This window comes from Phacochoerus africanus, chromosome 1, assembly GCF_016906955.1.
Source record: "Phacochoerus africanus isolate WHEZ1 chromosome 1, ROS_Pafr_v1, whole genome shotgun sequence".
NCBI lineage: Eukaryota > Metazoa > Chordata > Mammalia > Artiodactyla > Suidae > Phacochoerus > Phacochoerus africanus.
Genome location: NC_062544.1, coordinates 176022681 through 176166859, shown reverse-complemented (window position 1 = coordinate 176166859; position 144179 = coordinate 176022681). Strand labels below are relative to the sequence as shown.

Below are 144179 nucleotides of genomic sequence, written 5' to 3'. Positions count from 1 at the left end.
TGTTTGGGGGAAGATCTGATGAAGCATGGTTTTATTCTGGATTAAGTGTTACCAGGCAGTAGGGGCAATTGCATACTTGAATATTTTGGTAATTTGCATCTAGCTGGCAGAAGGAACACAGTGGGGAGAATACCCTAACTGGTAAAGAAGCACAGTCAATTGTGCGAGCCAGGTAAGGGGAGGACTGGTTCTTTTTTGTCTGTGATCAGACATTAGTACACAGTGGTCTCGCTTCTTCTCACTCCATCACAGACACAGAATGACCTTGTCAGATACTGGTTTTGTAAAACTGTTAATATTCAACAGAACACCGAGCCTATCTGTAAGTGCCAGGCCAGCTCCCAGCTTACAGCTCTCAGGGGCTGCTTTTTCCTTTCCCATGGAGCAGGCCCATGCTACTCCTGCTTCATACTGGTCCCAGGTCTCAGAAGTCTGTCCAGCTACAGCAGTTACTAGACCTTACTTGGCAGTTCTCCTAATCTCCTTTCCCTCTGTTCCTGTTCCTTCTCCCACTTATTTCCTAATTATATTGTATATGTTTTTCATAAATGAAAAATTTTAATCACAAAGGAAAACTTGCACAATAAACTTATGCACACACCTCCCTAACATACCACGTGGTTCAGTTTTGTATTCCCCTCCAGGTCTGGTCTACAAACATTCAGGGGTATTTTGTTGTTATTGAACAATTTTTTTCATCGAGGTATAACTTACAGTGGTTGTTAGCTTCAAGTGTACAGAAAAACGATTCAGCTATACATGAATTCTTTTCCATTATACATTATTACAAGACATTGAATAAAGTTTCCTGTGCTATCTATATAGGTCTCTGTTGTTTATTTTATAATGTGTATATGGTATATACTTTATAGTTGCATATGTTAATCCCTAAATCCTAATTTATCTCCCCCCTGCCCATCCCCTCTGGTAACGTTAAGTTTTTCTCTTTTTTTTGCTTTTTAGGGCCTCATCTGCAGCATATGGAGGTTCCTAGGCTAGGGGTCTAATTGGAGCTACAGCTGCCAGCCTACACACACCAGAGCCACAGCAATGCCAGATCCAAGCCACATGTGAGACCTACACCACAGCTCATAGCAATGCTGGACCCTTAGCCCACTGAGCGAGGCCAGGGATCGAATCCACAACCTCATGGTTCCTAGTCAGATTCATTTCTGCTCTACCATAGCAGGAGCTCCCAAGTTTGTTTTCTATGTCTGCAAGTCTGTTTGTTTTGTAGAAAACTGTACGATTTTTTAGATTCCACAAATATGTGATATTATCATATATGTGTTTGACTTCACTTAATAATCTCTAGGTCCACCCATGTTGCTGCAAATGGCATTATTTTGTTCTTCTTTATGACTAATATTCCATTATGTAGATGTACCACATCTTCTTTATCCATTCCTCTGCCAATGGACACTTAAAGATTGCTTCCATGTCTTGGCTATTGCAAATAGTGCAGTTAAGAACATAGGGGTACATGTATCTTTTCGAATTAGTTTTTTTTTTTTTTTTCCAGAATATACACCCAGGAGTGGGATTACAAGATCATATGGTAACTATAGTCCTGGTTCTTAAAGGAAACTCCATACCATTTTCATGGTACCTGCACCAATTTATACTCACACCAACTGTGTAGGAGGGTTCCCTTTTCTCCACACCGTCTCCAGCATTTGCTATTCGTAGATTTTTTTAAGGATGGCCATTCTGACTGCTGTGAAATGATATTTCATTGTAGTTTTGATTTCCATTTCTCTAATAATTAATGATGCTGAGCATCCTCCTCTGTGTCTATTGGGTATCTGCATGTTTTCTTTGGAGAAATGTCTATTTAGGTCTTCTTTCATTTTTAATTTTTTTTAATACCAAGCTGCATGAGCTGTTTGCATATTTTGGAAATTAATTCCTTATTGGTAGCATCATTTGCAAATATTTTCTCCTAGTGTGTAAGTTGTCTTTTTCTTTTGTTTATGGTTTCCTTTGCTGTGCAGAAGCTTTTGTTTGATTAGGTCCCATATTTGGTTTTTTTTTTTTTTTACTATTATTGTATTTATTATGGTGGTCTGCGTGAAATGTGATCAGTAATCTGCAGTCAGCGATCTTTTTTTTGTCTTTTTGTCTTTTTGCGATTTCTTGGGCAACTCCGGCGGCATATGGAGGTTCCCAGGCTAGGGGTCGAATCGGAGCTGCAGCCACCGGCCTACGCCAGAGCCACAGCAACGCAGGATCCGAGCCTCGTCTGCAACCTACACCACAGCTCACAGAAACGCCGGATCGTTAACTCACTGAGCAAGGGCAGGGATCGAACCCACAACCTCATGGTTCCTAGTCGGATTCGTTAACCACTGTGCCACGACAGGAACTCCCCATATTTGTTTTTTATGAGTATCCACGTTTTTACCTAGGTATGGTTAACAGTAAATATAATTTTGAATTTTGTTTTCATTCAATGCTATATGAGAAACTTATTTTCCCAATTACAAAATTATACAGCATAATGAAGAACAGCTTTGAATAACTAAGGGTGTCCTTTCAAAGTATCCACTCACTCTCTAGGTGGCTGTCAGTGGAATTTCCACACCTGGGGGGGGGGGGAAGAGGTGGAAACTACATATGTAGGTCTGGTGGCTGCGGCTAAGCAGAGCTGCTAATTGACTCAATAACCTCCGAACTCCCACATTTTAGAGATTCTATAATTATGCTCTTATACGCTAAACATGGAGCACCTCTTTGGAGATACGAGAGTTCCCTAGAGGCTAGAATAATCTGGCAATCTTTTCTCCTGGCTCAGAGAACAGCAAAAGGAAAGCTTAAAGGGAAACTTAAAAGGTGAATTGCTCCCTTAACTCCAATCCAGAAAAGACTGGATAAACTCTCTAGAGGAGACAGGACTAGGTGCATTGCTAGGGAACTCATTAGGAGTTGCCCCAGCCATATGAAGGTAAAAATAGAATAGAGTTTTGGGGTCTGCTGGAACCCAGTAGCCAGAGAAACACTGTACCTTGGAAACTGAAGACAGATCTGTTTCAGAAACCAACTTCTCAAGGACAAAGACCTCTCAGAGGGGACAGTGAGGTGTTTGAAGACTGATACCATGTGTCATAATCATTTTCCACAAATGTGCTTAGTAGAGTCCCTATAAATGATTGCTGAGTGAATGAAACTGGCTGAGGAAAGCAGCTATGATGGGCAACACCGAAAAAGCTTTCCTGATGAACAAGCTGCTGCTGCCCAGCACCACCTGCTGAAATCCTTGGGAATTTTGACAGAGGTCTTAGAACCCCTGCCTGGAAGCCAGGAACACCCAGACAGAAGTCTCAGAGCCCCTGCAAGGGACCTCTTAGACACTAGGAATTGTGGACAGGAGGAACACTACCAGCTTGGGACTGAAGCAGAGAAGCTACTGCTTCCTGGTGAGCTTCCTAGTCATATTTTCTATTGGGAAAACAAAAGGTTAGAGGTTATTGATTTCTTTTTAACCAACAGATAACGGTGAGGAGAAGGGAGGCAGCATAGCCAACTAAGAAACATGGGGTTTGGGTTGATAAAGGTGGTTGGAACTCGACACAGTGTGGCTGACCCAGACCCATAGAGTACAATAAAAACTGTTTCAGGAGGAAAGAGATTCATGGAAAATAATTAATTCATTGCAAAACATTCTAAATTCACTTCATAATTGGGATATATATGTACATATATATATATATATATATGCATGTCAGTTCTTTAACTGGTGGATTTGACTCTGTTGTTAAAAGAGGTATACTTTGAAGATCTCTCAGTGCACTTCTCTATGCAGGAAAGAAAATTTCTGAGGGCTGGGCTGGGTACTGAGACATTTAAAAAAAAGAGAGACAAAAAATATATATATATATATATATGCATGGAGCGTAGTTAAAGAGCTCCTCTCTCCTAGGAGGAAAAGTAACTGTCAGCCTGAAGAGAGAGGACTGATGCTCCAGAATCTTAAGTTTCTCCTTAAGAAGGCAGAGCTTCTCAAGTGTCTCAGCGGAGTGTTGTGGAATGAAGGGCCCTAGCATAACTGCAGAGTAAGTGAGAGTGGGCTGGGTCAGCAGGGGAGATAGAGTGTCTGTTTTTTCTTTGCTCATGATAGAGGAGGTAAAGGCAAGAGAGGGAAGAGGGGATGAAAAAGGCACAGAGCCACCAAAACCCTAAGAAAAAGTTGAAGCATGAAGTGGTGCAAGACTTTTAGACAGCTAGCCACTTCTTTTTAAGGCTGAAATCAGAACATAGGAATTGTCTGTTGAGTTTTGGGAAAATGGCACTTGCTTCACTCTAAGGAGAGATTTTCTGGTGCCACTTCTAAACCTACATAGAGGAGAAAAAGAGATGAGAGGTGTCAAAAAACAATGATGCTAACAGGATGCAAGGAAAGGAGGAAGCTACCAGACAATGGATACACCATAAAGGTCCTAGTTTTACCCCTTGAGTCTCACTTCTGGAGCAATGGGAGAATTTCAGAAGTTTGAGATCCTAGGTAGACCTGAGAGCACTGGATTGACAAATGCCAACCCTTTGGGATTGGCATTGGTGGGTTTGTTTCTGAGCATAAAAAGGTAGAGATATAAGGACAGAGGCTGTAGTTGTTGGATAAGTAATCCTCTCCAGCATGTAGAGAACTAGTAACTGGGCAAAGAATTAGATCCTGGAGTTGCCACTTTATGAAAAGTATGCTTGAATCCAGAGAGCCAGGTGAAGCCCACATTAGTGAGGATGGACCTTAGGAAAATGTTGGCTCTCCTGCTAATGATAATTGCAGGGATGTAAGATGGACAACGGAGGGAGGTAGAATGAAACTGCGGTAGGACAAAACTTGGGTGACCAATCCTAGTTAATAAGGACAAGATAGGTAGTAGTCACGATGGTGAGGAACTGGTGCTGGAAAATGTTAATTCCCTTGTTGACAGTAACTGGAAGTGCTTTAGAGTGACTACAGAGAAGCCTATAGTGAAATATTTGGTAAGACAAGATTTAGGTAATTTTTATTCATAGGGACAATCCTGATTATGTTCACAATGAATAAGGAGCAGAATCGTAGAAAATGATAGTTCCTTTTTTGATGGCAATAGGAAGAGCTTTAGGGTGAATGTAGAGTAACTTAGAAAATGGGTTAGGGAGTTCCCGTCGTGGCGCAGTGGTTAACGAATCCGACTAGGAACCATGAGGTTGCGGGTTCGGTCCCTGCCCTTGCTCAGCGGGTTAACGATCCGGCGTTGCCGTGAGCTGTGGTGTAGGTTGCAGACACGGCTCGGATCCCGAGTTGCTGTGGCTCTGGTGTAGGCCGGTGGCTGCAGCTCCGATTCGACCCCTAGCCTGGGAACCTCCATATGCCGTGGGAGCGGCCCAAGAAATAGCAACAACAACAACAACAAAAGACAAAAAAAGAAAAAAGAAAATGGGTTAGGATAAAACTTGGATGTCTTAAGTTGTATTCAAAAGGACAAGGTTAGTTAAGAACTAATTTCTTAAATATGCAGGGGCAGCCCTACTCTTGTATGTGGTCCCATGAGGTCTGCTTCTTATAGTTAAGAAAAATTTATTTAGTAGAGTAAAACAGACCAAGAGTTTGGCACACAGATAGAAGAAACTTCAAACAAACAAGAGTTGAAGTTAATATTGAGAGTAAGAAAAAAAAAAGAAAAGAAATGGAGGTCCAATTGTGGTAGCGAACCCAACTAGTAGCCTAACCCAACATGTAACCGTGAGGATGTAGGTCAATCCCTGGCCTTGTTCAGTGGGTTATGGACCCAGCATTGCTGTGAGCTGTAGTGTAGTTTGCAGATGTGACTCAGATCTGGCATTGCTGTGGCTGTGGTGTAGGCCAGAAGCTATAGTTCTGAATCAACCCCTAGCCTGGGAATTTGCATATGCCTCATGTGCAACCCTGAAAAAAAAAAAAAAAAAAAGAAGAAAGAAAGAAAAAAGAAATGCAGATATAGGGAGAGAAAAAAATACATACAGGGAGAAAATTAGTCGTACTGAAAATCTACTGCTATCCAAATGACTTTAGACATAGATAAGATTAAAGAGGCTCACTCAACACTGCAGGATGTAGGGGCAAAAAAGATGTCACATCCACACTTGAGTTTGGGGTTTGGACTGGGCCAACTAGAGTATCACCAAACCCTAATCTGGAGCAGCCTGAAGCAGACATTTGTGTTATATGGAATTTTTTAGACTGAGAAAAGTTCATATTTTTAGCATTACTAATATATGTTATTCTTTAGTATATTATTGATTGGTTATCTGCTTCCAAAAGGCTTTTGAGTTACCTTTTGTGGATACTGGCTTCCCATTTTCGCATAATAAGGAGGAAAGCTCCGGGAGAAAGAGATGGGGACAGATAAATTTTAATGAAAGAAAATGGACCAAAAAACGTGAAATTTTAACATCACAAGGGAGGTTCTTTCAGAAGCTACAGGCCAGTGGAGAAGAGTGGCATATGTACCAGATCACTGCTCAGAAAGGCGAATGGAAAAAAAGATTTCAAGAGGAAGAAAAACTTCAGAATTTTGCAATATTCTATTCACCTACACAAAAGATATGAAACACTGTAATTGTAGTGTGGACTTCAAAAAGAGTAATACAAAAATGGAAATAACATTAATTTATTCTCATGAAAGGTTCCAGCATCTAGAATACAGTGTATAATGTTGAAGCCCAATTTTCCCCTCCTCTGACCTATCCCAAAGGTAACTACTTTAGACAGTTTATATTTCTTTTTCATACATCTATATAATTATACTTTTTCAAATATAAATGATTAAGCTATATATATATATATATATATACACACATATATAAGTTTTTCATATCAGCACATACACTTTTTGTTATTTTTGGCAGCAACATGTATACCACATTATATATAAGCCCTATTTTGACCATTTTCTGGATAGATAATGAGTTTTTCCCTATCCTATATTATTAAGTACATTTCTACCATGATAATCCTTATATAAATCAAGGACCTGTGTATTCTCAATCATTGCATAAACTCAAGGTGTACTATAATTAAATCCAACTTAACAGTTTTCCTTTATAAAGATAATTGTGAAACACTGCAATAGAACTAAGGCCAAAAACACACTTTTCATTAAATATGCATAAGTAATTTTAAAAATAGACATCATTCCTCTAGTAAAGAGAACATTTATATGCATACAGAACATAATCTTGGAAGGGAGAAAAAAAGGAAGAGTAGTGAGAGAGAAAGGAAGAGACAGATGAAATCTTTACTCATTCTGAAGCTGGGTGAGTCAGTTATTTAATAATACATTTGGTCAACAAATTTTTTCTTTTTATTTTCTTTTTTTTTTCTTTTTAGGGCCACACCCTCAGCATATGGAAGTTCCCAGGATAGGGGTTGAATCAGAGCTGTAGCTGAAGCTCATGGCAATGCTGGATCCTTAACCCACTGAGCGAGGCCAGGGATCAAACTTATATCCTTACGGATACCAGTCAGGTTCATTACCACTGAACCACAATGGGAAATCCCAAGTCAACACATTTTCTAAAACAAAGCTTCTCAGCTTTTGAAAGTTCAAAATTATGGATAAATTTGCCAAGCTTGAGAATTCTTACTCAAAATATTGAAGCAGGAGTTCCCGTCATGGCACAGCGGATACAGATCTGACTAGGAACCATGAGGTTGTGGGTTTGATCCCTGGCCTCACACAGTGGGTTAAGGATCTGGCATTGCCATGAGCTGTGGTGTAGGCTGCAGACACAGCTGGGATCTGGCATTGCTGTGGTTCTGGCGCAGGCTGGCAGCAACAGCTCTGATTAGATCCCCTAGCCTGGGAACCTCTGTATGCCTCGGGTGCGCCCCTAAAAAAGACAAAAATAAAAAAATAAATAAAATAAAATATTGAAGCAGAAAGTTTCCTTAGGTCCCTCATTTTCTGGATTTTTCAATGAAAAACATAGCTCTGTGGACTAGAGAAAATGGCTTTACAGATTTTAGGAACCAGGAGTTGAATTTCACAGAATACCACCCTTGTCCTTTAATCTCCTGAAATCTAGAATATTGTTATAAAATACTGGGGAAAGTACATTTTTGTCTACCTATGTGGACCAGGTCATATTAAACCAAGGTAAAGTTCAGATAAGAAACAGCTTCTCCTCTCTTGAAGCCCTAGTCACCAAAGTTGATATTCGTTCAAGATTATATATACAAAGAATATATAAAATTGAATTACCAAGAAGCAATTGAGGGATCTGCTTTTTTGCTTTGTTTTTTTTTTTTTTTTTTTTTTTTTTTTTTGCTTTTTAGGGCTGCGTTCTCAGCACATAGAGGTTCCTAGACTAGGGGTCAAATTGGAGCTACAGCTGCCGGCCACAGCCACAACAATGCAGGATCCAAGCTGCGTCTGCAACCTACACCACAAAACTCATGGCAACACCAGATCCTTAACCCACTGAGCAAGGCCAGGGATCAAACCCACAACCTCATGGTTCCTAGTCAGATTTGTTTCTGCTGAGCCACTGTGGGAACTCCTGAGGATCTGGTTTAAATTACTAGTCTGGAAAATAACTTGCATTAATCTCCTTTGATTCCTCAGAGGATGAAAGACTCAAACACAGACAAGGTCACAGATACAATATGATCTTCCAGTCCCCTTTTTAATGCATTTACTTATAACTCTAATATAGAAATTTATATAGCCCAAGCTCTGCTCTAAGAGCTTTGAACCCTGCCTGTCCCTTGTCTGTAAACTAGGGGTACCTACTTCACAGAGCTGTCATGAGGTTACATGAGGCTGAGTAACTTGTCTGAGGCCATATATCCAAGGCTGTGCTTCCTCTCCTTTACAATTGGTTCAGCTTCTGCTTCCCTTCATTACTGGTTCATTCATTCTCCCAATTTACTGCAAAGAATGATTGACATTGTAAATCAACTATTTAAAAAAAAAAAAAGAATGATGGAGATGTGACCTAAAAGTTATACTCAATACCCTTTTTACTCATATCCAAGTTTTTTAGCGCTTGATTGTTTTCTCTTTTTTAGCCACACTCGAAGCATATGGAAGTTCCTGGACTAGGGATGGAATCCGAGCTGCAGCAACACCAGATCCTTAACCCACTGCACCATAGCTGGAACTCCTAGCGCTTGTTTTTAACGAGTGCTTGGTTGCAAGTGATAATACAGAAAGATATTTTGAAATATTCACTTAAATCTTGACTTAAAAATCTCATGATAAATAAAAACCTAAATGAAAACACAAATGAAAAAGAAACTAAGGAATTTTAAAATAATTTTGAGTAATTATGAAAGCTTCTTCGCTTTAATTATTTTAGATTTGATGTTTAAAATAAAAAAGTTTTTCCAGGCTTAGGTTGATTTGGATCAACTGTAAACCAGTTAGTGTTTTTCTAAATAAACTTTCTCGGTTAGGACAAGGATTAACCACATGCTAATAATTAGTGGCAGTGATCCAATATTAAAATTTAAGAAACAACCTAACCAAAAATAAAACAAATGTTCAAGTATGTCATGACATACAACCCCCACCCCAAAAGGGGGGAAAGAAGGAGCACACATGCACACGCACCTACGGACACCCACACTTCTCCTTTCAAGAACCACTGTTTACCTACTAGGGAAGGGCCTGAGCCAAGTCCTCTCTCCAATCCAGGCCCTGGTTGCGTGGCTTCTCGAATGCATTTACATCTAAACACATTAAGTAACACAGAGCTCATTTCACCTTCAAAGTTGTCCAGCATTCCTAGACATACCTTAGTTTCAAAGTTTCCACAAGGTCATCAGGCCAAAACAGGAGGCTGGATGTTTCCTGTAAGGCAACTACTTTTCTGTTGGGTTTTTTTTTCCCCCCCATTTTTTGGGGGGCTTTCAGGGAACTCATGCTCCCTTGCCAAACATCAAAAAATTTACCTTTTCTTGTCTTTTTTTTTTTTTTTTTAGGGCTGCACTTGCAGCCTATGGAGGCTCCCAGGCTAGGGGTCTAATCAGAGCTGGAGCCACCAGCCTACACCACAGCCACAGCAAAGCCAGATCCTTAATCCACTGAGCGAGGCCAGGGATCGAACCCACAACCTCATGGTTCCTAGTCGGATTCGTTCCCACTGCACCACAACAGGAACTCCAAAAATTTACTTTTATCATGACTTTTCCTTTCCCATATTCCCCCTGGCTCAGAAAAACCTCTTTGAATCCATTAACTTCATCTAAAATCCTATTCCTGGTTTCTTCAGCTAAAATTATGGTCTAATACATAATTAGGCATACAGTTAGGCCTTCTTCTCAGAGCTGGGAAAAATATCTTCTTTCATTTGGTGAGAATTTTTTTCTTAATGTGAAGCATGTGTTAATTGTGGGTAATTTAGAAAATTCAAACAAAAGGGGGAAAATTTAGAATCCCCTCTAATCTCACTATTATGAGTTAACATGGCAATAACATCTTAGTCAATATCCTTACAATTTTTCCACATGCTTATCTTTGTTCATTTTTGGTACATAATATATAAAAAAAACTATTTTATGACAATTTTCTGATTTTCTGTAATATCAATTTAAATGATCACATAAATGTGCTTAAATTCATTTAGCCAATATGCTATTGTCCTCAGGTTACCAGATCCTAGGAACTTGTACCTGGAAGAGAATGGACACCAACCAGACACCCTGAGTACAGAAGCCCCACAGCATGATGGGAGTTGTCTTCCGATTAGGAGGGTGAGGGTGCATTTGTGGTTAAAGGTGGACAGGTAAGAGTTCCCGCTGTGGCGCAGCAGAAACAATCCGACTAGGATCCATGAGGTTGCGGGTTCAATCCCTGGTCTGAGTGGGTTAAGGATCTGGCGTTGTCGTGAGCTGTGTTGTAGGTTGCAGTAGATCCAATTAGATCCCTAGCCTAGGAACTTCCATATGCCTCGGCTGTGGCCCTGAAAAGAAAAAAAAAAAAAAAAAAAAAGGTGGACAGGCAATCATGTTAGATAGAGGATTTTCTGGCATTGTTTCTACTTGTGGAACAAACAGTTCTACCCTGCACTAAGAAGCCATAGTGTTTAAACACTAATCCTTTCTTGAGGTGACTGCCCATCTCAGTGTCATCTTACTTTAAAGTTATGTTTAGAATTAGATAAAGATACCAAAATAACTACAGACATATGTATATGCATGGGCTAATACACATACATATATTTCCTAGCTTTGCCCACTGAGCAAGCCTAGCCACAGTGACACACCCAGTAGCAACAACATGCCCAGTACCCAGATCTTGATTTCTAATACCAGTATCCAATAAAAGAAACCAGACTCCTTGGAGAAATGACTACTTCTAGGGTTGGGGCAGGGAATATACAAGATGAACCAGTAATATCTTAGAGTGACAGGGAAAAAAAGCTCTTTTTAAAAGGGGGAGGCATATCAAAGAGACACAATACAGGAGCCAATCTAAAAGAGCTCCCAATAGCTAAAACTGGAACACTTTGAGTAACTAAATAACATGACCCTGAAGTATAAAATAAATATCCACAAGATATCTAAAATATAAAGTAAATATACTAATATAAATGACTGAATGGGAGAAAAGAACCAAGTCTCCTACACAGAACTGCAAATAATTTATATAAATACTCTCTTTCTATTCTCCACCCCATATCCTAGTTGCTTACTAAAAGTAAGGTATGGAAAGAAAGGGAAAGGCAACTTTGCCGTAGAGACTGTGACAAGCACTACCTTGGCCAGGTGATCAAGATTAATATCACAGCATGTACTCCTTGATATGATGTTATGAGGGTGCTTCATTTATGTGACCTTCCTCAAAAACAAACAAAACTAACTCCATTCTAAGTAGAAGAAAAACATCAGAAAAACCCAAATTAAGGAAATATCATTCAACCATAAAAAAGGAATGAAGGACCAACAAGCTACAACAAACCTTGAAAACATCATGCTAAGTCAAAGAAGTCATAAAAGATTACTTATTGTATGATTCCATTTACATGAAATGTCCAGAATAGGCAAATCCAGAAAGACAGAAAGTAGATTACTGTTGGCCTAGGACAGGGGTGTTGGGGTGGGGGAGAGAGAACTGGGAATGGTTACTATTGGGTATGGAGTGTCCTTTAGGAGTAATGAAAACATTCTAAAACTGACTGTGGAAATGGTTGGACAACTTTATAGGTACACTTAAAACTAATGAATTTTAGGCTTTAAGTAGGTGAACTTTATGGTACATGTTTTCTATTAATAAGGCCATTATTAAAAAGAAAAAACAAACTGAAGCATACTCAACAAAATACCTGACCAATACATCTCAAGACCATCAAGGTAATCAAAAACAAAAAGTCTTAGACACTGTTACAGAAAAGAGGAAGCTGAAGAGACATGACAACTAAATATAAGGTAGTATTCTGGAATAGAAAAAGAACATTAGGGACAACCTAGTGAAAGATGAATGTGTTTAGCTAATAGATTAATGGACCAGTGTTAGTTCCTTCTCTGTGATAAATAAAACACAGAGAAATGCCCTGCCTTTCTTATAACCCCACTTATGGGAGCTGAGCCTTGTTCCTACTGGCTGCTGCTTCAGTCTGGGAACACCTCCCCACACTGAGCTTGGGATTCATGGACATGTGGGAACTGGGAATAGGTGTCCTCACCCCAGCCCTCATGCTGGAACTACCTCATCTAGGCCTACCACTGCCATTCCAGGAGTCCTCATGAAAAAAGCCATATGAGTTTTAAAAAGAAACAGCATTTTCTTAACTCTAAGAGATAAATGAAAATATAAAGCAGAATCAAAGTATCTGAAAGCCATATCATGATTCTCTTCTGTTTAAGTATCAAGAGATGATTCAAGCATGGAGTGGGCATTCAAATGTTGGTTGAATAATTTAGTAAATTAGTTTCCGAAAACATTGTCTTATTTTTCAAATACCTGAAATGTTAAATTCTGCATTCCACCTCTAAGGACTGAAAAAACAGTCTCTATGATCTGATACAAATTAGTTTAAAAGAAGAAAAGATTTTGTAGGTGGTGGTTCTCTCTCTTCTAAAAGGACTCTGATCCTGCTTCCAAGAAGGAAGTAGGATGGGTTTCTCTGTTTTAAACTAAACTTGACAGGGAGGCCCCAAATGATATTTCTGTGACCCAAGACACAGCCTGGACCAAGGCGAAGAATCACTTGCTCTCAAACAGGGTTGTGGGGGGGTGGGAGGTGCTTCGAGCAGGGGTGTCTCTCCCTAAATATTAGGCTCTACAGGGCCAAGAGTCTTGTGTAGACAGGTGTGTTCCCTAGAGTGCATTCCTCTGCACAGCTCCGGCTTTAACCAGCTGTACAATCTTCCCATGGCTGGAGCTTTGGATGTCCTTTGGGATAAAATAAAACTCTTTTCCCTGGTCTTTACCAATCCTCATCTTCTAGAAATCTGAATGAACTAGAGAAAGCCTCAAATAATCTTCAGGCCAATAGCATTTCTTCCCCCATTAAACTTTTTTTATAGGCTGAGGTTATCTTTCCTTCCCTTTGACCAAGACAATAATGAGCAGTTCTATAGCTAAAGTCAGGCAGTAAGAAGACAGGAAGCAGAGGGTATAAATATTTAGGCTTCCATAGCTGAGGGATAGACAGGTATCAAAAAAAATTTTTTTAAACAAATTATAATTGGGCCAAGTAACACTACATGAGCTCCAAAAGCCAGCACCTATCAATTTATGCATCCTATTTTTGTTTTTCCTAGAAGCCAAATGCGCGAGAAGAGTGATAAAATGATCCAACTGCTTAAAACAAAGAAAAACTGACTTCACAACATCTTTTTTTCAGCTGTCTAGTGGTAAGCATTTTAAATTGAGACAGGCTTGGAGTTCTCTTGTAGCACAGCGGGTTAAGGATCCAGCATTGTCACTGCAGTGGCTTGGGTCACTGATGTGGTACGGGTTCAATTCCCAGTCCAGGAACGTCAGTATGCTGAAGGCATACCTCCAAAAGTTAATCAAAAAGTAAATTTAGGAGTTCCCATCGTGGCGCAGTGGTTAACGAATCCGACTAGGAAACATGAGGTTGCGGGTTCGGTCCCTGCCCTTGCTCAGCGGGTTAAGGATCTGGCGTTGCCGTGAGCTGTGGTGTAGGTTGCAGACGCAGCTCGGATCCCGAGTTGCTGTGGCTCTGGCGTAGGCCGGTGGCTACAGCTCCGATTCAACCCCTAGCCTGGGAACCTCCATATGCCGTGGGAGCGGCCCAAGAAATAGCAACAACAACAACAACAATAACAACAACAAAAGACAAAAAAAAAAGTAAATTTAAGTATGATAATGTGAGAAAAAGAATGTATATATGTATGTGCGACTGCGTCACCTTGCTGTACAGTAGAAAACTAACAGAACAATGTAAACCAGCTATAATGGAAAAAATAAAAATAATTTTTTAAAAAAGTAACAAAATTTTTTTTTTATTTTAAATTTAATTGGCCTGGGTCACTGCTGTGGTCTGAGTTTGATCCCTGGCCCAGGAACTTCCATATGCTGGGGGCACACCTCCAAAAATTAATTAAAAAATAAATTTAACTTAAAATATATTTTTTAAATAAATAAAATTATTTAATTTTTAAAAATAAGAAAGAAAAAAAAACAGTAAATTGAGAAAGGCTGACTTCTGGTGCAAAAGGATGAAAAGGAAAAGAAAACAATTAAAATAGGATCTCTTTTCCAGGCTAAACCAGAAACTAAGCTGGTAAAGAATTCTGTGCCTCAATCTGGGTGTGGGAGGAAGAAGGAGCTGGAGATATACGGAGTGCTTAATCCTTGTTAAGTCCAATGAGGACTCTTAGGTAATTCTTAACGTTATTTCTGAACTAGTAGATCAGGATGGGTGGATTTTACTAGCCCAGAGGTTTGAATGCCTAAACTGCAAAAAAGAACTGAGATTATTTTTTTCTCTTTGTTGCTCAAATTTTCAAAATTTGCAGTGCCATTTTGATCATTCAACCTCAGCGGTAAATTGTTTAATCTGTGGGCCCCCACCACTAACCACACTTGTTAGTTGAGTCCTAAGGCCAAGCTCCTTTCCAACACATGTCACGTCTGGGATATCTCAGCCCAGCACCCTATACACTGGGGCCACCACATTTCAGCCTCCCAGGGAAACAAACACTGCCACTGTCATGACTCTCCAATGTTGAAAAGACCCCAGAGTCTTGGGGGAAAGTAGACCCAGAGATTACACTGCAGACAATTTCTCAGTAACTCCCTGTCTAGAGAAGCAGACCAGGGAGTTACTGAGAAATCAACTCTGCAGATACTGACTGCATGAACCTACCTAATGAGCAAGACTGTCACAGACCAAGGAGGAAAGAGCAACAAAGCCCACATACCCACGTGACCTCTTCTGTCTTCTACAGTATGACACAGGGGGCCACTCATCCCTTCTGGAAAAATATCAAGAGCTGCCAAGAATTCAATCTGCTTGCTCTTCCTCCCTCCCTCCCTATCCATGCCTCCCACCACCATCCCAATATCTCTGCTCCTTTCTGGGCATCTCTTCTGTTCTCACTTAACTACCTTCCCCTGCTTACTTACAACCCACCTTGCAGAGCCAACACAGCCTCCTCGGACTCTAATTCACCTTAAGCTTCCATATTCCTTCATAACTCAGTCTTTCAGAAACCCCTAGTTTAAATTTCAAAAGCAGGAAATAATGATCACCTCTACTTGATAGAAGGCCTTTATGTCAGGCCATATCTCAGGTCACTGGCTAATCTATGTACAGACTGCCTTCGTCTGTTTCTATCAGTTGTAGTTAGGGGTGTGGAGGGCCATTCAGGACAGAACCAGTCCACCGAAGGGCAGAGGCTGTAGGCAGAGCAGAGAAAGTGTATATCTGACTACTATTTGCTGGAAAACCATTATGTGTCAGCACTGAACTAGGTGCTACATTTAATCTTATTTAGGCCTTGCAACAATGCTAGTAGGTAGGTAATATTTTTCACAAGTGAGGAGAAAGTTTCAGAAGAATTAAGTAATTTATCCACAATTACACAGCTGACAGCTGATGAAACTGTAGAAACAACTTCAAGGAATCGCTCACTCTCTGTCCCATGTGACTTCTATTCTGCTGACCCGCCTATCACGCCCAAACCACCTCTGACCTTCTTTACCCAAACCCCATTAAGTTTGGGTGCTGAGAATCAAGTTTCCCTTTTAAGCACTGATGTGGGTAATTTATGAAAACTCAGTTTGCTAGGAAAAAGGCAAGCAGTTACAAACACATAAGCAAGGAACAGAACATCAATTAAGCATTTGCTGAGCATGTGCTACAGACCAAGCATTGTTACAGGTGTTGATGGGGCACAAAAGTCAACACTCATTCTCTGCCCTTGCGAAGTTTACAATTGAGTGTGGGAAACAGGCAAGCAAACTGCAAAGCAAGGCAGATGGAATAAAAGCCGTAAGACAGATGCACATAATGTGACATGAAAATGTAGGGGAGAGAGCAAATGTTCCAACCTAAAAGAACTAAGCGAGGTTTCTAGGAGAGGTAACTTGAGCTGGGCCTTAAAGCATGAGCCAGCTTCATATCACATCATCCTAGGAAGAGAGAGCATAGCCTGGACCACAACGGGGGCAGAGAGATGCCAAAAGTTTGAAGAGATCCTGTGGCTGGAAGATAGTCTTAGAAGATAAAGATGGAAAAATAATTATGTGCCAAGTAAAGCAATCTGGGCATTATTTCAAAGACACAGTAAGTTATTGATGTTTTGAGCAGATAAATAAGATGACCACAACATTTTATGAGTCCATGATCTGTGTTTTGAAATGGAGATACTAGCTTGGAGAGGGAAAAAAACAAGGACAGAGAAAACCCTTAGGTTGTTACTGCAATGAGACAAATCAGGGACACTAAGGGCCTCAACTATGGCTGAAACTTGGAATGGCAAGGAGCAAACTGAAAAGACATCTTGAAAGGAGGAGCAGTCATTTGAAAACAAACTAGATATATGTGTGAAGGGGTTGTGCATGATGAGGAAGTCGGAGGAATCAAACGTGACACAATCTCCTTCAGGCTTGGAGTCTTGTTCTCTGGAGTCTAGCACATTGCCAGGAGCAGGCACAAAACAGGTGCTCGACCAGTAATTACTGACATGAAAGAACTCATGTTTACTTCTTGAAGAATAATAAAGGTCAAGTTACATACACTTTCCTCTCACTGAATAAATGCAAAATGCTTAAATTTAAAGTAATTATTATTACAATAGACAATAAATCTTTCTCAATCTTCTACCATTAAGCCACAGTATAAATGCAGCCTATGGCTGCCCCAAGTTTGCCAGGCCACTCAGCAGCATACTAGTACTCAAAAATAAACCTAAGATAAACACCATTACTCTTTACTTTTGTGTGTAATGAACTAAATAGTGTCCCTCTGCTGCAACAGAAGCTGAAAAACATTGAAATCCTCACTCAGGATTGTCTAACTTGCTTTTTCAAAATTCTGCTTTTTATCTTGTGAAAGGGTCGTCCAGATAAAGAATTAAAGAACAGAACAATGTCTAAAAGAAACCTGAACTGCCAACTGGTGTATCTAACCACAAGCACTGTGGAAACTGTTCAGACCTCCTCAAGTCAGGACCATCATTGCACTTCTTTGAATTCTGTTGTTTACTGCTTCCCAGACAGGGAAGCCCTAACTATCCAATCTCACTGAACGAAACCCTAATAGGTGAATGCTATTCTTCAAGCATTCATATTTTAATTTACAATTCAAACAATTTTCCAAAACAAAAGACAGTTTTGCCTGTATGCTTAGTTTTTTTAAAAAGCAAATAAAATGAAACAAACATACCACTGCACTTAGGGTTACAACATCAAAGGCTGAAACTACAGATATTTTGCAGGCTAGGATACAGCCTGAACTTAGCTTATTCACTTAGGTTCCAGTCTTTGGAACTATAGCATTAGACATTTATTGCTTTGAAGAAAGCAGTTTTGTCCTCTTTCAGATCTTTTTATGAATGCATTCCATATTTATATTTTATGAACCAGGCTCTGAGAGTTCAAAGATGAGTAAATGTTGACCCTGCCTTCAAAAGTTTACATTCCAGCTGAAGAAAATAAATATGAATAAGTAAAAGAGGAGTTCCTATCATGGCGCAGCAGAAATGAATCCAGCTAGTAATCAAGAGGTTGTGGGTTTGATCCCTGGCCTCGCTCATCAGGTTAAGGATCTGGCATTGCCATGAGCTGTGTGTAGGATGCAGATGCAGCTCGGATCCTGCGTTGCTGTGGCTCTGGTAGAGACCAGCAGCTGTAGCTCCAATTGGACCCATAGCCTGGGAACCTCCATGTGCTGCGAGTGCAGCCATTTAAAAAAGAGAGAAATAAGTTAATTATAAACAAACAGTCATGAAGTTCCTCAACAGGTAGTGGGAGCTTGGAAAAGACGTGAAGCTTTCATAAATGCGACCTTCTGCTCTAAGTGGCAACTAAGTATTTGCAGACATTAAGGGCCTTGAAGCTGGCACCCTCGGCGGGGGAACAATAGGGGCAAAGATGAGAAATGAAATAGCAAGGGCATAAAGGACCCATTGTGGATTCGCGTGGCTACAGAAAGCAAAGTCAGGCCTGACTGGTGGCAAGAGTTAAGCTGAGTTAGACCTTGAAAGCCTTCCTACATGCTTTTCTCAAACACAGAGCACATAGCTTGACCCACGTAAGTAGCATGGAAAAACATTATGTGACTGACTATAGATTATCACAGACCGTATTCACAGGAAAGGAAATGGGTCAATGCCACTTTATACAGAGTAGCTGGGCTACCATCTCTCCTGCCATTTTGGCTTATCCAGTACACACTCTCAAATAGACACAACTCAAATCACATCTGTTACTGTCCCAAATTACTTCCCCAACCAAAAAACTGGGAGAGAGGACAAATATTTTACTGAAGAGAAAGGAAAGTGGACATACAATTTTTACTTTTCAAGTGCAAGTTTGGAGATTAAAAGAAGGCAGTGAGAACTGTTTTTTTTTTGTCAGGGTTATTACCGTGTGGCCTAATTTTCATAAAGATGAATACATAACCTTTCCTTCCTTTTTGAAAGGAAATTACCCCAATCTATCCTCAAAATTTGGAGATCTAGCATAGTGTAAATTTATCTGAATCGTCCCAGCTAATTGAGAACAGTGGTATTAACGCACATCATTTGCTTCATCTGATCTGCCATCTATTTTAAGTAACAGATTATGCTGATACTAGCATTTTACAGATAATATTTTCATACATAAGGTTTTCATTTTTCATACTTGACCCACACCGGCAATACTATTCCCATATTTTATCTATGTTAACTACTGCTCAGGAGACTAGTGCCTTGCCCAAGGTAACACAGCTACATGGAGTCAGAGTGAGAAACAAAACAAGTTTATTGGATTTTAGGCTGATGCTGAATCAGCAGAATTAGGAACAAATATTATTTCTGAAACATATTCCCAAAATTACACCTAACAACTTAATTAGGAACCTTAGTCAATATCACTAAAACTCTTAAAATTTCATGATAGATTCTTATTCCCATGTCTCAGAGAGAAATTTTTTTATTTTCTACAATGGTTCTCTTCTGAGATTTAGGGTAAAGAAATCACACAAGGGTGAAACTATACACAAGATAGCCATGTTCCCTTAGTAAGCTGTAAATTCAATCTATTCCTAAACTAATGTGAGCTGTGCTGATTCCCTCTCTCTGCCTTACAGAACAACATCTCTAAACTCAAAAAAGACATTCAAGGGATGGCCATGCCATCATTGTTAACAAAGATTATCGATGTGTGTATGTGACATGTGGTTATTTTCCCTTGTTTTACAAAGAGTAGTTAATATAGTAACAAATGTGTAGAGAGTACGTGTAGCATAGTCTAAATCCAGTAAATTAAAATATTCACTACATAGTATAGGTCTAAAAAGCATACAATAGTTTTAAGCCTCTGTCGTAACAAAAATTACCTGGCAAGGCAAGCTCCAAAGTGAATGAAAGTATACATCACACCTGGATGTAGGCACATTCTACACACATATGCTTTATGTAATATATGGCATAGCTATTTCTACACTTCTAGGAAGATTTTAAAATATATCTTTGCAAAGTACTCCAATTCTTAAATGTCAAAACCAAGAAAGACGACTCTTTCAATATTAAGGACAAGAGTGTATTTTAGACATTTCATTCGAAGATAACTAAACTGAGAAAAATTAACAATTAAAATATTGAGACACCATGGTTCTCACACTGTACACTCGGGCACTCCACAAAATAAGGACTATAAATAAGAGTTCAATTAATTACATCCTAACCATCCACAATGCAATAGAAGTTGCTTTCCAAAAGAACCAGAACATGGAATTTTCTTGCACTTTGCTAAATACTTAGTCCACTGAAACTTATTTTTTTCTTATTTGGAGCATGTATCAATATCCTAATGCAATTAAGTAAAGGCATCTTGAAAAAAGGCTCTCGTGTTTGTCACTATTTAATGTAGCCACACTAAGAATTTTAAAGTACAGTTTTCTCTACACTGTTAAAGTATATGTGTTGTCAGGTTATGTATTTCTTAAACAACAGTAATATACAACTGCATATGGAATAGCATCCTGAAATATTTTTTTAAAAAGCATTTAATTAGAATTCAACACAGAATTTGGACAACAGCGAGGTTTAATAGTGGGCTTCCTAGCTGCTTTTCCTAGTACTGGATGTATATAACTCATTAAAATAATTCACTAACACTCTAAAAAAAAAGAAAAAACAAAAAACAAAAAACTTTGGTTGTGGTGTGAACTATAACTACTGATAGAAGTAGAAAAAAAATTTCAAGATAAAAAGATAGATTTGTGAGTGTAAGATTAAAAACTCGGTAATATTTCTGTAAAAACTTTACAAAATATATTTGAACCAAATATAGTTTTCACAGACAGCAGAAGGCCAGACTAGGGTCAATGATCTGAAAAGTCACAGCTATCAGAGCAATTTAGCCACCTAATGGTAATTACTGAATTCAGTTTGTGAAAATGGTTATTTCCTCTCATCTTCAAATTGGTAACTCATTAACATAAATATTGACTTTGACAGGTTTGATCAACTCTGATAACATTGTTCCAAACAATGAAAGTATCCAACTTGTATATTAAATCAATACAGGTAATTTATGTTTTTAAAAAACAAAGAACAATTATGATCAAACATAAATGAATATGCAAGAAATCAAGTTAAGTATCTGTGTGTACATACATATGACTTTAATTTTAGAAACACAAACACCTTTAGCTGATCATTTAAATAAAGTTACCCAAAACTTTATGTCCACTGTGTCCACTGTTAACACTCTAGGCAAAACACTGACACCCTCCTATAAAAACTAAGAGAAACAGATTAATTTTATCATCCAGAAACTTCTGACAGCATATGCAATTTCTTATTTCCCACTTTCTGATAGTGTCTACCCTCTTGCTCTTGCTTCTCTTTCTCATGAACCCTAAAGCTTAATGACAAATTATGAAACTAGACATTTCTTCTTTTATGAAATATGTGGAAGACAAAAAAGCATTAGTCATTTCACATTAATTCAGCAAAGCTATTTTATGCCAACATTATTGCCACAACACTCAAGAAACATTTCACTACACCACAATTCATAGTGACTTCACAGCTATACTAGTTACTCCGATTAACAAAATATTTCTCTATAAAAAAAATCTGTTCAAAAGGTTATATTCACTTCTCCACTTAATACCATAAGGGTGTAACAATGGTGAAAAACAAAAAATTACTCACCTTAATCATTTGTACTCTCCAAAGGCATTTACTCTGCTTAGTTGAGGTTCAGGCTTCCTGGAACACTCAGGATTTTGGAGCTACTGAATTTAGTATACTGAAGAAAGAGCCAAACTACCCCCAAAGCCTCATGACTTTGTTTACCAAGGGGTCCTTAACAAGGCCAAAAGATGCCACAGGATTCATCAGTGAACAAAGACCTTAAATGGGTAAATTAAAATGGAACTGCTCAAAAGATTTTCATTTAGGGGAACTAGGTTACAGGTAGGTAATCTCTAGCTCTCTAGAGCATTATATCCAAATGACATGGCTCCAGAGGGCTTTCTGAGTTAACAGCTCAGTAATAGTAATAGCTCAGTCTCAGTTTCATAATCTAGCTAAAGTCTGATTTGGAAACTTGACTGCACAAGTGGATTTCTCCTCTGAGATGAAAAACAAAAGTAGGAAAAAAGTTTGAGAGAGAAGCCTATGTATTTGCTGCACAGGCTCAAAGGGAGTAACATCTATGTGAGCTGTCCCAATATTACCAAACAGGCCCTTGGAGTGTTTGACCTACAACACAGTATAGGTATCCCCTTTTTCAAAGTTCTTTATGCCACTTCACTTTGGCAAAAGACCTACAGCAGTTCCTAGATTTATAAACTGAAACTGGAAAAGGGTTTGTACCTTTATGAAAAAGGACAAAAAGTGAAAAAAAAGCATTCATTTTTTTTTTTTTTTTTTTTTGCAGTGGGCTAGTATTGAGGAAGAGCACACCCCAAGAAGTAAGAGTGGCACTGCCAAGCTCCTTCCCTGGGAACATACTCAGCATCAAGCTGCTGTAGCTTTGAACTGTGTTTGTGAGCATCTGTGCTTCATCTGGATTTATTTTGTGCATCTTTGGCAACATGTGTCCTAAAGTAACTGCTTGTTTTATGCCATTTTAGCTTATGAAAAGGTTTCTCAGGAAAGCTCTACTTTCTGATAGTGGGGAAAACCTGTATAGGTAGAATCAGTTCCAGAGTGCGGTCCCTAGCTTTGAATTAATTTAGCCATACAGATATTCAGCAAAACACTATCTATGGCCTTCTCTTCTCACCTACAGGTTTGACCAAGATTTTAAGTTATAACTAAAGAGGCCATGTATATTCCTCAAAAACAACTTATTCCAGCTGGGAGAGTTTAAACCATCAATGCTTGGGCCCTACCAAGATTTTAACTGGTTTTATGGTGGGGACTGGGTGGTATGCACTTAACTTCTCAAGAAGCAATAACAGGAATCCAGGGTTGAGAACAACTGAAAAAATTAAGAATTGGGTGGTATACCTGGGCCTATTCAATACCTAAGACTAGGGTTAGGTGCTTGTCATTAAATGGAACGTTTGAAATTTAAGAGCCAAGGATGACACCATTACATTTGTCAAAGCCCTAAACTGGTGAAAAAGATTTCCTGGTTTCCCATATCACCTGTGTGGTTACACTACTAAGGACAAAGAGGTACTTTCCAACAGTGGAGACATCCAAGTTGTATTCAGTTCCCTATTAAATTCTAATTGGGGCCAATGAAAGGAGCATCCAATGAGGTAAAAGCCAAGGTGTGTTCTCACCACATTCCAATGAGAATTCAGGAGAAGGGTGGGGAGTAGCAAAGGGGAGTTGTTGAGAAAGGTAGGAAAAAACAGAGGTGTAACATTGGGCATGAGAATGTCAGAAAATTTCTGAGATTTCTACTTCCAGAAACTAATCACCCATTCACTGTAAAAAAGATGATTAACATTTTGGAAGTATACTTATCCCTGATGGTCAATTATACACTGAGAACTTCCTTTAAAGCCCTGCCTTGAAGGGCTTTGGAGCATCACCTCTTCAATGCAGAGAGCAGAAAGCCTGGATTCTAGCTCTGCCAACAATCTGCTGTATATAACTGAGTATAGGAGACTTTTCACTGGTCTCAAGGCTCTGCCAACTTTTCCAAAAACACACAGTAAAGATTGTCACCACTGTAAATCAACTACAATGGAAAAAATTAAAATCTTAAAAAGAAAAAAAAAGGTTGTCACCAGGAACACGTTGTTAATGAATATCTTCCAAGTGTCATGGTCACAACAGAAAAAAGACTCTCAAATGGTTAAACTTTGATCTATGCCTCAGGCTCGGAAAAAAAGGTGGTTAATATCTGATTTTACAATATGCTTTGATATTTACTTTTGATTGGGCCACAACTGGTGTTAAAAGCACTTTAAAAAAAAAACAAAAAACAAAAAACAAAAACTACCTCACTTCTACATTGTCTGCTATGTATTTTCTTGTTATTTACAAAATAAGAATTTAGGGCTGAATTTGCTGTAAATATAGTTTGACTGCCTAATCTTACATGTAAAAAAACAGAAATGACTTTACTAAGTTCACATAGCCGTTTAAAGGCAAGACACAAAGCACTAAAGATGAATAATCCTATTTACCTAATCTGAATGCCCTCAAAGTTTCTATAGATTTGATTCAACTTACTCAAAAAAACAGGTTATCAGAATATAAGCCCAAACACAGCAAGAAAACAAACTTTATAATCCTTGTTTGGCTAATATGCATGTAGAGATAAAGGAGCAGCAAAAGATGGGAAAATTCAGGTAACCCTATCTCCCAGATACATCTAAAGACCTACCCCCAGAAATTATGCCAAGCTATTACTTCCAATAGAGCTGATGATCACAGATAGGGCCATGAAAGTGGGACAAGGTATTTGGTTCATGAAATTTCTTTCATGGTGCCTACCAATCTTAGGAATAAATGATGCTTTCACTAACCTGCCTTGCTAGACACAAAGAAACAAAATGTATTTATTAGACAGAGAGGTGTCCCAGGCAAGTGGTTAAGTGGAATGCAGTCATAAGCTGCCAAGGATGACCAATGATGAATGTTATTAGACAGGAAGCCACTCTTCTAGCCTTAGTCAAAAATAACCATCCCATAGGAGTTCCCATCGTAGCACAGCAGAAACGAATCTAAGAACCATTAGGTTGTGGGTTCGATCCCTGGCCTCACTCAGTGGGTTAAGGATCTTGCAGATGCAGCTCAGATCTGGTGTTGCTGTGGCTCTGGCGTAGGCTGGCAGCAACAGCTCTGATTAGACCCCTAGCCTGGGAACCTCCATATGCTGCAAGGGTGGCCCTAAAAAGACAAAAAAAGCCAAAAAACAAAAAAACCATCCCATAACTTTATATAACTTTAGATGTCAGATTTCACTTAAAGAAAAGAATAACTGGGAAATCCTATATTTAATTCTGAAACTCTTTAGGTAACAATTACCTAAAGCTGAGCTTATCTCCTTAACTGTAAAATGGAACTGCAAGCTTGACTCTTTTCAGGTCCTCAGATGAAATACTGTGAAGGTAGAGTAATACCACATGGCACAAAGCAAAAAGTGCTTTGCGAAAGAAGAGAGGATACTGAAGATTAGGAAATGTCTGAATTTAAACTATATCACGTCTAGATGTGTTTTGGAGAACCCACTTTTCCAGTTTTAAGAATGATTATATAAAGGGGTTTAGTGAGCAAATGCGAGGAAAACATTACATTTAAAAAGTTTAATATTTGTTTCTAACCTCAAAATTTCCCAGAGCTTTGAAAATAATGTATGCCATAAATCTCTAAGACAGAACAAGTGAGCAGCACTTTTCAAACTTATATGACCATCTAGCCCTTTATCTCTGTGTCCCACAGAAAATACTTTAAGAAAAAAGTCCCACTATCTATTCTTCCTAGACTCCTTTAATACAAAATCATAAGACACTTCTACTAGAAGAGGAATTCTTATAGTGTTTATAAGCCTTTTATAAGTTTCCTATTCCAGGTCTAAAATAACATGACTCCAAATCTCTTAAGGCTAGACCATGAATGTACCCTCTTTGCAAAAGGCCATAATGAGTACTTTAACATTACGACAGAGAATGAATTCTTCAAGCTTTATACAAGTCAAAACTCCTTTCTTTCAGATATAGGTATCTGTTAACAATAGACAGGAGCTCTTCCCATGCTGGTCCAGCAACATAGCTTTCTTATCTTCTGGGCCAACCAGAATGAAAGACTTCTGCCATGCAAAATTTTATTGTTTTACCTAATATTCAATCCCAAACAAAACCGTATACTTGGATAATATAAAAGATCTTGAAAATTACATCAGAGGCAACAACCTGAGATGGAATTGGTATGAGAAAAACACGGTAACATTTTTTAAAGTAATATCAGCTAAAATATTGAGAGAAATGGCTGCAGAATTTAAATCTATACTATCTATTTTTATCATGATTACATGAATGTAAGCATTCTGTTAGAAATCAGTGGCAGTGGCAGAGTCTTATCCCAGTTAGTGAATCTTCTCTTACAGTTAGTAGAAAGGAGTACAAAGTTTGGCAATACTTTGCATAGACCAAGACTGGTCACAAACTTTTGAGCAGAGGGTAATAAGCCTACCCACAGGTTACATCTAAGCGCTCGTTTTACAATCCTTCACTAGATCATATAAACACAGGCATGCATTTGTAAGCTGTGAGCATGTATGGTGGTTTCTGTGATCTTGGAGCTGCTTCTGACCAAACAAGAATAAATGCTCAAAATTTATCTAAGGTAGACCAAAGAGCCTTTTCTGGGGAGAGAACAGAAACTTCCTTTCCAAGTCTATGAGAGTTGGCAATATAAGGCTGAAGGATAAAGCTCCTTACTAATTAACAGGTAGACAGTGAGCAACATGAAACATGACTTGAAAACTTTTTCTTTTTCTTTTTTTTTTTTTGCTTTTTCTTTAGAGCCCCACATGTGACATACGGGAATTCCCAGGCTAGGGGTCAAATCAGAGCTGCAGTTGCCAGCCTATGCCACAGCCATTGCAACGCTGGATCCGAGCCTCATCTGTGACCTACACCACAGCTCATAGCAATGCCAGATCCCTAACCCACTGAGTGAGGCCAGGGATCAAATCTGCATCCTCATGGATACTAGTTGGGTTGGTAAACTGAGCCACAACGTGAACTCCATGAAAACATTTTAAACTGAGACTACTCATAGTCCCTTCTTCCCATGGCTGTGATGACATAAAATTCAAAGTACTTCCCCAAATTCCTGGTGTTTTTCCATCTTAAGGTAGCTTACCATTTTATAGCTCCAGTGTCCCACAAAAGTGGCTGGAACAGTCCACCTATACCTTTATCTGATATGCTGACCCCCTTCCCAGATCTTTGGAGGAATAAGGTTATTTACAGGGAAACTCGGATTCTCCAAAACTTATACATACTAAGTCACACTGGTAAACAGTAGATGTTTCCAACATCTCTTAGAAACTGGCAAGGGGACAGAAGTCCATTACTTGCCCCCAAACTTACCTACCTTCATACATCTTCATTGACAGAGACATCAATAGTAACAGTGAGTTTATACACAAATAACAAGTGAGGCAGAGGCAAAGGCAAAAGGCAAAAGCAGTGTCAGTCTGAGTGTAGGCAATGGTGCTTTGATTATACCCGTACAAACTCTTCAGTCCCTTTTAGTTATCCCCAACTCCGCTCTTAAGCCATAGATTTTTGCTGCAGAGAACTCAGATGTGAAGTAGTTGCTCCAGTAACTCTTTTGACAGTACTGCATGTCAATACCGGGAAAGGTTTCTAATCAATTTAAACTGCACACGGTACTTTAGCAGAACAAGAAGTTTATTACTCCCACTCAGTAGTTCCTGGGGGCTTTGATGTTAAGTCATACATAATTCGAGAAATACCAGGAATCTTCTTAATCTCAGTGACCATCTTTAACACCACCTGTTACAAAACAAAGATTATAAATAAAGAGCCAGGGTTCACTGCATGTCCAACAGACCTAGAAGTCTTGCCTTTGTAATCTGAAATTAAAATGCAATCTATTTTTACTACTGTCCTCCAGGTATATGGGATAGTCTCTGATTAATTTATATAGTGACCCTCTATAGATATAAGTGACTTAAACTCAGTACTACTCAATGTTCAACAGGCAAACAGGTGCCAGCCTGCAAGTCATTTGCTATTGGTCCTTAACAAATGTTTAGAAGCATTATATAGCAATCTGACATTTCTGTGGCATCCAATCTTATGATTTTATGGATTTAAGACAACATTCCACAAATTTATCTGTGGCTTCCAACTCCGAGGCCACCAAGGTGGCTCATAATGCAAGGTTATAAATAACCACTGCTACGTGTATACAAGAAGAAGCCTTGTCACTTGACTTGCCAGAGACATGGTAAATGTGGCCCAAAGGGAAAAGAGACTCTAGGCCATATGCTCCAACCCAACTATCTAGCTATAATCAGAGTCCTGTAGTAGAGACCTGGAGCAGTGGTCCACTTTGATTTTCATTTGCTATTATGCAAATAGCTTGTTTGGAACACTCTAGTGGAGAGAAAGATAGTGATCAAATTTGCAATTGATAATAGTCAGAGCATTATGAAATTCATGGTGCCTGGCTACAATGCCATCAGATCTCATCCTTATGTCTGGTAAAGTCTTCTTCACTCCTAGGGCTTTTCTCTTTACTCGGAAAATACTATTTATAAAGTAGAGGTTGGCAAGATTAAATAAAACGATAGATTAGAGCTGGTTACTCTCCACATAGTAATCAGACATCTGGAGAGGTTTAATCAATCTGAGGCCTTTTTCTACTACAGTGTATTAAACAATCAATTACGTGGAGATTAAAAAGATAAGAGCCTATCTTATGAACAGAAAACCAACCTCAGAAACATCAACATTGTCATAGCCTCTTCCATTCACATTATAAAATGTATAAAGTATTAATAATGTACATTAGGGGAAAAAAATGTTTAAATTACCTCCACAGGGATCTCATTGCCAGGGGTTGCAGGTATACCAGTCATGAAATCACTAGTAATAAAAGTACGAATAACCACAGATCTCTGGCATGAAGGCTGCTTCTGAAGTGGGTCCCGATCAAAATGTAATGGTGTCAAAATCACTGGCATCTGGCTGATTTTCCCAGCATACCCTAGAGGAAGGAAGTTAACATGTAGACCCAATCATATCATAGAAAAAGTACTCTAACCCAGTTCAATTAAATCTTCCCAGACAAATATGAGTTTTTGAATTCTTGAGACTCTTTACTAAAAGAAGAACAGATATTTTATTTTATATTTTTCAAGGAAGCTGCCTCTTTTCTCTCTTGCATTAATCACTGTTTATGGTCAGATCTTATTTTATAATTTCTGTGCCTTATCAATCATTTGATTCTTATCAGTGCATGTGAAAAATATTCTCTTTTAGCAAAAAAAAAAAAAACCTATCATGAATATTGTGACTTTTTAACACCTTGAATATCAACTGTGCTTAATATGGTGAGTTTTGTTCATTCTCAATAGGGTATTTTTCTGTAATCTCTTATATAACACAGCTTGTTAAAACACTCAACAGAAATTGTGGTCTGAGGGAGATTTCTTATCCTCTAGCCTTTCAAGATCATGTGCTCCAATGCTGCAATGGGTTTTATGATTTTTTAAAAAGTTTTACAGCATTGCCAAGCTTAACTTGATTCAAGTAAGGGCTCACTTTTTAAATGCCATAGTGTCTTATTCTCAAAATAAAATATTATTAAAAAAAAATCTTCCCAGACAATACATAAAATCACACCCAGACACCACTTCTTAAAACTGTCATTATTCAGTTTTCAGTTACTCTCATTGCACTGTAAGTAAACTCAATCACAAATACAAATAACAGAATGTGATTACTGCAGTGATGTTACAGTGATATGATATATAAAGTCTATTCATTATTCATGGTAGTTATGTTCTGTACTACAGGCACTGACTTAGAAAATAATGAACAACTACTCCTACAGGAAATACAGAGTTAGGTTCCTGCAAGCCTCTGGTCATTACATCTTCACCAACTGATAAATACATAACCTTTCCTTATGTGTTTCTATTTAAAGACACCTTACTCAATATTTATTATAGATTCATTAACATTGAGCTCACAGCCAACAGCACTATAACTCATGCCTGTATGAAGCTTATCTAACACACATATTTTCTTAATAAGGCACTCACAGCCTTCCTGGGCTTAGGAGCCTAGATAGCACCTCAACACCATGCTTGAGCGACATTTTAAACAGTGAAATCACCAACAAAAAGCACTAAAACCCGAAAAAAAAAAAATGGTATTAAATAGGCTACAAAAAGGACACATGTTTACAGCAAGAGAGCTAAAGCAAGAAGGCAGATGACTGCCTTATTCAACCTCAGCTGGGAGCATCCAAGTTAGGCAACTTAAATTTTTTGCCACTCTGTGCATGTGTGCAAATGACCACAAAGGTGAATAAATTTTATACAGATAAGGTAATATCAAAGAACTACCCACAGAATTAAATAATAAAACTGAAAGATAAATCTTCCTACTAGAAATCATAATGCCAATATCCTGAAATCTAGTTAGAGCAGTGATAAACAAAATGGGCAACTTACCAGATTCCCTGAGAATGTTATGGGCCTCAAAATCAGCTTGGCGTAAAGTGCTCAGCACCCCTGTTGTCAAGAAAGTGGGAGTAACATCTGTAGGAGGTTCTTTAACTGGTGGGCCAAATATATAGACAACTCTGGAGGTGGGGTGGTGAAAAGTGCAAAGAAACTGAATTTTAACATAAGAAGGAAAGCACAAAAAAATAACATTCTTTTCATTTTTTCTTAAGCCCCTTTCTTACCTACTTTAAATCCCCAAATGGGTAGGATAGGATATTAAGTTTATAGAAGGGTTCTATGTATAATGAATCTTCCTCAAAGTATATTCTCTAGAAAACACTAGTATCTCAGAATGTGCAAAGATATGTGTGATTATCACAATCCTCTTTCCATATAATATACTGGATTAAAGAGTATCCACAACTTCATGTCCATCTGGAATCTGCGGGTGAAAATAAGGTACTTACAAATATAATCGATAAAGGTCATAATGATTTGGGCGGAGGGGGCATTAAGCCAATGACTGGTGGCTGTAAAGGAAATACGGAAACACAGACACAGGGAGAAAAGAGGGAGATGTGAAGATGGAGACAAACACTGGAGTTACACTGTCACACGGCAAAAAGTGCCAACAAACACCAGAAACTAGGAAGAGGCAGACTTATAGTAAGGCTGGGGAAACAATGAATTAAATAAATGGGTATTATGACAAAACCTCAGAAACTGTAATATGCTAATATGCATTGGAAACCTACAGGATGATGCTACAGAGCATTTCCCAAACTTATTTGACCATCAGCTCAATCTTTTTTTTTCCACTTTGGGAAACACTGATCTCAAAGAAAGACTGTTATTTCCACTTTCTTAAAAATGTCACCAAAGTATGACTTGGCATCCTATTATTTCCTATGAAAAGTAATGACTCACTACTGCTTCAAGTATATGTCCATTTGAAACTTATGAAGATATACTGCAAGTGTAAATAAAAGAATCTGGAAGACAGTCTGAGGAAACTAAGATCAAATAATTACAACTCAAGGGGAATCTTATAACTGGTTTGGGGACTCTGTTCTGCAACTTTCACCCAGAAAACGAGAGACAGTAGGGGTAGAGATATGAGTACCACTTCGCCTTTTCCAATTCAACTCCAGCCAGTAGGCAACTGTCCCTTTTCCTTAGCCCTATCTGTCTTTAACAAAGAAAATAAATCTCACCTGCAACTACCACAGTTAAGTTTAATATTTTTTTTCTTAATATATACTTAAAACATACCCAAGAGAAGAACATGGGATCAAAACACCACCACCAAATACTTAATTGCCTTCTTCCAAACATACTGTAGCTGAAAGGTTTTTGTCCCATGGATAAAAAGTAAGCCACACTTCTAAACAATACAGTTCCTAGAGCTCATACACAATCCTTAGAGGAAAAAACTAGGCAAAAGAATGCCACGAACTTGCTCCTTTTGTCTTATTTCGTTCAAACAAGAGTGGTCACAGAAAGTACAGTAATATGCAGTCTTCCATACCATACCAAAGTAACTGTTCCTCTCTATACAAAGATTCCATTATGCAAATTAGGGGGGGAAACAAAGATTTTTTTTTTAATTGTTTAAATTTCATTTCCCAAAAAGACCCTGGCAAAGAAATCAAAAATTCACCATGACCCAAGCAGCTGCAGTGACAACACTGGATCCTTAACCCACTGTGCCACAAGGGAACTCCATATCCCTATATTTCCAACTTTTTTTTTTTTTTTTTGGCTAAACCCATGACCAAAACTCCTCCCCCACACCCCCCTTTGTTGGCTGCCCTGCAGCACATGGAGTTCCCAAGCCAGGGATCAGATCTGAGCCACAGTCGCAACCTAAGCCACAGGTGCAGCAACAACAGATCCTTAACCCACTATGGATCGAACCTAAGTCCCAGTGCTCCCAAGACGATGCCAATCCCATTGCACTATATAGGGAATTCCAAGACTCTTTAAGGACTTGCTAGGTTCATAAAATCTCCTTTTTTGTTTATTGGTTGTTAGACTATTTTTTTCTTTCTTGGGGAGGGAGAGACAAAGGTTAAGAATGGAGGGAGAGACAAAGGTGGGGGGAAGATAGGCAGAGAAATCAGCATATAAAAGGACAGAGATAAAGTTTAAACCAAGGTGAGTGGCTTTTGGCAAAAGAAACAAACAAAAAAGACAGATGAAGGAGTTCCTGTTGTGGCGCAATGGAAACGAATCTGACTAGGAACCATGAGGTTGCAGGTTCGATCCCTGGCCTCGCTCAGAGGGTTAAGGATCTGGCATTGCTGTGGCTCTGGCATAGGCCTGCAGCTGCAGCTCCAATTGGACCCCTAGCCGGGAACCTCCATATGCCATAGGAGCGGCTCTGAAACGACAAAAAAAAAAAAAAAAAAAAAAAGACAGATGAAACTACTAGAGTGTTGTAAAGCGAAAAACCTAAAAACCTACTAAATATGTAGTAAAAGCAGTGGAACCAAACTTAGTAAAACTCAGTGAAAAGAAATCTTCTGTCTTCTGCATAACCTAGTTAATTTAGGTATTAGCATTTTTTCAGAGATGAATTATGAATCATTAACCAATTTCCTCCATTCAATACAGGCAATTACAAACATCATTACAATAATTCACTCTTCTCAGTATATTAAAGGTTCTTCTGTATTTGGGGGCCTTTGCTTCATCTAAGCAAGCCTTTTACAGGGCATGTTCCTTTCAGTAAAAATGTGACTTCCCTCTAACTCCTTGTCTTAAAAACCACACCAACAGGCCAGTGTAGAAATATACACATCCTGCTAAGTGCACACCAACAGGTATGTTTGTAATTTCTGTAGCTAATTTGAGAAAACTGAAATTCAGGTAATTCTTTTTGTTAACTAATATCCATGAAGAAAATACAAAAGAGTGAACAACTGTGAAATAAGAACATTTAATTCGCAATCTGGTATTAAATGAGTAAGATTTTTGAACTGTATACGAGACAATGCAACTGAGTATTACACATAGATTATAAATCAGATGTTGATATAGCCAACATAAGCAATTAATGTGTAAATTAAAGGAAAACTGGATCTGAAAAACTAAATTCAAAATTAGTTATACATTTAATGCAGTTATTTTAGTAATATCTGACATATCCATCTACTTCTTCTGATTTACTCTGGGATTATTATTTAATTGGCCAAGTCCCTAATGGCAATTCTATAACCTATACAACTTTTCCAATCCTTCTGGAATAACGTATGTTATCACAAAACAAATAGTGTAAGGTGCTAATTGGGAAGACATTTTTAAAGCAGTCTTTTAAAATTTCATACTAAAATGAAAAACCCTATTTCTCATTTACACCAAAAAAATTTTTAATAAGCAGATGACTACATTGTGACAAAGGGACAAAATACGAGATATTATTAAATATCTGCTGGATTATCACCTAAGTGCATACTTGTACGTATCTACACTCAGCCACTGGTCTTTCGACAGGGGGAAGACCTTGGAAGAACACATCCTTCCATTATATCTCACCCACCCACCCCTGCAGAACACACCTGTTAATGTTGTGACACATGCGAGGTATAAGCCTAGCCAGGAAAATAAGAGATTCCCAGTCAGGCTCATCTTTACTGGAGATTCCACACACGTAACTGTAAGAACGACAGTCACCCTGAAAATAAAAACACGATTGATAATTCCTAACGGTTTCACAGAAATTAAGAGATGAACTGGAGAATATATCATGCATAGTGACACCATTAATAGTAATTTTGTTGCTTTTTTTCCAAACAAAAATGTACTTGAATAAAAGTATATATAAATGGATAGTCTGCTAATGATATAAATAAATCCCAAATTAAAATCCCCTATTTAATTCTACTTAAATCAGTTCAGACAGAAACAAAAGTGTCACGGTAATTTCAAGAATTTATTCAACATAAATAAATGGGAGGTCCACCGAAATTTCATTCCAAATACCTGCCCAACTGCAGACAGCTGGCACACTTATTTTGGCAGACAAGATCTGCTCAAGTTTATTAGCCAGATAAAGGATTCTCAAGTCAGAGATAAAAATAATTTCATAAATATTTACTTATCAATTTTTTTAAATGAGCTAAGAAATTTAATTTTAAACTAAGTGAATAAAATAAGCGATAATTTTGATTCGCTTTTCCTTTGTCCTGTTTGTTAAAGTAATTTGCTTTTAAAAAATTACGCTGAAAAACAATTTAAAAGATTCATTAGATAACTCAATATACAGTATATCAAAATATGGGAATTCAGACTACTTGAATGCTAAAAGTTATCTATTAAAGTCTAAAATGTACATGTACTTTAATCAAGGAAGTATTACTGAAACACAAATAATTTCTTTTTTTTTTTTGCTTTTTAGGGCCACACCTGTGGCATACAGAAGTTCCCAGCCTAGGGGTCAAATCAGATCTACAGCTGCCAGCCACAGCCACAGCCACATGGGATCCAAACCACGTCTGTGACCTACACTACAGCTCACAGCAACACTGGATCAACAACCCATTGAGCGAGGCCGGGATCAAACCTATACCCTTATGGATGCTAGTCGGATTCATTTCCACTATGCCACGACAGGAACTCCCAACATGAATAATTCTTGAGGAAATAAGACATTATTCAAAGACATGTTGACAAGAGCAAAAAAGTGAAAATGGTTTAAATGCCCTTTGCAGAGAAATGGCTAAGAAAATTATGGTATAATCATACATGGAACACGAGGCAGCAGTTAAGAATCTACCTGAAATGGTGTAAAAAGGTAAGTTCATGGAGTTCCTGCTGTGGCGCAGCGGAAATGAATCTGACTAGGAACCATGCGGTTGCGGGTTCGATCCCTGGCCTCGTGCAGTGGGTTGAGGATCTGGCGTTGCCATGAGCTGTGGTATAGGTTGCAGACGTGGCTTGGATCTGGCGTTGCTGTGGCTGTGGTGTAGGTTGGCAGCCACAGCTCCCATTAGACCCCTAGTCTGGGAACCTCCATATGCCGCGGGTGCAGCCCTAAAAGACAGAAGACAAAAAATAAAAAATTTGGGAGTTCCCGTCGTGGCGCAGTGGTTAACGAATCAGACTAGGAACCATGAGGTTGCGGGTTCAGTCCCTGCCCTTGTTCAGTGGGTTGACGATCCGGCGTTGCCGTGAGCTGTGTTGTAGGTTGCAGACGCGGCTCGGATCCTGCGTTGCTGTGGCTGTGGTGTAGGCCGGTGGCTACAGCTCCGATTCGACCCTCTAGCCTGGGAACCTCCATATGCCGTGGGAGTGGCCCAAGAAATGACAAAAAGACAAAAAAAAAAAATAAATGAAAAATTTTAAAAAGATAAGCTCATAATGTTCAGTTAAAATAAAAGGTGATGAACACGTCAATAATTCCTCCTCATTTTCTTTCTAAAATATTTCTGGAAGTAATATTTAACTGAAGGGCAGAAATAGGGAGAAGTACTTTTAAATGCATTGTACATTTTGATTTTTTTTTACATGTTCTGTTTATCTTGATATTTAGAAAATAAACTTCATTGCTATACTAACCAGGAATCAGGATTTTTATCTGGAGAGATGAAAGTCCACTGACATCAATAGATGAATGGATCAACATGTGGCACAGGCGTTCCCATCATGGCTCAGTGGTTAACAATTCTGACTAGGAACCATGAGGTTGTGGGTTTGATCCCTGGCCTTGCTCAGTGGGTTAAGTAAGAATTTGGCACTGCTGTGAGGTATGGTATAGGTCACAGATGAGGCTCAGATCCCGAGTTGCTGTGGCTCTGGCGTAGGCTGGCAGCTATAGCTCCGATTAGAATCTTAGCATGGGAACCTCCATGTGCCCCGGGTACAATCCTAGAAAAGATAAAAAAAAAAAAAAAGAAGAAGAAGATGTGGTACATATATGCAATGGAATGCTATTCAGCCACAAAAAAATAAACTAATGCCATATGCAGTAACATGGATTGAATTAGATTCTCATACTAAGTGAAGTCAGTCAGTCAGAAAGAGGAAAAAAAAATACTATATGGTATCACTTATTTGTGGAATCTAAAATATGGCAGAGATGATCCTATCTACAAAATGGAAAGAGACCATGGACATGGAGAGTAGCCTTGTGGTTGCCATGGGGTCAGGGGGAAGGAGTAGGATGGACAGGGAGTTTGAGGTTGGTAGATGCAAATGGCTACATTTGGAATGGATAAGCATTGGGGTTCTGCTGTATAGCACAGGGAACTGTGTATGATTGGGTCACTCTGCTGTACAACAGAAATCAAAGTAACATTGCAAATCAACTATATTTTAATTAAAAATAAAAGGAGGGCTCAGATTCATATGTTGAGGAAAAAGAGTATATTAAGTTTGAGATGAACAATTTCTAAATCAGATTTCTTTCCACACATTAATACAAGAGAACATTATAAACGCATTTAACCCACCAGCTAGTACTCATGCCATTTTAAGATGAATTATTGACACCTTTTTTAGTTTTCATTTAATTTCAAACGCTAAATCAGACAGAAAAGAAAGCTTCCTCTTCCCCAGCCTCCCAAGCTTTTTTCTCCCTAAACTCAATTGATAATCATAAAGAACATAATATAATCCATCTATTTATTTTTTGTCTTTTTAGGGCCACACCTAAGACATATGGCGGTTCCCAGGCTAGGGGTGGAATCGGAGTTGTAGCCGCTGGCCTATGCCAGAGGCATAGCAACTCAGGATCCAAGCCGCGTCTGCAACCTACACCACCCTACACCACAGCTCACAGCAACGCCGGATCCTTAACCCACTGAGCAAGGCCAGGGATCAAACACACAACCTCATGGTTCTTAGTCGGATTCATTTCCACTGCACCATGATAAGATTTCCAATATAATCTATTTGTGAAAAGCATTTCAAAAATTAGAACTGTAAGTATTTCCTCACATGTTTTTACAATTGGAAAGACAGACAATAAATATAGAAAATGTTAGTTGTACATTGTCACAGTTAAGAGAGAGAGGACATACCAAAGAGGCAGAGGACACTGGTTTGAGAAATACACAACCTGAGTACAAGACCTAAATGGTGTAACATGTTCATCTGGGAGCCTTCTTGTAGTTAAAGACTTCTAAAGCCATGAAGTATATCAAGAAGGATAAATGAGGATATGACCTGAGTGGCTGTCCTTCAAAGCAGAAGCAAGCCAATCCTATAACAAATCATTCTTTGAACTTTTACTTTTGGTTACAGATGATAAGTGTTCCAAAACTACAAAATCTCACCCTGAAGATGTAGTTCCTATTACATTATTCACTTCATAAACATTCTATAAAATACTGCCTTTTTACATTTTTAACTTGATGTATACATTTTCATATTTCATTTCCCTAAGTCGTTCCTACTTCAACATTAGTGGAAAGAGCAGCAAAAAGTCATGTCACAAGTCAAGGAACAGACAACTCACCTGCACACCCACAGTTTTAATCGGGAGCAAGAAGGCATTCAGTGAATGCAGACTTGTAATCTGCATCAGCTTCTCTTGATCCTCTTCAGTCGTGCAGGCTTTGACTCTTTGTAATAGTGTATGTGGCTAGGAAAGCCAAAGACACATTTCTTAGGGTTTCAAGAAATAAGGTATTCACTCTTTTGGTACCTATTACTATCTTATGAATCTACACTTTCTGGTTTATAGTGATAGATTCTATTTGGTATTTCTCTCTGATTTGTGTCTTATGTAGCATGTCCAAATTTCAATCCTGAGGGCCAGGGCTTAAATATTCAGACAAGAAATACAGATCAGATTTACATATGTGGAGGCTTTAATTCTCTGTCACCAGAAGGGACACCTCAATGTGAGTTGGACTTTCTCCTAATCTTTAATAAAACTTTCTGCCATAAAGTCAACTTCGTTCGGAAATAAATATATCTCCACCTACTTCCTTTTTTTTTTTTTAACTTTTATTACCCTGGTACATGTTTTTCTCTTCTTTTACCTTCACTCCTTCTATCCCTAGGTAAACAGACTATAGTTAGATTTTACTTCTCAATCTAGCTGATAATTTATGTCCTAACTAAAGACGTTAGTTTTTTATTGTATGTTAATAATACAGCTGAATTCCATCCTACTATTTTATTCAGTAGTTTCTATTTGCTCCACTTTTTACGTTTCGTTCTCTTTTTTCTGCATTCCTCTGAAATGATGCTTGCTCCCAACTCATTTCCCATTTTGAGGTTAAACACTCTACTTTTATTCTTTAGCAGTTCCCCTTAAGTGGGGATACTGAGAAAAAGAGAATCAATTCCTCTGTCCATCTGACAAACAAAACAAAGATGTTTGAATGCTTTAACTCCAATTAATCCCCTTGTACTTTATGCTATTTTAGATATATAATAATGTTATACCATTTTTTAAAAATAAACACCAAAATTTGTATCATTTTAGATAGTCTATTTCTGCTTAATTTTATCCATTTACCATTTTATTTGCTTATGATTCCTTCTTGTATTTCAGACTTTTCAATGGGGATCCTTTTGCTTTTCCTAAAATAACTTTTTTAAAACAGTGGTTCTCAACCCTAGCTGAATACTGAAATTATTCGGTATGCTTAGATCCTAACCCACATCAAGGGAGAAAAGGCCTAACCAGGTATACTTCGAAAGGTCCCCCTGTTGGAGTTCCCCTCGTGGCGCAGCAGAAATAAACCTGACTAGGAACCATGAAGTTGTGGGTTCAGTCCCTGGCCTCGCTCAGTGGGTTAAGGATCCAGCATTGCCGTGAGCTGTGGTATAAGCTGCAGACGCGGCTCGGATCAGGCATTGCTGTGGCCATGGCAAAGGCTGGCAGCTGCAGCTTCGATTAGACCCCTAGCCTGGGCACTTCCATATGCCACAGGTGCAACCCTAAAAAGCAAAACATAAAAAAAAAAAATTAAAAAAAAACACAAAAGTTCCCCCTGTTGAATCAAATATGCGGCCAGAGTTGAGAACCACTGCCTTTAGTCCCTTAAGTAACAGACTCTTGGTAGTAGATTCTGTTTGTCTGAAAATGTCTTTATTTTGCCCTAGTTCTTTGAGAGTTTATCAGTTCACTATTGTTCACAATTATTTTCTCTAGGCCCTTTAAATTCTTCCTGCTTTTACTATTGCTTTCAGTTAACAGTGTTTCCTTTATGTGAAAATTGTTCTTTTCTCTGCAGCTGTTTTGTCTTTAGCAGTCTGTAGTTTCCACAGGCATGCCTATTAGGTGTCAAATTCTTCTCCTTTATCCTGGCTGGGATATACTGTGTTTGCTGAATCTAAAGCATTCTGTCTTTCACCAGTGTGGGGGAATTCAAATACTTTTGTCTATTATCTCCTTCTGAACACATTAAAGATGGCATTCTCACTCTAACATGTTCTAGCCATGTTTTCTCTATGATGCTTTGTTCCAATTTCTGGATAATTTAACATCTGTCTTCAGGTTGACTAATTCTTTCTAGCTCTTTTTAATTTCAGCTATTTTCATTTCTAGAATTAATTTTTTTCAAAGCTCCCCAGTCATTTTTCAGTCTCTCATCATATACCTTGTTGTTATTATCAACTGCTTCTTTTAATTCTCTGTACTTTATATATTGTCCATCTGCTAATTCCAATTCCATATCTTAAATGCTTGAGGATCTTCTAGTTTTTTTCATTAGATCTCATTCATGGTGCCTTACTTTTATATATATTTACAGGGTTTTTTTTAAATAGTAAGCTCATATATACTGAAACTCTTATCTATGGGGATTCTTTTTTTTTTTTTTTTTGTCTTTTCTAGAGCTGCTCCCTCAGCATATGGAGGTTCCCAGGCTAGGAGTCTCATCGGATCTGTAGCCACTGGCCCATGCCAGAGCCACAGCAATGCGGGAACCGAGCCGAGTCTGTGACCTACACCACAGCTCACGGCAACACCGGATCCTTAACCCACTGAGCAAGGCCAGGGATCAAACCAGCAACCTCATGGTTCCTAGTCAGATTCATTAACCACTGCGCCACAACAGGAACTCCTCAATGGGAATTCTTTTGAGGCCTGGCTAAAGATACTCCAAAAAATATTTACATTGCTTTTTGCCTGACACATAGAAGTGCTACCAACTAAAGCCCTCTTTAACACAGATTATAAATTTAGGCACCAAATATACAGAGTAATTGGAGGCTTTTCTGTATCTTTAGAAATCAAATGATTTCCCTTACTTTGTTGCAATTACATATGAAAGGGGGTTTTAAAGTATTTTATATCCAGTATTTTTAGGGGCTCAGGGTATCGAATTTGTTAAAATATATGGAATGTCTAGAAAAAGAAGTCTGCATTTAAGAGTGTCTCTAGACTTTCTTCATAGTCATTTCAAAGGTTAAACTAGGAGTTCCTGTTGTGGCACAGTGGAAACAAATCCAACTAGAAACCATGAGGTTGTGGGTTCGATCCCCGGCCTTGCTCAGTGGGTTAAGGATCTGGCGTTGCCGTGAGCTGTGGTGTAGGTCAAAGATGAAGCTCAGATCTGGCATTGCTGTGGCTATGGCATAGGCCAGCAGCTGTAGCTCCGATTAGCCTAGGAACCTCTATATCCTGTGGGTGTGGCCCTAAAAAGCAAAAAAATTAAAAAAATAAAATTTTTAAAAAAGGTTAAATTACTCTGAATTTCAAATAATGAAATCATAATGAATTCATTGTAAATACCAGAGTACAACACTGTAAAAAGCATTCAACTCCTTGTACTGACTATGTCTGTTTAAAGTGTTTATAACATATAAATTCAATGTAAATTAGTACCTTTTTAACACTTGCAGAAAAATCAGCTACTATTTTCAAAATATTGTTGGTTTCAGGAAAATCCTTACAAATATAAGGTTCTTCAGCACATATAACCCTTATTGCCAGGCCAGGACCTAAAAAGAAGAGCAGCAATGGTATTTAATGTAAAAGTTATGTTTAATTTAAAGCTTTAATTTTAAAAAAGCCTCAAAGTATATTATTATCATTATTTTTATTCTTTGTCTTTTTGGTCTTTTAGGGCCACACCAATGATATATGGAGGTGCCCAGGCTAGGGGTCAAATAGGAGCTATAGCCGCCGGCCTATGCCAGAACCACAGCAACTCGGGATCCGAGCTGAGTCTGTGACCTACACCACAGCTCAAGGCAACACCGGATCCTTAACCCACTGAGCAAGGCCAGGGATCGAACCAGCAACCTCATGGATGCTAATCGGGTTTGTTAACCACTGAGCCATAATGAAAACTCTTCAAAGTACACTATTTATTAATATTTACTAAAAACATATTATCGGAGTTCCCATCATGGCTCAGTGGTTAACGAATCCAACTAGGAACTATGAGGTTGCAGGTTCGATCCCTGGCCTTGCTCAGTGGGTTAAGGATCCGGCGTTGCTGTGAGCTGTGGTGTAGGTCGCAAACAAGGCTCAGATCCCGAGTTGCTGTAGCTTTGGCATAGGCTGGCGGCTACAACTCCGCTTGGACCCCTAGCCTGGGAACCTCCATATGCCACAGGAGCAGCCCAAGAAAATGGCAAAAAAAGACCAAAAAAAAAAAAAATACTATCTAGGAGTTCCTGCTATGACTCAGTAGTTAACAAACCCAGGTCACTGGGTTAAGAATCCATGAGCTGTGGTATAGATTGCAGTCTTGGCTCAGCTTTTATGTTGCTGTGGCTATGGCTGTGACATAGGATAGCAGCTGCAGCTGTGATTCAACTCCTAGCCCAGAAACCTCCATATTCTTCAAGTACAGCCCAAAAAAAGCAAAAAAAAAATAAGATATATATATATATATATCTTGGTTTTCTCATCTGATGGCAACATTCATGCCAATCCTAAGGATGGTACATTTAAATATATATATAAATAATGGATATTTATTCAAAGAAATATATACAACAGGCACTGAAAATAACTTTTATTCCCTACCTACCCTTTCCTTTGCTTCAACTAAGATATTTCCTAAGATGATAAATTTCTTCAAAAACCATCTGGGATTTCCCCTTGAGGCACAATGGAAACAAATCCTACTAGTATCCATGAGGATGCTGGTTTGATCCCTGGCCTCACTCAGCAGGTCAGGGATCCAGCGTTGCCATGAGCTATGGTGTAGGTTACAAATGCGGCTCAGATCCCAAGTTGCTGTGGCATAGGCCAGCAGCTATAGCTCTGACTCAACCCCTAGCCCGGGAACTTCCACCGGCCCTAAAGTGCGGCCCTAAAAAGAAAAAAAAAAAAAAAAGCAAAACAAAAAAAACCCCAAAACTGCCTAAATTGAGTTTTCTTCGATATGAAGACCTAATGACAAATTAAACAGAATTGGGTTTTAACCTGGAAATGGATGTCTAGAAACTAACTCTTCCGGAAGTCCAAGTTCTCTGCCTAAGATTCTTACTTCATCTTTATGAAAATCTTTCAGAGGTTCTATTACTTTTCCCTAGAGGGAAGAAAAAAGCCCAGTTAATGCAAATTATAACCAAAATGACATGAAAAACAAAGAGTAACAAATAACTGGCTTTTTTTTTCTGTTGCTCTTAACTTTAAAAGATGAAATTTAAAAAAAAAAATTTTTAAATATTTCTTCCTACGTGCTTCTAAAGTAATTAGATAAGTATTTTAGTGATCTTCATATTTCTCTTTGAAACGCATTTTAAACATAAACCTCTTAAGTAGACATAAATCAAAGCAAACCTACCCACCCATCTCTGATCTAGTTCTTATTATAATACGAGGCAATTAGAAAATATCATACTAATGCTTAAAAATTAACTCTCCAAATAATAACATCAAGAAAGTAAAAAAACAACCCACAAATGGCAAATCATGTATCTAATAAAGGAGTTGTAACCAGACTATATAAAGATCACTTACAATTCAATAATAAAAAGATAAATAAGCCAATTAAAAGACGGGCAAAAGGAGTTCCTGCCGTGGCTCTGTGGAAATGAATCTGATTAGTATCCATGAGGAGCAGGTTTGATCCCTGGCCTTACTAAGCTTGTTAAGGATCCAGCGTTGCCATGAGCTGTGGTGTAAGTCACAGATGCAGCTCGGATCTGGCGTTGCTGTGACGTAGGCCGGTAGCTACAGCTCCGATTTGACCCCAAGACTGGCAACCTCCATGTGCCACAGCAGAGGCCCTAAAAAGTGGATGCGGTGGGGTGCGGCAAAGGATCTGAATAGACATTTCTCCAAAGAAGATACACAAATGGCCAATAACCTCATAAAAGATGGCTGACATCATTAGCTATAAGGGAAACACAAATCAAAGCCACAATGAGATACCTATCACTTCACATTCATTAGACTGCTTACAAAAGGAGAGGTAATTCACACCCATTAGAATGGGTACTCTCAAAAAAAGGAAAGAAACAAAAAACAAAAAAAGCAAAGAAACAAAAAATAATAAATGCTGGGCAAGATGTGGAGAAATTAGATGCTTTGGGCACAGCTGATGGAACTGTAATATGGTATACCTGCTACGGAAACATTAAAGAGGTCCTTCAAAAAATTAAAAATAAAACTTCTGTTATGATTCAGAAATCTCACCTCCTGCTATATATCCAAAAGAATTCAAAGTAGGGGCTCCAAGAGATATTTGCAAACCCATGTTCACAGAGGCACAACTCACAACAGAAAGTAGAGGCAAATGTCCATCGGCAGATAATTAAAAGTGTGTATCAGAATTCCCGTTGTGGCTAAGTGGTTAACAAATCTGACGAAGAACCATGAGGTTTCAGGTTCAATCCCTGGCCTTGCTCAGTGACTTAAGGATCCGGCATTGCTGTGAGCTATGGTGTAGGTTGCAGACGAGGCTTGGATCCCAAGTTGCTGTGGCTCTGGAGAAGGCCCCAGCTACAGCTCTGATGAGATTCCTAGCCTGGGAATCTCCATATGCCACGGGTGCAGCCCTCAAAAAAGCAAAAAGACAAAAAACAAAAACAAACCATGTATGTACATACAATAGAATACTATTCAGCTTAAAAAGGAAGGAAATCCTGTTACATTTTACAACATAGATAAACCCTGAGGACCTATACTAAGTGAAATAAGTCATCACAAAAAGACAAGTACTGTATGATTTCATTTAAAGCAGCCATATTCGTTGACTATTTTACAGAAAATAGAATAGTATGTTACCAGGGGTTGGTGAGAGGGAGAAAAGAGTAGCTGTTGTTCAGTAGGTAGAGAGTTTCAGTTTTACAAAATGAAAAAGTTAGAGAGATCTGTTTCACAGCAATACAAGTAACACTACTGAACTGTATACTTAAAAATGATTAAGGAGGGAAGAGGGGGGAGGCCTTATGGGAAAATTCTCATAAGCTTTTACCTCCTCTCTCAACTTTCTGATAAGCTCTGTGTCGTTGTGATGGGTTTTGATGAGTTCAGCTTTGCCACTTGCAACAAGGGATGCACTTTCAATTAAATCAGGCCGTAATGTACCTTGGGCAAGGAAAACCTCCTCTGGTTTCAAGTTCATTTCTCCAATTACTTCATTGGCAATCTATAATCAACAGGAATAAAACAGCCTTTTAAGAGATGAGTTTCTTAAAAAACAACAAAATTTTATGTTTTCAGCTATACTTTCAGCAAAATTTCTCAAGTCCTTTTTCAACACTGATCAGATGAAATCTACCAACCCCCTAAATAAATTGTTTTAAGAATATATGCATAAAATGATTGTAAAAGGTATGTAAATGTTTCCATCAAAAGCCTAAAAAACCTAGCCACAGAAATATCCAAAGAACTAAAATCTAATACCAACTAAAAACACCTTTTTTAGTTAACATACAGTGTTCTGTTAATTTCTGCTGTAAAGTCTTTCAGTTAAACATATATACTCTTTAAATATTCTTTTCCATTATAGTTGAATACAGTTCTCTGTGCTATACAGTAGGACATTGTTACATCTGCTAAATCCAACTTTCCACTCTATTTCTCCCACAACCCCAAGTCTCTTCTCCTTGTCCATGGGTCTGTTTCTGTTTTGCAGACAGGTTCATTTGTGCCTTATTTTCGATTCCACATATGTGATATCCTATGGGGACAAAACCTATTCTTAAGCAGTTAAAACAACAGCATGACAACACAAGTACACACATTTTTAAAAACATAAAACAGTTTATACTAGTCAATATAACAGCAATATACAGTAAAACACTTAGCCAACAAAACAATCAAAATTAGTTACAAAATTTGGTTATTTGGTACAATGACAAGAAAAAAAAAACTGAAATTCACATCAAAAATAGTATATATTGAAGATATTTAAAAGGTACCTTAACAAAAGTATCCCCAATGATTTTTCTTTTCTCCTCAGGACTCGTAGTCATATTTAATGTTTTGCTAATTCTTTTTCGTGGAGTTCTGTCTTCATCTGATATTGGTAGAGTTGTTGTTCCATTGTAGAAAGAATGAGCAGCATTTATCACTGGGAAAAAGGAAGGAAGTATGTTTTAAAAAGGTTTTTGGAAATCATAAATAATAGACCAAACTACAAAAAGAAAACCTAGATGGATTCTCTTCTCCCCTTAATTTGCCTGTATTTCCAAAACTACCAATAAATTATGACCGACAGAATCCATACACAAGCACTCATTAAATTTTGTTCCTTAGAGAATCCTATGGCATTTAATGATCTAGGGCTATAATATCTAATTATGTTAACTGCTTTCCCTCTCTTCTGTGTTTCACCAGAACAACAAACAAAAGCCCCAGCAAGAAGAACCCAAGGGAATCAAGGCAATGGTACATATACAATGATCAAAGTCCTCAGAACTGTACTTTGACCGGTCTCTTGAAAAAGTGATGTATGAACATATATTTAGCAATCTTTGGCTGTCCTCTTAAGGAGCAAAGTATTTAAAAACTAAGACCTCTATCTGATAGTAAGAACAACTGGTGGGCTTCACTGTAAGATATCAGGGCAGGTGGCTAGTTCACTGGAAGACCACCAGTGAATGCGTAAGTCTTTCTCTTAAGCTGGTCAATTACCTAGCGAAGACACCTCCAATTTCCTGTTTATCAGCATTCTGATATTGAAAGTATCAGCATTCTGATAACTGAAAGCAGAAATGGTAAGAGGGATGGAGATGCAACTCAGTACAATAAGGTTTTTACTTGATTCTACTGTTTTTAATGTAGAATCTTTCTTTCATCTTCAACTATGCATAATATTGATACACCCAGTCCAAAGCCTCTCTTGTTTAGCCTAGAGTGGATAGGGAATAAACCCATGCTGAGGAGAGCAATAGCAGTTGCTTTTTTAAAGAAAATGTATGTACTTCTCAGGTTTTTAACCCATTTGTTTTAGGGTCACCCAGTGAACAGTCTCATCAGGAAGCCAATGTTTCCAACTCTGGAGCCTCCACAGAAGTCTTGCTTTCTTCCCTCATCCCCCAACCCAAGTCCTCCATTTTACTGTCAGTTAAAAGGGATAGATGAGGGGTTTTGTGGAGACGAAACTTACAATTTAGGGGAGAAGGATCAAGATGGCAGAGGAGTAAGACATTGCACTCACCTTCTCCCACAAACACATCAAAAAAATACATCTAGGTAGTTCCTGTTGTGGCACAGCAGAAGCAAATCCGACTAGGAACCATGAGGTTGCAGGTTCGATCTCTGGCCTTGCTCAGTGGGTTACAGATCCAGCAATGCTGTAAGCTGTGGTATATATCACAAATGCAGCTCGGATCTGGCATTGCTATGGCTGGGGTGTACGCCCACGGCTATAGCTCCGATTCGACCCCTAGCCTGGGAACCTCCATATGCCACAGGTGCAGCCCTAAAAAGACAAAAACAAAAAAACAAAACAAACAAACAAACAAAAAAACACACACCTACATGTTAAACAATTCACACAGAATATCTAGTGAACAAAGGCAGAAGAACTTAAACCTCCACAAAGGGCAAGAAACTCTCAATATAACTGGGTAAAACAAAAGGAAAAAAAGAGAGAGAGAAAAGAAATCAGGATAGGATAGGACTAGCATTCCTGAGAGAGAGCTGTGAAAAAGGAATGGAACCCACACCTGGGAAGCCACCTGATGGATGGGGAGATCAGCTGAGACAGAGGGACATCAAAGTTGCCGAGAAAAGCACAGCAGCTGGACTGAGGGCATAATTAGAGTGAGAGCCACACACATCATCTATACCACTGCCCCAGACACCACATCCTGAGATGCTCGGGGCAAGGGCTGGGCATTGAGACTCAGGCTCCAGAGGTCAGTCCTAGGGAAAGGACTAGGGTTGGCTGTGTAGGGACAGCCTGAGGGGCTAAGGAGCGGTGTACCTCAGGCTGGAGAGCAGTGAGCTATGGACTGGGGAGTGGGACAGGTCCTTGCTGCTGTTAAGAGCCCAGCAACCAGGCATTGAATACTAGCCCTAACCACTGCTTCCTTCTCCCTGAAAACACACTTGGCACCCTGGGGATAACAGCCTGCTCACACTGAAGAGACAGCAAATATTCAAACTCCCTCACCAAAAATAAATTGTAATCCCCCACAAAATACAAAGGAGTGCTCTTGCATAGACACAGCCCTCCAAAACTACAGTTTGGCTTCCAGAAACTCACAGAAAAAGAAAAACATAAGACGAAGAAGCTCAGAAACCATTCCCAGTTAAAGGAACAGAATTCACATGAAGCAGCAAACAATCAAACAGACCTCTGTAGTCTAACAGACATTGAGTTCGAAAGGGAGACTGTGAAAATACTGAAGGAATTAAGGCTGAATACCAAGGAATTAAGAACAGATATTAAGAGTAATACCGATTCCTTCAGAAAGGAATTAGAAAATATGAGGAACATAGAAAAATTAAAACATTCATTTGAAAAGACGCAAACTGAGCTAAAGGCACTAAAGAGCACAATGAATAATGCAGAAGAAGGAATTAGTGACTTGGAAGACAGAACAATGGAAATCACACAATCAGGACAGCAGACAGAAAACCAAATGAAAAAACATGAAGGCAATAAAAGAGATCTACGGAATAGTATAAAGCGGGCCAATCTATGCATAATAGGAATTCCAGAAGGAGAAGAAAAAGAATAGGGGATTGAAAATATATTTGAAGAAATTATGTCTAAAAACTTTCCAAAACTGGTATTAAGATACAGGACGCACAGATGGCCCCAAACAAGTTGAACCCAAATAGGCCCACACCAAGACACATCATAATAAAAATGGCAAAAGTTAAAAATAAAGAGAGGATTCTAAAAGGCAGCAAGAGAGAAACAAATCGTTAATTATAAGGGAACCCCCGTAAGGCTATCAGCTGAATTCTCTGCAGAAACACTACAGGCCAGAAGAGAGTGGCAAGATATATTCAAAGTTCTAAAAGGAAAAAATTTAGAGCCTAGAATACTCTACCCAGCAAGAATACTATTTAAAATAGAAGGAAAAATAAAGAATTTCTCAAACAAACAAAAAAAGCTAAAAGAGTACAGCAATACAAAACAAATTCTAAAAGAAGTACTGAAAGGCCTTCCCTAAATAAAAAAAGAATAAAGAAGAAATAGGAAAGAGGAAATCACAATAGGAAAGCAATCACTTAAAGAAGCCAGCATACAGATCTAAAAGGGAAAAAAAACAAAAACAAAAACTACTGTAAAAGTGACGATAAACACAAGGAACAGCAAAAGGACAAACATGAAGATGTTTTAAAAGGACTTCAAAAATCACAGAATGTGGGGAAGGAAAGTAAGAAAATCTAGACTCCTTTTTTTTTTTTTTTTTTTTAAATACTGTGTTTGAGGAGTTACCATCATGGTGCAGTGGAAATGAATCCAACTAGGAACCATGAGGTTTCAGGTTTGATTCCTGGCCTTGCTCAGTGGGTTAAGGATCCGGTGTTACCGTGAGCTGTGGTATAGGTCGCAGACACAGCTCAGATCTGGCATTGGTGTGGTTCTGGTATAGGCTGGTGACTACAGCTCCAATTAGACGCCTAGCCTGGGAATCTTCATATGCCATGGGTGCAGCCCTAGAAAGACAAAATAATAACAATAATAATGTGTTTGAGCCTATAAGACTATCAGGCTAAAGCAAGCAGATATAGGAAGGGGTTAACATACTTAAAAAAAAGGGCAACCTCAAATCAAAACCAAACCTTACATTCACAAAAACCAAAAAAGAACAGCATGTGAGCATAAAACAACTGGATATTATGCAACCAAAAATAGAAAGGAACAAAGGAGAAACATAGAACCAAGTGGAAAACAAGGTTTAAAATAGCAATAAATACATATCTATCAATAATTACTTTAAATGTCAATGGACTGAATGCTCCAATCAAAAGAAACAGAGTGGCAAACTGGATAAAAAAACAAAAACCTACAATCTGCTGTCCACAAAAGAATGAACTTAGGGCAAAAGACACATATAGACTGAAAGTGAGGGGATGGGAAAAGATATTTCATGCCAATGGACAAGAAAGCAGGAGCTGCAATACTCGTATCAGACAAAATACTTTAAAATGAAGTCCATAAGAAAGACAAAGAAGGACAGTATTTAATGGTAAAAGGATTCATTCAAGAAGAGGATATTACAATTGTCAATACACATGCCCCTAATATAGGAGCACACAGATACCTCCAACAAATACCAACAGACATAAAAGAAGAAATGAATGGGAATACAATAGTAGGAGACTTTTTAACACACCACTCACATCAATGGACAGATCCTTTAGACCGAATAATCAATGAGGCAACAGAGATCCTAAATGACACAATAGAAAAGTTAACACTCCATTGACATTTTCAGGACATTACATCCAAAAAAATCAGAATATACATTCTTCTCAAGTGCACATGGAACATTTTCAAGGATCAATCACATACTGGAGCAAAAAACTAACGTCAACAAATTTAAGAGTATAGAAGTTATTTCAAATATCTTCTCTGATCACAATGGCATGAAACTAGAAATCAACCACAGGTAAAGAAATGAGAAAAAACTAATTATGTGGAGACTAAATAACATGGTACTAAAAAAAAAAACCCAATGGGTCAATGAGGAAATCAAGAAGGAAATTAAAAAAAATACCTCGAGACAAATGATAATGAAGACACAACCATTCAAAATCTATGGGATGCCAAAAAAGCAATACTCAGAGGGAAATTCATAGCTATACAGGCCTCTCAAAAAACAAGAAAAAACTCAAATTGACAACTTAACCCACCACCTAAATGAATTAGAAAAAGAACGACAAACAAAACCTAAAGACAGCAGAAAGAAGGAAATCATAAAGATCAAAGAGGAAATCAATAAAAGATTCAAAAAACAATAGGAAAAAAAATCAATAAAACCAAGAGCTGGTTCTTTGAAAAGGTAAACAAAATTGACAAATCTCTGGCTAGACTCACCAAGAAAAGGAGAGAAAAAAACCAAATATACAAAATAAGAAATGAAAAAGGAGAAATCTCAATGGATACTGCAGAAATACAAAAAACCCATAAGAGAATACTATGAACAATTACATGCCAACAAATTTAACAATCTAGAAGAAATGGACAACTTTCTAGAGACTTACAGCCTGCCAAAACTGAACCAAGAAGAAACAGATCAACTGAACAGACTTATCACTAGAAATGAAATTGAATATGTCATAAAAACACTCCCCCAAAATAAAAGCCCAGGACCAGATGGCTTCATAGGCGAATTCTACCAAAGAGGAACTTACATCCATCCTCCTTAAACTTTTCCAAAAGGTTGAAGAAGGAACACTCCCAAAGACATTCTATGACACTACCATCACCCTAATTCAAAACCAAAGATACTACCAAAAAAGAAAAGTATAGGTCAATATCATTGATGAATACAGACACAAAAATTCTCAACAAAATTTTAGCCAACCAAATCCAACAACATATAAAAAAGATCATACACCGCAACCAGGTGGGATTCATCCCAGGTTCACAAGGATGGTTCAACATACACAAATCAATCAACATCATATACCACATTAACAAAAGAAAAGTCAAAAACCACATGATCATCTCAATAAATGCAGAAAAATGCATTTGGCAAAGTAAACATCCATTCATGATAAAAACTCTTGCTAAAGTGGGTATAGAGGGAACATACCTTAACATAATAATAGCCATTTATGACAAACCCATAGCAAATATAATACTCAATGGAGAAAAGCTGGAAGCCTTCCCACTAAAATCTGAAACAAGATAAGGATGTCCTCTCTCACCACTTTTATTCAACATAGTATTGGAAGTCCTAGCCACAATCCGACAAACAAAAGAAACAATGTATCCAAATGGGAAGAGAAAAGGTAAAACTGTCACTGTGTATAGGTGACATTGATACTACATATAGAAAACACTAAGGACTCAACCCAAATACTACTTGAGCTGATCAACGAATTCAGCAAAATAGCAGGGTATAAGATTAACATTCAGAAATCAGTCGCATTTCTTTATACTAACAATGAAATATTAGAAAAGTAATACAAAAATACACCCCAAAAAATTAAATACCTGGGAATAAACCTGACCAAAGAGGTGAAAGACTTATATGCTGAGAACTATAAAACATTAATCAAGGAAATTAAAGATTCAAAGAAATGGAAGTGGGATGGACTGGGAATCTGGGGTTAACAGATGCAAACTACTGCCTTTGGAATGGATAAGCAGAGATCCTGCGGTATAGCACTGGGAACTGTATCTAGTCATGTATGATGGAGCATGACAATGTGAGAAAAACAATGTATATTTTTATGAGTGACTGGGTCACCCTGCTGTACAGCAGAAAATTGACAGAACACTGTAAACCAGCTATGATGAAAAAAATAAAAATCATTCAAAAAAAATAACAATTTGGAGGCTCCTTTCAAGACAAAGGATAACAAATCATGCCCTCCCCCCTTTTCCTTTGTTGGCTACAACTGCAGCATATGGAAGTTGCCAGGCTAGGTCTGAATCAAGGCTGCAGCTGAGGCCTACGCCACAGCCATGCCGACATTAGATCTGAGCTTCATCTGTTACCTACGCATAACTTGTGGCAACACCAGATCCTTAACCTACTGAGTAAGGCCAGAGATCAAACCGACATCCTTACAGAGACCATGTCAGGCCCTTAACCTGCTGAGCCACAATGGAACTCCCACAAATTGCCCTTTTTTAAACCACAAGTTAATACTAGTATGACTAACAAGAACTGAAGTATACCCAGATACAAGTGCACATTACGTGTACATATAGCACTAGACCCAATCTAAATGCATCCCCACTCAACTTTTCTTAACCTAATCCTCAAATGCCTGCAGCCACTTCAAAAACCACTGGAAAAAGAGCAAGAGTTTAAAAGCAAAATAAAATAAATTAACTACAAATTATTAAAAAAAATCTTACTTGCAAATTTCATAAAATGTATACTCATGAGAAGACACTACTACAGTCCTTCCCTAGATTTTGGAAAAGGCTTGGCTAGTGAGGAGTCCTGAAATTTAATCTTCATTAGCTTGTCAGAGAAAATCGGCATTGTCCATCTGCTTTCCACTTCACACATTTTGTTGAAACCATTAGACTGCTATCACCGCCTCTCTATTCCTTACCCTTGTGGCCTGAACCATTATTTTAGTGACGTTTCAAAAGGACAAAGGGAGAGGCTCATATGTCATGTTTAACTACAAGTCCTCATTTTATGGTGAACATTTTGGCATCAATTCCAATTAAATCAATTAATATGCAGTTTATATAATTAAACTACTGACTCAATTTCACTATAATTATTGATTACATCTTGTTTTTAAAAAGAATAAAAGATCCATAAATGTAAATGAAGGTAAGGCCTCTTAGGCCTTATTTACCTTAAGATAAATGGAAAAGAATGGTAGTTGGAAATGGTAGCTAACTGATCTATATATAACATCAGCAGTAATCAACAGTTTTAAAATTTATACTAGGATCCCTCTTGAACAAGAAGTAATTATAATGCAAAAATAAAAAACATTTTCAATAATAAGCTTATTAGGAAAACTATACTTGGCTAAGACAATGTGCTCTCTTAACCACAGGCTAGATTTGATGAAACAAGCCCTAACATGTAAATTAACTTTTCTGGAGTTCATCAATACCTTTGACTTGAATTCCAAGCTTTTTGAGGGCCTCTTCAACAGATTGACTTTCTCTTTTTCTCATAAAGCCATTATCGATGTGCACAGCAATGACTTGATCTTGGTTCAAAGCACGATTCAACAAAGCTGTACAAACTGTTGAATCTACTCCACCACTGAGTAAAACCTACAGGGTGACATGAAGACAAAAATTAAATTGAGTAGAATAAGGAAAAAGCTGCAAAACTTAAATCACTACCTAAAAACACTGTATCAAAGTTAAGTGTGGTAACTGAAAAAAAAGCACTCTAAAACAGTGCAACTCACAGAGCACATGATCACCCAGTCAGAACTTAAGGGTTATGCTGGTGAAGCCTTAACTCTGAATTCTAACATTATTAACATAAATTTATAGATTTTCCAGACATAACTGCTCACCAAAACTTTGGATGTGCCCACTCTCTCTTTGATCTCTCGAATACACTCAAGTTCTCTGTTCTGCACAGTGAAAGTCCCACTGCATCCAGCTATATCATAGAGGAAGTTCTTCAATATTACTTTCCCATTTTCTGTAAGGCCAACTTCAGGGTGGAACTGTACTCCATATAATTTTTTAGATTCATTTGCTATACCTTTATAGAAAAAATAATCACAAATTAAAATTTTTTTCACATTGAAAAGACTCAACCAGAACAACATTGTGTATCAACTATACTTTTTAACAAAAAAAAAAAAAAGAAAAAAGGAAAGACTCTACCAATACCCATAGTAATTCCTTATAATTTCTTCTTCTATAAATGTGAAAACTGATATAAATTAGTGGATTTTTAGCTATGGGAAAAAAAACACAAATAAAAACTACATTGCCGGAGTTTCCATTGTGGCCCAGCAGAAACAGATCTGACTAGTATCCACGAGGGTGCAGGTTCAATCCCTGGCCTCGCTCAGTGGGTTAAGGATCTGGTGTTGCTGTGGTGTAGGCCAGCAGCTACAGCTCCTATTTGACCCCTAGCCTGGGAACCTCCATGTGCCACAGGTGCAGCCCTAAAAAATAAATAAATAAATAAATAAAATTACATTGCCACAATCCAGCTTTATAAAGGTCTTCCCTTATACAGCAATTAAAGAACTATATGACAATGAAATAAGTCCTACAGAGACTACTGTACAGTACTCTCACTTTTCCATCCAGGTTACTGCAATTGTCCATTTAATGCGATGATAATCAATTTTGGTTCTCAGTCCCATATGCTTTTCACATGTGATGTGCAGCTACCAATTTTGCCACCAATTTTCTATATTAGGAAATCTTCATGCAACCTAACAGAATATTCTAAATGCTTCTTTCTTGGATACTATTAACTTACAAATATAAGTTTGTGACAAATTACCAACTATAAAGCAGCAGATGTTAGGCTAGAATGTTTTACTTGTACATGTTATTACCCCTATCTGTGACTCTGAGATATCAAGATACTTGCCTGAGCCCCCAGCTAGTTAAGTAGTTAAATCAGGTCTATCCGGCTCCCACAATTATACACATTCTACTATACCAGGGAACCTCACACTTTCTTTAGCCTCACACTTGGCTTCTAGGAGACCATTCTCTTGGTTAACTTTGTTTTTATTTTTAACTTTTGTCTTTTTAGGGCCACACCCTCAGCATATACGTTACCAGGCTAGGGGTCCAATTGGAGCTACAGCTGCCAGCCTACGCCACAGCCACAGCAACGCCAGATCCGAGCCACATCTGCAACCTACACCACAGCTCACAGCAATGCTAGATCCTTAACCTGCTGGGGGATCACACCTGAAACCTCATGGTTCCTAGTCTGATTCATTTCCACTGTGCCACAACAGGAACTCGTCTTGGTTCATTTTTTATTTCACTGTCTGCTTCTTCTGAACCTTCTTTGTTGATTCCTCATCTCACCCATCTCTGCACATGAAATTCACCCAGTACTCGCCCCTGAAATTCCTTCTGTATACATTCTGAATGATCCTTAATTCTCATAACCTTAAATTCTACCCATATGCTGGTATACCCTGCAATTTATTCCTCCAGCTGTTTTTTCTTCTACAGTCCTGACTCAAATATACAACTGCCTATTCATACCTTCACTTCAATGTTTAATAAAAAATCTTGAATTTAATATACAACTCCAAACTTCTACATTCTTTCACATCAGGTAAATAGAAACTTCTGGTTGTTCAGGCTGAAACACTTGGGAAGTTAAAACTCGACTCTACCCTCTCTTTTCCACTCCACATGCAATCCAACAGCAAACCCTTTGTCTCTGCCTTCAAAACATATCGGAATCCAATCTAACTTTTGGTTCCCCGTCCAGTATACATAAGAAACTAGAAGATACTGCTCTGTCCTAACAAGTAAAAAGCATTCTCCAGAATAAATCACATTTGGCCCCAAACGGAATCATAATAAATTCAAGAAGACTGAAATTATAATCAAGCATCTTTTCTGACCACAATGGTACAAAACTAGAAATCATTACAAGAAGAAAACTGGAAAATTCGCAAATAAGTGAAGATTAAACAACATGATTCTGAAAAACCAATGGGTCAAAGAAGGAATCAAAAGAAAAATTTTTTTAAATCTTGAAACAAATAAAAATGGAAACAAAACAACCAAAACACACTGGATATGGCAAAAAAAGTTCTAAGAGGGAAGTTAGCAAAGTTAAGTGCCCACATCAAGAAAAAAATAGACTTTGGGAGTTCCCATTGTGGCTCAGAGGTAACAAACCCGACTAGTATTCATGAGGATGCAGGTTTGATAGCTGGCCTCACTTAGTGCGTTAAGGATCTAGCACTACCGTGAGCTGTGGTGCAGGTTGCAGACGTGGGTTGGATCCTGTGTTGCTGTGGCCTGCATTGCTGTGGCTGTGGTGTAGGCCAGCAGCTGCCACTCAGATTCTAACCCAGTCCAGGAACTTCCATAAGTCACAACTGTGGCCTTAAAAAGCAAAAAGAAAGAAAAAGCATACCTTAAGCAACTTTTGTGCCTCAAGGAACCAGAGAAAAACAAAGTAAGCCCAAAGTTAACATAAGAATGGAAATTACAATTATAGAGGAGAAACAAATGAAATGGTTTCATCTTTTTTATCATTTTAGCTTGAGCTGGTTTCTTAAAAAGATAAACAAAATCAACAAACCGTAGCCAGACTTAACACCCCCCAAAAAGAGAAAGGACTTGAAATTAGAAATATAAGAGGAGACATTACAATTGATGCCCCACAAATACTATGAACAATTACATGGCAACGAACTGGACAATCTGGAAAAAAAATGAGAGAGATTAAAAAAAAAAGAGGAAGGAACACGTCCAAACTCAATCTATGAGGCTAGCAATACCCTGATATCAAAGCCAGACAAGAAAACTATAGGCCAGAATTTCTGATAAATATAGTTGCAAATATCCTCAATAATATATTAGCAAACCAGGAGTTCCTGTCATGGTACAGAGGAAACAAATCCAACTAGGAATCATGAGGTTGCAGGTTCGATCCCTGGCCTCGCTCAATAGATTAAAGATCCGGCATTGCTGTGAGCTATGGTGTAGGTTGCAGGTGTGCCTCAGACCTGATGTTGCTGTGGCTGTGGCTGGCAGCTGTAGCTCCAATTCAACCCCTAGCCTGGGAATCTCTATATGTCATGGGTATGGCCCTAAAAAACAAAATAATAATAATAATAATATATTAGCAAACCAAATAGAATGCATTAAAAAAGATAATATACTATAATGAAGTGGGATTGAGTCCAGGGATACAGGGATGGTTCAATATTTGCCAATCAGTGTGATACACCACATTAGCAAAATAAAGAATAAAAATAAGGTCATTTCAATAGATGCAGGAAAGTTCAACATCCATACATGATTAAAAAAAAAAAACAAACCTCAACAAACTGGGTAAAGAAGGAATGTACCTCAACATAATAAAGCCCATATACAACAAGCCCACAACTAACATCATACTCAATGGTGAAAAGCTTTTCTTCTTATATTGGAAACAAGACAAGGATGCCCACTCTCACCACTTTTTTTTATTCAACACAGTACTGGAAGTCCTAGCCAAACTAGCCAGGCAAGAAAAAAGAAATAAAAGTCATCCAAATTTGAAATGAAAAAGTATAACTGTCTGTTTGCAGATGACATGGCATTATATCTAGGAAGCCCTAAAAACTCCACCAAAACACTGTTAAAACTAACAAATTATTTCAGCAAGGTTGCAGGATAGAAAATTAACATAGAAAAAATAAATTGTGTATATACCAACACAAACTATCAGGAGGAGAAATTAAGACAACATTCCCATCAAAATCCAAAAGAATAAAACACTTAGGAATAAATTTAACCAAAAAGGTGAAAGATCTATAAACTGAACACCATAAGACCCTGATGAAAGAAACTGAAGAACGCACATATAAAAAGATATTCCATTTCATGGATTAGAAGAATTAATACTGGAGTTCCTGTTGTGGCTCAGTGGTTAACGAATCCAACTAGGAATCATGAGGTTGCAGGTTCGATCCCTGGCCTCACTCAGTGGGCTAAGGATCCAGCGTTGCCATGAGGTATGGTGTAGGTCTCAGAGGTGGCCTGGACCCCACATTGCTGTGGCTCTGGTGTAGGCTGGCAGCTACAGCTCCAATTAGACCCCTAGCCTGGGAACCTCCATATGCTGTAGGAGTGGCCCTAGAAAAGGCAAAAAGACAAAAAGATAAAAAAAAAAGAAGAAGAATTAACACTGTTAACATATCAAGTCTACCCAAAGTAATCTATAGATTCAATTCAATCTCTATCAAAATTCCAATGGCTCTTTCACAAAAACAATCCTAAAGTGTGTATGGAACTACAATAGACCCAAAATAACCAAAGCAATCTTAAGAGAGAACAACAAAGCTAGAAACATCACATTTTCTCATTTCAAACTATATTACAAAGCCATAGTCATAAAAACAGTATGGCAGAGTTCCTTCATGGCTCAGCAGTTAACAAACCTAACTAGCAGCCATGAGAATGCGGGTTTCATCCCTGGCCTTGATCAGTGGGTTAAAGATCTGGTGTTGCCATAAGCTGCGGTGTAGGTCGCAGTTGCAGCTCAGATTCTGCAATGCTGTGGCTGTGGTTGTGGCTGTAGTGTAGGCTGGAAGCTATAGCTCCAATTCAACCCCTAGCCTGGGAACTTCCATAAAAAGACACACACACCAATGCAACAGAATCAAGGGCCCATGAATAAACCCACAAATACATGGTCAATTAATTCATGACAAGGGGGCCTAGAATACATAACAGATAGTCCCTTAAATAAAAGTTGTAGGAAAACTAGACAGCCACACACAAAAGAATAAAACTGGACCCCTATCTTAAATAATACTCAAAATTCAACTCAAAACGGATTAAAGCCTATAACATAAAACCTTAAATCATAGAGAGCCAGAGAACCAGAGAACCTAAATGTTGCAATTCTCATTTTAAAAAAAGAAAAAAAAAGGAATGTATATATGTATGACTGTTTCACTTTGCTGTACAGCATAAACTGGCACATTATAAAGCAATGATACTTTAATAAAAAAAAAATTTTTTTTAAGGTAAATGGATAGGAGTTCCCTGGAGGCTCAGTGGATTAAGGATATGGCATTGTTACTATTATAGCATGGGTTCAATCCCTGACCCAGGAACTTCTGCATGCCCCAGGCATATCAGGGAAGGGGGAGGAGTAAATAGATAGTTGCAAACTATTATATAAAGAATGGATAAACATCAAGGTCCTACTGTATAACACAGGAAACTATATTCAATATCCTGTAATAAACCATATGGAAAAAAATATGGGAGTTCCCACTGAGGCTTAGCCAGTTAAGAACCTGACTAGTACCCATGAGGATGCAGGTTCAATCCCTGGCCTTATTTAGTAGGTTAAAGGATCCAGCATTGCTGCAAGCCAGCCTCACATATAAGGCTCAGATCTGGTGTTGCTGTGGGTGTGGTATAGCGTGTACACCTACAATTAGACCCCTAGCCCAGGAACCTCCATATGCCACAGGTACAGCCTTAAAAAGACAAAAAGAAAGAAAGAAAAGAATATATACACACACATTACTGAATCACTTTGCTGTACACCAAAAACTAATGAAACATTGTAAACCAATTATACTTCAATAAAATAAACTTTTAAAAAAGTAACTGGATAGGGAGTTCCCGTCATGGCACAGTGGTTAACGAATCTGACTAGGAACCATGAGGTTTCGGGTTCGATCTCTGCCCTTGCTCAGTGGGTTAAGGACCCGGTGTTGCCATCAGCTGTGGTATAGGTCGAAGATGTGGCTCCAAGCCTGCGTTGCTGTGGCTGTGGCGTAGGCCAGCAGCTACAGCTCTGATTAGACCCCTAGGCTGGGAACCTCCATGTGCCACAGGTGCGGCTCTAGAAAAAGGCAAAAAGACAAAAAAAAATTAACTGGATAACGATATGTCATATTAACACTAAATCTTAAGACAGCATGAATAGCTAATAATGTCAGACAAAGCCAAGAAAAGTTACCAAGGATAAACAAGTGCATATATGTAACGAAAAAGGGGTCCATTCTTAAAGAAGACATAATAATCCCTAGTGTGTATGCACCTAAAAATAGAGTATCAAAATACAAGAGGAAAAAAACCAATAGAATTATAGGGAGAAATACATGAATCCATTACTGCAGGTGGATACTTCAACATCCCTCTGTCAGAAATAGAGCCAGCAGGCAGAAAAATCAGTAAGGACATAGACGCAATCAACTAAGATATAATGGACATCTATAGACTATTTCATCCAACAACAGCAGAACACACATTCTTTTCAAGCTCACATGATATAGTCATCAAATTAAATGATATTCTGATCATAAAACATAGCTCAAAATTTTTTAAAAATAGGAATCTCATAATATTTGCTTCAGACTACAATGGAGTTAAACTAAAAATCAATAACAGAAGACAGGTAGAAAATACCCAAATACTTAGAATAAACAAAACAGTTCTAAATAAGAAAACGGATTTAAAAAAAAAAAAAAAGAATCTTGAGAAATTAAACATTATTTTGAGCTAAATGAAAAAAACTTTTCAAAATTTGTGTAATACATAGAAAACAGTGCTTAGAAATTTATACCACTGAGTGCATACAATAGAAAAGAAGATTTAAAATCAATCATCTAAGCTTCTACCTTAGGCAACTGGGAAAAAAAAAAGCAAAACCAAAGGAGAAAAAATTAAGACAGAAATCAATAAAATTGAAAATAGGAAGTCAATAAGGAAAAAAATAGGAGTTTCCGTTGTGGCTCAGTGGTAATCAACCCGACTAGTACCCATGAGGGCATGGGTTCAATCCCTGGCCTCGGTCAGTGGGTTAAGGATCTGGCATTGCCGTGAGCTGTGGTATAGACTGCAGACGTGGCTCGGATCCAGCATTGCTGTGGCTGTGGCCAGCAGCTACAGCTCCAATTAGACCCCTAGCCTGGGAACTTCTATCCACTACAGATGCAGCCCTAAAAAGACCAAAAAAAAAAAAAAAAAAAAGTAAAACAAAGGAAAAAATAAAACCCAAAAGCTAGTTCTTTGAAAAGATCAATAGAAACAATAAGCCTTTAGCCAGGCTAAGAAAGAGGCGCAAATTACTAATATCAAAAATGAAAAGAGGGATATCACCTGAGATCCCATGGACATTAAGAGAATACTCTGAACTCTATATCCAAAAATTTTATAACCTGGATGATATGGAGCAATTCTTTGAAAGACACTATCTGCCAAAACTTACACAAGAAGAAACAGATAATCTGAATAGGCCTTTATCTATGAAAGAACACTAATTAGCAATTAATAATCTTCTAAAACAGAAAGCACCAGGCCCAGATGTGTTCCCTGGTTCATTCTGCCAAATACTTACGGAAGAAATATAACCAATTCTCTATAATCTGTTTCAGAAAACAGAACAGAGGGAATATTTCCTAACTCATTCTATGAGGCCAGCATTACCCTAATAGCAAAACCAAAGACATTACAAGAAAAGGAAACTAAAGACCAATATTTCCCATGAACATGGATGCAAAAATCCTCAAGGAAATATTAGCAAATTGAAAAAAATTAGCAAACTGAAATAATGCATAAAAAGAATTATACACCATGGCCAAGTGGGATTTATCCCAGGTTGCAAGACTGTTTTGACATTCAAAAAACAATTAATGCAATCCACCATATCACTAGGCTAAAGAAAAATTACATGGAGTTCCCGTTGTGGTGGAGCAGAAACGGAAACAAATCCGACTAGGAACCATGAGGTTGCAGTTAAATCCCTGGCCTTGATCAGTGGGTTAAGGATCGAGTTGTGGTGTAGATCGCAGATGCAGCTCAGATCTGGCATTGCTGTGGCTCTGACGTAGGATGGTAGCTATAGCTGGCATAGACCCCTAGCTTGGGAAGCTCCATGTGCCACAGGTGTGGCCCTAAAAAGACAAAAAAAAAAAAATATATATATATATAATAAAAATTAAAAAAAAAAAGAAAAATCACATGATCATATCAAAAGATGCAGGGAAAAACACCTGAAAAATATCAAAAAACAAACCTCTCAGGGGACTACGAATAGAGGGGAACTTCTCCAACTTGATAAAGAGTATCTTCTAAAAACCTACAGCTAACACCTTACCTAATCATGAGAAACCCACACACCCTCAAAATGAAATACTTTGGCATAAATCTAACAAAATATGTACAAGATCTATATGAGAACCCAATTACTCCTATACACTTTCATCCACCACCCTGCTCTTTACAGTCTCCTTTCCTGATTACTGCAATAGATTCCTAGCTAGTCTCTCTGTTACTACATTTAACTCCATCTCTTGGAGCTCCCATAGTGGCTCAGTGGTAATGAACCGGACTAGTACCCATGAGGACTTAGGTTCAATTTCTGGCATCGCTCTGTGGGTTAAGGATCCAGCATTGCCAGAGCTGTGGTGTAGGTTGCAGACGCAGCTCAGATGCTGAGCTGCTGTGGCTGTGGTGTAGCTGGCAGCACTTCCATATGCCACATCTGTGGCCCTAAAAAGACAAAAAAAAAAAAAAACCCTTCTGCCTCTTTTCTCCTCACTGTAACCAGGGTAATCCTGAAATTAGAACATCTATTTGTTCAAAACTACATCTCACAATGAGTAAAGCCAGAATTTTCCACAACCGCCATGCTAAAAAGGTATAGAGTTCTCAAATTTTTCTTGAGTTGTAATAGTTTTATTTTACATCTGAAAAACATATTAGAATAAATATTTTAAAAAGTATCTCAGGAGTCCCATTTTGCCTCAGGGGAAGTGAATCTGACTAGGAACCATGTGGTTTTGGGTTCGATCCCTGGCCTCACTCAGTGGGTTAAGGATCCGGCGTTGCTCTGAGCTGTGGTTTAGGTTGCAGACACGGCTCAGATCTGGCACTGCTGTGGCTCTGGTGTAGGCGGGCAGCAACAGCTCCGATTAGACCCCTAGCCTGGAAACCTTCATGTGCCACAAGTGTGACCCTAAAAACACACACACGCGCACACACACACACACACAAAATTTCAGAGCAAGCCAGTAAGTGACTTGTAGATATTATTTCTAATATTAAGACCCTTTCTAAATGAATGGCTGACCCTACAACACTCATCTTTTTAAAGAAACATACATCAAAATCAGTAACTCATAGAGAAACATAGGCTTAGACTCTTCAGATAAACGTTTTAAAAATGAAATCTGCAAAAGTTTTAGAACTTTCACCTGCTACAATGTTCCCAGAACGTGCCACAACCTTGAATCCATCAGCTACTTTGTCTACACTATCTCCGTGGGTAAGCAAAACAATTTCTTCCTTCTGAAGGCCCCTAAATATATAAAAAATAAAACATAATATACAAATAATTATAAGACATGAATGGATTATTTTGCTTTATTTTTTCTAGCTTTATCAAAATATAATTGACATTTTTAACATTGTGTAAGTTTAAAGTGTACAATGTAAAGATTTGATATACATATATATTGTGAAATGATTACCACAATAAAAGTTAGTTAACACATCCACCATCTCACATAGTTACCATTTTTTCTGTGTGGTGAGAACATTTAAGATCTACTTTTTTAGCAACTTGGAAGTATACAATAAATACAGTGTTGTTAACTGAAGTTATCATGCTGTACATTAGATTCCTTGAACTTATTCACATTAAAACTGGAAGTTTTTTGCTTAAGAAATACTAGCTTGTTCTATATATAAAATCAAGAAAATAGAGAAGGTATGTACAGTGCAATACTGCTGGAATTTATTCTGTCCATTACAAAGCCAACAATATTAAATTTCAAAAAAAGGCAATCTATAAAAACTGAAAACTGAAACAACATATATAGTTAGTGGTATAACCGCACACACAAAAAAAGACAGTTTCAAGAGGCTGTAAAATAATAATTTCAAAATTCTATCTTTTGGGATTATTTTAAGAACAAAAGTTATGGCATGGATTAAAACAGATGTAAGTAATAATTATCAAATGCAGTTGTGTGCACTTTCTTTGGATGCTGATGCAAACCAATCAACCATAAAAATATATTTTTTATATTATGAAAAAAATCTAAACAAGGACTTGGTAAGAAATAATATTAAGAAATTTAAAATAAAGTACATTAAAGCTAAAAGGATGTTTTGGGGTTGTTCTGTCTTCACCGCTACTTGAGATTTAGTGTAGATTCTAACTGAATACCAGAATTTTAAACTAGAAAAACAGAAAAACTTTAAGTCTTAACCAGATCTTTACATTTAAAGCCTCCTGCAGTATCACATATCATCAGCAAATTCCTAAAGCACTTCTCAAGAGTAGTCATTTGAGATACAGATGAATGCAAGCCACACCTCTGCATTATTAAGTAAAACAAGCATTGGACTTAAAAAACATATTCTGGCAATGAGTAGCTTTAGTTCATAAAATTATTTTTTTATTTTTTATTAATATTCCTTTGAAAAAATGAGACCCTTTGACCACAGATATACCTATTTTTGTTCTAACATTAAGAACCAGCCACAGTCAGTTTTGTGTTAAAACTAGGATTATATTTCCATTTCAGATAAAAATAAGTTCTTAGATTTTAAAATTTCTGATCTGGGGAGTTCCCATCATCACTTAGCGGTAACGAACCCAACTAGTATCCTTGAGGATGAGGGTTCGATATCCAGCATCACTCAGTGAGTTAAGGATCCAGCACTGCTATGAACTGTGGTGTAGGTCACAGACATGGCTCAGATCTGGCGTGGCTGTGGCGCAGGCTGGCAGCTGTAGCTCTGATTCAACCCCAAGCCTGCGAACTTCCATATGCCATGGGTGTGACCCTAAAAAGCAAAAAATAAAATTTAAGGTGGAGTTTCCATTGTGGTGCAGTGGAAATGAATCTGACTAGGAACCATGAGGTTGCAGCTTCAATCCCTGGCCTCGCTCAGTGAGTTAAGGATCCAGCGTTGCTGTGAGCTGTGGTGTAGGTCGCAGATATGGCTCGTATCCCGCGTTTCTGTGGCTATGGCATAGGCCAGCAGCTGTAGCTCTGATTTGACCCCAAGCCTGGGAACCTCCATATGCCACAGGTGTGGCCCTAAAAAGAGTAAAAAAAAAAGAATTAAGGAGTTCCCAAGGCAGTGCAGCGGAAATTAAACTAGGAACCATGAGGTTCTCTGGCCTCACTCAGTGGGTTAAGGATACAGCATTGCCGTGAGCTACAGTGTAGGTCACAGACAGAGCTCTGATCCTGCGTTGCTGTAGCTGTGTCGAGACTGGCAGCTGTAGCTGTGATTCGACCCCAAACCTGGGAACCTGCATATGCCACAAGCGCAGTCCTAAAAAGCAAAAAAATAAATAAGTAAACAAAAGAATTAACTTAGGCACAACTCAATGGTGGCTATAAGAATATGTTATTAAACAAATCTATAACTCAAGATAATTAGCACAGCTATAAGAAATGGTAATAAAAACTGCATGTGCTCATTAACTGACATCAGCCTGCATCTTACAGATTCAATGTAGTTAGGTGGAAATAAGATTTTTAAATAAAATGAGATTTAGGTAAAAAAAAAGTAACACTACCAATAGTCCACCTAAATGGGCTATTCCCAAAATATGGAAAGACCCCAAAAAAAGAAAGCAAGCAAGTAAAACTTAAGCTCTGGTGTTTCATAAAACTGAATGAAAATCCAGCTAATTTTTTTTTTAGTAAAGCAGAAGATAAATGACTCTAGAAAGCTAATGAAAAGGTCATTCACCAATCTTTCAATACATCAGAGCTACTGCCTATCTACCCAATCTATTGTCACATAGGAATAAAATCAATTAATACATTCACTATATTAAGACAGTACACCAGGTACAGTTTTGTTTTTAATGGCCACACCCACAGCATATGGAAGTTCCCAGGCCAGGGATCAAAGCCCCACATCCGCAGTGACCCAAGTCTCTGCAGTCGGATTCTTAAACCAGTGTACCACAGTATGAACTCCCCAGGTACAGTTTTTATGCTCAGATAAAGAAAGTGAGAACAAGTGTAAAATGGGTAGTTTGCTAAATACCTAGAGCAAGAACATGGCAGAAGAAGGGATATACAAATGCAGTCCAGTTTAAAATTACTCATTTTTGGAATTCCCACTATGGCAAAGCGGAAATGAATCCGACTAGGAATCACGAAGTTGCGGGTTCAATCCCGCCTCACTCAGTGGGTTAAGGATCTGGCGTTGCCATGAGCTAAGGTGTAGGTCGCAGACACGGCTCGGATCTGATGCTGTGGCTGTGGCATAGGCCAACAGCAGCTGTAGCTCCCATTAGACCCCTAGCCTGGGAACCTCCATATGCCGTGGATGAAGCTCTAAAAAGGAAAAAAATTAAAATACCAAAAAAAATAATAATAAATAAAATAAAATTATCCATTTGCCACATGTCATACTAATGTTTGGAATAACACCAATTAAAGAGGGAAAACTACAAATGTTGGCATCACAATATGCAATGTCAAACAGGAGTTGAAGATTGCACAGATGCTTTTAAGTTACACAATTAAGTGCTTTTCTAATTCCTACTTAGCATTACTACCATCCTCTGCTGTCTTAACACTCAATTGTAAGACAAATATAGCAATAAGAACCTTTGGCCACTACTTTGGCCTTAATTTTATTAAGAATTACAGCATCTTCAATTATAAAGAATAACATTCCCAACTTTAAGCTAATCCACTAACATTTTTATTTATCTAAAAAATTCATAATAAAAAAAAATCCATAATACCTGAATAACGAGCATGTGTTATCCACACTAATACTGAAGACTCCATCTTCTCTAACACTTTTTTTGTGTACAGTACCTCCAAACACCTTATTCATCATCTGTCCCAAGAGAAAATAAATTGATGTTAATATAAATCAAAAGAAAAATTACCCAATTGCCTATGCTAATAATTTATATTGCTTGTTGTTAGGACAAGCAATATAAATTATGTTTGTTTGTGTCCCCAAAATAAAGTTTGATAAATGTGGATAACTCGGTATTATTATATATAATTATACAGTTCTTAAAAGGCATAGTTAATGAAACAAAACTAGATTAGAAATCTGGCCTGAGGTTAATCTCCATTAAACACTGGCAAATTTTCCATTTAGTGTACTTTAATTCATCTGTTAGAAAATAGAGTTCTTGGAAGTTCCCATTTTGGTGCAGAGGAAACGAATCCAACTTGTATCCATTAGGATGCAGGTTAGATCTCTGGCCTTGCTCAGTATGTTAAGGATCTGGTGTGGCCATGAGCTGTGGTGTAGGCTGAAGACGCAGCTCAGATCCCGTGTTGCTGTTCTGTGGTATAGGGTGGCAGCTACAGCTCCAATTCGACCCCTAGCCTGGGAACTTTCATATACGAGTATGGCCCTAAAAAGCAAAAAAGAAAAAAAAGAGATTTAATACTTATATCTGAGTTTAATTTTAAAGCATTTTAAAAGGTAGTTTGAGCTTAGACAGTAACTAGTTGGTATTCAAACTAGGTAGATATAAATCCCTCCAAGCTGTTTAATCTTTAGTCCCAAAGGAACAGACTGAAAGTCTGCAGAAGGCTGTGTTGTAGATATGGGATAACCAAGAAAATCCAGTCTTTCACTTAAAATTAATTTGTTCAAATCCCATATACCTACAGACTTTTATTTTAAATGGTCTCATCATTCTGACCCTTCTTATGTCAATCTTCATTTCTTATTTACAATTTACCTATGTCCCAACCCCCAACACCAAATAAACATAAGATTTTTAGGAACATTAAATCTGCATTAATTTAATCACTACAATCCATCTTTCTATGGCTGTTCCACAACAGATGTCATAAGATATCTGCCACAACAATACATGATGCAGGTTGACCCAGTCACCAAAAGAAAAACCAGGAAGAGGACTAAATATTCATTTTTGTAATGCACGGTGGCATATTCTTCAAAACTATCAGCAAACACTACCCTCTACATTCTTCTCTTAGACATTCACAATAAGCCTTCCTTCAATAAAGGTTTGGGTTAAGTCCAACAATAAAGAAATCTGCTAATAACCCTTGTTTAATCCAGTATTTCCCAAACTAAAGACTGATACATAAAACTCTTTGTACAGCACATTAAACAACATGTAATTCAGGAAACACTGCTTCAATGTAATCAGTCCCCTTGCCTCTAATCTTGCCCACCTTCTAGCCTTTATTCCAGAGATCTATGAATGTCAGCGACTAAAATAAATATGATTGTGTGAATCCATGACTAAATTCTTTAATGGCTCTCAAACCACATCAGGGTTAGTAAATTTCCCTGAAAAGAGCCAAGAGTAAGTATCTTAGCCTTTGCAAGCCTACTGTCTCTGGAGCAACTATTCAACTTGTCATTATAGCACAAAAGCATCCACAGATTATACTTTTTTTTTTTTTTTTGGTCTTTTTAGGGCTGCACCCACAGCATATGCAAGTTCCCAGGCGAGGAGTCGAATCGGAGCTGCAGCTGCCAGCCTACGTATGCCACAGCCACAGCAACGTGGGATCTGAGCCACGTCTGTGACCTAAACCAGAGCTCATGGCATCGCCAGATCCTTAATCCTCTGAGCGAGGCCAGGAATCAAACTGACATCCTCATGGATTACTAGCTGGGTTCATTACCACTGAGCCACAGCAGTAACAAGAACTTCCCACAGATTATACTTTCAGGAATGGATGTGATGGTGTTCCAGTAAACTTTATTTATGGATGTGAAATTTCAATTTCATTTAATTTTCTTATGTCACAAAACACCATTATTTTATAAAAATGTTTTTCTGGAGTTCCCATTGTGGCCCAGCAGAAACGAACCTGACTAGTATCCATGAGCATGCAGGTTCGATCCCTGGCCTCACTCAGTGGGTTCACGATCTGGCATTGCCGTGATCTGTGGTGCAGATCACAGACGTGGCTTGGATCTGGCGTGGCTCTGGCTGTGGCATAGGCCGGCAACTACAGCTGATTCAACCCCTAGCCTGGGAACTTCCATATGCCTCAGGTACAGCCATAAAAAGACTAAAAAATGTTTTTGTAACTCCAACTACTTAAAATCATAAAAACCATCCTTAGCTCACAGGTCAAACAAAAACAGGCAGTGGGCCAGCTTTGGCAGCAGGCTGTAGTTCACTGGCCCTTTGTCTATAGGATAAAGTATTGAACAAAGATTTTTCATTACATCACCCTTGTCTAATTTCACATCTCGTCTTCATCATTCTGTATTCCAGCCATTCAAGTTAGCATGATTACCAAAGTAGACCATGTTCTCTCCCCCCATGTCTTCAGGTCTCTTCACAGACTCAGGGGCCTAACAATGTGGCCCAAAGCAGTCAAATTTGCTGAATGAAAAATCAATGTTTTCTTCTTTATACTCAGTGAACCTTATGCACTTCTGCCTTCTCTAATTTGCAGTTCTTAATTAGAAGGCAGCTGAATGATAAAGACAACCAATGCTGTTGGAACCCTACACAATTTAAAAGTCCACAAAATCTCTATTAAAAGCTTTTACAAAGCCAAGGACTTGCAGTAAAATTTAAAGCTATCTCACTTGTTCAGAAGGCTTTCAAGCTTATTCTTGACTCCTAACTATGTATGCTACTTAAGGGTAAAAGCGCAAGGAGTTGAACAATCAGCCAAGTGTGTGTGTATGGGAGGAGGGGATAACTTTACGCAGAATAAAACAACTTTTGTGTTTTTGTTTTTGTTTTTTAAACAGGCCACACCCAGAGTTCCCAGGCCAAGGATTATATCTAAGCCATAGCTGAGACCCAAGTCATAGTTGTGGCAACAACGGATCCTTTAACCCACTGCTTGGGGCAGGGGATAGAACCCACACCTACTCGGAGACCCGAGCCACTGCAGTAGGATTCTTAACCCACTGTACCACAGCAGGAACTCCTACTTTATTAAATTTTTAATGCTCTATTTTGACTTAAGGAAGCAATTTTGGGTATGGACTCCTGATAACCATGAGGTACTAAATGCCTCAAAAAAAAAAAAGAAAAAAGAAAAAAAAAAACCCATGTAAGTACTCCAGGTCTACCATTCCAATAAGGTCAGTTCCCCTTTCTGTCTTATATGCCAAGGTTTTATAATAAATTTTAGATCTGGGAGGGGGAAAGGGAAGGAATTTCTGCCAATAAAAATAATTTGAAAAAACCTGTGGGAGTACATAAAGAAGCAAAATGCAGACTTTACCATTGTGGCTGGAGGGGTTAAGAACCCAAACTAGTATCCAAGAGATTGCGGATTAGATCCACGGCCTTGCTCAGGGGGTTAAGGATCCCGCGTTGCTTCAAGATGCAGCATAGGTCCTGGATGTGGCTCTGATCTGGTGTTGCTGTGACTGTGATGTAGGCTTGCAGCTATAGCTCTAATTTGATCCCTACCCCAAGAACTTTCATATGCTGTGGGTGCAGCTGTAAAAAAATAAAATAAAAGGAGCTAAATGTTTATAGTAAAGATATTTCTTACAACACTCTTAAAATATGAAATATAGGAAGTTCCAGTTGTGGCACAGCAGAAACAAATCCAACTAATAACTATGAGGATTCGGGTTCAATACCTGGCTTAGCTCAGTGGGTTAGGGATCTGGAATTACCATGAACTGCAGTGTAGGTCACAGATGTGGCTCAGATCCCACGTTGCTGTGGCTGTGGCGTAGGCTGGCAGCTATAGCTCCAATTTGAATCCTAGCCTGGGAACTTCCATATGCCGTGGGTGCAGCCCTAAAAAGAAAATAATAATAATAAAGTATCTTGGGGAGTTCCCATCATGGCTCAGCAGAAGCATTAGGACCAGTATCTCTGAGTACACAGGTCCAACCCCTGGTCTTGCTCAGTGGGTTAAGGTAAGGATCCGGTGTTGCCATGAGCTGTGCTGTAGGCTGCAGATGCAACTCAGATCTGGTGTTGCTATAGCTGTGGTGTAGGCTGGTAGCTGTAGCTCAAATTCAACCACCAGCCTGGGAACCTCCATATGCCATAGGTGCAGCCCTAAAAAGCAAAAAAAGAAAAAAAAAATTACTTTGTGTCTGACCCTAGAAAAGGCAAAATACTGTAATATGTAATTAATATTACATTATTTCCTCAGCTAACTCAATTTTCAGATGTCGTGGTTAAGTAAGATACACTGTTTGAAGTTATCTCAATTAGAAAATCATTTTGCCTACAACTACTAGGGATAACTTTTCTTAAATATGTTTACTTAGGGGGAATTCCTGTCGTGGCTCAGCAGAAATGAATCCAACTAGGAACCATGAGGTTTCGGGTTCGATCCCTGGCCTCAAAGGGTTAAGGATCCAGCATTGCTGTGAGCTGTGGTGTAGGTCGCAAAAGAGGCTCGGATCTGACATTGCTGTGGAATGGGCCGGCAGCTACAGCTTTAATTCGACCCCTAGCCTGGGAACTTCCATATGCAGCAAGTGCAGCCCTAAAAAACAAACAAACAAACAAACAAAATATATATATATACTTATGTTCCTACCTCTTCAATAAGTAGATCTTACTGACAATCATTCTCTGATTAGCAAGAAATTAGCATGTTACTAGTTCAAAAATATCTATCTTATTCAACTTGTCTAGTAAACCTATACGACACTACTTTGAAAATGAAATAAAAAAAGATACCAAAGCAACCAAAATAAATTTTCAAACATTTAACTCATAGAAAACCAGCTTATCTCAAGACCTCAATTAGTCCCTTTCTATTCTTGCTTTTGATACAACTCTAAGGTACACACACTAATTTTTTTCCTTCCAGTTTTACTGAGATATAATTGACATATGGCACCGAAAAGTTTAAAGTGTACAGCATGATCTGACCTACATAATCATGAAGCGACTATCATAAGTTTAGCTAATATTCATCATCTCAGTTACAAAATTCAAGAAATAGAAAAAAAAACTCATAATGAGAATTCTTAGGATCTATTCTCTTAACTTTTATATATATAAATACAGCGATGTTAATTACATTTATAATGCTTTATATTACATCCCTAGTACTTATTGATCTTAAACCAGAACTCTGGACCTTTCGATTGCCTTGGTCCAATTCTCCCTCCCTGTATATCCTGCCCCTGGGTAACCACAATGATCTGAGTTTGTTTTTAAAGTATAATTGACCTACAATACTATAGTATTTAATTCCTATTATGCAAATAGTGATTCAATATTTCCATACATTTCAAAATAATCATGTAAGTGTAAGTCTCCTTACCATGTCACCAAAGATACATAATTACTGACCAAATTTTTCTCACTGTACATTTACATTTCATACCTATGACTTATTTTGCAACTGAAAGTTTGTACCTCTTAATCTACCTCACCTGTTTTTCTCCTCTTCCCACTCCCTCCCTCTGGCAAATATCTGTTTGTTCTCTGTATCTTTGTCTCTTTCGTTATGTTTGTTCATTTGTTTTGTTTTTTAGATTCCACATAAAAGTGAAATCATACACTATCTGCCTTCCCTGTCAGTCTGTTTTTGTTGTATGTAGTAAATATAGTTACTTTTCTAAAAATCCCCACTTGGGTCAGTTCTATATTAGTGCAGCAATTCATAAAATGTAATTTGAACACATTATCTCATACAATTAAATATCCTAACTATTCTGAAGACATAAAATACTAATGCGGTAGGCTTCACAAACAGAATAAAATTGTCAACTTTTATGGCAAATTCAGAGATGTATGTACCTGCATGCCATAGCAAATTCCAAGAACAGGCTTGCCAATAGTGAATATTGCTGGATCAAACCAGGGAGCATCTTCTGCATACACAGAATTAGGTCCTCCAGAGATGATAATAGCACTGTGGATTTAAGGAAGAGAGTAGTAAAGAATTTCTAACTGCTAATTTTTATACCAAGTCTATGCCCTCTCTTGCTTGTACCACTGAAGGAGACTCAATACAGATTCAGAGACTTTGTTATGTTTTTAGTATATTGTACCAGATCCAGATTCTATCAGAACTAATTAATAGCCTCCAACACAGCTTAACTATTTTACTCTACATCACTGCAGTATGTGGAAGTTTATCAACTCAACAATCACTTGTTAATAAGCCCAATCTTTCAAATCTCTAATACCAAGGTTTCTACCTATTAAGGTTAGCCTTGATTATTTTGTTTTCCTCACTAATGGAGGAAGTAAATGAGAATTCTTTTTTTTTTTTTTTGCATTTTTAGGGCCACAATGGCATGTGCAAGTTCCCAGGCTAGGGGTCAAATTAGAACTGTGGCTGACAGTCCACACTACAGCCACGGCAACATAGGATCCAAGCAGTGTCTGACCTATACCACAGCCCACGGTGACACCAGATCCTTAACCCACTGAGCAAGGCCAGGGATCGAACCCAAGTCCTCATGGATACTGGTCAGGTTTGTTACTACTGAGCCACGACAGGTCCATAAATGAGAATTCTGAAAGGGAGATGGAGAAAGTATAGGTCTTCTAGGAGGTAAAGAGGAAAGTAGGTCACAGAAGGACAAATGAAGACACTATGATGGCCCTAGATGACTTAGCAAAATATTCAACAATAAGAATGGTAGATGGAGTTCCCATGCAGCTCAGTAGGTTATGAACCCAACTAGTAACCTTGAGGATGCAGGTTTGATCACCGGAATTGCTCAGCACGTTAAGGATCCGCCACTGCCGTGAGCTGTGGTTGTTGGTGGCAGACGAGGCTCGGATCCCCCATAGCTGTGACTGTGGTGCAGGCCGGCAGATGCAGCTCTGATTCAACCCCTATCTGGGAACTTCCAAATGCCACAAGCACAGCCCTAACAAAACAAAACAAAATGAACAGTGGGAAATATGAAGGATTTTACTTTGCCTGTTTAAAACCTAACATTCCCAACAATTTTACCTGAGACCCAAGAATGGAAGCCAATACAACTTGCCTCATGTGCCCTACCCTCAGAACCCAGGTCAATACAATCAATTATCTACATTACTATTTATAGAGCAATCTATGGGTTAACTTGGGAATAGAACTATTATTATAAACAAAGCTGAAAACTGAGGCCTATATTCCTCACCTGGCTTCTAATACATCTAATTTTGGTCCTCAGCATTCATTCAATCAAAAAATTTTGGAACACTTTATTTATTTATTTATTTTGCTTTTTAAGGCTGCACCCACAGCAAATGGAGGTTCCCAGGCTAGGGGTTTAATTGGAGCTCCAGCTGCCAGCCTATACCACAGCCACAGCAATGTCAGATCAGAGCCGCATCTGGGACCTACACCACAGCTCATGGCAACACCAGCTCCTCAACCCACTGAATGAGGCCAGGGATCAAACCTGAAACCTCACAGTTCCTAGTGAGATTCGTTTCTGCTGCGCCACAACTGCAACTCTCGCAACACTTTAATATTATGAATTTTACCAAAAAAATTCAGATTTCTAGATTATCTTTTTTTTTCCCTTTTTTTTTGTTTGTTTGTTTGTTTTTTAGGGCCACACCAACGGCATATGGATGTTCCCAGGCTAGGGCTGAACTGGAACCTACACACAGCTACAGCAACATCAGATCCCTGACAGTTCTGCCACCTACACCACAGCTCAAGGCAATACTGGATCCTTAACCCAGTGAACAAGGCCAGGAACCAAACCTGCATCCTCATGGATACTAGTCAGATTTGTTTCCACTGAGCCATGATGGGAACTCCCAGACTTCTAGATTTTCTTTAAGAAAAAAGGGAGTAAAAAAAAAATCTGCCAACACTGGACCTTCATCGTCACATGGCTACAAATAACTAGAATCACAGAGACTTGCACCTTCAGACTACTCACACTCTCCAGTTTGCCACAGATGCCCACTTACACAATACAGGCATACTTGGACCCTTTACTCAATTTAAGGTATCTTTAAACTCATTTTAAGAATCCTTGGAGTTCCCATCGTGGCGCAGTGGTTAACGAATCCGACTAGGAACCAGGAGGTTGAGGGTTCAATCCCTGCCCTTGCTCAGTGGGTTAAGGATCCAGTGTTGCCGTGAGCTGTGGTGTAGGTTGCAGACACGGCTCGGATCCTGCGTTGCTGTGGTTCTGGCGTAGGCCGGTGGCTACCGCCCTGATTAGACCCCCTAGCCTGGGAATCTCCATATGCTGTGGAAGCGGCCCTAGAAAAAGCAAAAAGACAAAAAAAAAAAATCCTGATTTATCTATATTTCTAAAGGAAAATACATTCCTAGATCTCACCAAAAAAATCTACTTACAAACAAACTTGAATTACAATTCACTTTATAATCAGTGGCTGCCTGCCATGTAAAAACATGTAAACTAAAATGCTAGACTTTGTAATACAGCCAGAAAAATAATGTAAGCCAAATTACCCAACTAACGTATTTTTTAAAATATATAATAATTTAAGTGAGCTTTTGCAAAAGCCCTACTCCTTGAACTTTGTATTGGTAACATGAATTATGGTATACACTATGTCTGTTAGCTTATCTACTACAAGAGACTGAAGACAAGCTACTCAGACGCTAATGTGACATTTTAATAAAGCATATGGCATTAGCCCTAAGGGTAGATATGTAACCTAGTTCCTTAAAAATGCAGAACCTAAAATTCTGTACAACACATTTAATAATCAAGATCTCTAGAATTTCAGCATGTTATATTTAGTTTTATAAAGGATCATCACCATGGGACTGCCCAGCATCCCTCATTAATCTGCTAAACAACTCAAGGCTATAAGATTCTTAATACTATTAAAAAGGAAAGGCAATGGACTTAGTCAAGGATAAAACTCCAGCAGCACTTAAACCAATTATGAAAATTCTTATCTCAATAAGTCTTGAGAAAAGCTAATCACTCATTCTGAGTTTTCCATTTCCATCCTACTTTTACTTTGAAACAACTTGAAATTACAAGGCCCAGTAAGTCCTAAAGGCATTCCAGATATCAATTTTAGGTATCAGGTAAATCGAGGTCCTAAAAATAGGTAACTGTCTCTCTTGCCATAAACCTAAAATTTATTCTTAAAAGAGGGTGATCCAATAGCTATCTTAGCAGAAAAGATTATAGTAATGAAAGCCACAGTGCTATAGTTTCTATTCTCCTACAAAGAAAAGAAGTTCTAGGTGTGAGCAAGACCTAGGAACTGCTTATGATCAGGTAATCAGGTGACAAGAAAAACAATCAGACTTCTATTGCCAGTATTGGTTACCCTACTCCAAAACATTTGGTCTAGATTAGTTCACTGGGGATTTCTGTTTTGGGTGGGGGGAATGAGGGAGCTTGAATCTGACAGAAAGCCATTTAGATTTCTTTCAGTTTTCTGATCCCCTTAAAATTGGTTCTGAGGGAGTTCCCCCTGTGGCTCAGTGGGTTACAACCCAGCTAGTAACCATGAGGATGTGGGTTCAATCCCTGGCCTTGCTCGGTGGGTTAAGGATCTGACGTTGCTACAAACTGTGGCACAGGTCGCAGATGCAGATTGGAACCTGTGTTGCTATGGCTGTGGCGTATGCCAATAGTTATAGCTCTGATTCGACCTCTAGCCAGGAATTTCCATATGCCAAAGGTGTGGGGACTGGTTCTGAGCTCCCTAGTAGCCCAATGGGATAAGGATCCGGTGTTGTCACTGCTGTGGCTCAAGACACTACTGTGGTGTGAATTCATCCTGGCCTGGGGAACTTTCACAGGCTGTTAAGAACAGCCAAACAAACAAACAACAAAAAAAAAAACCTGGCAGAGTTCCTGTTGTGGCTCAGCAGGTTAAGAATCCAACTCATATCCATGAGGATGTGGGTTCCAACCCTGGACTTGCTGAGTGGGTTAAGGATCTGGCGTTGCCATGAGCTGTGGTGTAGGTCGAAGATTCAGCTCGGTTCTTACACTGGCTGCGGTTGTGGTTTAGGCCTGCAGCTGCAGCTCTGATTCAACCCCTAGCCTGGAAGCTGCTATACACTATGCTACAGCCCTAAAGAGACCAAAAAAAAAAAAAAAAAAGATTCTCACTGGCAAATCAAGAAAGCTGAATTAGACGAATTCAAATTCAAAGGGTTCCTTTTTTAAAATTCTACAGTTTAAAAAAGAAAGCTGTTTTTTATCTGCATTCTAAAACTAAAACAGTTAAATTTAAACCTGCCTTTTCTGATATGCAATTCACTCTATCTCAGAAACAAGAATCAAAGGATAACATATACACATCTATAAATTTAACTTTAACCATTTTTCTAACAGAAAAAAAAAGATGTTTTTAAGAAAAATTAAACACATATTTTGGAAGAAATACAGCATTAAGGCTTAAGAGTCAATTAAGGATATAAACTGCAATTGCTTGCTTCTGCAAGTTTGTTATTAAGAATAACACTCAATAAAGAATGAACACTAATTTCATGAAGAAAGACATAACATTAACGAGAAACAGTTGTTAAAGAACGAAGCTATATATATAAGCTGGATGTCATTTTGACTAGTTTTAAGAGTACCATCTATGGAATTAGCCTTTATATTAAGTCTTAATATTTTACCAACTAGTCTCTTGGGATAGGAAGCAAAAGAAACTCACTGTACACAGAATGCTCTAATTTAGGTATTCTAGAGCCTGTATATATTATTTTAATCAAACGCTCTAGGATGAGTAAATGAATGAATGACCATAATAGCCATACCTAAGTCAGTCCCAGAAACCCTATAAAACCTAAGATATTCAAATGATAAATTCTTAAAACTGTGCAATTAATATTAAGATACTTTTTTTTTTTTTCCCAAATCAGTCATGGGAAACTTCTTGTAAAACCATTCTATGCCTTGTTTTCATCAAAAAATTCAGTGCCCATGCAAATTAGTAATCAAATATCCCACAATATAAGCTCAGTCTTCTCAGAAAAACCTGAAGTGAAAAGTCTACCGGAATCCTTGTTCTTTTATGGCAAATGCTGGTGTTTCCAAGGGGAAGATTTCAGACTGTACGAACAGCTCCCGCACTCTTCGGTCTATGACTTTCCCATACTGAGCACCCGCATCCAGAATGACAACAGCTCCTTCATAGTGGTGATGGCCATCCTTAAGGTCTCCTCCAGCATTCTCCAGCTGCAAATATTAACACAAATGTCTCTTATATTATGAAAATTAGAGCTACTTTTAAAAACTGTGGTCGGAGTGTCCGTCGTGGCACAGTGGTTAATGAATCCAACTAGGAACCATAAGGTTGCAGGTTTGATCCCTGGCCTTGCTTAGTAGGTTGAGGATTCCAAATTGCCGTGAGCTGTGATGTAGGTTGCAGACGAGGCTTGGATCCCGCATTGCTGTGGCTCTGGCGTAGGCCAGTGGCTACAGCTCTGATTGGACCCCTAGCCTGGGAACCTCCACATGCCGCGGGAGTGGCCCTAGAAAAAGGCAAAAAGACAAAAAAAAAATTTTTTTAAAAATTTAAAAATAAATACAATAAAAAACTGTGGTCACTGTCACCTCCGAAAACACACATAAACAAACAAACAAAAAAAAAACCTGTTAAGTTACGATTTTGAGTTACCACTTTAAAAACATTTTTTTTTGTCTTTTTGTCTTTTAGGGCCACACCCAGGGCATATGGAGGTTCCCAGGCTAGGGGTCCAATCAGAGCTGTAGCTGTCAACCTACGCCACAGCCAAAGCAACACAGGATCCAAGCCAAGCCTGCAATCTATACCATAGCTCACGGCAATGCCAAATCCTTAACCCAGTGAGCGAGGCTAGGGATCAAACCTGTGTCCTCATGGATGCTAGTCGGATTTATTAATCACTGAGTCACGATGGAACTCCCAAAAACACTTCTTTTGAAGAAAAAATTTTTATCCATAGGCATAAATAAAAGCTACCATCTATTGACTATATGATATAGTCACTTTATGTTTAAAATATCTTAGGCACATTATCCAATACCAGGGTAAGCATACCACCTAGTTGTACCAAATTATAGTCTTTGTTTATGCCATTCTTGTTATACTAGCATTATTATTAATGCCGCCTTCGAATCTCAAAAAGATCCCAGTTTGGACAATAAATTATATGATCGCCCTATTTAACAGTCACAGCATTCTTATGAGGGACAAACTAATGAGGAACCAAAAGTTTCCTGCCAGAATATAAGCAGACCCAAATTCACTTTATTAGTATTTTTTGTATTATCTGAGGAAAAACTATATATACATGCATCTAATCCACAACATCACAAAAATTTTTTAAAGTTATTTAATCATTTATTTGTCAAGTCTACATTGAGAACACTTTTCTGGAGAACAATTTGGCAAAACGCAGTGTTTTAACTTTATGTTCTGAAATATTTATCTGGAGTGTGCTGAAATATTTACCTGGAACTGGCTTCAAAATAAAGAGGAGGTAAATATGGATGAAACAAAATTTTCTATGTACCAAAATCATTAAAGTTGGGTGATATATTATACATTGTTTTCACTTTAGTCTCTATTCTGTTTTCATATATTTTACATGAAAATGCTTTAAAATGTGTCTGTACCCTGGAAATCCATTTGGAGGAAGCATATACAATATGATCCCATTTTACATTTTGTGTAGAAGTGCAAGAGTTGTGTGTATGCATAAAAAGAAACGTATTTTTAAAAGAGAAAAAGAAACGTATAGACAGGCGTTCACGTTGTGAACTCAGCAGGTTATGAACTAGTATCCATGAGGATGCAGGTTTGATCACTGGCCTTGCTCAGTGGGTTAAGGATCCCACATTGCTGTAGTGTGGCTGTAGCTGGCAGCTGCAGCTCTGATTGGACCCCTAGCCTGGGAACTTCCATTTGCCACAGGTATAGCCCTAAAATCACACACACCAAAAAAAAAAAGAAAAGAGGAGTTCCCGTCGTGGTGCAGTGGTTAACGAATCCGACTAGGAACCATGAGGTTGCGGGTTCAGTCCCTGCCCTTGCTCAGTGGGTTAACGATCCGGCATTGCCGTGAGCTGTGGTGTAGGTTGCAGATGTGGCTCGGATCCCGCATTGCTGTGGCTCTGGCGTAGGCCAGTGGCTGCAGCTCCGATTCGACCCCTAGCCTGGGAAACTCCATATGCTGCGGGAGCAGCCCAAGAAATAGCAACAACAACAACAAAAGACAAAAAAAAAAAGAAAAGAAAAGAAATAAAGAAAGAAATGTATCGACAGATATACACAAAAATATTAACATAGGCTGCATCTGAGTAATGGAACTACACCACGTAATTTAAAATTTTTCTTTATAATCTTCATTATGTTCTAAATGTTTATAACAGACTTATTTGAAATTTTTCCTTCTCCAGGTATAAAATCTGCACATTAAAAAAACATTAGCCAGGGAGTTCCCGTGGTGGCACAGTGGCTAACGAATCCTCTACTAGGAACCATGAGGTTGTGGGTTCAATCCCTGCCCTTGCTCAGTGGGTTAAGGATCCAGTGTTGCCGTGAGCTGTGGTGTAGGTCGCAGACGAGGCTCGGATCCTGCACTGCTGTGGCTCTGGCATAGGCCGGCAGCTATAGCTGCGATTCGACCCCTAGCCTGGGAACCTCCATATGCCGCAGGAGCAGCCCAAGAATTGGCAAAAAAAGACAAAAAAAAATTAGCCAGCCCTTTAAGTACTTGTATAACTCTTTCACCCCCTACCCTCTCCATTATGTGAAAAAATAAACACAGACCTCACAACCCCACTAACACTTCTGCAGTAATAAAAAAGCAATAATCACAGCTATCCACAGAAGAGGATTTGTGAAAGGGACCTAACTATAGGCCAGAAGCAATTACTCAGATGACAAAAAATGAAGGTTTTAGTCGGGAATATCAAACAATGTAGAAAAACCAGATCGATCACAGAAAAAAAGAGTTTATAAAATATATTAATGCAAGAAATGCTATAAGTTTTTCCTTTCAGACCTTTACCCTTGGTCTGTGTACATGAGCATGCACACGTGTGTACATGCACACACTCCCTTTTAAGATTAAGGAACTTTTCTAAAAGTTTTTAATCTATATTTTTGACCACACACACAGCCATACAGAAGTTTCCGGGCCAGGGAAAGAACCACAGTCATAGCAGCGATCCAAGCCACAGCAGCAACAACACTGGATCTTTAACTCTCTGAGCCACCAGGGAACTCCTTTCATCTGTTTTTTGTAAAAAATTAAGTATTTTTGAAAGAGCACTATGTTATTGTGTAAATTTCTCAGGTTAAGTTTCATTATCACCTTCACGATTTTCACCAAAGTACAACCTGTTTTTTCAGAGTTCTTAACTTCGCATGATTCTGATATGCACAAATTTCATGCCATGTTTAATACCAAGATTTAGTTAACTAAAAACAGTCCCCAACATCATGGCTCAAACTGCAGTTAACATGTCTTAACTGTAATTTGAGAAAGTACAAACTTTGCCCCTTAGTCCACAAATCCACATGTAAAGAGCAGATAACATCGTGATCAGTGACCAATCACATTCCTTCGTTCAAAATCTGTTGGCGATTAGGGGCTGCACAACAGATAAGAGTACTGTTGTATTACCTCCTTGTTGCCCAGTGACAAATCCACGTACCATTTTACACATATGGACAATCCAAAGAGGGATGTGATCAACAAAGATAAAAATGCAGCAAAGAAATAAAGAGTGATGAGATGGAAGTGAAATTCAAATACTACATGGAGTTATAGAAGAAACAGCTGGTCCTGGCAGTGTTGACACAGCTGTAGCGTGAGTCTCTGTAGATGTGCAGGCAGAGGAACTTAGTGAAGATAAATTTATCAATGTCATTGAGGAAAGTGGTTGTGGTAAGGATGACAACATCCCAGAGGAAGTAACTCCAGGAAAATACTTGAAATTAAAGAAATTCTTGAAAGGGAGTTCCCATGGTGGCTCAGCAGTAACGAACCCAACTAGTATCCATAAGGATGCAGGTATGATCCTTGGCCTCACTCAGTGGGTTAAGGATCCAGTGTTGCCTTGAGTTGTGGTGTAGGTCACAGATGCAGCTCGGATCCCATGTTGCTATGACTGTGGCACAGGCCGGCAGCTATAGCTCCAATTCGACCCCTAGCCTGGGAATTTCCATATGCCACAGGTGCAGCCCTAAAACACCAAAAAAAAAAAAAAAGAGAGAGAGAGAGAGAAATTCTTGCAGACGTTTCATGACATTCATAGTGCAAAAGATAAAATGCTGGAAGCCATCAAAGCAGAAAAAAGATGTGCAAGGAAGCACTCACTGTGTAAAAAACTTTTCAAGAGTAGTTTAAAAAGAAACAAGACACAATTCTCAATGTTCCTAATGTTTTAATTACACTAAATAGTAGTTTTACTATTTTATTTCCTTACATCTTTATAATTAACAGTAAGAGTTAATGTTTCAACCCAAAAAAAACAAAAAAAGTTTTCTTTGGCTACACCCATGGCATGCGGAAGCTCCCAGAACAGGGACTGAACTTGAGCCATGGCTTTAACTAAGCCAAATCCTTAACAAGGCCACCAGGGAACTCAACAAAAATGTTTAAAACATCATGAAACCATAGTAATTTTCTGATTATAACATTGCTTTGGGAGTTCCCGTTGTGGCGAAGCAGAAATGAATCTGACCAGGAACCAGGAGGTTGCACTTCGATCCCTGGCCTCGCTCAGTGGGTTAAGAATCCGGCGTTGCCATGAGCTATAGTGTGGTAGTGTGGCTTGGATCTGGCATTGCTGTGGCTGTGGTATAGGCTGGCAGCTGTGGCTCCAACTGGACCCGCAGCCTGGGAACCTCCATATGCCACTGGTGCGGCCCTAAAACCAAAAAAAAAAAAAAGAGAGAGAGAGAGAGAGAGAGATTGCTTTGCATAGCTTCTGCTTGCAAGATCATTTTTATGATCATTTTATCATGCAGAAAGGACTGTTCCTTTAAATCAGTGAATTTTTTCTTAAATAAATGGATGGTTTTCTGTTTTTTTGTTTTTTTTTTTTTTTTTTTGGCCGCACCCACAGCATGCAGAAGTTTCCAGCCCAGGGACTAAACCCACAACACAGCAGTAACCCAAGCCACAGCAGTAACGCCAGATCTTTAATGTACTGAGTCATCAGGGAACTTCAAACAAATGGATTTTTGTTTTGTTTTGTTTTTGTTTTGTTTTTCATCTTTTGTCCTTTTAGGGTCACACCCATGGCATATGCAGGTTCCCAGGCTAGGGATCTAATCAGAGCTGTTGTTGCCGGCCTATACCAGAGCCACAGCAATACCAGATTCGAGCTGCATCTGCAACCTACACCACAGCTCATGGCAACACCAGATCCTTAACCCACTGAGTGAGGCCAGGGATCGAACCAAAACCTCATGGTTCCTAGTCGGATTTGTTTCCACTGCGCCACGATGGGAACTCCTCAAGTAAATGGATTTTAAAAGAAAATTCTACAGTTTTCTTACGATGTTTTAAAAATGTTCAATCAAATGAAACTAAATCATTGAGGAAAACACTAAATTCTTAACCTCACTTTTTTCTACCTCAGCTATCATCTTGCCTATTTAGCACAAAGCTTCAACAACTCAGAGGAAAGCAAAAAGTTCAGCAGTAACAGTAAAAGTTTCTTTCCCTGAAATCCTTGAATCTATTTGCTCCTACTTTACATAGAATTGTAAAGTTTGGTCATTAGACTTCTAAACCTTCAACGAATTAGAAAAAGCACCCTGATGAGAAAAATAGCTCATTACTCCATAGATAATAGAGACAATTGAAATTAAACATCAAAAGACAGTAAAAACTTGTTTTATCTTTTTATAAAATCTACTTAAAAACTAGAGACGAAGGCTGAAGGTTTAAGGTTAACACCCCTCTCAACTGACCTGAGGTCATTAAATAAAGTGATGTTCATAAAGAAACTTTTAAGATAGCAAGAAAATAATATTAACGAAAAACTAAACTATACTCAACACCCTATTTAAGAATAAGGCAAAGGATCTTAAAGATTCTGTAAAGATGGAGATGGCATCATTTTTGGATCTTCCTGAATCCTCACATCACTGACCAACCATACAGTAAAACCAAAACCCAAGACATATATCACAGAACTAAATGACAAGTTATTCCCTCAAGAAACCCAAAATACAGGCTGTTGGGAACAAACTACCAGCCACAATCCCTATTGTTACAGTATGGGAAGAAACTAGGTCTCATTAAAGAACTTGAGAACAGGAGAATTACAAAATAACTAACAGGTACTAGCTAGAAAGGACAGGGGACAATTTAAGAACAGCAGCTGCACCTGGACAGAGGTTTGCCTACTCCAATGGTGCACAAGTGTCAAGAGAACCCAAGGTAAGGCCTAAAGGGTAGACTGGGTTTAATTCCCATGAACTTTTGAAACTGACAGGCAAGAACATCCTTCCAGCTCAGGGCTCACAATAAGAAGCAACTGCTGGGAGGAAGAGTCAAAATTAAGTAGGATAGGAGTTTCCATGTGGTATAGTGGGTTAAGGATCCAGCAATGTCACTATAGTGGTTCAGGTTGCTACTGTGGCACAGGTTCAATTCCTGGCTCAGGAACTTCCACATGCCATGGGTGGGACCCCCCCCCCAAAAAAGTAGGATAAGTCCAAAGGAAAAAGAAAATACAAGGGCCAGACTAAAGTAGAGAGAGGAATCAGTATCAGGAACTCTCAGTAAACTGCCATAATTTTAACAAAAGAGTGAACTCTTATCAAGTAGTAAAGGTTTCCTGAAGATTCATTCTAAAATTCAAGAAATTAAACTTGCATGAAAGAGAAACAGCATACATAGATGTTAAATCCCATACAAAATTACTAAAGTAAAAAGGGCAATAAGGAATAGAACAGTATCTCTAAAGAGAGCAAGAAAGACAAACTCAAGTAACAGATCAAAACTGGAATACGCTATTTCTAAATGAGCTAAGAGTATGAAGAAAACAATGCTAGGTATGAAAGAATATGGATCCGAATTAGACTACGAAACCAGAAATGAATGACCAATCCCAAGACACACTCAGTATTACTGGGCTTTAAAGAAAAAAGTCTTAGAATATTTTGGATGAAAAGTGCACAACGGAGTCCCCATTGTGGTTCAGTGAAAACATATCTGACTAGCATTCATAAGGACACACGTTCAACCCCTGACCTCACTCAGTGGGTTAAGGATCCGGCGTTGCCTGTGAGCTGTGGTGTAGGTTGAAGATGAGGCTCGGATCCCACATTGCTGTGGCACAGGCCAGCAGCTACAGCTCCTATTTGATCCCTTGGCTGGGAAACTCCATGTGCCGCAGGTGTGGCCCTAAAAAGCAAAAAGAAAAAAAAAAGTGCATGACTTAAAATTCACTCAACTACACATTTGTTGCGTGTGGTTTTCTTTATCTGCATTTTATTTTACAAAAAAAGATTTTTTAAATAAAGCTAAAGAAAGGAACTAACACTTTGTACCTGTTATTTCAGGTGCTTTATATATTTTCTTATCCATAATATATTTGTTTTACAAATGAAAATGTCACTTGCTTAGGGATAGGACTAAAACGTAGGTCTTTTCGAACCCCAAAACAATGAGCACTACAGAAGGAAAGTGGGTAAATATGCATTATATTTTTGGAAGACTACATTCAAAATTATTTTTTTTCATATTTTCGTACTTAAAAAGGGTAAGCTTTATTACTTTAAAAAGTTTGTTTACATGAGTGAAATGATGTTTCATTAATGTCTGAGAAAAATACTATTATACTGTATAAATGATTCTGGAAACAGAACTTTATCAATACCAAACTTATTCAGATAATGCCTTTTAAAAGGCCTTTCAAATTTTAAGGCCTTCATTTGTCAAAATAAAATTAAAAAGTTTTAGGGTCAAAAAAAATTTTTAAAAACATACCTACACACATTTTAGTGATCTGGGATTCTCAACTACACAAAATAATTCTTTCATTACCAAACTTTGACCACATTTATCTATGTAATCTCACCACACCTTTTTTTTAAAAAAAGTACATTTTCTTTACAAAATTATCCAACACCTCAGGTACTTCAGATAAATCAACTTCACTGAAGATTTTTCATAAGAGGCCACCACCTCTCACATACAACACTCGATAACATTTGAGCCTACAACTAAAGGGTTAAATTAAAGAATTCGTTATATTCTCTTTTATTTTGAAATATTTTGTACCTACAAAAAGTTGACAGTATGGTCCTATAAACAGTATCCTCCACCTAAATTTAACAATTAGTAACATTTTGTCACATTTGCTTTATTTCTATCTATATATCCTTTTTTTCCTCAACAACTGGAATGTAAATTGTAGATTTCATTCCCCAAAAACCTTTTCACCATGTACCCCTACAAACATGGACATTCTCCTATAGAACTACCATTAGCACACCCAAGAAATTTAACAATGATACTACCTATACACAAATTTCCCCAAATGTCACAAATACTTTAATGGCTTTTTAAAAACAATTCCTGGAGTTCCCATCCTAGCTCAGCAGAAACAAATCTGACTAGCATTCATGAGGACACAGGTCTGATCCCTGGCTTCACTCAATGGGTTAAGGATCTGGTGTTGCCATGAGCTGTGGTGCATGTCACAGACATGGCTTTGATCCCGAGTGGCTGTGGTGTAGGCCGGCAGCTATAGCTCTGGTTGGACCTCTAGCCTGGGAACCTCCATATGCCACAGGTTCGGCCCTAAAAAGACAAAAATAAAAATAAAAAATAACAACAATTTCAGGGGTTCCTGTCATGGCTCAGCAGAAACCAATCTGACTGGCACCCATGAGAACACAGGTCCGATTCTTGGCCTCACTCAGTGGGTTAAGGTTCTGGTATTGCTATGGCTGTGGCATAGACGGTCAACTTCAGCTCTGATTGGACCCCTAGCCTGGGAACCTCCATATGCCATGGGTGTGGCCCTAAAAAGACAAAAAGACCAAAAAATAAAAATAAAAAATAAAAAAATTCCAGATCCCTATTCAAAAACCACACTCTGCACACATATTAATTTCGAACTACTCACCTCCTCACCTTTTTATGGTCCTTCAGGACAGTGACATTTTTAAATGTTCAGGGTAGCTTTTTGGAGATGACCCACAGCCAAGATCAGTTTGTTGCCTCATGACTAGATTCTAGATAAACTTTCTCTTTGGCAGCAATTCTACATTGGTGAGTTCACATCATCTTCTCCTGATGTGATACAATGGCAACAACACAGTGTCATTTTATTCTACCACTGGTGACACTGACTTTGGTCACTTGTTTAATATGATTGTGTGCTTAAAAAAAGAAAATCTGGGAGTTCCTTCTGTGGCTCAGCAGTAATGAACCTGACTAGTATTCATGAGGACACAGGTTTGATCCCTGGCCCCACTCAGTGGGATAAGGATCCAGCATTGCTGAGAGCTGCAGGTATATCACAGACTGGCTCAGATCCTGTGTGGCTGCAGTATAAGCTGGCAGCTGCAGCTCTGATTTAACCCCTATCCTGGGAAGTTTCATATGCTCTGAGTGTGTCCCTAAAAAGACAGAAAAGGAAAAAAAAAAAGAAAACCTGAGTCAAGTTCTCCCTCTGCTTAAAGCCCTACAGTTTTATCTCCTTAAAATACAATTTAATAAAATCCAAGATAATCCCTATGAGGTCTTGGCCTACTTTTTAACCTCAACTGTTCTTTCATGCTCTCCATGGTCCTACAATCTCAAACATGTCAAGTGAAAATCAGACATCTCTGAAATGTTTTATCTTAAATTTCCCATTAGCACCCAATGACAAAGCTGTTACTGCCATGGGCAAGGATACATATAATTTGACATAAAGGGAAAAGTGATTCCTACGATCACTCAGGAAATTCCCCTTAGAGCAGAAAAGTGCCCTAAGAGTTCAGGGAAAGAAACATAGGTGAGCTTGGCTAAAATTCATCTAGAATAGACATGCTAGAGCTTTATATAATTGACCAAGTATTTTAGATCTCTATGCATTCTATGAACAGTTGAGTAAGATCCCTGGAAAGTATAAAGGCTTGTTATTCCTAGTGGTATGACTGAACAAGTGCAAACCTTAACATTTTACCAGTAAAACATTTTTAAAAACCATTCAAGGACGGAGTTCTGGTTATTACCTAAAAAACTTCTATTGACATAATATTCTGGCAAGATCAAGGAAGTGCTAGAGTCAAAAATTCCAGGAGTTGTCAATGGCTTCAGAAAAAAATCCCAGAAGTAACCTAGCACTCTCCAGAAATAATGAATCATAAAAATTCTTTTTTTTTTTGTCTTTTTTTTTCGCTATTTCTTGGGCCGCTCCTGCGGCATATGGAGGTTCCCAGGCTAGGGGTCGAATCGGAGCTGTAGCCACCGGCCTATGCCAGAGCTACAGCAATGTGGGATCCGAGCCGCGTCTGCAACCTACACCACAGCTCACGGCAACGCCAGATCCTTAACCCACTGAGCAAGGGCAGGGACCGAACCCACAACCTCATGGTTCCTAGTCGGATTCGTTAACCACTGCGCCACGACGGGAACTCCATAAAAATTCTTGATGGTATAAAAGACATGTGGGGAGTTCCCATCATGACGCAGTGTAAACGAATCTGACTAGGAACCATGAGGTTGTGAGTTCTATCCCTGGCCTCGCTCAGTGGGTTAAGGATCTGGTGTTGCCGTGAGCTGTGGTATAGGTCACAGATGCAGCTCGGATCTGGCGTTGCTGTGGCTGTGGCACAGGCCGAAGGCAACAGGTCCGATTAGACCCCTAACCTGGGAACCTCCATAGGCTGTGGGAGCAGCCCTCAAAAGACAAGACAGAAAAAAAAAAGACATGTGGGAAAAATAGGATCTGGACAACTCAAGTCAAGAAGTAACTCAGCTACCATAATAATACCACTTACATGCGGAGTCTAAAATATGGCAAAAATGAATTTATCTACAAAACAAATAGACTCACATAGAGAACAGACTTGTGGTTGTCAAGTGGGAGGGTGGGGGGAGGGAGTGGCACAGACTCAGAGTTTGGGGTTAGTAAATGCGTTATATTACATTTAGAATGGATAAGCAATGATGTCCTACTGTACAGCACAGGAAACTATATCCAGTCTCTTGGGAAAGACCACTAATGGAAGATAATATAAGAAAGGGAATGTGTATACACAAATACATATGACTGGGTCACTCTGCTGTACAGCAGAAACTGGCACAACATTGTAAATCAACTTACTTTTATTTATTTATTTATGCATGATTTTTAGGGCCACGCCCAAGGCATATGGAGGTTCCCAGGTTAGGGGCAGAAATTGGAGCTGTAGCTGCTGGCCTACATCACAGCCACAGCAACTCGGGATCCAAGCCACGTGTACAACCTACACCACAGCTCACAGCAATGCCAGATCCTTAACCCACTGAGCAGGGCGAGGGATCAAACCCAAGTCCTCATGGATACTAGTTGGGTTTATTACCACTGAGCCATGATGGGATCTCCAAATTTTAAATACATGTCACTAGAAAAATCAAGATCAATCTCAGGATGATATATACTCTTTAACTGGAGTGACCATATGACCCTGTTTATCCAGGACTGTCCTAATTTACATCTGTTATTCCCACACTTCAACATTTGTCTCATGGTTTTCATTCTTCAACGTATTGTGAATAACTGCATTAAAAGAAGACAGATGGTTTCTTATACTTCCACTTTGTACTTCTACCTTCTACAATGGCTTTGTCTAGTACTCTGTAGAGTGTAGGTGGGACTAACAGATTGCTCACTTTAACTTCAGGTTCAATCTAAAAGCCAACCACTGAGAATCCATTTTTCCCTCCTGATCCTTTCCTGATAAATGAAGAAAACGTGGACAGTAACATCTAGGGATAGCTAACTCTATCTAGTTGTGGGTGCTGGTAGAAGAAATGTTTGAAGCTGCTGTCCCCATCAGCCACCTGGTGCACTTGCCAGCTGTGCCACAGCCACTCCTCAGCTTGCAAGATGCCCAAAACCTCCAAGCCTCCATCAGTTGGATCTGTGGGATATGTAAGGTGTTCGTGAAATATACATAGGAAAGAGACTCTGTGTGTTCTTGTGCATAATGTTGAGAGAAGAGTAATGTGAACGCTTACGCCACAGTTTTGCCACTAATTTAATTAGATTTAGACAACACAACAAATATTTTGCTTGCTAACATTTTACAGCAATTATTGCATATTTAAACTACCTTTAGCATCTCCCTTTATGCTCAAGTGTCCCCCTTTACACAAAGAGTGTATGGTCACATTACTATAACCAAACCTTATTTCCTATCAAGACGTTGTAGACTATATTACAGAGCGCATAGACCTAATTACATAAAGCATCTCCTGGGTCTTCAACATCATGAACCCAAAGGAATGGCAAGGGCCAGTCAACAAGAAATCCAACTAACATCACGCCACTACTATAGTAAAGCTGTTTTCTGAACCACTGTGATTCCTGAACAAATACAAAAGAAAATCTCTAATCTTTCACAATAAGCATGAAAAAAGAATATTCTACACATCCTAAAACTATATATGTGATACAAATATTCTAAATTCTATGAAAAACACCTTTTTTTTTTTTTTTTTGCTATTTCTTGGGCCGCTTCCGCAGCATATGGAGAGTTCCAGGCTAGGGGTCGAATCGGAGCAGAAGCCACCAGTCTATGCCAGAGCCACAGCAACACGGGATCCAAGCTGCGTCTGCAACCTACACCACAGCTCACGGCAACGCCGGATCGTTAACCCACTGAGCAAGGGCAGGGACCGAACCCACAACCTCATGGTTCCTAGTCGGATTCCTTAACCACTGAGCCACGAAAGGAACTCCAACAAACACTTTTTTATTCACAAAGTGCTTCATAATCATTTGTATTAACCCTGAGGACTTCACTTTTTTTAAGCATTAACAGAGTTCTGGTTAGAAGGAGGCACGAAAACAGTTTGAGTACCATAACAAAGGAAAACATCTTTGTGGATAGCAAACAATTATTCATTACTTCAAACAGCATCCTTTAAAATACAATTCATTAACCAGCCTTAGTAAAGTATCAAACACATTTGAACAAGTATAGGACAAATTTACATTTTTTAAAAATTATTAAACCATAATTCTTTTCCTTAAGTGAGAAGTTGGCCCTTGTGAGATTCCTGGAGGAATTTCAAAACCTTTCAAGTCTAAGAACAGAAAACAATAAAAACCATTCTTTTTGCCTGTAAGAGCACTTCCATTCTAGATGAATACCTTAACAGATGGAACAAAATTTGAAGGAAAAAAAAATTCATCTATGACCTTTGAAAAAAAATGTGCTATAGGGTTATCATAAAAAATAGTTGTTCAATTCTCAATACATCCCACATAAAAATCTCAGGTCATCTTTCCATTCAATTCAAAAACTTAAATTTTAAAAGGACAAATTTAAATTTTCAACATTAGATGTCATTGAAGATTCTATATTACATGCCATCAATGTGTATTTATTTAAAAAAAAAAATTTTAGGAGTTTCCGTCGTGGCTCGGTGGAAACAAATCTGACTAGCATCCATGAGGATGCAAGGTTCAATCCCTGTCCTCATTCAGTGAGTTAAGGATCTGGCGTTGCCATGAGCTGTAGTGTAGGTTGCCGACACAGCTTGGATCTGGTGTTGCTGTGGCTGTCTGTGTAGCCAGCAGCTGTAGCTGATTCGACCCCTAACCTGGGAACCTCCATATGCCACGGGTGCAGCCCTGAGGAAAAAATGAAAAAAACAAACGCACAAAACTACAATTCAAGTATGATATATCCTACTGGACATCTCAGTGAAGACGGTGGGGCAGATTCTACTTCTACTCCAACCAGAAGAGTCTAAGGCTTAGTTGGGACCCAAAGTGGGAAACTTGACAAGGAGCCCAAAGATCATTACTCTCATAATCTTGTCTTAGTAAAACTGAAAAAATTTACTATATCTAATACTTGCTGTATACATATACTCATCTAAAACACTGAATAGTTGTAAAACCTTTTTAAAGAAAAGCTGTCCATACCCCTGTTTATATGATGTTAACTAAATAACATTATATCAGCTCTTTAAGGAAACAATAATCTCTGCCTTGTATGGTTAACTTAGGTAGCCCTGAAGAATAAGAAAAGCCTCCATTCTAATCCTAGCTGTTTTTTCAGTTTAGGAAGTTAGAACACCTAAAGGTCCTTTCCAGCTCTAAAATGATACTCTGTGGATAAAACTAATGCAAACAGCCCAAACACTTTTACAGAAGTTAGGTAGGTCTCACCCTAATTTCTACCATGCAGAAACATCATTTTAGAAAACTCTTAAAAACACAAAAATATACCACAATAGGAAATCAAAATTAGCTCTTTCTCCACTTTATCAACTGTGATTTGCATACCACTGTCAGAGGCACAATAGATGTATAAAGTAAGCTTGGGTCCAGTAGAGAAATCACACCAGAGGGAAAGGTGATTCAGTGGTAAGCTATGGAAAATAGATGCCTACTCAGATTTCCAGGTGGACCTCTCAGAATATTTCACCTACTTTACTCAGCATATTCCCCCATATTTAATTACCTATTTGAAATGTTTCTTATGATGAATGACATACCATGGTTTAATTAAAGGGTTTTTTTCCCACCTTAGGAGTACATGAGATAATCACAGATTGAACAAAATGTTACTTTCCCAGATTGCTTCTCTTGAAAATGCTTTTAATTTGGTTTTCATCTAATTGTTAGTAGAGTTAAAAAAAAAAAAAAAAAAGACACGTGCTGATTATGCTCCAAAACATAAAGGTCCTTGAAATAAAAAGATATTAATCAGCAATTCATTCGCCTGAGTCTCAAATATATCAAACCAATGAAAATCCTCTCTAAAATTCAAGTTGCACAAAACAAAGAAATGCCAGCTAGGAAAAACAGTGTATGTTCTATACCCCTGAATCAGATAAAGGAATTTTCGAAATTGAATCTAACTTTCTGCTATCCCTTAATTTTGTGAAATCACGGTTTTCAAATCAGCACATATTTTTCAGTCTGTAAATTAGGTTTGAATCCTAATAATACAGTCATTTCCTCTACCAGCACAGAGATGAATCTTTTCAATGACTTTAAGGTTCAAATTAAAGAGAAAAAGAATGCCTTTTAACAGGAAATTTAAGTACAGAAAAGAACCGTACATTGAGGTTTACATCCGCTTCTGAGGTCAGAAACTAAAGGTTAGAGAGTCTTTATTCACCTTTATAATCCTGAGAAAGAGCTCCAACTAGTCTGAACATCTGTTTCCTCGGTTTATCTACTACCATTTAGTCTTTACTCATCTGTTCGATAAACACTTTTTGAATGTTTACTAGAGACTAAGCAATTACTCATGGAGAGGACCCACTAAAACGTGACTTAGACACCACCTTTATAAGGGAATATCGCCTTAAAAGGCACTATTACTTGACTCAGAATACCAATTCCCACCTGACGTTTAAAATTCCACACACCTGAATGAAATGTAATCAAGTAATTTCTAAAGCCAGGCACTGAACACCAAACCGTAGAGGAGATACATCTCGCTTAAGTAAATCCCAATTCAAAACCACAACAGTTTCCCGCTGACAAAACCGACTTTGTGCGGGTCTGAAAGAACTCCAGGCTAACACAGAAGTGAAAGCGAAGGTGCTCAATTCAGAAACGAGAAGGAAGAAGAGGGACTAAAGAAAAAGTGAGTCTGAGGCGACGAGAAACGCAGCGGCGGCCCAAACGTGCTCTCCCCACTTGGCACACCCGAGTTAACAACTTCTCCCGCACCCACGACTGCGACTTCCTCGGCCCTCGCGCGCGGGGCCAGCGGCCTGCGTCCCGGAGGGGTCTCCTCAAGGCCGGGAGCGGGTCCTACCTCAAACTAACGTGAATAATAAGGCAGGAGCGGAATGGGGGCGGGGCTGGACACACGCTTCTTCCCTCGGAGAAGGATGGGGGGAGGGGACCGGAGTGAGCGACCCTCCGACCGCGGGCCCCAAGCCGAGGAGGGTGTTGACGCGGGCGGGGGCGAGGCGGGCTCTGCAGTCTGCGGCTTCACCGAGGACCGGCCCCGCCGCGGACCCCAAGGCCGACATGGGGGACCTGGGCGAGTCACGCCGAGGGCAGGCGGGAAACGAGGTGGCGGGAAGACGGGAGGCCGGCCCAGATGAAACGCCTCTCGCGAGGCCCCGACCCTGCCCTGCCTTCCGCGGCCCCGAGAGCTCCACAAAATGACCCCCCAAGCTCCCGAAGGGGCGGGGTGAAGGCTGACGAAGCCCCCCCCCGGTGCGCTCTCTCTCTCACACACCCGCACACATACTCGCCTCCCGACCCCCACCCTCAGGCCGCGCTCCGCGCCCCACAGCTGCGCGGGGGAGGCGGGGGCCAGCCGCGCGGTCGCGGGAAGCTGACGCCCTCCCCGACGCCCGGAGCTCGGCTGGTCCAGGAACCCCGACACGCAGACAAAATCAACAAAGCACCTGCCACTCCCGAGGAGAAAACATGCCACAGGCCCCGACCGGGGACTCTCCGACGCGCCGCTGCCCGGGCCGCAGGGCTGCGCTGGCGGGTTAAGGGGAGGAGGCGAGGAAGGGCCCCGCGCGGTGGCTCCCCGGCTCTGGAGTCTCGCCTCCGCCCGGAAGCGGTGAGGCAGGGACCCCCCACGCCAGAGACTGACCTTGGAGTCTCCGTTGCAGAGAGCCATCGGGGCTGGGGCCGCGGCGGCGGCAGCGGCCAGAGATGAGACGGGGCGGGAGAGGGCCGGTGGGGTCGACGCCACCGGCGGGACTGAGGGGGAGGCCTGGTAGAGGAGCGGGCTGGCAGGCGGCGCACAAGGAGCGGGTCTCCGGCGAAGCTCCGAATCTAGCAGCAGCCAGCAGCAGCGGAGTGCGGGCCCCTACGCCGCGGGAGAGGAGACCAGCAACGCGCACGCTGCCCCCGCCTCCTGCTTCCGCCCGGGCCGGCCACTGGGAGGAGCCAGAGGCTGTTCGGCCGGGCAACTGAGCCGCCAACTACGCTAAGCTGCCACCTCCGCCGCGGCTGCCAAATAAACCCGCCTTCGGAGGTGGGGACTTCGGCGTCCTGCCCCGCCTTCAGTTCCACCCCCGCCGCTGAGGCCCGCCCCCGGGAAAAGAAACCTCCCCGTCTCTGGCCTGCCTGCCCACGAGAGGAGGGGCCTTCGGTGCCTGGTCCCGCCCCCTCCCCTATCTAGCCCGCCCTTGGAAGGAGGAGCCTGCGGCGCCCAGTCTAATGTCCCTGTCCCGCCCCTGCATCCCGAAGCCGGCCCTGAGAGGAGGAGTTGGTTTCGCCCAGCCCCACCCCCGCCACGAAAGCCGGCCTTGGTGCTAAATCCGAGCCTGCAGCCTTTGGCACTGTGGAAGAGGCTTCCAGAGAGCTGGGTCATTGGGAGAACTCTTATAGGGTGGTGCGGCCTCATCTCAAGTTGCGGGTCAAGGGGAAGGCCAAGGATGCTTTGAAGAGTTTCGTGGTGATATCGCTGTGAACTTAAAAGCGATGTTTGACCACTTAGATCCCTTAAAAGTTGTACAGCGGGTGCAGAATTTCCAAAAGGAAGGGATTTGGGAACAGCATTCTGGTGGGAAACTGGGTCGGAGGACTAAAGCTCTGTTTGCACAGCAGTATTTATATTTGGATTGTTTATGGGGAAGGGGCTGCAGTCTTTCCAGCTATTCCTTGGCACCCGTCAATGCAAGGTATTACAGTACCTTGAATTTGGTCACCTGGGGGTCTAAATCAGGGTTAAGGAATAAATTATAACACTTGGAATCTTTCGCTTTACATGCCTTTTAAAAATATTCCGTTATTATAATGCAGTCTACATTTGCTGATCTTACGCTGTGTCAGGCAGGTAAGGAGCTAGAGTGAGAAAACCCTGACTTCCAAAAACTCATTTTATTCTAACTAATCCCACAGAAGTAATGCAGTAGGATTGATGTTCTCATCTACTGTTACTAATGAAAAAAATTGACTCAGTGAGATTATATGCTTCTGCCTTTCTATATAAGAGAGAAGGGGCACCTGATCTGGGAAAGGATAGATAGTAAAATATATATGGGAACAAAAGACTGAAGGCCCTCTTGGGCTTCTGACTTAAAGTATTTTACTTACCTTTTTTTGTGGTGAGAAATGGATAGTTGAACTTTCTAAAGCCATGGAGACTGGTTCTCTTGGTAGGTCTGGATGAACAATCCAGAGAACTGTGTAGTAACCAATAGGAGAAATGCATCCACATCTACCTGGAATGGAATGGAATGTGATGTCCCAGCATTAAGGATTGGCTGACTCCCATTTGTATTAGATAATGCCTAATTTAAATATATTCTAGTGGTCTCAGGTTTATGGCTAAGTCCGCATGTACCAGAATCCTTACACCATCTTTGTAAGGGAATACAGCCTGAAAAGTCACACTACCAGACATAGAGCCTATTAAGGTGTTTTTAATAGCTCTTTTTTGAGCTCCTGGCCCATGTTTCTGAACATCCCCAGTTCAATGTCATAATGGGTCCCAAACCCAAGTCCAAAACAAAACTTTGCTCAAGACTATTTTTTGCTAATTTTCTGTTAATTTGTTCTATCAATTATTGAAAGAGGGGAACTAATATTTCCAACCCTAATTGTGATTTTACTAACTTCTCCTTACAGTTCTATGAGTATTTGCTTTGTGTATTTTGAAACTCTGTTTTTATGGTCATAAATGTTTAGAAATATTATTGACCCCTTTATAGTTATTTTTTTAGATCCCCAGTAATATTCTTCACTCTGACATTTATTTTGTCCAATATTAAAATAGCATGCCTGGAGTTGCTGTCATGGCTCAGCAGGTTAAAAACCTGATTAGTGTCCATGAGGATGTGAGTTCCATCCCTGGCCTCGCTCAGTCGGTTAAGGATCCAGCATTGCCTTGACCTGTGTTGTAGGTCACACATACAGCTCAGATCCCAAGTTACTCCAGCTTTGGCATAGGCTGGCAGCTGCAGCTCCAATCTGACCTCTAGCCCAGGAACTTAATATGCTGCAGGTGCGGAAGGAAGGAAGGAAGGAGAAAAAGAAAGAGAAAGAAAGAAAATTCCTGCTTTCTTGACTGGCTCTTGTCATGATATATCTTTTGCAACTCTTTTTCCTGTCCATGCCTTTATGGGGCTTTTTTGCAGGGGGTTGTTGGTGGTGGTGACTTTTGGCCACACCTGCAGCACGTGGAAATTCCTGAGCAAGGGATGGAACCCGACCAACAGCAATGACAATGCCAGATCTTTATCTCAGTAAGCCACACAAGAACTCCCACGTCTTCATTTTTTAAATGTTTATGGAGTTCCCATCATGGTGCATGGGAAACAAATCTGACAAGGAACTAAAACCATGAGGTTGCAGGTTCAATCCCTGGCCTTGTTCGGTGGGTTAAGGATCTGGTATTGCCGTGAGCTGTGGCATAGGTCACAGACTCAGCTCAGATCTGGCTTTGCTATGGCTGTGGCATAGGCTGGCAGCTGTAGCACTGATTTGACCCCTAGCCTGGGAACTTCCATATGCTGCGGGTGTGGCCGTAAAAAGCAAAAATTAATTAATTAATTAATTAAATGTTTATTGTAGATAGCACATAATTAGGCCTTGCTTTTTTTGCCCAGTCTGCCAATTTCTTTTTTTCTTTTTTTTTTTCTTTTTCGTCTACCCCAAGGCATGTGGAGTTCAGGGCCAGGGATCAGATCCAAGCTGAAACTCAGGTTTGACCTATGCTGCAGCTGCAGCAACATCGGATCCATCATCCACTGTGCTGGCCCCAGGATCAAACCTCCATCCTGGCACTGCAGAAACACTGATCCTGTTGTGCCACAGCAGGAACCCCAATTTCTGTCTTTTAATAGGAGTGTTTAGACTATTTACATTTAATGTGATTACTGATAGGTTTATTATTATTTATTTTTTTCTTTTTTGGCCACCCTTCGGCATACGGAGTTACCGGGCCAGTGATCAGATCTGAGCTGCAGTTGTGACCCAAGCCACAGCTGCAGCAATGCCATATCCTCAACCCACTGTGCCAGGCCAGGGATTGAACTTTCGTCCCAGCACTCCTAATACACCTCTGATCCCATTGCGCCACAATAGGAACTACTAGGTTTATTTCCTTAATCTAGAGATTCTCAAGGCAGTAAACTGGAGCAATTGAAAGGCTCATCTCTTGTTTCCTTTCTCTCTGCAACTGTCCTTGTTGCTTAATATGTATCTTGAAGTCATTGTTGCATATATTTTGCCTAAGTTTTTTGTTGTTGTTGTTTCAAGTAGGAAGTTACATCCAGTCCCTGTTACTCTATTTTTTGCAGAATTGGAAATCTTTTCATGATTAGTTGAGGCATCGTAAACTTGTAAGGTCTTCCTTTTGTTACCTGCCTGTCATATTTTTATGTGATATAAAAGTTATGGATGAAGATTGTCCTGAATTCAGAAAACCTTAGGCAACATAGAATCGTGATGCTGATTCTAATGAATGTAATTGTGTGGTTTCTAGGGCCAACACATTTTAAAAGAGACATTTCATAAAATCCATAGAGAGAAAATTTACATGACTTTCCAGATTTGGTGAGTATCATATCATGAAATTTCTTTTTTGGCCCACCACAACACATGGAATTTCCTGGAGCAGGAATAGAACCTATGCCACAGCAGCGATCCAAGCCACTGCAGTGACACTGCTGGATCCTTAACCTGCTGAGCCACAAGAGAACTCCGATAAAGTATTTATTTTAGGTGCAATCCATGGTCATCTCATTTCATCTTTCAAAATGTTTAATATTTTCAAACTCCCATTAACAAAAAAAATTAACTTTTAAACATATGAAAAATATTAGAGGTCAACTTAAAATACAGAAGGAAATAATACTTTTTCAAAATACTTTTAGGATGGCATGTGAGTTTTAAAAAAATTAATGACAATTGTTCTAAATTTTATCATATAGCCTTTGCTCAGAATCTTAATGGTTCCCCATCGCTCTCAGTATAAACTCCAAATTCCTAACATTGCTTACTTTGTACTTGGACTTTCAGCCAGCCCATTTTCCTTATAGCCTGCCCTTACCACTGTCCCCTCACTCTACTCTCTAGCATATTAAACCACTTTGACTCCTTAAATAACACATGTTCTCTCTTGACTTGGGACTTTTGCATATACGTGTCTTTTGTCTAGAATATTTATTTTTTATTTTTGCCACACCCACGGCATGTGGAAGTTTCTGGGCCAGGGATCAAACCCACACTACAGCAGTGATCCAAGCCACAGCAGTGACAATGCTAGGTCCTTTAGCTGCTAGCCCACCAGGCAACTCCTAACATTTCTGTTCCTCTCCCCACAACTCTGAAGTCTTGGGTTAGCTCTCTCTTCTTTTTTTGTGCTCCAATAACTCTTTCCCCTTCATTAATACTCACCACCCTCCACAGTATTTACCTGTTCACTTTGTTCTGTCCATGGAAAAACCTTGGAAACAGTATCATACCAGTAGCAGCAAGCAAACCTAGCACCCAGTTACTGGTTTCTAAATACCAGTCTCCAGCAAGAGGAACCAGGACTTCTTGAAGAAATGGTTGATTTCAGGACGGAGGGAGGGCAAGTTGACTAGGAACATCTTTTTGTTCCAGGAACCAGGAAGTTAAGAAGTGCTCAAAGAATGTTGGGGACATTTCAGAGGGACACAGATGTCACTTTAAAAGGATTTTACTGGACAAATCTAGAAGAATATATCAAAATAGTGGTGGTAAACAAATTATATACTCTGAATAACTAGGAATCCATCAGTCTAGGATGATATAAATAAATTAATAATTAAATGGAGAGAAAACCCTTCTCTATAATAGAATATCAACTAATAAAGCCCAAAGGAATAATTGAGTTAGAAAATTATCACTTGGCAACCATCACAGAAATAATAAATTCAGACAAGAAACATTAATGGATGTAAAATTGATGGATGAAAGTGGGATCAAAAACAGGTTTTAGTGGAATTCCCACTGTGGTACAATGGGTTAAGAATCTGACTGCAGTGGCTAAGGTGGCTGCAGAGGCTTGCATTAAATTTCTGGCCCCTCACAGTGGGTTAAAGGATCTGGCATTGCTACAGCTGTGGCTCAGATTCAGTCCCTGGCCTGGGAACTTCCATGTGTACGGTGCAGCCATTTAAAAAAAAAAAAAAAAAAAGGTTTTTTTAACATTGTCTTGGAGTTCCCATTGTGGCACAACAGGATTGGTGGCATCTCTGCAGTGCCAGGATGCAGGTTTGATCCCTGGTCTGGAAGGGTTGCAGCTGAAGCTTTAATCTGATCCCTGGCCTGAGAACTGTATATGTTATGGGACAGCCAATAAAACAAAAAACAAACAAAAAAAACCCTGTATTTACATTGCCTCAAAGTATCTCCCTACAAAATAATTATTAATTATACAAGCAAAAAAAGTAACTTCACAGTGGAGAAACCTGAGGATACCTCCTTACGTGATCAAAGTTAGCATCAACACTAATGGAAAAAATCAACAACTGTGTCACCTGATGGATGCAGTAAGCCGAGCATATTACTTCAGTAATATTTTAGTGCTTGCCTAAAATGTATAACCTAAGGGTTAATAAACATCAGGCAAACCCAAATGGAGGCACATTTCAAAAAATAACAGGTCAGTAATTGTTCTAGTTATCTCTTCCTTTGCACCAGACACCCTAAAATCCAGTGACTATTTATTTTGATATAATATGGACAAGGTTCAGCAGGAACAGCTCTTCTCTGCTCTAATGCTTCAGCCAGTACAGCCCAGGACTCAGCTCCACTAGACCTCAGCTATAGTGGCTCAAAGGCTGGGACCTAGAATCATGTGAAGATGGTCCCACTCACATCGCTAACACCTGAGCAGGGAGGCGCAAACAACTGAGATCTGAAACAGCTGCAGCATGTCTAACTTCCATGTGGTTTCTCCATTACCACAGCTTCATGGTACTGGAAGTCCTATATGTCAGCTCAGGACTCTCAGGGAGTGTATGTGAAATAGAGAACTAGTAAAAGCCGGGTAGAAGCTGTGTGGCCTTTCTTTTTTTTTTTTTTTTTTGTCTTTTGTCTTTTTAGGGTCACACCCACGGTATATGGTTCCCAGCCTAGGAGTCTAATCAGAGCCACAGCTGCCATCCTACACCACAGCCACAGCAACGCAGGATCCGAGACGCGTCTGAGACATACATACACCACAGCTCACAGCAACACTGGATCCTTAACCCACTGAGCAAGGCCAAGGATCAAACCTGCAACCTTGTGGTTCCTAGTCGGATTCGTTTCTGCTGCGTCACTATGGGAACTCCTGTATGGCCTTTTCTATATAGCCTTGGGAGTCATTGTTTACATCTCTGCATTCTAGTCATAGAATGAGTCACAAGGCCTATCCAGATTCAAGAAGCTGGTTCTGGAAAAACAAGTGGAAGTGCAAATGCGGGGCAATGCTTGGAAAATAAAATCAGCTGCAGGAAATCTTAAAAAACGAGGGTCAAAAGAGGACTGAGGAACTGTTCTAGATTGAAAGAGAATAAAGAGACATGACAACTGAGTGAAATACATGTACCTGGATTGAAACTTTTTCCTATAAATGGTATTATTGAGTAAGTTGGCAAGACTTGAGTGCCCTAAGGTTTTATGGAAGCTCTTCATACTATTATTGCAACTTTGCTGTAAGTTTGAAATAATAAATAATAATAAAATGCACCATGAAAACTTTTTTGGAATTCTCTTTCGGTGCAGTGGGTTAAGGATTCCATGTTGTCACTGCAGCAGCTCTAGTTGATGTTGTGGCATGGGTTTGATTCCTGGCCTGGGAACTTCCTCATACTATAACCAAAAAAAAAACAGCAAAATAATCTTGTTTAAAAAAACTTATAATTAACCCTTTCATAAACCAACAGATGATTGTGTAATGAAATAACCACCTATATGATTCAATTATAATTTTGAATGTCATGTTTTATTAAATCAAATCATTGAATGTTATTTTCATAAATATATTTTTATTCATCGCCCCTGTTATGCCCTCTGTCCCAACTAGTCTCTCAAATTTTGGCCACCGCCTCTTAGAGCTAAACCGACATCCTGCTGGTGAAAATTCATTCAGCCAAATCCTGTCCCTTCTTCATCTCCAGGAAAAAGGAGAAATACAGCTTTTGGTGTCTGGCCTTTGAAAAGTTTCTAACACTGGTGATGAAGAAAACCCTTAATAGTAAGGTAGTCGTAGTAGTAGTAGTAAATCTTATATAGTATTTTTGTATGTGTGTCTTTTTAGGGCTGCTCCCGTAGCATATGGAAGTTCCTAGGCTAGGGGTCGAATTGGAGATGCAGTCGCTGACTTACACCACAGCCCACAGCAATGCTGGATCCTTTAACCCACTGAGTGAGGCCAGAGATGGAACCTGCACCTTCATGGATACTAGTCAGCTTCATTAACCACTGATCCACACGGGAACTCCTTATATAGCATTTTATGTGCAAAGGCACTATTCTAAATTCCTTACACTTAATCTTCGTAACGGTCCTATGAGATGGGTACTAATATCTTTTTGTTGCCCTTTTATGATTGAGAAAACAGTGAGAGATTAACTATCCTAAGATTATATAGCCAGTAGACCACAGAACTTAGATTTAAACCAGACCAACTGGCTCTAATCTTGCACTGTTTATTAAACATTCAAAATATATGTTGTTAAACAATCTTTAAAGCCACAGTATCACTGGCACATTTTAATGCTGAGCGATGGCCTTGTTACGAGTGTTTCTTTCATCTGTTTATAGTGCTATGATTTTGATGGATTTTTAAAATATCCTTAAAAAACTTTATGGCACAAATTCATTAGGTGTTTATACAATATGTTTATTTTATTTATTTTTTGTTGTTGTTGCTTCTTTTTTTAGGGCCGCAGCCATGGCATATGGAAGTTCCCAGGCTAGGGATCCAATAGGACCTTACACCACAGCAACGGGGGATACAAGCCTCATCTGTGACCTATACCACAGCTCATGGCAACACCAGATCCCCGATTCACTGAGCAAGGCCAGGGATCAAACCCGCATTCTCATGGACACCAGTAGGATCCCATTTCTGCTGTACCACAATGGGAACTCCCTAATTAACTGTGGTTTAAAAAATCATAAAATTTACCATCTTGGCCATTTTTTTTTTCCTTTTTTGGTCACTCCTCAGCATACGGAATTCCCAGGCCAGGAATCAGATCTGAGCCTCAGTCGAGAGCTAAGCCACAGCTGTGGTAACACTGGATCCTTAACCAACTGCGCCAGGCTGGGGACTGATCCTGTGTCCCAGCACTCCCAAGACACTGCCAATTCCATTGAACCACAATGGGAACTCCCATTCTATTTTCTATTTCTATGAATATGACTACTTTAGATAACTTATGCAAGTGAAATCTTACAGTATTTGTCTTTTTTGTAACTAGCTCTTTTCACTTAGCATTAATATCCTCAGTTTTCATCCATGTTATAGTAAGCATATGAAAGGATTTCCTTTCTCCCTTTTTCTTTCTCTCTCTCTTTTTTTTTTTTAATTTCCTTCCTCTTAAAGACTGATAAAATTCTATTACATATGAAATATATAATATATATTTATATGTTTAAACACATATATGTTTATCCATTTAACTGTCCGTGGGCATTTGGGTTGCTTCCACACCTGGGCCATTGTGAATAATGTTGTTATTGGAGTGTTTATATATTAAAAACAGAAAATATAAGCATGAAACATGGTAACTCATAAAATTATCTATTCTTGTATAAGTAATGATAACACTTTACATGGTTTTTTTTTTTTTAAGGGGTGCACTTGCAGCATATGGAAGTTCCCAGGCTAGAGGTCTAATCAGAGCAATAGCTGCTGGCCTACACCACAACCACAGCAACATGGGATCTGAGCCAGGTCTGCAATCTACACTACAGCTCATGGCAACACCAGATCCCCAACCCACTGGGCAAGGCCAGGAATTGAACCCACATCCTCATGGATACTAGTTGGATTCATTTCTACTGCTCTACAACAGGAACTCCCAACATGGAATTTTTAAACTTAGGACTTTAAGCTGTTTTCATATAGCAAAATCATTTTTTTTACATAATGTCCATGAATTTAGTATTCTGGCAATAGGCATCGTAGTACTTACACATGGTACTTTTGTTACTAAACCGAACTTGGATCTGCTTGCCTGCCACGCAATGAAGGCAATTACTGATACTAGGTTGAGGTGAAGGAAAGTAGTGTTTAATTATTGCAGGTGCCAAGTGAAGAAAGTAGACAGCACATGCTCAAAAGACTTCAACTCCCCCAATGACTGTCAGGGAAGGATTTTTAAAGGCAACATTTGGGGTCAAGGACTGTAGGTGCATGACTTTCTTCTGACTGGTTGGTGGTGAGGTAACAGGGTAGTGTTTCAGGAGTCTCAAAGATCAACCTTTTGGTTTCAACCAGCCTGGAGTCTAGTGTTTGCACTCAGCATGTAGTCACCATCCTCCAACTGGTTGAGGAGTCTTAGTTCCTGCAGAACGGCTCAAAGATGTGTCAGATTATTAGGAATACCCCTTGAGGAGGACCTAGGACTCTGTTTTACAGTCACTGAACTATAATTTCTTGGCTGCTTTCCCCTTGTTTCCTTCACTTCCTTAATTAGTAACTGCTAGAGTCTGCTCTTTGGAGTTCAGTGAAGGCCTAGGAGACCAATGACTTTTGCTAGAAAAAAGAACTGGGGACACCCAGAACCCACAGGGTTCTGCTTGGTTTCAGTCCCCCCTTTTCTTTGATATTCCTCAATCCTGAGGGGAACAGAGGTAGGACAAGAGAGGGAATCAAGTTTTGTATAGAGAGGTTAATCATAAATTTGGCAGGGGAACTTGGTTTTAAGGGGACACAGTTTCAAATACACTATGAACTCAACTTGTAACTAATAGCATGATGTTTTTAAACTTCTATATCTTCCTAGTAATGAGCTTTACATTCAGAGCCTCAATTCAACCAAGATGCCACAAATCTGAGGTGGGTAAAAACAGCAGTGTGGCCCAGCTTTACTTAGGGACTGTTATAGGACTAGATGCTTTTCCTGAATGCTTTGCAAAGTCAGCCTTTCCCTAGTGGTGGTATTAGTTGTCCAAAGTAAAATTCCTTCCAACAAATAACAACTTGTAGGAAAAGATAAGTAATCAGTATTTCAAAGACTATTTAAAGATGTGAAAGTATACTGTAAAGGTACCCAAGGAAATGTTTACCCAATACTCTTTGAATGGCCTTCCTTTCTCCACTTCCCAACCTCCTACTCACACAGTTTAATTTCTTTCTCCAACTTTCTCCATCACTTAGCCAATTCAATACATCTTTTGACTGTGCCTCTATCACTCATTATTATATTTCTCTGTGCCCTTTAATTGTCCAGAATACATATGTGAAAAAAAAATATTTGGTAGTGAGTGATTGTATTTCTCTTTTAACTTTCTTACATAGGAATTAGATAATACACATGAAACTCTTTATAAACGCTAAAGCATTACTATACAAAATGTTTATTATTTTCAAAATATATTCCAGTGCCTAGCACATTGTGGGTACCCAATGATTTAATAAAGCATTATTATTCTGCTCTAATTTTTTTTTTTTTGTCTTTTTAGGGCTGTGCCCGTGGCATATGGAAAGTCCCAGGGTAGGGGTTGATTTGGAGCTGCTGCTGACAGCCTACACCACAGCCAAAGCAACTAGGGATCTGAGCCATGTCTGTTTTCTACACCACAGCTCATGGCAAAGCTGGATCCTAACCCACTGAGCAAGGCTAGGGATCGAACATGAGTCCTCATGAATACTAATTGGGCTTGTTACCACTGAGCCATAATGGGAACTCCTGCCCTAATTTTTAAAACCATGTAATTTATTTTATTTTTATTTTTTTTGTCTTTTGTCCTTTTAGGGTCGCACCCGGGGCATATGGAGGTTCCCAGGCTAGGGGTTCAATTGGAGATGTTGCTGCCCGCCTACACCACAACCACAGCAACGAAGGATCCGAGCCACATCTGCCACCTACACCACAGCTCATAGCAATGCTGGATCCCAAAGCCACTGAGTGAGGCCAGGGATTGAACCCGCAACCTCATGGTTCCTAGTCAGACTCTTTTCCACTACGCCACGATGGGAACTCCTAAAACCATGTACTTTAGAATATGACAAGAGACAGGGAAATTTTAACAGCAAAAAAACAGGTATGTTAGCCTCTAAAATATATAGAACACATTATAATAAATAAAAACAAAAATTACCAAGACCCCAATCAAGAAAGTTATACATAAAATTCACAAACTGGGTAGTACAAATAGTTAATAAAGATGATATGCTATTTTGGTGTCATTTTCCAGCCTTCTAAAATCTCATAAGATGAGAAAAGAAAAATTTAAAAGTAAAATATGGCAATATTAGAAAACCTGGTAGAAGATCATAAGCAAAGAAAAATGTTTCTGACAGGAGTACAAAAATAGCATAACCACTCTAGAAAACACTTTGGCAGTTACTTATAAAGTTAAATATACACATACCACATAACTCAGCAGCCCTGTCTTAGGTAATTGCCCAAGAGAAATGAAACTTTTGTTTATAAATCTGTATGCAAGTGTTTATAGTGACTTTATTTATAATCACCAAAAGAGGAAATAATCCAAATGTTCTTGAACTGATGAATGGGATAAATACATGTTGGTACACCCATACGGTGAAATTCCACTCAGCCAAAAAAAAGGGGGGGGTATACAGTGGGGAGCTATCAATACAGCTGACAACATGGATGAATCCCAATGCATTATGTGGACTGAAAAAAGCCAGACTCAAAGGCACACATTGTATGATTTTTATTTGTATGACATTTTGGTAAAGGCAAAAGTACAGGGAAAGAAAAGGTATCAGTGATTTTGAGAGAGTGGGGACTGGATAGAGAGGCTGACTTCAAATGAACACAAGACAATTCTTTGGAGTGATGTAACTATTCCATATCTTGATTGCGGTGGTAGTTATACAACTATTTGTCAAAATGGTTTATTTTTGTCAAAACTCATAGAATTGCACACTAAGATTCTTCTGTATATAAATTATACCTCAATAAACCTGATTCCTCCCACCATTCCCCCCACCCCCCAAGTTCTGAGGAATACAGGAAGATACCATTCAGAGGATAGTGAACTGGAAAACCAGTCAAGAAATTTGAAACTACACATAGATTTAGGAAGAGGCCACTAGATGGTGGTATTAATTTTTGTAATAAAGCCCAGGAAAAACTTGAAGCTCAGAGATGGTAGGCTTGGCAGTGGAGTAGTTTTTTGAAAAACTTCCTATAAAACTATAGTTATAACTCCTGCTGTCAAGCTTTAAGCTGCATTAGTTTCTGTGTTTTTGCCGAGCTAGGCCTCCCAGCCTTCCACTGATTCTGGGAGGCCATCAATGTCCTTCCAGTAAAATTCTGTTTCTCTCCCTATGCTTTTGTTTTTGCTTTTGTTTTGTGAAAAAGACCAAATAGCAGAACTACTAATGGCTGTTAACCAATTAAAATTTTTGTTCATTTTGTTTTTCTTCTTTCTTTTCATTATAGAGAATTTTGAGCATGTACAAAATAAACAGAATAGTATAATGAACTCCAAGATAACCAAACTTCGATAGTCATTGATAATCTGCCATTTTTATTCATCAAATCATCACTTCCAACCCCCATGCAATTAATTTTTTACAGTCCTTTTTCTTTATTTTTCTTTCTTTCTTTTTTTTGTCTTTTTTTGCTATTTCTTGGGCCGCTCCCGAGGCACATGGAGGTTCCCAGGCTAGGGGTCTAATTGGAGCTGTAGCCACCGGCCTACACCAGAGCCACAGCAACGCAGGATCCGAGCTGCGCTGCGTCTGCAACCTACACCACAGCTCACAGCAACGCCGGATCGTTAACCCACTGAGCAAAGGCAGGGACCGAACCCGCAACCTCATGGTTCCTAGTCGGATTCATTAACCACTGCGCCACGACGGGAACTCCTACAGTCCTTTTTCTAATGAGATAAATTTATATTATTTTGAAATGCACAGGTTTTTAAAAATAGACTTATATTTTCACAGCAAAATTGAGCATAAAGCACCCATACACCCCTTTCCTCCACACAAGCAATAGCCTCTCCCATGATCAACATCCTCCACAGAGTGGTACATTTGTAATAACTGATGACCCTACACGGACATATATTAAAACCCAAAGTTCATAGTTTACATTGGTGTCATACATTCTATGCATTTGGACAAATATATGATGACATGTAACTAACATTTGAATATCATACAGAATAGTCTCACTTCCCTAAACATCACCTGTGCTCCGCTTATTCATTTTTACCTGGCAAAAGACACAATTTTTTTATTTTTGGTTTTTTAAGGCTGCACCCACTGCATATGGAAGTTCCCAGGGTAGAGGTTGAATCAGAGCTACAGCTGCCAGCCTATGCCACAACCACAACAACCCCAGATCCAAGCCTTATATGCAGCCTATACCACAGCTCACAGCAGCACTGGATCCTTAACCCAGAGAGTGAGGCCAGGGATCAAACTCATATCCTCATGGATACTAGCTGGGTTCATTACTGCTGAACCATGATGGGAACTCCAAAATGCACAAACCTTATGCAATTCCAATTTGTCTTTGACAGACCTACTTTGGAAGTTTCTAATAACATAAAGCAAAAAAGAAAAGGGAAAGTTGTGAGAGAAGACTAAAGAGATAAATCCAGTAAATAAACTAAAAGTTTACTAAGATTTCCAGGAGGCATTAATGAGGAGGAAAAAAAGAAGGGAAAAATCAAATACATTATAAGAGAAAATTTCTCTAAGTTCAAGAAAGAGTTGGAACTTTGTTCAAAAAGGTTTAATAGGAGTTCCTATGGTGGCGCAGTGATTAACAAATCCAACTAGGAACCATGAGGTTGTGGGTTCGATCCCTGGCCTTGCTCAGTGGGTTAAGGATCAGGCGTTGCTGTGAGCTGTGGTGTAGGTTGCAGATGCAGCTCGGATCCTGCATTGCTGTGGCTCTGGTGTAGGCCAATGGCTACAGCTCTGATTGGACCCCTAGTCTGGGAACCTCCATATGTTGCGGGAGCTGCCCAAGAAATGGCAAAAAGACCAAAAAAAAAAAAAAAGAGTTTAATAAATGTTGAATAAAACTAATATAAACACATATATGCCCATACCTTCATACATTCTGATGACAATCCTGAACTCCAAAAATAATGGAAAAATTCCACAAGTTTCCAAATGGAAAAACAGGATAACAGCAAAGGAACAAAAATTGGATTGATATGTCAACTGAAAAAAAAAGAAAGAAGAGGGGCAATATGAAAGCTGCAAGTTCAGTCATATATGGGACTTATTGAAGACTATTGCCTGGGAGATAGCCTCGCAGAGAGTTCTGAGGAACTGCTCCAAACAGAGAAGGGGTAGAGGTCAGTATGTATGTGGTTAGGTGAAGGAGGTTACTTACAATCAAGCACACCACAGAAAGTTGCTGCTAGTCAGGAGAAGTAGATATCTGCATTCATGGTTTTGCTTGTCTAAGTATCAGAAGATGCAAGAAATTGGGTTCATAAAACTTCCCCCTGAAAATATCTAACTATGAGAAGGCCTGTTCTGCCAGTTTTCCCAGAGCATAGAGTGCCTCATTCCTAACCTCTGCCCTGAAGACCTTTCAGAGTGTGTTAAAGGTCAGCAATTGCTGTGGCTAGTGACTTAATTCTTGTAGAACCAGATGGCAAGTGACTTTTTTTGTTGTTGTTGATATCAATCGTCAAAAAACAATAATATGAAAATATGTTACATGTAAATTTCTTTGGTGTAATTCAGATTGTTTTGAGCCATGGGAAGTCCAAGGTGTAATTCAGATTGTTATTGAGAGTTTCAGCCACAAGTCATGGGAAAAAATAAAAATTTTTAAAAATTTATAACAAACATGAACGTTTTTATCATTAATAGAGTACAATGAAAATAACACCACATTTTTGTACTTTCATATTGGTGTAGACTGACAAGTTTGAAATACAAAAGGGATGAGGAACAAGCAGATGTAATTAATCACAGCTAAACAGTATATACTGGTACAAAACTTTTTGGAGGGCTATGTGGCAATACATTGCTTTGTTTTTCTGCCACACCTGTGGCATGGGAGGTTCCTGGGCCAGGGATCAAACCCTCACCACAACAGCTACCCAAGCAGCTGCAGTGACAACCCCAGATCCTTACCTGCTGCATTACAAGAGAACTCCCATATGTTACATTTTTTTTTTTGGTCTTTTTTGTTGTTGTTGTTGTTGCTATTTTTTGGGCCGCTCCCATGGCATATGGAGGTTCCCAGGCTAGGGGTCGAATCGGAGCTGTAGCCACCGGCCTACGCCAGAGCCACAGCAATGCAGGATCCAAGCCGCGTCTGCAACCTACACCACAGCTCACAGCAACGCCGGATCGTTAACCCATTGAGCAAGGGCAGGGATTGAACCCGCAACCTCATGGTTCCTAGTCGGATTCGTTAACTACTGCGCCACGACGGGAACTCCCATATGTTACATTTTAAATATACATTTTTATGAGTTCCTATTATGGCTCAGCAGGTTAAGTACCCAAATAGTATTTATGAGGACATGGGTTAAAAGACCTGGCATTGCCTCGAGTTGTGGTGTAGGCTGCAGATGAGGCTTGGATCTGGTGTTGCTGTGGCTGTGGCACAGACCTGCAGCCACAGCTGATTGGCTCCCTAGCCTGGGATATTCCATTTGCCATGGGTGTGGCACTAAAAAGATAACAGCGAAAAAAGTAAATATACATTTTTACCCAGAAATTTCTCTTCTAAAATATATGTGTGCTTTATTTATATATTATATATTAATAGTATATATATTATATTAATATATTATGTTTTTATGTAAGCATAATATTAATAAATATTAACTTATAATGTATAATATTATATTAATAATATTTTGTACATATTAATATGAGGAAGTATTGGGAAAACAAATCATCAAACCAGAAAGAAGCTAAATGGTCATCAGTATCTTAAGTATGAGCCTGTTTGGTAAATTTTAGCAAATCCATACAACAGACTCTGATAAGTCTATTGTGGATCCTGTGTTCATTCCTATGGTCATTCAGGAGTAGGCAATGGAGGATGGGGGTGAGCAATTGAAGGCAAAAAGAATCATAACTAACAGGATTGGAGGGTTTTGTGTATGGCAGTTTCACTAGCTTTACCAGAATACATCAATTAAGGAAGACCGGTTTCCCAAAGAATAGGGAGAATGATAGTAACAGAAGTCAGTAAGGTGCACTGAGTATGCAAAAAGAGCAGCTGCTCACAACTGTACTGACTGAAAGTCCCATGCTATATGGTCTTGTTTTCACAGTGGTAGTGAGTTGTACCACGCTTGCAGAGGTACACTGAGCTTGGTGGGAGAGTACTCCCAGATTTGTAGAGGAGTATCTCAGTCTGCCCCACAAGAAGGCCCCCATGAGGTCGTCTGAGGAGGAAACAGCAATTTGGGCATGGCTTAGCCTTGAAAGCTTGCCTTGAAGCCACATGATGTTAGCAAGAGGAGCTCAACTTGGGGCTGGAAGATTTCACTTCCAAAACAGCTCAGGGCTGGCAAGTTGGTGCTACTGAATGGGTGCTCAGCCAGCAAAAGCCAGGGCCTCAAGCCCCTTCCAGATGGTCCTTCCCTTAATGCATGGAACTCAATTCCAAGAGTGAATATCTCAGGAGACAAGAAGTGAAAACTACCAGTTTCTTAAGACTTGAGCTTGGAAATTATTCCAGCATCACTTAAGCTATATCCTAATGGTCGGAGAACCTAGATTCAAGGAAAGGACAGAGGCTCTACCTCTCGAAGGCAGAAGTGAAAAAGATTTTGGAAGCTATGTTTAAAACTGCCATATCAGGTTCAGGGAAGATAATGTCAGTTTTTAGGTTTAGGGCTGGATTCTCTAAAAAAGCCCAAGAGTTTAGATACTCAATGTGGGGTATACATTATGTATGACCAGCTGGCTTATTATATGTAATATCTGGCATTATATTACATTGCTACCTACAACTTAATTAAGCCAAGATTTTACCACATCCTACATCAGAATTTCCTGACCCACTCCTTACCTTCAGTGTACTTTAGGTAAAAAATCAGATCTTAAGAGTTCCCTAATGGTACAGTGGGTTAAGGATCCGGCACTGTCAATGCTGTTGGGGTTCAATCCTTAGCCCAGGAACTTCTGCATTCTCTAGGTGTGGCCAAAAGTAAAATAGAGTGCTAAGTTTTAGAGTAAGATGTAACCTAGTTAATGACTATAACCAGGAAGGATTCATGTTTTTTTAAAGGCACATCTAGAAATTAATAAAAAAACCTTACAAGCATGAGACAGAAAAAAAAAACTATTTACAAAAGAAAAAAAGTCAGATGAATATATCTGATTACACTACAAGTTGCAAGTCAGCAATAACAATTTTTGGACAAGCAAAGATTCAGTTCACCTATACACACTACTTTTAAAAAATAATGGGAGAAATTTTCTAATATAAAAATTGAAAATAATTTAATCATGACTATACCAACATCTCAGGGATAAGTAAAGAGCATACACACACAAAAAGCTATTTTGCAATATTTAAATCTAAATGGATGGAGGCAGTGATTGAGAATTTGTAATATATGTTGTAAAACTAGTTTGCAATACAAATAATTTCCACTTACATACCTACATTAAACTAGCTTAAGAATAAACTTTCTATTATATAATTCATTGGTCAGCAAATATACACTTGTAACTTACTATGCCTATAGCAAAATTCTTAGCAAGTGCACAGATCTTTGATGCCCACAAATGGAACTTCTCTTTAAGAACTACCATCCCTGCAACATTGCACAAAGTTAGTTTTCAGAAAAATACTGTTTATATAGTTTGATTTCCTGTGTAAACTCTAGGTTACATTTAACAAGTATGTAACTTTTTGTATTCAGTCTTCAATGTCTATCTTAAGGAAGCGAATCACTTTTTCTAAATAATTTTGAGATGAACCGTTATTTCAACATTTGTATTTGGAAGAGGTAGCAATAACATGTTTCATCTCAAATGGTGGGAGGCTGAGAATGTTTAACTTTAATTATAGGTTTTAAGTTTTTGATTTTAGTATCTAAATACTTATCCAATGGAAAATAATATATTTTACATATATATCATATATAAAATTGTATAGGTAACGTATTTTCTATGTATTACAACTTATGCTGTTGGTTACCCAAGGTTAAGTTCCCTGTGATCATTTCAGTAACATACGTGAGTTAACATGAAAAAGAACTAACATTTGGCTCTTACAAGACCTTTCACAGTAGGTAAAAAACTGAGGGAGAAGGAGTCTTACAATTTCACTCTACCCAACGTCCTAGTTAGCTACCCAGGCCTCAATTCCAATACACTTTTCCATCACTTTGGAGAAACGGACTACAGAGCAATCTTTCCAGCAATTTCATTCATTCCGTAAGTAGGCATTCTTAAGGTACACGCTTCAACATTTAACCAGGGCTGTTTTACTCTTTGGGGGACCCAAGGCGCCCCTGCTTGCTGATAAGGAAATTTCGTAAACTTCAGTCCTTCTCTCTGTTTCTCCCTGGCCCACCGAAAGCAGGGACATCTCAAAATTCCCAGCCTGGACTTGGGGCACTGCCCACCCCCAGCCTAATGACGAGGACCGAGGCCACTCAGAGTTTGCAAGGTATTAAGTTTGGCAGCAGGCACACGCCCTCCTGAACCCGCCCTCACGTGGCCCCTGGGACCCAATGACCGAGGCCCACGCTTTCCAGACGGCCGCATGCGCTCACGGAGCCAGACCTCGCGCGGCGCCCCGCCCCGGCCTCACGGTGCGCCCGCGTTAATTGTCCCGTGAGGTTCTGGCCGCTGGGTCTTCGGGTTCCTACCAAGCTTTGTTTCCGAACTCGGCCACTGGATCGTGTCCTGATTGGCTTGCTCTGGAGGCGGGATCAGGACGCATTTGAGACTAGGACCACTTCCTGAAGCTCGAGGCAGGAAATTATCCTGTATCTCTGGAGTCCAGTGGAGAAAGTGCTGTCTGTCGCATTGGTGGCGGCGAGAGCGGGCGGTGGGTCGGGGAATTGGCCGTTTCTCTCGCTACAGCTACAGGCCTATTTCCATCGCAGCACCACGGCCCCCTCCTCCAGTCTCGACCCCGGCCCGGCTGCCGGGGGCGCTTCTTCAGGCTCCTTGACGCCGCTCCAAGGAGAAAATACCTGGGCATCGCCTGGGCTTCCAGCCAGGAGACTGGCTCCCGGCTTCAGCACTCCGGACGGCAGTAAGGAGTGCCCTTATCAACCCGCGCCCTGTCCCCCTCCCTGAGCCATTGACACCCTGGTCCAGAGCGACAGCCTTGGACCTGGGACTAGACGGATCCAAGACGCTCAGCCCCGGCCTCCCACAAACGGGGTTCTGCATCGTCTCTGATATGTCTCCCACCATCTCCCACAAGGACAATAGTCGGCAACGACGGCCAGGGACTTTCAACCACTCTCTGGATATGAAGAGCGGTCCTCAACCGCCGGGCGCCTGGGATGATGATCATCCGGAGTTGGTGGGCGGGGAAGGGGACAAAGAAGCTCTTCTGGGGGATATCGGCGCTAGTGACCTCTCAAAACCCCCAAGGAGCTGCCGGGCCGAATTAAGCAGCATTTTGCTTTTGCTCTTTCTTTACGTGCTTCAGGGCATTCCACTGGGCCTGGCAGGAAGCATCCCACTTATTTTGCAGAGCAAAAATGTTAGCTATACAGATCAGGCTTTCTTCAGTTTTGTCTTTTGGCCCTTCAGTCTCAAATTACTCTGGGCCCCGTTAGTTGATGCGGTTTACTTTAGGAACTTCGGCCGTCGCAAATCTTGGCTTGTCCCTACACAGTACATATTGGGATTCTTCATGATATATCTATCCACTCAAGTGGACCACTTGCTCGGGAGTACAGATGGCAGAAGCCCCGATGTTGTTGCTCTCACTGTGACATTCTTTTTGTTTGAATTCCTGGCAGCCACTCAGGACATCGCTGTGGATGGTTGGGCGTTAACTATGTTATCCCGGGAAAACGTGGGTTATGCTTCTACTTGCAATTCAGTAGGCCAAACAGCGGGCTATTTTTTGGGCAATGTTTTGTTTTTGGCCCTTGAATCTGCCGACTTTTGTAACAAATATTTGCGGTTGCAGCCTCGACCCAGGGGAATCGTCACTCTTTCAGGTAGTGTATTTAAACTGTTATGCTGTTAGGTATATTGTACGTTTATGAATCCTTTCGACATGTGGGTATTAGTAGGAACAATAATTTACTGGAAATCATTTTAATGGGAAATGACCCGAGGTAAGGTTTCTGTTTTACTAAAATAAGCTTCAACCAGAATGACTATAGTAGAGCAGTCATAATTGATCAGTATTCTGAAATGAATTGGAAGGGTAACCCATCCAGTATACATTGTTGTGTAATGGCAAACAAAAGTCTTGAGTCTAGGAATCCCTTGGCACTTGACTAATAATACTCAGATGAACATTTTTTAAAAGTCTAGCTAGTGTGAAGACATAAACCTAGCCTGACTTCAGAGGGTTTTTTTTTTGTTTTTTTTTGTCTCTTTGTTAAATTGAGATTTCTAGCTCCATGTCTTCTGGTTCATTTCTACCCCTACTCTTAGACCAAGATCCCTCATCTAGCCTTCTGGTGGATGGAACAGGGTTAATTCATTCACACATTAATGAGCAGGCTAAATGACAGGGTTCAAAGGGCCTCCTATGATTAAAGCCAAGTCCAGCCCACAAGAACTTGTGAGATTCAGGCTTTGCATTGTAGGCAACACTTGCCCTTGTTGAATTATAAGATTTCATGAAGTACGTAGATAGACTTCCAAAATGCACAAAACATCAGTTGGAAATGCAATGAAGCAGCAAAGTACAGAAAGATATAGGACAGTATATAAAATGCTCAAAGTGCCTGAAGCAGTCCTTGTGGGGAATGGTTTTGGGAAATGGTGCTGAAAGAAAGATTGTGGCCAAGTTAGTAGGTTGTAACCAAATTAAAGGTCGTTGACCAAATTATTTATTTAGTGTAAGAGTTTGAAGTTTATCCGGTAGGAAATTGGATGTGAATTCTACAATTTCCCTTTTTTCTGCATGAGTAAAATGCATGGCCCTGTAAAGGATTTTTTGTTGTTTGTTTGTGTTTTCAAACTTCTGAACAACTGAGAAATTACCAATATCAGGAATAACCAACATGGATATTATAGCAGAATTGGTCATTCTGGTACTGATGATGAATTATGTGTTTCTCTTTTGGAATTAAAACAGCTGAACTTTCACCTTCCCAGCACTAGGGGATTCCCAATAGGGTAAATGTCTGGGATAGTTGTATGGTGAGGGAAATTTAAGGGTTATATCATAATATTCAGGGAGAGGAAAGAAGGATTCTCAAATGTATTTTTTAATCTCTTGAAATTGTATACACTCCACTCTCTTACACCCTAAAAGGCACCCCCTTTCTACCTCCTTGAACTGCTAGTGAGCCACTACTACTGATGAAATAATAGTAGTACTTTTTCTCAGTTGGTTTCAGGGCAAAAATGGCTTGAGAGATATTGCTTTGCACCTTGACAGATTTGTCTCTGAGTTCTGAGACAAATCTGCTTTAAAGATAATTCTCTGCCTAGGAATATTTGTGAATGTGTTGCATCACCACCTTGTTGCGTTTTATGTGTCTTGCTTTTCATTTTGTACTGGGACCCCCAAAAAGGGCTAATAAGATTATGTATTACTTAAAATGGGAAAATCTCAGTAGAGAAGTCATGATTGAGAAGACTGGAAACGAAATTACTAGGTAAATTAGAGCTTTTGCTTAAGTGTGATACAAGAGTGATTAATAAAATATCATTCCAGAGAATGCTGTTATGCATTCAGGAGCCATTTTAATCATATCCTCTCTGAGCCATGACTGTTATCATATGGGAAGATCAAAATTGTGCCATTGGATTCTTACTTATACTGATTTATTATTTTAAAAAGCTGTTTGTTCTGGAATTTGAACTTTGTTCTCCAGGCAATTGTAAAAATAGCTTACTTTTTTTTTTTAGGCCCACACTTGGGGGCATATGGAAGTTCCCAGGCTAGGGGTCGAATCGGAGCTGTAGCTGCTGGCCTACACCACAACCACAGCAGTGCGGGATCCGAGCCTTGTCTGCAACCTACACCACAGCTCACAGCAATGCTGGATCCTTAACCCACTGAGCAAGGCCAGGGATCAAACCTGCAACCTCATGGTTCCTAATCGGATTTGTTAACCACTGAGCCACAACGGGAACTCCCAAAATAGCTCGATTTTTAATTGAATTTTTTATATGTGTAGTATACTGCTGTCTTTGGTTTAAACTTTTTAGTAAGAGTTGGAAGGGTTCCTGCATCTTCATTCTCCTTTGTGTGACCACATAATAACATTTATAGTACTGAGTGTTTTGGGAATTTAGTATACTAAGTTAGAAAAACCAGTGGCTTTGAGGAATTCAGAGAGCACAGGAAGAATCATGAAGGAAATAGAGTTGTTTAGGTAATAAAAGAAACGGCAAAAGCTGAGGCAGATGTTTATAAAATGAGAAAATTAAAAAGAGGCATGATTATTTTTTAAAGTTCTGAAATATGTTCTGTTATTAACACTTGGAGTTACAGATACATAGAGATAGAATATATTGAGAACAGTTTTTGTCATCTAGAAAGGAGGAATCTAGTGATTTAGAACGAGAAGGATCGCATGAGAACAGAATCTTTTAGAAATAAAATCTTGATTATGCTGAGATTGGCTTTTTGTTAGCTTCAGGGATACAGAATAGTCCTTAACTCAGAGATGGGCTTTTTTGGACCTTCCGTGTTGATTTTCAAGGATCTTTAGTAGCAAAAAGAGACAACCTTATAAGCATCAAGAAATGTGAGAGTAACCCAGAAGAACTCAGAAGTTAGAGCGTATAAAGTTTTATGACTTGAAAAGATCATATATTTCAGTTCCTTCTTTCTCATAGATGAGGAAACTGATCAGGAAACACTAACTGGCTAGTTAGAGGTAGAAATGTACGTACAGTTTAGGTTTCCTGACTCTTTTTTTTTTTTTTTTTCCTTTTATAGGGCCACCCCCGTGGCATATGGAGGTTCCCAGGCTAGGGGGTCTAATCAGAGCTGTAGCTGCCGGCCTACGCCAGAGCCACAGCAACTTGGGATCTGAGCCTCGTCTGCGACCTACACCACAGCTCACGGCAATGTTGGATCCTTAACCCAATGAGCAAGGCCAGGGATGGAACCCGCAATCTCATCATCTCTAGTCGGATTTGTTAACCACTGCGCCACGACGGGAACTCCTCCTGACTCCTTATGTGGTATTTTTCCTACAGTTGGTAGGAAATAGAAAAAGCTCAAGGAAAGCCTCAAAACCCAAATATGATATATGCTGATCAGGCTTTTCCACCAGAGAAATCAGCACTCCGACTGCTGATGCCTGAAAAACAATATGCTCCTGGAATGCCTGATGCCCAGAAGTGACAGGCTAAAGTTTTGTTGTTGTTATTTTGTTTTTAAAGTGATCTATGTCATTCCTTTACTGCATTGAATATCTGTTTGGTGTTGATCATGTGATGGGTGTTATAATTTGTTGAATAAAATCTGGGCATTCTCTGCTCACAAGGAATTTATAGACTATAATGGAGGTTTGCAAACCAAAATGATGAGTCAATGCAGGACTGTAGATATTGGAGGGGACAGTGACGACCTGAAAAACTCAGGCCTTTCCAAAGGCAGGTACCTTCAGTTCCAATAAGTTGTTGTCTTGTGGCAGCAGAATCCCAGGATTGCTAGACCTATGAGTATTCAAGAGAAACTGAAAATTCCTTTTTACTTCCTAATTTTTAAAACACTTGTTAGAATCATAAAACATGTGCTTAGGCCAGATCTAGCCTGAGAACTGGTAGTTGAGGCCTGCCTCTCTAGAAGCAGTGGTAACAATAACAGCTAGAAGAAGTGATTGGGATGGAAGCAGTATGTTTGGGTTTGGAGATAGGGAGCAGGATAGTCTGTTAGTGGAGAAGAGGGCCAAACATGCTAGAGCTTATGAATCAGTTTACCTATATCTATAGGCACACACATATAGGAGTAAATCAGAGGAAAAGGAAATGATGCTTTGAAACAGCTGATGCTCTAATATGAAGGTAATCAAACTGATGATGATAATAGTAAAAACAGTATTTTTTAAGACATTCATGCTTTTAGAGAGAGAGAGCACGAGTGAGCACTGAATCCTGACCCATAGACCACCAGGGAGCGTCATGATGTTCATGCTTTGAATTAGGGTGAGAGCAGGGTCATTAATTCTGATTTAGTGACAGATTTGTCTTGCTTTCTGAAACAGTACTCAATATATATTTATTTCATGCGACTAGAAATGCTATTTAGAACTTGGTGTTTCTAGATCAGTTATTCTTACATAGTCTGTAATACATTCTTTAGCATCTATATCTAGGCTTGTATTATTCCTTCATATTCTCAAAAGATGAAACTATAGAGGAGTTCCAGGGTGGCTCAGCATGTTAAGGATCTGGCCTTGTCACTACTGTGACTCATATCACTACTGTGGTATGGGTTTGATCCCTGGCCCGGGAACTTCTCCATGCTGTGTGCAGAGTCAGATAAATGAATAAATAAATTAATTAATAAAACTGTAGAGATAGCAAACACTTGGAGTTGCTAGGAATTGTGGGAGAGGACGTTACTATAAATAAATATGAAGATGTTGGGGAGATAATGAAACTGTTCTATATGTTGATTATGATGATAGTGATATGAATTTATATATATGTTAAAATTCATGGAACTATATACCAAAAATTTTTTTACTGTATAATTACTTGAAATATGATTTATAAAAATTCATAAAATTAATCCATTACCCTCAAAGTTAATCCCTGGGTAAATGTCTTACAAAGTATGTAATATTACTGCATTTCACTCTTTTTTTGAGTGGAACACATTCATAAATCAGGTGGATCTCACATTTCAATATACACAAATGGAGCAAGTGAACTTGTTTTCAAATGTTGGGCCCTCGTAGTAAAATGAAATAAGTGAAGGAATATTAGGGCTACTAGACAGAAGGGAGATTAAATTCTGAAAGCTGGAACCCACATCCAACAAGGGAGGTCTTAAGGCTTTTTTTCTTTTTTAAACCAAAGCAAAGGAGAAGTAGTACTCTGTGATTTCTTTGTCTAGTAAAGAACAGTGGAATTGCTTTTATGCAATAAAAAATTATAAAAGTCAATTTACAAAATATGCTGCATAAAAGTCAATTTACAAAATACACTGTAAGCCAAAAAATTATTTCGTATATGTCTTACTTTGAATTTTCACTTCTAATTTTATTGAAATTTATGTGGAGGCCAATTGAATTAGCCTTTAGTATGTAAATTTATCAATGAAAGAATCATTAGACACAGTTCCCTGTTGTGGCACAGCGGGAACAAATCCTACTAGGAACCATGAGGTTGTGGGTTCGATCCCTGGCCTCGCTCAGTGGGTTATGGATCCGGTGTTGCTGTGAGCTGTGGTGTAGGTCACACATGTGGCTCAGATCCTGCATTGCTGTGGCTGTGGCTGGCAGCTGTAGCTTTGATTTGACCTAGCCTGGGAACCTCCATATGCCGAGGGTGCGGCCCTAAAAAAGCAAAAAAAAACAAAAACAAAAAAAATTGTAGAGCCTCACTAGTTGCAAGCAGTCTCCTACTGGCATTTATAGTGTTCCTAAAAACTAATTTAATTGGAGAAAGCAAAATAGACTTATCTAATGCAAAGAGATGTTCTGTTCCTAGAATATTAAAAATGAAAAATATAGAATCCCTGATTTCATCTGTTCTTTTAGGTACAATATTGGTTAAGTATTGCATTTTATACATGTTCTTTAATTTCATTCTTTTTTATTTTATGTTTTAAATTGGGATTTATATCTCACAAAGTATATAATATCAGTATGGGGGTCACAATACATAATTTATATGCGAGCATGCATGCTGAAACAGTTTTTAAGGATGGGGTTCATATTCGAAAAAGCAAGATGTTCGTTACCTTCCAGCATTTCTATTCCTTGGTTTGAGGTTATCTGAGAAAATTTTTGTTTTAATTTCATTTTTCCTTTCATTTGTGAATGCTCAAATTGAAGTCCAGTAGTCATCAATTAAGGTGATGGAATAGGTCTTTCAACACACCTAAAGATTTCTAATCTTGGGAGTTCCCTGGTGGCCTAGTGGGTTAAGGATCTGGTTGTCACTGCTGTAGTGCAGGTTCAATCCCTGGCCCAGAAACTTCTGGATGCCACAGCCAAAAAAAATTATAGATTCATAAAAGCTTACAAAGAAATGTCCAAGGAAGTCCCATGCACCTGTCCCCTAGTCTCGCATTGTTAACATCTTACATAACTATGGTACAGTATCAAAACTAAGAAATTGACATTGGTACAATCCATGGAGCTATTCAGATTTCACTAATCATAAATGTTCTCATTTATTTGTGTGTATGTAGGGTTCTACACAATTTCATTACATGTAGCATTATATAACCTCTACCACCACAATCAAAATACTCAACTGTATTATCACTACAAATCTCTTTTGTGTTGCCTCTTCATAGCTATACTCATTTCCTCCTCTCTATCCCTAATCCCTGGCAGCCACTAATCTGTTTTCCATCTTTGTAATTATGTTATTTCAGAAATGTTATATAAATGAAATCATGCAGTATGTATCTTTTGGAACTTGGCTCTTTTCTTTCAGAATAATTTCTTTCAGTTTCATCCAAGTTGTTGCATGGATCACTGATTTGTTTTCTTATTGCTGAGTATTCTGTTTGTTAGACATACCATGCTTTATTCACCATTCATCCATTGAAGGATATTTGAGTGGTTTCCATTTTGAGGCTATTGCTATATGAAAATGTCTTAGTTTCTCTCAGATAAATACATAAGAGTACAAATGCTGGTTTATGGTAAGTACATTTTTAGTTTTGAAAGGTATTATCCATTTGTTTTTTCAGGAGTGACTAAGTAATTTTATTTTCCTACTATTAATATGTGAGTGATCCAGTTTCTCTGTGTCCTTGCCAGCATTTCATGTTATCATTTTCCATTTTAGCTATTCTAATGTACCTTGCATCTTCACAGATAGTTTGGAATGCTCCCTGTCATCTGTTTTATAAAAGTCTGAATTCAGCTTGCAGCTTACAAAAAGTGATTTAGAGATGTCAGGATATAAGTTCAAAAGCTGAATGCTGAACCTCCTATTATGGCATCAGAGTAGAGATCTATCATATACGTTTAATTAAAATGGATTTTGTGCCTGGGTAGAACATACCTTTTTTTTTTTTTTGTCTTTTTGCCATTTCTTGGGCTGCTCCCGCGGCATATGGAGGTTCCCAGGCTAGGGGTTGAATCAGAGCTGTAGCCGCCAGCCTACGCCAGAGCCACAGCAACATGGGATCCGGGCCGTGTCTGCAACCTACACCACAGCTCTCGGCAACGCCAGATCCTTTAACCCACTGAGCAAGGACAGGGACCGAACCCGCAACCTCATGGTTCCCAGTCGGATTCGTTAACCACTGCGCCACGATGGGAACTCCAGGGTAGAACGTATTTTTAAAAATGAAAAGGATGATTCCTTTCTGTCTACTCAGTGATACAGTCCCAGAGTCAGCGTGAGATAGGAACACTGAATCTATTGGCTTCTCAGCTTCAGTCTTGCATCCTGGGCTAGGTTTAAGCCTAGTGTTTTGGGACAACATGTCTCTTGATAAACCATACACCTGCTTGATCTGGTGCTTGATTGAAGAAACAATTTCTTCTACTCCAGAGGAAAACCCGACATTGCTGAAGTTAATGAAAATGTATGTAGTCTTAAACATGGCATCTTCCTAAAAGGTTAGGAAAACTAAGGGAATTTTTTTTTTTTTTCTTTTTAGGGCCGAACCCATGCACATGGAAGTTCCTAGGCCAGGGGTTGAATTGGAGCTGCAGCTGCCAGCCTTTGCCACAGCCATAGCAACAAGGGATCCAAGCTGCATCTGCAGCCTATACTACAGCTCAAAACAATGCTTGATCTTTAACCCACTGAACAGGGCCAAGGATTGAGGACATCCTCATGGATACTGGTCAGGTTTGTTACCATTGAGCCACAATGGGGACTCCTTAAAACTAAAGGGTTTCAAAATTGGCTTTGTATTTACTCAGTTTTTGCATTGTATGCTGTCTTTCTAAAATTTAATCCCTGGAGTTCCTTCTGTGGCACGGAGGGTTAAGGACCCTGTGTTGTCTCTACAGTGGCGTGGGTTCAATCTCCAGTCCTGGTGCAGTGGGTTAAGAATCAGGTGTTGCCTTGGCTGTGACATAGGTCCTATCTGGGGCACAGATTTGATCCCTGGCCTGGGAACTTCTATATGCTGCAGGTGTAGCCAAAGAAAAGAAAAAAAAAAAAAAAACCCTAATTCTCAAATAGATATGACTGTATTATATAATCAAAATAGCATTTTCTCAGTGCTCTTCAGCATAGATATTTTGAGCAAATGCTTAAGGGAGAGACTTGTGACACAGAAGAAAGTTCTGTTTCCCTTCCTAAGACATAACTGGTAACCCAGAGCCAGATACATAATATTTGTTTCATTTTCTGTCAGTGAAAGTGAGAGCAAAGGAATGGATGATAGGTGTCTAAAGTCCCTTCTTGCTCTAACTTGTGAAATAGAGCTGTGCAGAAAGCAAAATGAAAGGAAGCCCTGACAGTTATTTAGAGCAGAAACCGAAAACTTGCTTTCTTGCCACTGACTTCTGAAGAACTAAAGTTAATTTCGTAGTGTGAGTTAGAGAACCTGGTCTGAGCCAATGATGGTTGTATCAGTGCTTCTTAATTTCTTTACCTCTTCTGATAGTGGAAGAGAATCAACCTATACCACAAAGGGTCAGGGGGCCTAGTCCAAAGTCTTGAAAACTTGAAATTTTTTTGAAATCTAGTGCGTTTGATCTTTAAAATTACTGGAAATTTTGCCTTCTCTCTGATATATGTTTTTAATAAAATGTTTTCCTCTAAATTATTAAGATGAACTGTTTAGGAGTTCCCTTGTGGCTCAGCAGGTTAAGAATCCAGCATTGTCACTATTGTGGTTCAGGTCTTAGCCATGGCATGGATTTGATCCCTGTCCCAGGAACTTCCCCATGCTGTGGGTACAGCCAAAAGAACAGAAACTTGTAGGAAGATGCAGCATGTTTGGTTTGAATACCCGTTGGCATACCACCATATGGGGCGATAGAGATGGGGCTGGGAGGAATACAAGTAACCAATCTAAAGAAATATGCTTCTGTATCTATGTTCTAGACTTCATGAACATACGTACCATTTTCCTCAGGCATATCTCTTTGATAGGAAAGAGCCTACTTGAAGTTGGTGTATCTAAACATCAGGGTAGCGTAATGGAAAACATTCTTGCTTTAGAATTAGATCTGAGTTTAAATCCCGCCTCTGGCACTTAGTGGTTTGTGATCCTCTTTCACTGAGTATAAAGACTTGCCTTAGAGAGTGACTTTGAGATTTCTTGCACTGTCCTGTGTTTTGCCTTGGCATAATAGACGCTCAGATGCTAACTATTATATCCTTGATTACTGGTGAATTGTTACTTAATTTTACATTCATGGGAGTACTATGTAAGATCTAGTAGCCACTTCAAAATATTTACTTTGTCTTATAGGTCTTTGCACAAAAGTCATGTTTATGAAATTTGAACATCAGCTTTGATATCTTGATCATACATGTATACATCATACTATTTTTTCAGATAAAATGCATAAATCAGAATTAACCAAAATGTTAATGAAATAATGAAATATTTGAATTATTCTTGATAATAATATCCTCAACAGTGGTTAGTATGTCAGACTATGGATGGTCTGTAGCATCAAAGCAATACTAATAAACAATAGCCATAGTCTAATGGTCAGTATTTTTGGTAATTGCATTCATAAAACTTAATATTTTTCCTGGTGGTAGCTAAGCCTCTCTTTCTGAGTTGTTACTTCATTCTTCAGTCCCTGTGAGCAATGGAAAGTCTTTGAATGAGGCCTCTGAATGACTCATTGTCACTGCTCCCTTCTTTCTTGTGTTCTGTGTCTTAACCTTCAAAGTACAAAGAAATTGGAAATAATCTTATCTGCAAATAATACTGAAACCTGTTTAACTTGTTCTTATTCTTTATTCTCTTTGTTGGTATCAAGGAAGTTTAAACCTAGATGAAGATTTTGTTCATTAAAATTGGGAGAATATACTAGGCAAATTTAAAAATTTTTGCTTAGAGACCTGGTACTCTTAAAGTATTATATACCTGAAAACTTTTTTCACTTAACATTTGTATAGAAACCATTAATTGAAATTTCTAGTGACAGTAAATTTTTTTTCAGGGTTTCTTAAACAGCTAATTTAAAACAAGTAACAACTTTCTGAACGAGAATAACATTGTATTTGAAATTCTGTAAACAAATCATTATTTGTCACATTTTCACAGATGAAATTAAGAATGCAAAAATAATGAACGTTAGCCTCACTTATAAGAATAATCTTAGGAGTTCCCTGGTGGTGCAGCAGGTTAAGGATCTGGTGTCACTGCTGTAGCTCGAGTCATAGCTGTGGCGCCAGTTGGTGTGAAATAACGGCAAGAATATGAAACCCAAATTTAGGAGTTCTCATTGTGGCGCAGCAGAAAGAATCTGACTAGGAATCATGAGATTGCAGGTTAGATCCCTGGCCTCACTCAGTGGGTTAAGAATCTGGCATTGCCATGAGCTGTGGTATAAACTGCAGACACAGCTTGGATCTGATGTTGCTGTGGCTGTGGTGTAGGCTGACAGCTATACCTCTGATTCAACCCCTAGCCTGGGAACCTCCATATGCCCTGGGTGTGGCCCTAAAAAGCAAAAACAGAAAGAAAGAAAGAAAGAAAGAGAATAAGAAGAAACCCAAATTCAGAAGATTTAGGTTCAAGTTCTGCCTCTTTTTTTTTTTGTCTTTTGTCTTTTTGTTGTTGTTGTTGCTATTTCTTGGGCCGCTTCTGCGGCATATGGAGGCTCCCAGGCTAGGGGTTGAATCGGAGCTGTAGCCACTGGCCTACGCCAGAGCCACAGCAACGCGGGATCCGAGCCACGTCTGCAACCTACACCACAGCTCACGGCAATGCCGGATCGTTAACCCACTGAGCAAGGGCAGGGACCGAACCCGCAACCTCATGGTTCCTAGTTGGATTCGTTAACCACTGCTCCACGACGGGAACTCCCAAGTTCTGCCTCTTAATAAACCTTTGGCAAAGATTTAAATATTTGAGCTTTTCCTGTATAGTAATTACGCTTGCTCTTCCTGTCCCACATGTTTACTATGAAAATTGAATGATATGACATAAGAAAGGAATATTTAAATACTAAGGTGAAATTATCTATATACGAGCGAAGTTGAGCTAAGTAAATAATGTTGTCTCTATCATAAGTAAGGGTGAAGCCATAGTGATCATCTTTATCTAGCACAGCAGAAGAGCAAGACCAAATACAAAGGAAAAACTTTGGCGTGAGAATGGTCTTTTTTTGGAAAAAGGTGACTAGGCTTCGTGAACAGTAGTGCTGCATGAACAATAAAATTTTTAAAAATATGTAAAATAAAATACGACGTGAGAATGTTAGATATAGAAAACATCTGGGATTTTCTAGCCAAGTCCTTTTATTTTATAGATGAAGAAACCAAATCAGGGTTATCCATTAAGTTTTATAATGGCAAATTAAGACGCATTTCTCAGGGTGGTTAAAGAGACACTTGTTTTGAAATTAGTTGTATAAGGTATAGACTTAGAATGTAACTTAAGGCCCCATAATCTTTCTTAGCCTGTTCATCTGAAAATTGGGGCTTAGTAATAATATCATCCAATGTGTCGTTGTAGTAAAGGGAATGATATGTGTAAATGCTTATTAGCACATTTATGGCACATGGTATAGACCCAATAAATTTGCCTCTATTTTTACTATTTTTAGTTGTTATGCAGAATCCTCCAGAACATTATTCACTCCCTCTGCTTAATTTTTCAAAATAATGGCTAATGGCCCAGCTGTCTTTCACTGAAACAACACAAAGGGTACTCTTCATGTGTCCCTTTCATGCATGCATCTACAGGTATGAGAAAATTGCTTATATATCACAGTATTGAGAAAAGAAGGTTATTCTTGTTTTTTGTTTTTTTTTTGTTTGTTTGTTTGTTTTTTTTGTCTTTTTGCTATTTCTTGGGCCGCTCCCGCGGCATATGGAGGTTCCCAGGCTAGGGGTCGAATTGGAGCTGTAGTCTCCGGCCTACGCCAGAGCCACAGTAACGCCGGATCCTTAACCCACTGAGCAAGGGCAGGGACCGAACCCACAACCTCATGGTTCCTAGTCGGATTTGTTAACCACTGCGCCACGACGGGAACTCCCGGTTATTCTTGTTTTAATTTTAAATTTTTTGGCCATGCCTGCAACATGCCAGAGTTCCTGGGCCAGGGATCTAACAAGAGCCACAACAGTGACAATGCCAGATCCTTAACTGCTGAATTGCCAGGGAACTCAGAGGTTATTCTTAAACAGATTAAAAACAGAGTTTAGGAGTTCCTGTCGTGGCGCAGTGGTTAACGAATCCGACTAGGAACCATAAGGTTGCAGGTTCAATCCCTGGACTTATTCAGTGGGTTAAGGATCCAGCGTTGCCGTGAGCTGTGGTTGTAGGTCACAGATGCGGCTCGGGTCCCGTGTTGCTGTGGCTGTGGCGTAGGCTGGCAGCTACACCTCGGATTAGACCCCTAGTCTGGAAACCTCCATATGCCGCGGGAGCGGCCCAAGAAATGGCAAAAAGACAAAAAAAAAAACAAAACAAAACCAGAGTTTAAAAACAAAAGGCACAGGAGTTCCCCCATCATGGCTCAGTTGTAACAAACCCAACTAGTATCAGTGTCAATGAGGACACAGTTCCATCCCTGGCCTCACTCAGTGGGTTAAGATCTGGTGGTGGTGTAAGCTGTAGTGTAGGTTGCAGACACAGCTTGGGTTCAGCATTACCGTGGCTGTGGTGCAGGCCAGCAGCTGTAGCTTCAATTCAACCCCTAGCCTGGGAACTTCCATATGCTGCAGGTGCAGCCCTAAAAAAGACAAAAAAAAAAAAAGGCAGAAAAATCTAACGTAAATGATCATCTGTTGTCTGTGCTGTCATAATTTAATAAAGAACTGAAATGGTAGGTGTTTAAGAAGTATGACCAATAGATCTTATGGGATATGAAAGTCATCTCCCACTCTTAAGCAGTTTCCTTGAATAAAATGACATAGTGTACTTTTATTTCATTCAACCCACTAAACCCTTTATTCCTTGTTAAGTGTCACTGTCTATTCTGGGTCTATGTAATGTATGTTTAACAGAGCCAAGAGTGTCTTGTTCATTTGCTATGCCTTGTCTAATACCTTGAACATGAAAGCACCTATATATTGATTTTTTAAAAAAACATTTTAGTTGAAAAGTTATATACAGGATTATTTAGTATAAGTGAAATGTGTCATTTCAAAAGTTAATTATAGATTTTAAATAATTTAAATTTCAGATTTCCTCTTTTTCTGGGGGACTGTATTTTTGATAACAACCACTTTGGTTGCTCTTCTGAAAAAAGAAAACAAAGAAGTATCGGTAGGAAAAGAAGAAACTCAAGGGATCACAGATACTTACAAGCTGCTTTTTTCAATTATAAAAATGCCTGCAGTTCTGACATTTTGCCTTCTGATTCTAACTGCAAAGGTAAGAGATTTATAAAGCAAATTTCCCATTCTGTTGCAATTACCAATACCATGGAATACTTCTGTTTCCTTTTCATAAGTCCCTTTCCAATAATATTAGAATTAACAATAAAAGCAAGTATTTTCTGTTTATTAAATATGTTTTAAAAGGTGTGATGACTCCAAATAAAATATAATTTCAAAGTAAGCTACATATCTTAGGATCTGGAAAAAAATTATGCCCATTTGAAGTACATCCAATAAATCTATGTTTTTGTTTTGTCCCCCCGCCACCATGGCATATGGAGTTCCTGGGCCAGGGATCAGATCCCAGCTGCAGCTGCAACCTATGCTGCAGCTGTGGCAACACTGGATCCTTTAACCCACAGTGCTGGGGATCAAATGTCCTAGAGCTGCAGAGACACTGTCAATCCTGTTGTGCCACAGTGGGAACTTCTAAATGTGCATTTTTAAATGAATGATATTAATACTTGGAAATGAATGCCTTAAAAAAAAATAATAGCTTTCTACTATTAGAATGAGTATACACTTAATGTCAGAGGTAGTAAAATTACTTGCTTAGTATGTGCTTTATAAAAATATGGAACTGTATGAGTTCCATATTATTAGAGGTCTATTTAAAAATCAATTGGATTATTTTTAAAGTGTTAGAAGGAAATATACTACCAAATAAATGAGGATTTTGATAACTTCTTAAGAATTCTGTTTTCTGTATTAATATATCCTAATTTTGGATTATGCTAGAAGAAAGGTAAGTATATTTTGTTATAGTGAGCTATTACTAGTGTTGGAATTAATATTCCTAAAATCTAAAATCAGTTACAGAATTTTGATATTATGTATTTAAACCTGTCTACATAAACACTTTTACAGCTATCTCTTGATAATCATGAAGTAAAAATTATAGCCTCATTGTTTTGAAATAGTGAGTTTTTCCTCCTCTCTAATGGAAGGTTAAATGTTCAGGAAATATTAGGAATGTTTAAACTTAAGGTTCAACTTTAGGAAATGCTGAAATTTTCAAGGAAAAAATATAATCTATGTCATTTAGAGATAACCGTTGACAACAGTTTTAGTATATTTCCCTCCAGCCCTCCTTTATATATGTGTGCATGCATGTGTGTGTACATATATTTTACATATATAAATATAATTAATATGTATTAATTATAATCAGGAATTAATATATACTTATATACATACAAATGCTTTAGAAGTGGATTTTTTTATCTTGTTAGTCTTACTCCATATTCCTGTATCATTAAATAATATTCGAAAACTTTTTTTTTAAGACCCACACCCATGGCATATGGAAGTTCCTGGGCTAAGGGTTGAATCAGAGCTGCAGCTGCCGGCCTACACCACAGCCACAGCAACACGGGACCATGCATGTGACCTACACCACAGCTTGCAACAATGCTGGATCCTTTAACCCACTGAGTAAGGCCAGGGATCAAACCTTCATCTTCATGGATGCTAGTCAGATTTATTTCTGCTGTGCCACAATGGGAACTCCATGAAAACATTTTTAGTAGCCATATAATTGTCACATTATATAAACTTGCCATAATTTACTCAATCATTTTTCTATTGTTGTATATTTAATTTGCTATGTATTTTAATTATAAAAATGCTCTAACGAACATTTTTGTAACTCTTTCTTTGATGTTCTGAATATTTTCTTCCAATAGATTCTTTTTTATTTTATTTTATTTTATTTTTTGTCTTTTTGCCTTTTCTAGGGCCAATCCCGCGACATGTGGAGGTTCCCAGGCTAGGGGTCCAGGCAGAGCTGTAGCCGTTGGCCTACACCACAGCTCACGGCAACACCGGATCCTTAACCCATTGAGCAAGGCCAGGGATCGAACCCGCAACATCATGGTTCCTAGTCGGATTCATTAACCACTGCACCACGATGGGAACTCCTCCAGTAGATTCTTAAATAAGCAATTAGTGGGTGAGTAAAATCTTTTTTAAAGATTTTATAATAATTTATACTGTCACCAGCAACCAATAAGAAGTTGTTTCAATTACAGAGTCTAGACTCCCATGTTCCCCCTTTAAAACAAACTTCACCCAAAGTAACATCTCTCCTAACTTTTAATACCACAGATTAGTTTTCTTTGCTTTTGAGTATTGTATAAATGGAATACCCAGTATGTATTCTTATGTCTGGCTCTTGTATCCTTTCAATCAACATCATATTTATATAGCTTATTGATATTGTTATTTGTAGCAATAGTTTATCTCCTTGCTTATAATATTCCACTGTATGAACATGCTACAATTTATTCATCCATTCTATCAACAGAACTTTAGGTTATTTCTACTTTTGTAGTATTACGAATAGTGCTTTTGCAAACATTTATATACATTGCTTTTGGTGAACATAAGTGCACATTTCTGATGGGAACTATCTGTTGCTGGGTCATACGAAGTGCTTGTATATACTGCCAGTTTTCTAAAGTGGTTATTCCAGTTTTCCCTATGACAGGTATTGTAACTACTGAGCTCTAACTACAACACATCCTTGAAAACATATATATTGTCTCTTTTTAAATTTTTTAATTAAAGTGTAGTTGATTTACAATGTCGTGCAAGTTTCTAGTGTTGCAGCAAAGTGACCCTTTTCTTATATTTCTTTTCTTATATTAGCTTCCATTGCAGTCTATCCCAAGAGATTGGATATAGTTCCTTGTACTGTGCAGTAGGACGTCATTGCTTATCCATTCCAAATATAATAGTTTGCATCTACTAACCCCAAATTCCCAGTCCATCCCACTCCTTGCCCCCTCTGTCTTGACAACCACAGTCTGTTCTCTATGTCTGTGAGTCTGTTTCTGTTTTGTAGAGAGGTTCGTTTGTGCTGTATTTTAGATTCCACATATTAGTGATATCATAGGATATTTGTCTTTCTCTTTCTGACTTACTTCACTTAGTATGAGAATCTCTAGTTCCAACCATGTTGTTGCAAAAGGCATTATTTTGTTCTTTTTATGGCTGAGTAGTATTCCATTGTGTATATGTACCACATCTTCTTAATCCATTCATCTGTTGATGGACATTTAGGTTGTTTCCATGTCTTGGCTATTGTGAATAGTGCTGCAGTGAACATAGGGGTGCATGTATCTTTTTGAATTATAGTTCTGTCCAGATATATGCCCAGGAGTGGGATTGCTGGATCATATGGTAGTTCTATATTTAATTTTCTGAGGAACCTCCATACTATTTTCCATAGTGGTTGTTCCATGTATTGTTTTTTTGATTTTAGACTTTCTGGTGGATGTGTAGTGGCATCTCATAGCTATAATTTCTATTTCCCTGATGATTAAAGAAGTTGAACATCTTTTTATATGATTATTGTACATTTGAGTATCCAAAGTTGTCCTTTTCTTTAAATTTTAGAATGATTTATTTATTTATTTATTTATTTTTGGCTGCCTTGTGGCCTATGGAGTTCCTGGGCTAGGGATCATATCTGAGCTGTGGTTGTGACCTACACCAAAGCTGTGGCAATTCCAGATCTTCAACACACTGTGCCAGGCTGGGGTTGAACCTGCATCTTGACACTGCAGATCAGTCTTGACCACTGATCCCATTGTGCCACAGCAGGAACTCCTAGAATTTTTGTTTTTTAGATATTCTGGATATGAGGGTTTTTTTGTTGTTGTTGTTAGATATGTGTATTATACATGTCTCCTATACCACTTTTAAGACAGAGTAAATGTTGAAGTTAAGTTCATGTATCTAATTTTTTTTTTGTCTTTTGTCTTTTTGTTGTTGTTGTTGTTGCTATTTCTTGGGCCGCTCCCGCGGCATATGGAGGCTCCCAGGCTAGGGGTCGAATCGGAGCTGTAGCCACCGGCCTACGCCAGAGCCACAGCAACACGGGATCCGAGCCACGTCTGCAACCTACACCACAGCTCACGGCAACGCCGGATCGTTAACCCACTGAGCAAGGGCAGGGACCGAACCCGCAACCTCATGGTTCCTAGTTGGATTCGTTAACCACTGTGCCACGACGGGAACTCCCGTGTATCTAATTTTTACATAGAGAATGGGTGAAATATAAGTGAAATTCTTTCCTGGACTTAAATATTTTCGACCTTTAATTTTTTAATGTGAAATTTCCTCTTTGTATCCATTCGAAGCAGTAATTTTTAAAATTTATTTGTATAATTTCATACTTTTTGAAACTTGTATAGTTGAAATTTCCATATTTATCCAAATTCTCTAATTGTTAACATTTATCTCCACTTTCTTTATTCTGTAAACTTGTGCTCTTTTATGTATTTCTTTTTTTTTTGTTTTTGTTTTTTCTCTTTTCTAGGGCCGCACCCGCAGTATGTGGAGGTTCCCAGGCTAAGGGTCTAATCAGAGCTGTAGCCACTGGCCTACGCCAGAGCCACAGCAACACAGGATCCGAGCTGCGTCTTCGACCTACACCACAGGTCGCAGCAACACTAGTCCCTTAACCCACTGAGTGAGGCCAGAGATAACACCCACAACCTCGTGGTTCCTAGTCAGATTTGTTAACCACTGAGCCATGATGGGAACTCCTCTTTTAGATATTTTCTATGAAGTTTTTGAGAGTAATTTTTACATATCTTGCCCTTTTGTCTACAAATACCTTAAGTATGTGTTTATTAAGAACAAGGATTACTCTTACAAAGCCACAACTTAATAAAAAATCAGGAAATTTTAAATTGGTACAATACTATTTTCTAATCACAGCCCATATCCAAATTTTACCAATTGTCCCAAAAACAGCCTTTATATCTTTATTTTTTCTGGTCAGGGATCCAGTTTAGGATCACACATTGCATTTAGTTGATATAAACCTTTCTTTCTCCTTCATGACCAAATTTTTTAAAAAATACAGGCCAATTATTTCTGTAGAATGTCCTTCTGTTAATGTTTGTCTAATGTTTTCTATGTTTAGGGAGATCCCTTTGTGGCTCAGTGGTTAGCGAATCCGGCTCTGAACCATGAGGTTGTGGGTTCGATCCCTGGCCTCGCTCAGTGGGTTAAGAATCAGTGTTGCCATGAGCTGTGGTGTAAGTTGCAGACATGGCTTGGATCCTGCGTTGCTGGGGCTGTGGTGTAGGCCGGCAGCTACAGCTCCAATTAGACCCCTAGCCTGAGAACATCCATATGCCAAAGGTGCAGCCCTAGAAAAGCCAAAAAAAAATAATAATGTTTTTCATGTTTAGGTTCAGGCTATTCATATGTGTCAGGACTATCACAGAAGTAATATTATGACATCTTCAGGGAGTTATATCAGGAACCATATCATGTCCTTTTATCTCATTAACTTGTTTTTAACCTTGATTACCTTGTTAACCCATTGCAAAATTACTATTTTTCCTTTTGTAATTAAAAACTAATTTATGAGGAAATACTTAAATATCTTATTTCACCTCAAACTTTTACCCACTACATCCTTACTCTTTTTTTTTTTTTTGGTGTTTTTAAGAATTAATCTGACTATACTTTTCCTTACTCCCTCAGTTTTTTCAACCTCTCAGATGTAATGTTTTCTCAGAAATACTTTTGAAAAGCTAAATGACTTGGAAATTTTATTGTCAGTCAGAAATCATCTAAAATGTGTATATGATGCTTAAATTTAACCAGATTTATTTGGAATCAAATGCTTCTTTTTTATTTTATATAATTTTTGAAATTTTGACTTACAGTGTTATGTTACAAAGGCTTTTCTTTTAAACTTAAAATATACAAAGCAGTAGATTTCAAGTTGGACAGTGTTTATTATAAGATACTTTTTGAAATTGAGTTGTTATTAAAATTAGTTCCTAAGAATGCTGAATGTTCACTTGTTTTCACTTAATATTGTTAGTAGATCAAAGAGCAAAGTATGCCTTCTGTATCTTGTTTATTACACTAGATATAATTATGTAATACTTACTTATAACTGGCATGTGTCAATAAGATTGAGGTTCTTAAATTACTTATATATGCTTGGAGGAAAAAATATTTCATAAGTCACAAATTTAAATATTTTTTTGTTTTTATATTGCAGATTGGTTTTTCAGCAGCAGATGCAGTAACAGGACTGAAATTGGTAGAAGAGGGAGTGCCCAAAGAACATTTAGCCTTATTGGCAGTTCCAATGGTTCCTTTGCAAATAATATTGCCTCTGATTATCAGCAGATACACTGCAGGTCCCCAGCCACTAAACATATTTTACAAAGCCATGCCCTACAGGTAAAAATGAAATGAAACCGTACTAAGTAAGAAAGGTTAAATAAGGAAGTCATGGGTATCACTAATATCTGTGTATGGAGTGTATATGGAAAAAGGCTTCAAAAGCATCTTTAACATCAATCTCATTTATATGTACTTTTATCTCTTTTTAACCTCCTAACAGGTTTTAGATACAGGCTTCTTTTTGTATGGTAGGCACATAGATTTCTGTTTTTGTCATTGTTTATTAACCTAAAATAGCAATCAGCTCCATCTTTCTTTTTCTGTAGATTATTGCTCGGATTAGAATATGCTCTGCTGGTTTGGTGGACTCCTAAAGTAGAACATCAAGGGGGATTCCCTATGTATTACTATGTCATAGTGCTTCTGAGTTATGCATTACATCAGGTAAGCTTGCCATGGTTTCCTCAGAAAGTTAACTGTTCTGTGTAAAATTAAAAAAAAATGTTTGCCATGGTTTCCTCAGAAAGTTAACTGTTCTGTGTAAAATTTTAAAAAAATGTTTTCTTTGGTTGACTTAATATAATGATAATGGACTTTAAAATTTGACATGAATCTGACACTGAATAAATTGATCGTAAACTTTAAACAAAGTAGATTTTTTTTTTTTTTTTTAACAGCTGCACTTGTGGCATTATGGAAGTTCCTGGGCTAGGGGTTGAATCAGAGCCACATCTGCAACCTGTGCCATAGCCACAGTAATACCAGATATTAACCCATGGAGCAAGGCCAGGGATTGAACCAGCATCCTCACAGACACCATGTTGGGTTCTTAACCTGCTGAGTCATAACAGGAACTCCTGTGGATTTTTTCTTTAATGAGTTCTATTCATGGAAAGACAGTTCCTTCTTCATTCATTTCATTTTCTTGTTCAACAAATATTTGTTAACATTTCTTTTTTTTTCTTTTTTTTCTTTTTGAAGTATAGTTGATTTACAGTGTGTGTTAGTTTCTGGTGTATAGCAAAATGATTCAGAATATATATATTTCTTTTCAGATTCTTTTCCATGATAGGTTATTATGAGTTCCCTGTGCTATGTAGTACAATGTTGTTGTTTCATCAGTTTTATATATAGTAGTTTGTATCTACTAATCTCAAACTCCTAATTTATCCCTCCATCCGCTCTCCCCCTTAGCAACCAGCAGTCTGTTCTCTATTTCTGTGATTCTGTTTCTGTTTTGTAGATAGGTTCATTTGTGCCATATTTTAGATTCTACATTTAAGTGATATCATATGGTATTTGTCTTTCTCTTTGACTTACTTCAGGTACTGTGAGAATCTCTAAGTCTATCCATGTCGCTGTGATTGACATCATTTCACTCTTTTTATGACTGAGTAGTATTCCATTGTATATATGTAACACGTCTTCTTGATCCATTCTTCTCTTGACAGACACATAGGTTGTTTCCATGTCTTGACTGCTGTAAATAGTGCTGCACTGAACTTTGGGGTACATGTATCTTTTCGAATTAGAGTTTTCTGTGGATATATGCCCAGGAGTGGGATTGCTGGATTATATGGTAGCTCTGTTTTTAGTTTTTTAGGATCTTCCATACTGTTCTCCATAGTGGCTGCACCAATTTAGATTCTCACCAACAATGTAGAAGGGCTCCCTTTTTCTTCACACCCTCTCAAGCATTTATTATTTGTAGACTTTTTAGTCATGGCCGTTCTGACTGGTGTAGCCTCAGTGTAATTTTGATTTCTCTGAAAATTAGCAGTGTTGAGCATTTTTTCATGTGCCTGTTGGCCATTGTGTCTTCTTTGGAGAAATGTCTGTTTAGGTCTTATGCCCATTTTTTTTTCCAGGGTCACACCTGCAGCATATGGAAGTTCCCAGCCTAGGGTTTGAATTGGAGCTGCAGCTGCCAGTCTACGCCACAGCCACAGCAACGCAGGATCCGGGCCATGTCTGTGACTTAGACCACAGCTCATGGCAATGCCCGAGCCATTACGCACTGAGCAAGGCCAGGGATCAAACCTGCATCCTCGTGGATACTAGTCAACTAGTCAGGTTCCTTACTGCTGAGCCACAACAGGAACTCCTGCCCATTTTTTTTTTATTGTTTGTTTATTATATTTCAGAATTTATTCGAGTTAGTAATTTTATCTTTGCTAAGCTTCTCTCAGTTCATCCCTAGATATGGGTTCTTTCTTCTGTTCCCAGTTTTTTGTTTTTTAGGAAGGTATTGAGAAATAATGATGGCTTCTGGGTTAGAGGTAACCAGCTTTTTTGGTTTAGATTCTGTATTAAAAGTTTTAACTTATCTTTGTGGTTTTGGAAGCTGTGTGTTAATTCACTTTTTCTCTCCTCATTAAATATGTTTCTAATCCCTAAAAGAAGTGATCTCCACTGTGCCATAGCTTCACCCAAGCTGCTGTTGCAGAATAGTTTTTTGTTTTTGTTTTTAACCCCTGGGGACAACTGATTCAAGTAAACGGCAGATACCCAGCAGTAACCTTTAGGACTCAACTGTAGTTACTGCTAATGTATGTTTCATAGTTACTTTGTATTTTCCTGTAGAATCTAATTTAAACTCTTTGAAAATTATATTCAACTCCTCACCTTGTTTTTAAATGAAACATGAAAAATATGGCTACCAGGTAATGTCAATAATTTTTTGCATGCAATTATTGGAAGATTTTTTTTTTTTTTTCCCCTGCACGTTAAGCATCTGGAAGTTCCCAGGCCAGGGATCAAATCCAAGCTGCAGCTGTAACTATGCTATAGTGATGCTGGATCCTTAACCCACTGCACCAGCCCAGGGATCAAACCCGAGCCCCAACAGTATCCTGAGCTGTGAAGAAACAACAGCAGATCATTAATCTACTGTGCCACAGCAGGAACTCCTGGAGAAATTTTACATACACAGTAAAATTCATTTAGGAGAATTCTGTAGTGGGTAATGTCTGACTAACCCTATGTAAAAATCATCAAGAATAATGTGTCAGGGAGTTCCCGTCGTGGCACAGTGGTTAAGGAATTCGACTAGAAACCATGAGGTTGTGGGTTCGGTCCCTGCCCTTACTCAGTTGGGTTAACGATCCGGCATTGCCGTGAGCTGTGGTGTAGGTTGCAGACGCGGCTCGGATCCTGCATTGCTGTGGTTCTGGCGTAGGCTGGCGGCTACAGCTCTGATTCAACCCCTAGCCTGGGAACCTCCATAATGCCGTGGGAGCGGCCCAAAGAAATAGCAAAAAGACAAAAAAAAAAAAAAGAATAATGTGTCAAATATAATTTTTTAAAATTTTGCACACATTTAGTTAATACTTGCACAAAATTGAAGTTAAAAGAAGTGTTTTAGCTTAGTAATGCTTTACTTTCTGTGTAAGTAAACTATGATATAGTTGTTTCAAAATCATTTGTTTGGCTTTGGATTTCTGTAGAGAATTTCCCAAAGTGTAGTCATTAAAAATCAACCAGAGGTTTTGTGGGGGGGAAAAGGTACAAGCCCAAATAAATTTGAGAAATGATACATGACATAACCCCTCTTTATATAATATCATTCCCTCATCAAATGTTAAGTGGACACACCTATTCCATGCCAGAAACCATTCTAAGTAGTAAAATAAAACAGTGAGTAAATAATGCCAAAATTCTTGTCCTTAAGGAGTTCATTTTCTAAAGCCTTTCACAAGACCTGCAGAGAAAGGGACCTGTCTGATTTTGCGTAACTTAATGTTTCTCAGTCTTGTTTGACTTTGGAACTCTTTTCTTCTATGAACGTTTCATGGAATAGTGGTCAAAGGAATTCTCTTTTGGAAACATGATTTCTTTCTGAGTTCCTAAATGGAGGGGTAATTCTTGCCTCTTAAGCATGTTTTGCCTCTCAAGGACATGTTTCTCTTCAGTTTGTCACATAAATTTTGAACTATATATATAAGAAAATTATTTATATACAATTGTATATTCATATTCCATTGACTTTCAGTGCTTATATGTATAGTACATATATAGATATAAATATATACACACATGATATATCTAGGTACAGTATAAATATAGGGTTTTGCTTATTGCTTTATGGATCCTTCAATGCCACCTCATTTGTCATTTTCTCAATTAAGCCTTCATTGATTGTTTTCGATACAATTAATCTCCCATTTTTTTAGGCCCTGGTCATAACGTGATGTTTGCACTTCTTTTTATAGTACTTACTGAATTTCATCATAATTATTTATGACCTATTTTCTGAGCTTAGAATTAATTCTTCAAGAGCACAGAGGAACTGTGTCTTACAAAGATAAATAAATTGCCATGATCTGGTTTAATCCTTGGCCTCTGGTAGGGCTCAATAAATGTTTGTTGACTTGAGTTTAATAGGTATCATGAAAATTAATTTTCAGCTTTATGATTTTGATGTTCTTAATTTAGACCATAGCTTTATAAAGTCTAATTGTACTGAGATGTTTTACATTTTCCTCATAGGTTACATTGTACAGCATGTATGTTTCCATAATGGCTTTCAATGCAAAGGTTAGTGATCCACTTATTGGAGGAACATACATGACCCTTTTAAATACTGTGTCCAACCTGGGAGGAAACTGGCCTTCTACAGTAGCTCTTTGGCTGGTAGATCCCCTCACGGTGAAAGAATGTGTAGGAGCATCAAACCAGAATTGCCGAACACCTGATGCTGTTGAGGTAAGTATGTTGCGGTTTTAGATAACATTAAGCTAATATTAAGATATTGATTTCCAGAGTTCCCATTGTGGCCCAGCAGAAACGAATCCAACTAGGAACCATGAGGTTGTGGGTTTGATCCCTGGCCTTGCTCAGTAGGTTAAGGATCCGGCGTAGCAATGAGCTATGGTGTAGGTCACAGATTTGGCTTGGATCTGGTGTTGCTGTGGTTCTGGTATAGGCTGGCAGCAACAGCTCCAATTAGACCCCTAGCCTGGGAACCTCCATATGCCGTGGGTGCGGCCCTAAGAAGACAAAAGACAAAAAAAAAGAAAAAGAAAAAAGATATTGATGTCCAGGAGTTCCCTTTGAGGCTCAGTGGTAATGAACCCTACTACTATCCATGAGGATGCTGGTTTGATCCCTTGCTCAGTGGGTTAAGGATCTGGTTGCCATGAGCTTGTGGTGTAGGTTGAAGACTCAGCTTGGATCCCACATTGCTATGGCTGTGGCATGGGCCAGTGGTTGCAGCTCACATTCAGCCCCAAGTCTGGGAACTTCCATATGCTGCAGGTGTGGCCCTAAAAAGCAAAAAAAAAAAAAATACTGATTTCATTTTTCCTCTAGAAGTACTATATCTTTTTAAAATTATATCTTCCCACAGTTTCTAATAGGTTTTTCTTTTCTGAAATAACTGAGGGTATAACACACTCATATCATTTAAGAGCACCTGCTGACTTGAAGGTGCTTCTCAGCAAAGAAGGAGCAATCTCTCTTCTACCTTGTGGACCATTATCCTATACAATAGGCACTTAATAAATGCATGATTAATAGCTAAATTTTATAGTGATAGAGGAAAGAAAATTCCATTGGCTAATCATATAACAAATGGAGCAAAAACTGAATGGTTAGTAGTTTGTTGATAAATTATTTCAAAGTAACATTAGCCCACTTCTAGAGTAAATTCATTGGAAATTTTTTCACACTTCCAAATATGAAAAGATATGTTTTGAAAATAAGTATTGTGTACAGCATGAGGTGAAACTTGTTTAATGCTGTTAGTAGCATTAGAGAGATTGAGACATTCATTTGTTTTGTCCCTTGAAGTGAATGAAATGTTGAAATAGTTTAACAAGAGTTCCTGTTGTGGCACAGTAGAGAAGAATCTACATGGGAACCATGAGGTTGTGGGTTCGATCCCTGGCCTCACTCAGTGGGTTAAGGATCCCGTGTTGCTGTTAGCTGTGGTGTAGGTCGCAGATGCAGCTCAGATCTGGCGTTGCTGTGGCTGTGGCGTAGGCCAGCGGCTACAGCTCCGATTCAACCCCTGGGCTGGGAACCTTCATATGCCACGGGTGTGGCTCTAAAAAGAAAAAAAAAGAAATAGTGGAGTTCCCATCGTGGCACAGTGGTTAACGAATCCGACTAAGAACCATGAGGTTGCAGGTTCGGTCCCTGCCCTTGCTCAGTGGGTTACCGATCCGGCGTTGCTGTGAGCTGTGGTGTAGGTTGCAGACGTGGCTCGGATCCCGCGTTGCTGTGGCTGTGGTGTAGGCCGGTGGCTACAGCTCTGATTCGACCCCTAGCCTGGGAACATCCATATGCCGCGGGAGCGGCCCAAGAAATGGCAAAAGGACAAAAAAAAAAGAAATAGTTTAACTAAAATATATTTTGATTAATCCTTTAAATCACAAAGTAGGAACATATAAATTGCTGAGTACTTCCATTTTGAAATTGTGGAATATAATTTTATAATTTTATTTTTACAGCTTTGCAAAAAACTTGGTGGCTCTTGTGTTACAGCACTGGATGGTTATTATGTGGAGTCTGTTATTTGTGTTTTTATTGGATTTGGTTGGTGGTTTTTGCTTGGTCCAAAACTTAAAAAGTTACAGGATGAAGGACCATCTTCATGGAAGTGCAAAAGAAGCAAGTAATGCATTCATTCACTACTGGACATTCTAGAAAGGTAACTATAATTTAGTTTTAACTCAGAGAGCTATGATAATCAGTGTACAGGAATGTAAAATACTATTTTAAATAGTAAGTTATTACTATAAAATGCCAAATGATTAAAAAATAGAGATCTCCCTGTATATTTGATTATATTTTCCTTGCCTTGTCAGTGTATTTAAAGTTTACTCAAGGCCAGGAAATTGGTACTAAAACAACTCTTCTGACCTTGTTATTTGATTTATATCCTTTTAATTTACTGACCAAAGCTTGTTTTAAGCTGCTACACAGTAGTCATGGTTGGTGACTGTGCAGTCAAGTATTGTTATCAGTACCTATCATTGAGCAACCTTTAAATTTTTGGTAAAATATATTAAAGGGAACAGAGCTTGATATTCAGGTACTAACTACCACTAGTCTGGTCTTGTTGGCAGTTAATCTTATTTTGAATTGCAGATTGGTTAAATTCTATGGGGAATTTGCTGAGAAGAGAATGTAAACTACTGAAAGGTCATTTTCATTGTTATTTTTCTGACCACAACTACATTGTACTAATGAATCTGTGTTAAAAGACTATTTTAAATGTATTTCCTGCTTTTGTAAGCATTTAAGATTTATAAGAAGATTATTCAAACTATTTTTTATAAAATAAAAGCTATGACTTTTAATTTATTGATTCCCCTTCCCACCCCCCTTTTTTGGAAGATATTTTGATTCCTTGTTAAATTTTACCCCAAAGCTTACATATGTTTTTTGTCGTGTTAAGTGCTTCATGGCACATGGACAGCTCATGAAGGGGTCACATTTAATGTTGTATGTATGTTTATGGCAAACTTTTGAAAATAAAAATTAAATGTTTTTGTTTTAGTAGTTTTTTTTATTACTGAGAGAAAAAACAGTAAAACTTACTGATTAAGTAAAATTTAAATGAGTAATACTATAATTTTAGAAACTAATGCTTTAAAGAGGAGAAAGACATTTTGTGCCATTGACAAATTATATGGTGGAAAAAGTTTTCTTAATTAAGTACTTCACTAATGAGAAAAGATCTCACAATTACTTTATACCAAATCAGGTACTATTTTTCCACTTATTAAAATATAGTCTTTTGTTTGTAAACGATAGTTTCTACTGGAGAATCACTAACCCAGGAGAATTAATCTTTTGAATATTTTAGCAGTTTTCAACATATTATGTGTACCTGGTAGTGAGATTTCTTGCTTGTTTTGTGTTGTATAGTACTCTGACTTTTTACAGAGATTACATAAATCTTTAAACGTTAAAGGAAAAGAGATTAAGTTGACTTTTATTTAATAATTATCTTTGTGGGAAAATACATACTAATGCCTGATTTTGTTAATTTTATAGCATAGGTTGAATTTTAGAGAGGGATTTTTATAAGTAATGGAGGATAAAATGGTGGTAGAAAATGGCACTCAGCATCTGAAGAAAGATAGAGGCAGTGGCTTCTAGAACTCATACACTGCCATTGGAAAGCCTGTGTTGGGCATTGATGTCAGACCCAGAAGTATCATCTGGAAAAATCATCCTAGAAACACATCAAACCATAGACCACAGTACTTTGTCACAGGAGTTGTCCATTCTCATGTATTATAATAAAAATGTTTACTTGAATAAATAAAATCCACTTAACTCTTTTATGTGAAATGTATTTTGGTATTTAATTTTTGGGTTTAAAAAGCTCACACTGCCCTAATTATTTTCTCCCCATATTATTACAAATTATACATTCTTTTGAACATACTTTATTTACAATGACTTGAAGTCGTTGGGTGGTTTTTTTTTTTTTTTTTTTGTCTTTTTAGGGCTGCACCCTCAGCATACAGCTGCTGGCCTATCCCACAGCCATAGCAATGTGGGATCTGAGCCATGTCTGTGACCTACACCACAGCTCACAGCAACACCGGATCGTTAACCTACTGAGCAAAGCCAGGGATCAAACCTGTGTCCTCATAGATTCTAGTCAGGTTCGTTAACCGCTAAGCCATGACGTGAATGCCAGTGACTTGAAGTTTAAACAATTTCAAGTCAAAGACTAGGTGAAAGCCAAAGGCATTGCCGAGAGGAACAGGTAGGTGGATGGAACATGCTGAGATGTGCAAAAATGACCGTAAGAAATCAAAGTGCATACAGTGATCAAGGGAGGCTGCATCGGGAGGGATGTCTGGAGGGGCGGTCGGGCGGGCGTGGGCGGGCGTGGGGCGGTCTTTCCCTATTGGCTCTTCTGTTCTTTCGTTTCTTCTACGAGTCGTCGTTTCTCTCTGTATTCGGTCGGTCCTTTGCTTTCTATCGGTCCCTTCTGTCCTCATTCTTTCCTCCGCTTCGCTTCTTCTTCCGTCCTTCCTACGTCGTCCTTCGGGGGGCTGCGTCCTGCCTGAAGTCGCGGAAGAGACGGCGGTCCGCCGGCAGGCGGGCAGACGGACGGGAATTCGGCCTTTCCGGCGGACGGGAATGCCTGCCTGCGGCATTCGTCCTTTCCGTACT

At 38.9% G+C, this 144179-nt stretch overlaps 2 protein-coding genes across 6 annotated transcripts; one reads left to right on the top strand and one right to left on the bottom strand.

Annotated features, from left to right (window-relative positions):
* Nucleotides 1-27471: 27471 nt before the first annotated feature.
* Nucleotides 27472-94930, bottom strand: GMPS (guanine monophosphate synthase). Its single transcript, XM_047785308.1, has 16 exons — nt 94566-94930; nt 77820-78001; nt 72651-72765; nt 66690-66787; nt 63157-63260; nt 53797-53990; nt 53380-53545; nt 45570-45721; nt 44621-44794; nt 42622-42727; nt 41068-41183; nt 37741-37866; nt 33842-33957; nt 30288-30418; nt 28641-28813; nt 27472-27594 (listed from the first exon to the last, which is right to left on the bottom strand). The coding sequence occupies exons 1-16, from the start codon at nt 94590-94592 to the stop codon at nt 27493-27495; spliced, it is 2082 nt and encodes a 693-aa protein (XP_047641264.1). The 5' UTR covers nt 94593-94930; the 3' UTR covers nt 27472-27492.
* An 18995-nt stretch (nt 94931-113925) lies between these two features.
* SLC33A1 (solute carrier family 33 member 1) lies at nt 113926-143518 on the top strand. 5 transcript variants are annotated; one of them, XM_047785283.1, is made up of 7 exons: nt 113944-115231; nt 128681-128871; nt 134911-135095; nt 135365-135482; nt 139527-139742; nt 141491-141690; nt 143501-143518. In XM_047785283.1, exons 1-6 carry the CDS (start codon nt 114457-114459, stop codon nt 141656-141658), a joined length of 1653 nt encoding a protein of 550 aa, XP_047641239.1. In that variant the 5' UTR covers nt 113944-114456; the 3' UTR covers nt 141659-141690; nt 143501-143518. The 5 variants fall into 5 exon arrangements, with proteins under 5 accessions (XP_047641249.1, XP_047641239.1, XP_047641231.1 ...); XM_047785275.1 differs by lacking the exon at nt 143501-143518 and adding an exon at nt 143043-143346; XM_047785266.1 differs by lacking the exon at nt 143501-143518 and adding an exon at nt 142131-142538.
* Nucleotides 143519-144179: the final 661 nt, after the last annotated feature.

Excerpts from the sequence above, each read along its gene's own strand:
- SLC33A1 (XM_047785283.1), top strand. The coding sequence starts at position 114,457 with ATGTCTCCCACCATCTCCCACAAGGACAATAGTCGGCAACGACGGCCA. Across the intron at positions 115,232-128,680 it reads GGGAATCGTCACTCTTTCAG|ATTTCCTCTTTTTCTGGGGG; the intron begins GTAGTGTATTTA and ends TTTAAATTTCAG. Across the intron at positions 135,096-135,364 it reads TACAAAGCCATGCCCTACAG|ATTATTGCTCGGATTAGAAT; the intron begins GTAAAAATGAAA and ends CTTTTTCTGTAG.
- GMPS (XM_047785308.1), bottom strand. The coding sequence starts at position 94,592 with ATGGCTCTCTGCAACGGAGACTCCAAG. Across the intron at positions 63,261-66,689 it reads AACACATGCTCGTTATTCAG|GGGCCTTCAGAAGGAAGAAA; the intron begins GTATTATGGATT and ends TTATATATTTAG. Across the intron at positions 33,958-37,740 it reads TTAAAACTGTGGGTGTGCAG|GGTGACTGTCGTTCTTACAG; the intron begins GTGAGTTGTCTG and ends TTTTATTTTCAG.